This window comes from Bufo gargarizans, chromosome 1 (genome assembly GCF_014858855.1).
Source record: "Bufo gargarizans isolate SCDJY-AF-19 chromosome 1, ASM1485885v1, whole genome shotgun sequence".
NCBI classification, from domain to species: Eukaryota; Metazoa; Chordata; class Amphibia; order Anura; family Bufonidae; genus Bufo; species Bufo gargarizans.
In genome coordinates this window covers 145,140,501-145,284,679 of record NC_058080.1, presented here as the reverse complement: position 1 = coordinate 145,284,679, position 144,179 = coordinate 145,140,501, and the positions used below count along the sequence as shown (strand labels likewise).

Here is a 144,179-nt window from a genome sequence, read left to right as displayed (position 1 = left end):
AAAAGCGTTTTACATTGCCCCACTACAGGAAATCCTCCTGATTGCTTCTATTCTCTTTCATTTCCTACTCTCCTCCACGGCTGTAGTCCATGCTGATTACATGGCCTTTTATTTCCATAATTATTTGTATATGAAGGTTCTCATATAGCTACACTGTATCTGCAACCATTTCATATTTATCACCAGCACTTTCATATGATGACATATATGACGTACTATTTCGTTGGATTTTTCCCTCCCAGTGGTTTTAAGCCTGCTCAAATTTTGGGAGGAGTTTAGTAAGATGTTTTCTCAGTTGAGTGCCTCTTTGCTTTTTTTTCTCTTGAGTTTCGTCCCTAGCTGTATATACACTGCAAATTTTTTTCAGCCTATAATTATAAAAGATTAGCCCTAGCCTAAAAGATTATGCAAACAGAACCCTACATAGTGGCACACCATAAGAACATCAGTATTGCTTTTGAAGGCCCCTTTACACTAGCCGAACATCGGGCAGATCATTGTTAACAAGTGTTTGTAGGAACGCTCATTATCGATAATACCCCATTGTAAAGGTGCCGCTGATTACCCATTGAATGAGCAAAACGCTTGTTGACGGCTAAGATGATCGTTTGTGCGGTCACCTAAATCGTCATTGACCGCCGGCAGCAAATGGTACCATCTATAATGCACTTTGCGGCTGGCAAACAATGATTCTGTAAGGGGATGAGTGACGGCATTAGCAATCACTCTAACTCATACTGTGCAGGAGATCGCTGCATGTAAATGCAGTAGTATCTTTCCCGACAATCGTGTGCTATATCTAACAGTGTAAGGCCTCATGCACACGACCGTTGTGTGCATCCCCGTCCGTTCCGTCATTTTTCACAGTTTAGCGGAGGTCCCATTCATTTCTAAAAAACTAGTCCTCCGTTTTTTCTCCGCGTCCGTGATTCCAGTCCGTCAAAAAAATATAACCTGTCCTATTCTTGTCACTCAAGTCAATGGGTCCGTCAAAAAAAACTGATGCACAACTGGTATGTCATTTGTGTCTGTGTTTGTTTTTTTTCTACAAGACCTTGGTGCAATAAAATTACACTTTTCATTAACCTTCCTTTTTTCCCCTGTCAGACAAAAAAAAAAAAAGGAAGACACAAGGAAACACAACTGAAGCAAAATCGGACACGGACCACTGAAGCCAAATCACTAAAGGGTATTCCAGTGGATAAAAGTTAGGATAACTGGGACCCCTACTGATCACGAGAACGGGGGCCCCGTACCCTCTGCTGCTCCCCTGAAATGACCGGTGCGGCCAGTCGGGCATGCGTGCGGCCACTCCATTTATTTCTATGGGAGTTCTGGAGATATCTAGTACAGCGAATCTGCGACCAACTGCTCCAGTCATTCCAGGGGAGCAGCAGGGGCCTGTAGGGGGCCTGCAGGGGGTATGCGGCCCCTGTTCTCATGATCGGTGGGGGTCCATGTAGTAGGACCCCCACCAATCTGATAGTTATCCTCTGTCCTGTGGATAGGGGATAACTTTTACCTTGTATTGGGAGATTTTGACCACTACACAAAGTCTTTACCAGCACATCCCAGAGATTCTCAGTGGGATTCAGGTTTGAACTCTGTGGTGGCCAATCCATGTGTGAAAATGATGTCTCTTTCTTCCTGAACCACTCCTTCACAATTTGAGCCAATGAATCCTGGCATTGCCATCTTGGCATATGCCCGTGCCATCAGGGAAGAAAAATCCAGTATATTCAGGTAGTCAGCTGACCTCATTCTTTGGGCACATAATGTTGCTGAACCTACACCGGACCAACTGGCTCTTACCTATTTCCTTATTTAAATCCAGGTGGTGGCTTTTTTTGAAAGGCAGTGTATTACCAAACAACAAACTGCCATGATGATAAATAAATAAAAGAAATACACAATTCTTGGGTGGACAGGTGGCTGCGAACTTTATTAATTAACTGGTACTATAAAACTGTAAACTGGTACTATAAAACTTGATTTGCTGCAAAGCTGAATTTCGTGGTAGAAAATCAGATTTTTTTTCTAAAATGGCTACTCCACATGTTACAAAGTGAAAGAGTGAAGCCCAGAAACATGATATGACCCATAAAGCCATGCAGCCAGCCAATTAGCCATCCCCTGTGATGTCACAACCCTATAGAAGCCACATTCCGCGCGGTCTCACTGTGACCTGAGTTTAGAGAAAGACATGACAAGCACTTATGCACTAGGGACAGTGTTGCAGAAAGCCTTTAATTGTAGAATATTGGATCGGGAGAGTGTGGGGAGAGCACAGGCAGAGCATAGGGAGACTGCAGGAACAGTGCTGGTTGAGTAGAATCGCCAGGTGCATCTTGTTCAACTGCTGCCACACTCCCAGTTAATCTGTTAGTTTATACATAGAATTACTGTGCCTCAGTATTAACCATTTGGATACCGGAGGTTTTTTCGTTTTTGCTTTTTCATTTTTCTTCCCTATGTTCCTTGAGCCATAACTCAATACATATCCAAATGACGGCTTATTTTTTGCTGGACAAGTTGTACTTTCTAATGCCACCATTTAATATGGCATGCAATGTAGTGGGAAGAGGGCAAAAAAATTCCTGGTGAATTCCTTTACCTTTTTGGGGGGTTTTATCCCAACGGCGTAACTGACCTGTGCCCTTCATACTCTGGGTCAGTATGATTACAACAATACCACATGTATAGATTTTTTATGTCTAAATAGTTTAAAAATAAATTAAAACTATGTGGGACGATCTGTAGTTTTTATTGATACCATTTTGGAGTGTGTGTGACTTATTGATCACATTTTATTAAACTTTTTACGGCATTCGCCATATTGGAAAAATATTCTTATATTTTAATAGTACGGGCGTTATTTGAATGTGTTGATGCCCTTGATGTTTATATTTTTGTTATTTATGTATTAATAAGAAGCCACAGAGGATGCCGGTAAGAAGATTTAGATGCCATGATCACACTTGATCACATTATTGCCGGTCGTGGTCATTAGCCGCGGGTCTCTTCTGTTTCACATAGTGGAGACCAGCCGGCCATGGTGCCCGCTGCACGCACGAGCGGGTGCCATGTTTACCCATCGCTCCAGTGCCGTATACATACCCCACTGATAGCGAGAGGGTTAGCGGGCATTCTAATATATCACCGTATGCATCTTGTTGAACTGCTGACACATTTGCAGTTAATCTGTTAGTTTATATATAGAATTACTGTGCCTTGTTATTAAAGTGTGGTCTAATATATCGCCAGCTGCATCTTGTTGAACTGCTGCCACAATCCTAGTTAATCTTGTAGTTTATACATATAATTACTATGCCTGAGTATTAAAGGGCAGTCTAATATATTGCTATCTGCATCTTGTTGAACTGCTGGCACATTCGCATTTCATTTCTTAGTTTATATATAGAATTACTGTGCCTTGGTATTAAAGGGCGGTCTAGCATATTGCAGCGTGCATCTTGTTGAACTGTTGCGACATTCATAGTTAACCCGTTACATTACTGGTACAGTTACTGTACACTATGGCCAACAGACAATTGCCTGGGCCATCCAAAGGAACTGCTGCATCTCCCACCAGCCCCTACCCCCTCTCCAGAAGTCAGGGCTCGGCAACGTCAGTAGAATGAAGCTGTCGTTCCTTCCCATCAATTTTAATGTCGTCTATTGCTCTTGAAGCTTCTACTCCTCCTTCTTTTCGTTACTTGTTTCGATAGCAATCGATCACCGAGATGATTGCAAAAAGCGCAGAAGCTAAACGTGCACCTGTCCAAGTTACTAGTACTACAGTCCCTTCCTTTCCATCTTGTTGACTATGGAAGTAGTATGTAGCAAAATATGGCAATGATTCTTTTTTTGTATACACCCCTTAGGGGGGCAGGTCTTAATGATGACCTTCCTCATCTTTTGCTGGCTTTACTTCTTCCAAATCATTCTTCAAAGTCTCCATGTCCTAGAAAAGTCTGCAAAATTCATAGAGAGGAGGAGTTGGATGTTCCTGATGACATATCATCGGTATTAGATGATGTGGAAAAGGAGGAAAAACAGGGTTTTTCCACCTGTAGGGCAGGAGATCGATTGGGATTGGAAAAGTAGGTTTGCAACTAGGTGGTAGGGAGGGTAGGAGGATTTCTCCTTGTGTTACTCCAGGAATGCCCCATGACCATTTTACTCTTTTAACAGTTCATTGGATCCAACTGCCAGTCACCTGCTGCACCACTAGGTACTCTTCATATCCAGTTTCAGGATGTAAAGGTTAAAGTGGTCAACTAATGACCCCATGTAGCCCCTTTATGTAATTCTCATACAAAAGGGGCATTTTCAGGAGCTTTCAGGCCACAACAGCAATAATTTGTATATTGTGCCATGCACCTATCCAGCCAAACCCCATATTAGCAACAGCCCCTGTTTGGCTAACATACACTACTCCCAAAAATTTAGGGATTTTGGGCTTACGGGGGAAATTTATGTAAAACGTAAGAAGTTCACGCTACTACATCTCATGCTGTTCACAAATCAACTTATTGTCTGTTGAGGCATGGCATCCCACTCTTCTTGAAGGTCATCCCTCAGGTCAATGAGGTTCTGGGGTGCAGAGTTATGAGCCTCTACATGGCAACTCAGCTGATCCCATAGGTTTTCAATGGGATTCAGGTCTGGATAAAGTGCAGGCCACTCCATTTGAGGTACCCCAGTCTCCAGCAGGCGTTCCCTAATGATGCGACCTCGATGAGCTGGCATATTGTCATCCATAAAAATGAAATTAGGCCTGTGTCATTCATGCAGAGGCACAATGACTGTATTAATGATGTAATTCAAGTAGTATGGGCTTGTTACTGTACCATTCACAAAGTGTAGGGCAGTTCTGTATTAACAAGACACACCTGCCCACCCTGTACCACCACCACCAAAGGCACGTCTTCTTGACGTCTCCAACATTATTTCTGCTCAGCTTGAATCAACTTTCAGTAGAGAACAGCACTGAGGCGCACTGGTCTGACGTGACACTTGGGTCCTCTCACCTCTCTTAAATGTGCCTGGAGTTGTGTGACATTCATCACGTTCACAATGAAGCAGTCATCAGTGTTGGCTGTGGCCAAAGAACGTCCACTTCGATGCCTTGTTGTGACTCTTCCAGTCTCTCTGTATCATTGTTGCAACTTGCTGATGACACTCTGTGACACTCTAAGCTCAGTGGCCACTTCCGTCTAAGAACATCCTGTTTGAACCCTCACAATGACGAGGTACTGTTTGATTCATTGTTAGGTGTCGTCTTGGTCTCATGATGTCAAGATGTGAACAGTATAATGAGGAGGACTATTTTTAAATACCAATTCTAATTGAACCAGGAAATTTATTGGGCGATTCATGGATCAAAACACCTGTTGTGAATTTAACCAGTAAGCTCCTTGTTAGAGAACAGCAAGTTGTGCAAAAAGTACTGAAACATTGAACAGTTGGAGATGTGCATTCAAAAGTTTAGAGAAAGTCACATTAAGTTCACATGTAAAGGTTAGAGTGCATTTTAGGTACATCCTAAAATTTCACCCACAAGCCAAATATTCCTTTTTGTCAGTAGTATATTATATGGCAGCTAGTTTTCAGGTTCCTGTCCCTTATGGCAATAATCCAGCGGCCATGTTTGATCCATCTACCATGTTTGGCCCACCTGCAGGGGCGGGCTGGGGTGGGGGGCAGGGAGCAATTGCCCCCCAGGCCGCCCTAAAGCATGTTAAAAACGGCCGCTGGGCCGTCTTTAACAAATAATTTTTTTATTTTATTTTTATTCCTCAGGCCCGCATCACCGATCACCACAGGCAGCGGTGGAGGGGCGGTAGGGGATGAGCACTTCCATTGGGGAAGCGCTCATCTCCACATTAATCTGTATCGCCGTCCTTAGGACAGCGATGCAGATGCCTGTGCTGTGGCAGGGCAGGGGAGGGAGAGGCGTCTCCCTTCCCTGTTCTTCTGGTAGGCTGCAGGCACTAATACCTGCAGCCTATCAGAGGCCGGCTCAGGTGGCGCGATGACGTCATTATCATCTCGCCGCCTGAGCCAGGCAGCACACAGCAGGGACACAGGCCGGAAGATGCTTGCATCGCATCACTGCTGATGGAGGCAGGTATTAGTGTTTTGTTTGTTTTTTCTTTGCGGGGGGAGCTGGCACTATGGGGGCATCTGGCATTTCTTACAGCCCCATTTTTTGGGGGGTGGCACTCTGGGGGCATTTATTTCTTGCCCATTTTGGGGGGCACTATGGGGGCATTTCTTACTGGCACATTATGGGGGGGCACCATGAGGGAGAAGAGCACTATGGGGGCATCTGGGGGCTCTAAAGGGGCTTTTTGGGGGGGCAAACTATGGGGGGCACTATAGGGGAGAAAGGCACAATGGGCCATCTGTTGTCACTATAGGGGCATTATTTGGGGGCACTATGGGGAGGTGGGGCTCTAAAGGGGCCTTTTTTATTGGCACATTATGGGGGCACTATGGCATCTGGTGGCACTAAGGTAGCATTTTTTACTGGCACATTATGGGAGGCACTATAGGGATGAGCAACACTATGGGGCATTATTTGGGGGCACTATGGGGGAGTGGAGCACTATTGGGGCATCTGGTGGCACTAAGAAGGGGCATTTTTTACTGGCACATTATGGGGAGAGGAGCACTATAGGAGCATCTGCTTGCACCCCTAGAGTAGAAACTCCATAAAAGTGACCCCATTTTTTATTTTATTTTTTTATTCAGTATTTCTTTATTGATTTTCTCAAAGTCAAAACAGTATACAAATATATATGAAAAGGGGGGAGCATCTTCAAGTGTGTAATCTTGATAATATACATACTAATTAAATTCCAACGTGGCACATTGGCCTGCCGGTCAAACCAGCATATAAAGGAGAAAACAAAACACCCAAAGGATAGCGGACCCAGAATGGGTATTCATCTCCCTCCTTCCATAACAAACAGTTCCAACCCTACCTCCCCCCCCAAATTCCCTACCTCCCAGGCCAGGCCACGGCTGTCACGGGTGCGGCGGGCGACTCCCACCACCATTCCTGGTTGTTTCCTACTATCACGTAACACGCTATAAGGCGTACCATTCTCACCATATGTACGAGAGTGCTTCCACCCGGGGTTACCCTGTGTTATTAGTTCTCAGTTCCACTCCAGTCGCACGCCCTCCACTCATGCCCGCTCTTTCTCCCCCTTGCGTTTAATATGCTCAAATTCCTTTACTCTGTGCATTGGTCTTTCCCACTCTGGTAACGTGGGGGCCCTATCCATCACCCAATTCCTCAAAATTAATACCTTGGCCACCAGAAGTCTCCTCAACCAACGTCTCTGAGCATTTTTGGATGCTTTAAATTTAAACTCCGGGGGGGTTATCCCAAGTATAGCAAATTTAATGGTTAGAGGGTATTCTCAGCTATTGATTCCATGCTCTGGAGTATACTTTGCCAGAAGGTTTTTATAGCCGGGCAGTTCCACAACATATGAACATATCCGGCTGCAGGATATTTTCATTTCAGACAACAGAATTTTTTGTCTTTTTTTCCATACATTTTGGAAAGAAGGCCCGGCGTGAGGAATAACCGATGTACTATTTTAAATTGCGTCAACCCGTGCTGGCGCGAGAAAGAGGCCTTTTTAATATTTTGATATACCTCTCGCCACTGTAGTGGATTACCTACCCCTAAATCCGCTTCCCATTTACCAACACTCTTAAATTTGAGGACATTGCTTAATTCTTTTCTAAATCTAAAATAAATTTGTGAAACCCTAACTTTTTTCCCAATAGGAAGTGTAGCAAAAGCCTAACAGTGCCTGCGTGACAGATGTTTGAGAAATTTTATTTCGCATATATGCGCATGCATGGTTAAGTTGAGCGTATCTATAGTGGCATAAAGCCGTAATTGGTGTCTCGTGAAATATTTCCCCTATAGGTTTTAATTTACCAAAAGTGCAAATATGTGACAACATCGTAATTCCTCTCCGGGTCCAATAATTATTGTTGTTTAAAACTGCAAATTCATTTAGGAAAGGGTTATCCCATAGCGGGGTAAAATCCTGGGCATACATTACCCGCAGAATAGATTTAGTCTTGTTCCATACTTTCTGTAGCATTGAACTTTTAGGGCAGGTGTTTTCACTGCGGCCTAGAAGTCCAGTCTCTAATATACTAAATATGTTCAATATAGGGCGCTTCTGTTGTTTAGTGAGGTAGGATGTCAGCATACCGTCCCCCACATTAATACACCATTGTAATTGGGAAGATAAATAATAGCCTTGAAAGTATGGAAGACCAAGACCACCCTCAACTTCGGCCAAGCACAGATATTGTAGCTTGATGCGAACCCTTTTTCTACCCCATATCAGATCGTTGATTAATCTATCAATCCAATTGAAAAGACCATCCTCGATCCATATGGGACAGGGGCCGATCACATATAATATCCAGGGCAACAGGACCATTTTAATCAGTGCAATTCTGTTGATCTGAGAGAGAGGGAGTTTCTGCCAGACCCGAACCCTCTCTTTTACTTTGTTTACCAGAGGAATGATGTTTAGTTTATTATAGTCCATTACTGAGCTGCTAATCTTTATCCCTAGGTATTCCAAATGGTGCAGTGGGGATATTACTTTTACCTTTAGCGCATTTTGTGGGGGAGCGCTGCTCAGAGGAGAAAGGACAGATTTGGACCAGTTAATCTCATACCCGGCCACCCAACCGAACTCGTCTATAATTTGCATGACACGTGGAACCGCTCTCCACCCGTCATTCAAATAAAGCAATACGTCATCCGCATATAAACTGATCTTATCCCCCACCCCCCTTCCTCCGAATCCCACGATTCCCTCATCAGCCCTAATCCTACAAGCCAGGGGTTCCATAAAGTGGGCGGCCCTGCCGACTTCAAGCAGATCGCAGGAGAGATCATTCCATTTATGTTGATTCTAGCCACTGGGGCATTATATAACATTCTGACCCATCCAATAAATTTTTCCCCCAAGTTCATCTTGGACATGGTCTGCCAGAGAAAGGACCACTCCACCCTGTCAAAGGCCTTGGCGGCATCTCATGACAGGATGGAGCGGTCCCCTCCCCCCCCCTTCCCGTCTGCACGTTTAAAAAGGTCCGTCGTATATTTGTCTGAATTTGTCTCCCGGGGATGAATCCCGTCTGATCTATATGTATTAGCCCCGTTATTACCTTTTTTAATCTGATTATTTTATAATTTGAGTTAAGTAATGATATAGGTCGGTAGGCCTCTACTTTATTTCCGTCCTTCCCTTTCTTCAAAATGAGTGTAATAGTTGCCTCCATTAAGGACGGAGGCAATTTCCCGATGGTACAGGATTCATTCAGTACCTCCAGTAGCCCAGGTAGCAGGATTTCCGCGTGGCTTTTATATATGCCAAACGGAAGCCCGTCCGAACCAGGGACCGTAGACCCCCGAATTCCCGATATAACCTCCTGCAGCACCCATAAAAGGATGGGGGAGTTCAGGAGAACAGAGTCCGGTTCAGACAATGCTGGGATCCTGATATGATTCAGAAAATCTTCTATGTGGGTCTCTGTGTCATATGACTCAGAGCGATATAGGTTTTTGAAATGTTTTACGAATTCTCCCTCAATTTCCACTGCTTGATCTAATTTACGACCATCACAAGTTTGAATTTGTCTAATCTTTGGACGGGTCTTTTGATTAGATACTATAGAAGCTAGGAGTTTGCCTGGGGTTCCTGCCTCACAGAAATGATCGTATCCTTGAAAGAACAATTTATTCTGTGCTTTTTTGTCATATAATTTATGTAGTGGTCATTAGCTGTTTTGAGATTAGCCCGCATATTCGCGTCGTTATTTGTTCTGATCATAGCTTCTAAACGTTTTACATTTTCTTCCAATCTTTTTTCCTCTTTAAAAAAACTCAGTTCTTTTGGATTTAATTATACCATAATATAACCCGCGGAGATATGCCTTCATCGCGTCCCACACGAAGTGGATATCCGAAGTGGATGAACATGTTCATCTGAGGGGTTAGGTCATGGGGTATTTTTATAGAGCAGATTCTTACGGACGTGGCGATACCTAATATATCTACCATTTTTATTTATTTTAGTTTTACAATATTTTTTTTTGTTTTAGTGTCTTTAGTGGAATGTCCCACAGGATTGGCGCATGGCATATGTGGTGCCAATATTCAAAAAGGGGCCAAAAACAGAGCCTGGAAACTATAGGCCGGTAAGTTTAACATCTGTTGTGGGTAAACTGTTTGAAGGTTTTCTGAGAGATGCTATATTAGAGCATCTCAACAGAAATAAGCAAATAACGCCATATCAGCATGGCTTCGTGAGGGATCGGTCATGTCAGACTAATTTAATCAGTTTCTATGAGGAGGTAAGTTCTAGACTTGACAGCGGCGAATCAATGGATGTCGTATATCTGGACTTCTCCAAAGCATTTGACACTGTACCACATAAAAGGTTAGTATATAAAATGAGAATGCTCGGACTGGGAGAAAACATCTGTATGTGGGTAAGTAACTGGCTCAGTGATAGAAAACAGAGGGTGGTTATTAACGGTACACACTCAGATTGGGTCACTGTCACTAGTGGGGTACCTCAGGGGTCAGTATTGGGCCCTATTCTCTTCAATATATTTATTAATGATCTTGTAGAAGGCTTGCATAGTAAAGTATCAATTTGCATAGTAAAGTAATTTACACTGATGAGGACAGTATACTACAGAGAGATCTGGATAGACTGGAGGCTTGGGCAGATAAGTGGCAGATGGGGTTTAACACTGATAAATGTAAAGTTATGCACATGGGAAGGAAAAATGCAAGTCAACCGTACATACTAAATGGTAAAACACTCGGTAACACTGACATGGAAAAGGATCTAGGAATTTTAATAAACAGCAAACTAAGCTGCAAAAACCAGTGTCAGGCAGCTGCTGCCAAGGCCAACAAGATAATGGGTTGCATCAGAAGGGGCATAGATTCCCGTGATAAGAACATAGTCCTACCACTTTACAAATCGCTAGTCAGACCACACATGGAGTACTGTGTACAGTTCTGGGCTCCTGTAAACAAGGCAGACATAGCAGAGCTGGAGAAGGTCCAGAGGAGGGCATCTAAAGTAATAACTGGAATGGGGCAACTACAGTACCCTGAAAGATTATCAAAATTAGGGTTATTCACTTTAGAAAAAAGACGACTGAGGGGAGATCTAATTAATATGTATAAATATATCAGGGGTCAGTACAGAGATCTATCCCATCAGCTATTTATCCCCAGGACGGTGACTGTGACGAGGGGACATCCTCTGCGTCTGGAGGAAAGAAGGTTTGTACACAAACATAGAAAAGGATTCTTTACGGTAAGAGCAGTGAGACTATGGAACTCTCTGCCTGAGGAGGTGGTGATGGTGAGTACAATAAAGGAATTCAAGAGGGCCCTGGACGTATTTCTGGAGTGTAATAATATTACAGGCTATAGCTACTAGAGAGGAGTCTTCCTCTGGATCAACTTGCGGGATAACAGGCCGAACTGGATGGACAAATGTCTTTTTTCGGCCTTATGTACTATGTTACTATGTTACTAAGTCTGAGAACCATAGTTTTTTTTTTCCGATTGGCAGTGGCTAAATGGAATTAAAATTGCGGAAGGGGATTATAAATTTAGTACTCCATGGAAGTGTGGTACTACCTGAAGCAACCAATAATGCAGAGGCCCGGATGATGAGTGGTGGTGTCGTTCCGTATCCCCCTCCTGTAACACACTCTGCACCTTTTTTGGGTCTGTCACTTCTTTCCAGTATGGTGGACCACACCTGGAAAGTGTTGGCCAGGGACGATCCGGGCGCCTCCACTTCCCGAGGTACTCTAGCCTGCTCTTTCCCAGTCAGAAAAGATCAGGGCCTTGAGGACTGCCTCGTAGAACTTCAGTATTTTCCCTGTGTTGCCAGCGCTCCGCGACAGCACAAAAGAGTTGTACAAGGCAACCTGTACCAAGTAGACCGCAACTTTTTTGTACTATGCCCGGGTTTTGCGCATCGCATTATATGGCTTGAGGACTTGATCAGAGAGATCAACACCTCCATATACCGATTGAAGTCGATGATACAATCGGGCTTGAGGACCGTTGCTGCGGTACCTCGCACAGGGACAGGGGTGATGCCGTTACCGTGAATTGTGGACAGTACAAGGACATCCCTCTTGTCCTTATATCTGACCAGCAACAGGTTTCCACTGGTAAGGGCACGGGTCTCCCCCCTGGAGGGGGAGGGGAGGGAGGCCGCATTGATTTTTCCGCACAGTCCCACAAACGGACGTGGATCTGGCGGCAAGGGACTGGAACAAGGGGATACTAGTATAAAAGTTATCCACATACAGGTGGTAACCCTTATCTAGCAGTGGGTGCATAAGGATCCACACAAGTTTTCCACTAACACTCAGAGTAGGGGGACATTCTGGGGGTTCAATACGGGAATCTCGCCCCTCGTACACATGAAACTTGTAAGTGTACCCTGAGGTAGTCTCGCAAAGTTTGTACAGCTTCACGCCATACCTCGCCCGCTTAGAGGGAACATACTGGTGGAAAATGAGTCTCCCCTTGAAAGCAATGAGAGACTCATCAACCGCGACCTACCTTCCAGGTACATAGGCCTCCAAAACTGCAGGCATTTCCGAATGGCCTCAAACCGGGAGCGTGTCATGGCTGTACTGTAAAGTGTGGTCTGGTAGAGGACGTCCCCACTCCAGTAATGCCTGACACTGTTTTTTTTTATTAGGCCCATGTGCAGCACGAGGCCCCAAAACGTCCTCATCTCGGCTGCACTGACCGGAGTCCAGCCACCGGCCCTAGCTAAAAAGGAGCCCGGGCTTTGAGAAATGAACTGTTGGGCGTACAGGTTCGTTTGCTCTATCAGGTTCACAAAGTGGTCACTGAAAAAACACTGAGGCCTCTTTCACACGGGCGTCATGTTTTTTGCCCGGATAAGAGCCGGGTGCGTTGCGGGAAAATGCGCAATTTTTCCGCGCGAGTGCAAAACATTGTCATGCGTTTTGCACTCGCGTGAGAAAAATCGCGCATGTTTGATACCCAAACCCGAACTTCTTCACAGAAGTTCGGGCTTGGGATTGATGTTCTGAAGATTGTATTATTTTCCCTTATAACATGGTTATAAGGGAAAATAATAACATTCTGACTACAGAATACATAGTATAAGGGTCCATTCACACGTCCTGTTTTTTTTCATCCTGAAAAACGGTCCGTTTTTTGCGGATCCGTTGTTCCTGAAAATGTTTCCGTATGTCATCCGTTTTTTGCGGATCCGTAAAAAACGGGAGCATGTATACATTTCAATAATCAAATAAAGTTGTTTGGATTTCTTTGAAAAAAAAATTGAAAAAAAAAAAAAAAAAAAAAAAAAAAAAAAAATTGTTATGTGTTTCCAGGAACGGAATCCGCAAAAAACGGATGACATACGGAATGACATCCGAATGTCATCCTATTTTTGCGGATCCATTGACTTTGTATTGTACCAGGATCCGATTTTTCAGGACAAGAATAGGACATGTTTTATATTTAAACGGACATGCGGAACGGAACAACGGAAACGGACAGCACACATTGTGCTGTCCGATTTTTTCCAGGACCCATTGAAAATGAATGGGTCCAGATCTGGTCCTGATCTGTTCCTGAAAAAACGGAACAGATCAGGAAAGAAAAAACGGACGTGTGAATGGACCCTAATAGTGCTGGAAGGGTTAAAAAAATAAAAAAGTTAACTCACCTTATCCTCTTGTTCGCGTAGTTCGTTCCCGGTCTGTAGTTTGCTAGCTGTGGGCTTGGGCTAAAGGACCTTTGATGGCGTCAGATCACATGCTCCAATCACATGGTCCATCACCATGGTGATGGAGCATGTGATCTGACGTCATCAAAGGTCCATCATGTCTACTTCTTAAAATCATATTAATCCGGATATAACATATCATGCTGATAAAATGTAAAAGGGAGACCAGTAATTTTGAGCATTAAGTTATATATTTAGTGAGCCCACGTAATCTCATATTTGATTGGTGTAACTGCATACAATGCCACAATTCGGGGTGGGATATGATAAGATATGTCAATGCTTTATCCTACAGGTTAATGGCAATTATTGCCATTTTAAGCTCCAATAAACCTCATCGGAATGTATTTAATCCTGTTATTCAAGTGGTAGAAGGTCATGTCACACATTGTAGGCAATTCTCAATGTGCTGTTCCATCACCATAAGGATTAAGTGCTGACGGATTGCTTCAGTTTACTGACATAACTCATGTCACCTCATATGACCAATTCAAGTAAACCGTGTCGCAGCTTCTGATAGATAAAACGTTGACAATTCTCAAACGTGACAGGGACTGAATATTTCAGATGAGTAAGCATGTTATTCAGTTTGCATGATCCTTCTCTAGCCCTGATATCATCATCTGGGGAGAGTCAGGAGCTCCTCACACACTTCAGGCTGTCGGCTGAACCCGCCATTCTCAGTGAGTTTGACTGATAATACACTAATAGTATGGGAGCTTTAGCTTCAAGTAGTTACCGTATTTTTTGCCCTATAAGACGCACTCCCCCCCCCCCCCCTCCAAAAGTGGGAGGAAAATAGCACTGCCTCTTATGAGGCGAAGGCTGCCATTTTTACACTGATACACCGCCGACCGCAAGCTGCACAGAGCGGACGGCGTGTGTATCAGCGAGGGGGGAGGACGTGCTGGGGGCCTGCCTTTAGTTTTGTACTGGCAGTAGGGCCCGGTGCAGTAACTGTATTCAATTGCACTGGGCCCCGCTCACTGTACTAATGCTATCTACTGTAACTGCAGGCATGCAATGGTTAACTATAGATATGTTCGATCCAGCGCTGAGCAGCCTGTACTTACCATCATAGCAGGCTGGATGCAGGAGGCAGGGCATTGGCAGCGTAACTTCCTACGTCACGTGCCTGCTCTGCCCACTTTATGAATGAAGCAGGCAGTGCAGGCACGTGAAGTAGGAAGTTACGCTGCCAGTGCCCGCCTGCCCGCCATGATCGTAAGTATAGGCTGATCAGCGCTGGATCAAGCATATCTATAGTTAACAGTTGCATGCCTGCAGTTACAGTAGATACCATTAGTACAGTGAGCGGGGCCCGGTGCAATGAAATGCAATAACTACACTGGGCGCCCGCTGCCATTTAAAAACTAGTGTAGATGCCAGCCCCCACCCCCTGTATTGGGGGTCATTCACAGTGGCTGACACTGTTATGGGGGGATCTGAGGATGTCAAATAGCATAAGATGCTATTTATCTGTCATCCACAGATCCCCCCATAGCAGTGTCATGCCATCCACAGATGCCCCCATAACAGTGCCATCCACAGACTCCCCCATAACAGTGTCAGCCACAGACCCCCATAACAGTGTCAGCCACAGGCCCCCATAACAGTGTCAGCCACAGACCCCCATAACAGTGCCATCCACAGATCCCCATAATAGTGTCATTCACAGACCCCCATAACAGTGCCATCCACAGACCCCCATAATAGTGTCATTCACAGGCTACCATTAGTTCAAAGACCACCAAAAGCCAACCTTTTGGTTAAAAAAAATGTTTTTCTTATTTTCCTCCTCAAAAAGCCAGGTGCGTTGAATTGGGCCGTTGCGTCTTATAGGGTGAAAAATACGGTACTTCTGGTGTACATGTTACTATTTTATGATTTACATTTAATTTTGGATATCTGGAAACGCTAATGCATGGTCAAAATATACATTGAGTCTGGCAACTGCGTTATGCCCAAGTCAGACTCAACTGATGACAAAGTTGTGCACTTTGTAACACTGCACCAGCATTTATAGACAGACAGAGAAATGCAGCATACAACATTTTTCTGTCTGGCTTAAGCAGATGTCCAGCTTCACAAGTGGTGCCACTGGGCACAAAAAGATATATGGGGTCAGTTTTGTCATCAGTTGTCAACATATTGAAAGGGAATCATTATATAGTAACATTGAGCATATGGAGAACCTGCATATGCAGCGCGATAGCTCAAAGCAGAGGAGGAGTGGGGAGGACGGGAGTGTTGTAGTCCTCATGTTGGCTCAACCTGTTTTCCAGTGCTCCCTCGGCTGGGCATGAAGAGGTTGGAGGAGCGCACCCTTTATTGACCTCGGGGCACACCCTGTATTTAAGGGCTCCTCCCTAGTGGTGGCTGCTGTGCCCTTAGTGTTAGATGAGCAGGGGGGTGCAAGACAGGAGACCAGGTGGCCTGAGTCAGATATGCAGACAAATGACTAAGCTGGCTTGGTTAAAAAAAAATATAGTCTCTCTATTACTGAATGGATGATAGGTGGCACATTACAAGCAATGGGCACAGTCTTTAGATATATTACAAGGTAGGCTTTTCCCAAAAACTGTGTATAGGGTGTGGAAATTATAATGGTCTCTCTTTAGCTATACAATGCAATCTTCTCAATGGACCAAGGGTGTGCAATTTCTTACTCAATATTTCTGCAATGTCCAAATGTGGGGTGCAGTCCTTTAACAGATGGCCAGTCTGTCTCAGTAATGTGGTGGGCACAAGAAGCAATATAACCTAAACCATATGCAGTGAAGTCTACAGCCGTACATGTGCATTTCCTTTCACTGACTTTCTTGTCTATGTACTGTCCTTTTTAATGTTCCTAACTCCTTAACCTTCTATAGAAGTCTGTTCTTCTCTCCCTCAGATGTTGGCTTTTAGCTGCTTAGCACAGTTGCTTTTCTGGCAGCTTTTCACTCACAGGAATGGTGTTTCCCAGGATAAGGATTCTCTTTTTCTGCTATAGTTTGTTTGGCTTACACACCAGCAACCACTACACTTATCTTTTCTCTTGGCATGCTTGTCAGCAAGTCACTAAGCAGAAGGGTGGGACCAACCCACCACCCAGCAACCGTCTCTAATAGTTAACTATTCCCTTCCAATATAGAGCCTTTTGTAAGACAGATACACAATAAAGCAACATTAACCATTTGTACTATGAAAAGTAAATAGTTAGCATACTTAGTGTTTGTGCAGCCAGTACATATTGAAGGCCATACTCAGGATAGGTCATCAATATCTGATCAGTAGGAAGCTGACTCCCAGCTTCTCCGCCGATCAGCAATTTGAAGAGGAGGCGCTACTTCCTCTTCAAGATTACGCTGCTTGTCGCCTCAGAAGTCTTTCGTCTTCACTCGAAGCATGTAATGCAATCACACTGTGCTGCTGCTGCAAGCAAAACGATGCGCAGTGTAATCTTGAAGTGGAAGCATTGATCGTACAAGCGTCACCTCCTCTTCAAACAGCTGATCACCAGGAGTACCAGGAGTCGAACCACTATCTATCCTGAGGATAGATCATCAATATGTACTGTCTACACAACCTCTTTAACCCTTTTAGCAATGAACCAGTGAATTATATGTAGCATTAACTCTATTAGCATTGAGCCAAAGTGCATTGTGGCATTAACCCTTATAGCAGTAAACCACTGGATCATTGCACGTATACAGTAGTCTAAAGGGAGGGAAGGACAGAAGAAAGGATTGCTCTGCTGGGCACTAGCTGAAGCGTGGCTTGTGGGAAGGATTCTGCTGCAGCCAGCTGCCTTAAAGCTAGAGACTAAGGGTAGCTATACTCATTGTATGAAAATAAGACAAACCTGTCTGTTTTGGTGTGACTGATGAGCCATCTTAGCTTTAAGGGGTTGCCCTGACTCATCCCAATGGCAGATGTTTGGGAAAAATTTTATTTCAACACACCCTATTCTTCTGTTCTCAAGGCAAATAAGCCACTGCCAGAGGTGTCTGACAGTGACTTGTTCCCCTCTCCATATTGAGAGCATATACATGCTCTGCCAAGCTGAGTGTGTATGTGGGGTCAGGAAGATTAGCAGTCACCCAAACATTCAGACAACAGCTATTTAAGACATATGCCACCTTACGAAGCTTATACACTGTCGCTGCCTAGAACTCCATTTCACATGTACTAGTACTGAAGGGGGGATTTGAAGAAGAAGACAAACTAGATGCTCATTGTATGTGGATAATGCACTCAGCAGGTGTATTCATGGGCCATTATTCTTCCATACTCATAGCTAATGTCACTTAGGTCTGAGTACAAATTGGACCCCTAAGTTGTTGGGCCCCATAACAACTGCTATATCTGTTATGTCCATAAATCCATGGACACAAGTAGTGACCATGCACACTGAACTTTTAAAAGAATTAACGTGAAGAATAAAAAGTCAGTCAAGGTAGTGCAGATTTACGTAATTTTAGAACTAAGTATGGAGGGCCCCCTAGTGGAAGAATAAGGATATGCCTGTAATATACTATATAACTCTTTTCCTGCATTTACAGTATACAGTGTCAAATATTTGAAAGATGTATTTAAAAGATCCAGACTCAAAAAGTCTGTGATTTAGTAGCACATTTATTATTTTCTACACATATGTGAGTAACATATTCCACCATGCAGCGCAGAGAATGGATTCTCATACGTCTCTGTGGCATCATCATTATTATTATTATTTATTATTAAAGCGCCATTTATTCCATAGCGCTGTACATATGATAAGCGGTGCACATACATAACACAGACAATTGCACTAATCATAAACCAGATGAGTTACAGACTAGTACAGAAGGAGAGAGGGCCCTGCCCGTGAGGGCTTACAATCTACATCGTATGGGAGAAGGACACAGTAGGTGCAGGTTAAGCTGGTCATGGCGGTATAGAGGCAGCAGGGTCACTGGTTGTAGGCTTGTCTGAAGAGGTGGGTTTTCAGGTTTCTTTTGAAGGATTCCACTGTAGGTGAGAGTCTATGTTGGGGTAGCGAGTTCCAAAGTATGGGGGATGCACGGGTGGCGATTGTGGGAAGAGGTGATAAAAGGAGAGGAGAGAAGGAGGTCTTGTGAGGATCAGAGATTACGTGTGGGGATCTATCGGGAAAGTAGCTCAGAGATGTATGGAGGGTACAGGTTATCATTCAGCAGTTCCCTTTAAAACACAAAGCATCCATGATTTACGATGTAGTGCAGGGTACATGGGCAATGGAAATCATCTGAAAATTAATGGTTCAATTATTATATCTCATGGGTAAAAATGTCTTAAAATTTCTTACCTCTCATCATTATGTTGCCAGAGCCTGAGACTAGTGTTGAGCGAATCAAACTGTACAAAGTGGAATTCGATCAGAAGTTTAGGAAAAATTCAAATCGCCGCGAGTCCAAATTTCCTTGCGTTTCGTGGTGACAAAACAATTTTTCCAAAAATGGTGGCTGAAAATAAAAAAATATCATACTCACCTCATCAACAGGGAGAGGCCGTCCACTCCGTCTTGATTGAAGAAAACCTGCCAAAGGACCTGCACAAGTTTGAAGACGTCACCACGTGATCACTCTGGACATCAGTGCCCACGTGGTGATATCCGTAGGTCCCATATTGGGTTTTGGAGGCAACCTAGATGGGTATAAAAAGGAAGTTCTTCTTTTGTTATAACATGGCTACTGAGGAAGAGGTCAGAGAATCTCGAAACGCGTTTAGCAAGCTCATTATAACACCCATCAGGAATATATCAGATACCCTGCAATATTCTTTCTGATAAACAGCGCAAGAATCATCGAGCAAACTGAGGCACAAGCAAATGGCTCGTTAATAAATAAAAAAAAAGCAGACGACACCACAGAGGGGAATACCACATGACACCATCCTAACCACGTAAGAATACCACGTGACACCATCCTAGTCACGTGAGACGCCAAAAACCTGGAACACAGCAAATAACCACCACCACGAGGGACGCCAAGTCCGGACTGCAATACACATCGTATGCTCAAGTGGGGTGAGTGTATTTATCCTTAGGTGGGACGCCACTGGAAGACACAAACCAACTGAACAGTGAGTAAAAGATCTTATAAAGCGATCTCCATCACTGCTATTAATACTCACTGGAATAAGGACAAACAAGTCTGCTGATTGTTGTGTATATGAAGCTAACAATATTACCATCATCAATTATTAACACTGTCTCAGCAATTGACACTAACTACTAATGCTGCTAATGGAATACTAGTCTCTGTTGTGCACTGGTGTGACCAAAAGAACTTACCACCAGTAAATACTATGGATACTTCCATCTGCAAATGTTTTTAACATTTTTGTAACAACTTGTCATCTATATTTAAAATCTTTCTGTCTACAAGAGAAATAACCTCCTACAGTGGGACCAACGCTATAGAGTAAAGAGATGATTGTATGTAATAGCTATTACTAACAGCTACTTTGGTCATCAAAAACATCTCTAACAAGGTATGGACACATGTACAAGTACTACTAGGTAATATCTGGTACTAATATCATGTATTAATATATGTTTGATCTGTAGGGTTTTTAACCTTTTTACTATATTTTATCTAATCTTTGTATTTTAAGTATAATGTGATGTGAATAAACCTATCTTAGTTAAACGTACATATATATATTCATTGATCTAGAACCAGATGGTGAAAGCCCACTTATTTTAATTACACTTACCTTACTGAATGTGATTGGGTGAATCACTGATTTATTGTGAGCACCAACCCATAGCAGCCTAGAGGGTGAGCCACTATTATTTGTCTCCAACATCTGCATGGAGTTTGCATGTTCTCCGCGTGTTTGCGTGGGTTTCCCCCAGGTACTCCGATTTCCTTCCACACTCTAAAGACATACTGATAGGGAGCTTGGATTGTGAGCCCCATTGGGGACAGTGTGATGTTAAAGTCTGTAAAGTGCTGTGGAATATAGCATAAAATAGATAAATATCACAAACAAGAGAAAAAGATACCCTACAAAACAAATGATAATACCTGGGCCTTACCAGCAGTCAAGCCAAAAAGAGATATGTAGATTCACACTAGTGCCAGTTATAGTGCCATCAGTAACAATTTATGAGCACCCTCAACCTCCTACAGTCTCCAGGCACCTTCTTTCCATTCCTGCCTGTTCTGCCACAAGAAGGAAATGAATTTATGACCTCCTGTTCCTGTGTTAATTTGCATAGGACAATGTCTTCCTGTATGAATTGATCTGATTAACAGATCTCTCCTGCTGGGACCAAGATTTGTACACTGGAAGAGTGTGTCTGTCCAGATGATTTTTCTAAAGCTTGGGAAGCATGCAATCTCATCGAGAGTTGTGGGGCACTTCTTCAGTGAAGCACAACTCACAGTTTGAGAAGCACCAATTACAATCAAAGTGGCAAATTAGACAAGTCAAACACACCAGTAATGCGTAAAGCATATTCAAATATAGGATCAATATAGGAATTCTGGATTTCACTAATACAGTACTTAAAGGTGTTTTCCAAGACTTCCAAGACTGATGGGTCACCAGTATTGAGCCTTGTAGGTTAGGGTTCCGAATTTTGCTCTTGTCTATGCACTGGAAGTCCAGTGGAAAGACCAAGAGAGAGGTCTAGCATCTGAGGAACAAAGTATAAGATGGATAACTCACAAAGCAGAATATATGAGTTTCAAAATGTTCCAGTCCATCCTTTAAAGATGTAATAATTATATAATAAAACTCCAACATTTTCTTCAGTGCTATACAATAAGTTACTAGTGAAAATTGAAATAAAAAAGCCGCACAGTATCATCAGTAATCCGATGCAAGCCTCAGGACCCCAACTCAGCATCCAATACATACAAAAATATAGAAGCAGGATGCACTCCAGAAATCAGTGAAACACTAGATACATTATTCACCCATGTGTGCAACATTTCAGCCCTAACTTGAGATAGGCCCTAAGAGTTAGGGCTGAAAGTTACACAGTCAGATACAATGATATAACATAAACAGAAGAAGAGATCTTACAATGTACAAATTACTAACCGAATCATCTACTACTGAGGATTACACAGATAAGCCATAACAGTAATGCTGGCTTTCCATACAGGTGGCCTCAATGAGTGGATGGGGTTATGGAAACCCAAATTAAAACCAATGAAATGTGAATCAAATTATATTGATTACCCTGTTACAATGGCATCTGTCGGGGTGGTGATATATTAGACAGAAGTTAGTTCTGGACATTGATGTGTTGGAAGGAGGAAAAATCAGAGAATGCATCTCAGCAATCGTTGACAAGGGTCAAATTGTGTAGACTACATGACTGGATCAGAGCATCGCTAAAACAACAAGTCTTGTGGGGCGTTCCCATAATGCAATGGTTAATACCTACCAAAGTTGTCCAAGAAAAGATAACCAGTGAACCAAACAACTGGGTCATGGGTGCCCAAGGGTCATTGATGAACATTCCATCCATGGAACTTACAGGACCTAATGCCAAATACCACAGGACAGTCTTGTGGAGTCCATGCCTAGAAGGTTTAGAACTGTTCTGGTGGCACGACGGGACCTAGACACTGACAATAGTAGGCAGGTGGTTTTAATTTTATGGGTGATTATTGTATGCTTGTGCTCAATAAATAAACATTACTATTATTATTGCAGTATTTTCCCTAATTGTTCAGGAGCCTCTTAAAAGTGGGGTAACTGTGACTGTGAAGGAGTACTTTGGCTGTGAAGGGGTCACCATGAATGTGATGGACTGTTATTGTGAGGGTAAAAGAGTGTGGACTAAAGAAAGTCATCACGGCATCATACGTTCTCCTTGATGGTATTCCACATTTTACAGCAGCCAGGTAAGAAATGGATAATCAGACATGCATAGACATATGGTAAGAACACACTAAGCATTAGTTCAGTTCATCCCACATAGATTTTTTTAGTGAACTTACTGAATTATATTGATTTCCTGTTCACATTGTATTGATTACGGAAAACTGCTCATCCATCAGATCTCTTATTGTATCACCCATCCTGCTTCTTTAGCATGAATGAACTTGCTGTCTCAGATGTCCGGCATCAGACTAGACCCTTTCATCGCCTGTGTGTCCTGATCTCTTGTATCATATACATTTCATCGGTTTGATTCATATCTCAAGGGATAAATCACAGGTGTGAATCAGGGTTCACTTATTCAGTCAATGGACACCATGTAAACAATTCCAAGTTGGAATAATAGTGAATAATGGTGAATCATAGTGAGACTCTATAATTCAATGAAAGTCCTGAAAATCTAGGCAGATGTCAGCTTTGTATTTTGCCGACAGCAGATTTGTTGCAGAAATTTCTCTGGCTGCTCCAATCTACTCAATGAGTCCTGCAGAAATCTGGGTACTTGTCACTGAAAAAACTTAATTTGGATAATAGGATCTGACTTTAAGTTTCAAAAAGTTCTGCAATAAATCTGGCAGGTGAACACCATGAATATATCCTCATGATAGGTAACAACTTGACAGACGAGGTGAAAATGTGCTATACCCGGGATGCTCAACCTGCGGCCCACCAGCTGTTATAAAACTACAACTCCTATGCCCTAATAGCTGTAGGCTGTGTAGGCATGCTCAGAATTGTAGTTTTGCAACAGCTGGAGGGCCGTAGGTTGGGTATCCCTGGTACTAAACACAAAGAAAGTTTTACAACATTCCTATACCCCTAAATATATGTTTCAGCTATATGGAATAACTAGATTCTCTCACTGGTGCCACCATGTTGACAATTAGTCAGGTGTCATCCAAAAGACCACTAACTTGTCTATAGCTGGCCATAAACATCATATATACTTTGGCTCAGCTGACATGATCAGAAATGTGTATGGATGGGTCAGAAGAGATAGCTGTTGGCCATCAGTTATATAATATGTATGACCAGCCTTACTTGTGTGATCTGATCAAAGACATGTATTAATTGCTCATTGAAAGCGATTGGCCCTAAATACCCCAAAACGCCACACATTTAGCTTGGCCAAATATTCATGCTCATTTGATCACGTCTTCAGCCACTGGCACACCATCTTTACTTTATTTCAGCGGTTAAACCGGCACGCATCAATATCATGGACACGGCAGGTAATATGGATCCCTGTGGGGGACAGTTCACACCAGAGGTTTTTTGATACACACATGATGATGCAGGAGAAGAATACTAGAGGCCTGTAAGGGAGATGCCGACTTTTTATCTATACCTACAATACTTGATACCAAGAAGAACTTTGAATGTGAAGCTAAATGTGTTATAGCATCAGATTTACATGTTACCAGACTGAGTAAATGTTACTGTCCGTGGTCTCTATGGACAGCTCACATATTCATAGACTTTAAGCCTCATGCACACGACTGTTGTTTTATTCCGTGTCCGTTGTTCCGTTTTTCGTGATTTTTTCCGTGTCCGTAGAAAATTTGGCTAATGCACCGTTTGCCATCCACGTCCGTGATCCGTGGTTCCAGTCCATCAAAAAATATAACCTGTCCGATTTTTTTTCATGGAAAACGGTTCGCGGACCCATTCAAGTCAATGGGACCGTGAAAAAACGCAAAGGCACACAAGATTGTCATCCGCATCTGTGTCTGTTTTTTTCCTATCATTTGCATGGCAAACTTGACTTAGATTTTTTAAAAATTTCCTTCATGTCTGGTGATCCTCCAAAAATAAAGGAAGACACACGGAAACAAAAATGGAAACGGAACAACGGAACCTCATTTTGCGGAACGGAACACAACGGTCGTGTGCATGAGGCCTAAATGTGTTATAGCATCAGATTTACATCTTACCAGATTGAGTGAATGTTACTGTCCGTGGTCTCTATGGACAGCTCACATATTCATAGACGTTAATGTGAGTATAGACAGCAGTGATTTTTCCATGTGCTGTTGGTCAGTGGTGAGATCATAGAAGCCTGCCCTATTTTTGCCCATGATTACAGATCGCTCATGTACATTATATTCCATGCATGAAAAGCATGGACATAACACGAATGCCATTCATGTTTTGTCTGTGTTTTCACAGATCATTGCTAGAAAGTGCTCTGTAAATTAATTTTCAGCCTAGCAGTGTCCGTGGAATATGGATGATACATGGAGAGCAAAAAAACAGACACATGGACCAAACACGGATTCTTCCCGGACACCTTCATGGATGAATGACTGACCATCTTATCACGGATATCATCATGGAGATGGGCATTTAATGAGGCCTAAGTCTGCTGTGGATTCATTGCACCTTTTTTTAAGTGGATCTATTGCAAAGGGTGAAATCTGTGATGATCTCCAGCATAAATGAACATGCTATGTCTCCAGTAGCAGTGAGGTGTCTCCAGTAAGCAGTGAGGTTTATGAGATTAAAAAAAATGTCATCCACACACTGCAGAGAGTATCTGTATTAGAATCAACACCAATCTTGACATTTAGTGTGGATTTTCTATAAGCCTTTGCAATGCAGGGGGTGAAATCTGCTGCAAATCTGCAGTATTTCTGCACCAAAATACGATGCAAAATCTACACAATTTTTGTCGATTTTGCTGCTGTGAATTTTGAGCAGATACAATGCAGATTATCTGCTGTGAAAAATCTGCAGCAAATCTGTAACGCATGAACTGACATCAGTCTATCATAAAGAAAAAATTCTCCTAAGCACAGTGGCCCAGATGAACTACTGTGTCTGCGACAAAAATCTCTCTAAAAAGATGTCACAAATTAGAGACATTTAGCACATATAGGTGTCCCGCTCTAATGTGGGAGGGAAACCCCACACTAAACAGAGAAGGGAAAGGGGAAAGGAAATAAGGCCTGAAAACTAAGGAAGGAAGATGGACACCTTTCTAGGGAAAACCCTAACCAAAGCCCTGACTGACTACCAGTATGAAAAGACCCCAAAGGTAGGTGACTTCATACACAGGAATACCTAAAGTACTATCTAACCCTGGTTCTAATGACAGGAATGAGACAACCCCTTCCTCCAAAAAGGAAGGATGAACAGTAGTCTCTCCTAATACAAAACAACAATGAAATGCAACACACAGAAAAGTCTAAATAAAATACAAAAGGGAAAGGTAACACTTCCAAGAAACTATGGCAGCACTAGGAACTCAGCTGAGATCCAAACACCAGCTATCCACAGGTCTAACTGAAGCTATAAACCTCACAGCATTGCGGGAGTAACCACTATAAATAGGGAAAGCTAAATGAACACAAAAGCAACACCTGGAGGTTAAGGATGTGGCTAGTACCAGAAACAACCCAGACGCCTATTTATCCACAAGGTAAACATGTCAAATCAAACCATGTGTTGCCAGTCTCAAAGATCTCCTGCCACCCATTGGCCATCCACTAGGTTAACCCCTGCTCCACTGTCAATAAATAATTAAATTCCCAAAGGTTTGGAGTTTAGCGCCACCTTGGCAGGAAGGAGAAATTGGGTACTACCGGTAAATGACAAAAGTACATTCTTAGATTCCCCACCCAAGATGACTTAACACATTCGTTTTTTTTTTTTCCTTTTTTACCTTGACATTTAACATAAGGACATACTTTAACAAAATGTCCCCTTTTACCACAGAAAAAGCAGAGTCTTTTCTTAACCCTAACGTTTTTATTACCAGGTCCAGGAGTGACTTCCCACAACTGCATTGGCTCATCATTAGACATGAGCTTAAGTGCCTCCCTAAGTGCGTCCCGAGCAAGAGGAACCTTAGATCTCTCCCTCAGGCATCTATCAATACGTACAGCTAGAGACATGGCTGCATCCAATGACTCTGGGTATTCGTGAAATGCCAATGTGTCCTTCAGGTTCTCGGATAACCCTCGAGAGAATTGACTACGGAGGGCTGGGTCATTCCACTCAGTATCAGTTGCCCATCTTCTAAACTCAGACCAATAGGACTCAGCAGAATGCTCTCCCTGCCGTAAACCACGCAACTTAGTCTCGGCCATGGAGACCCGATCTGGGTCATCGTAGATAAGTCCCAGAGCTCTGAAAAATCCAACCAGAGAGATTGTGATCCGGTCGGCAAAGAAAAAGCCGAGGACTGAGCGTCACCTTTTAGTAACGAAATATTAATCTCCACTCTTTGACTCTCGTCCCCAGAAGAGTTAGGACATAGTCTAAAATATAGTTTGCATGATTCCCTGAACCGAATTAAGTTGTCACTTCCCCCGGAAAACCTATCTGGGAGAGCGAACTTAGGTTCCGGGCAGGCCTGGTTCCCGCTGCTGGAAGCCGCCGCCTGTGGTCTCTGAAACTGCGAGACGGCTGTGCGGAGGTCAGTCACCTCCAAAGACAGTCCCTGCATATGATCGACCAGTGTAGAAACAGTTTCCTTCGCTGCACTGACACAAACAAGACGTTTTTTTGGCGGTTGATAATGTCAGAAGTAATGGGGAGGGGAAAACACCAGATAACACACAGAAGGAAATAGACCGGAGTCTAGGCCTCAAAGCTAAGAGAGAGGGATAGGTGACCTCCTAGGAATGCCTAGACCTCTACCTGACTCCTGCCAATATGAGTAGACCCTGAAGGTGGAAATACTCATACGCTGGAACCTTAGCCCTGGAGATTCCTAGGAGTGGTGGCAGGGAATGAGACTACTGGTTCATTCCCAGATTAAGGAACCAGCGTCTCCCTGAGGCCTAGAAAACACAAAACACAAGCGAACAACAAAATGCAAAACAAAATGCACTTAGCTTAAAGAAGAATGGAGGAGCAGGAGATCCAAAGAAACAACACACCAGCTCAACCAACTCCAGCAGTAAATATCAACCATATTATTACTGTGCATCTACCATGGCTCTATCACTGTGGCAACCAGCTCTGCTGACAGTGGAGCTTGTTGGCATATCAGGGGTCAAAGATGTCATGCTAATCAGAGTTGGCACTAGTGTCATGTGCTTCCTGAAGGATGGTTATTAAAACAGGCAACTGCTGGCCACAGTTGCCTATTTGGTCTTCTTGCCTCACACGCTTTGTTTTTCCTGTGGATTCCTGGACTTCTGACCTTTTGCATCTGACTGCTGATTCTGGTTCTGATGTTATTTCCTGGTTTTGAGTCTGCTTGGTACATTACTCTGCATTCATTTTTTCCTTGATTCTGATGTTATTCACTGGTTTTGACTCAGCCTGTCTGACTTCCCTTTTTCTCTTCCTTAAGTAGGTCTTGCACACTTAGTCAGGTCAAGGATCATTGCCCAGTTGGGGACCACCGTTTAGGGTGGGTTGTCCAAGTAGGCAGGGACAGTGGTGTGGGTGGAGGTCAGGTCTCCCCTGTTCCCTACCTGGCAGGACAGGTTTATCTTAGGCTTTCCTCTGAAGCTCCACCTACTTTCTGCCCACCCTTTTCAAGCATGTCAGAAAAAAGTGTAGAAACCCTACATGCTCCAATTTGCACCACTTTTTTTTTGACAGACTTTTGTCGGAGAACCATTAGTACATATGGGCATACAGAAGTATGGTGGGGCTTGTACCTCTATGGGTTATGTATTACACTCTGTACAGCATGGAGTTTATATACACATGTATTATGGCCTGGAATATTTGTCATTTGCAGGCTATATCACTTTGTAATGCTACTAAGACATCTTGCTGTCTTTGTCATTACAATCGATGTGCTCAGTTCTGAAAGAGGGGAAGACACTTAACATATCAAAACTGTTCACAACTAAGGGTCTTCTTGCACTTCTTGCACTATGTGATTCCCACTAATATACAAGTTGATCAGCTTGTTATCAATCGTTATTACGATTGTCTGTCCCCAGATCAGTTTCTATACTGTCCATCCTGTTTATACGGGTGATGTGCTGCCAACAAACCAAAGATGCAGTCACCAAACAAGTATTTTGCCCATTTGTCGGGTGAACAGCAGTTCCTTTATATGGGTCAATTATCATGATTGTTACTTTCCGATAACTGCCCAAATCCTCTGTCAGCATAAAACCAGATGTTAGTGTACAATATTGTGTGAATACATCTGCCCATGAAGGGGTTCTCCAAATGTCTGTAGAGAATAATCATTGTATAATGAAGAGTTGTAGGTAGATTTCCTAGTTGCCGCCAGTGAATGAAAACATTCTTGTTTGCATCGGGAGATAGGATCTTTTATTATACAAGGATTAAATAAAACATACAAAGTTAAAATATAAATGAAAACTATATGGAAGCCTATCCAGGAGACATTTTTTTTTTACCCTACTCATGCATACTTATTGCTGTGCTCATATATATAAAATAATCCATGTCTGACTTTGAATGTCAGATGTGCTATGACCGGTCCTGAGAAACCTCAAATCCAGCCAGAAAGCATGTGTCGGCAAATTCACAAGCAGATAAATGTTCCACTGACGACTGAAGAAAACATCTCTGTCATCTGTCTGTCCACAAATATGCTGCCATGTCTGTCTGAGGGCAGACTTTTAACAGCAATAAAAAGCTATGTACAACACATTGTGAACACTTGACATGATGTCAGCTCCATTCCACAAAAAATAACAATCGGCGGTGAATGCAGAATGGATGCCGAGATGGTGTGGAATGAGTAAGTTAATAGTGACAAGTAGCAGAAAGGTCAAGCTCCCGGTGATGAGTGGAACTTTCTAGACTATCTCAGAGGCTCTGATTATCACTTTCAATTACCCATACAATCCAGGTGTGACTGCACCCAGCACCAGATGAGTTGGGTTTTCTGTAGAAAGCATTTGGAATAAACTTTAGCACCTCGTCAGACATCTGGAGTTACTGATGCCAGTATCCCTGGACTTTTCTGAGTACTCTGACCTGGTTCCAGTTATTTTTGAGGCAGCTTTTACACATAGGTTTTTGCTGGTGTTTTCCTGCACTTTTGCAGAGCTCAGTCGTACGCAAGTGAATGTAGCTGAGCTGTAATACCAAGTACAGCAGCTGTACAAGGGACAGCACTGTGCTTAGCAAGCTGTGAGAAAGGCTGAGGCACTCACTGGAGCTCTGGTGAGCGATGTAGCTTCCTAAAGCAACTGATCAGCAGGGCGTGCCGGAGTCAGACCGCCCCCCCTCCAATCTCATATTGATGACCTATCCTGAGCATATGAAAATCCCGGAGAATCCCTTTAACAACTGGATGAAATAGAATTACAGATACATCAAATCACCTTTTCACATACACGTGTGTCATAATTTCTCCTTTAAAGGGGTTATCCCATGACTAATGTAAAGAATGAAAATCAGATAGTACATGACAATGTCCTGTTCTAGCGAGGGTCCAACTGACCCCTAGAACATCTCACCATGAAGAATACACAGAGAAATAACAGTGAGTTAGAAACTGGATCAGGAGGTAAGGAACCAGTGGCAAGAGTTACCACTAGACCAAGTGCACCAGTTTTACGTGGGGCCAAACCCAGAGAGCATAAACCCAGTGAGCCCTGTTCTTCACAGAGCTCCAGATGGTAGGGATGAACTTAGCCGAAGCTCACTGGTTGCACCTCTAGGATGGTCCCGGTGCACTTGGACACTTACCTGCAGAGCTGACAGCTCAGGGGGCGTGTCCATGCTCTCCCTATCACAGCTCAGGGGGCGTGTCCATGCTCTCCCTATCACAGCTCAGGAGGCAGTTGAAAGATATAACTGAGCATGTGCGGACATCTCAGTGAGCTGGAGAAAGAAATAAGAAAAAAAAAAAAGACAGCAGATGGCGCTATACAGATACATTTTATTGAATAACTCAGTGGCTATGCTAAAGTTTTAATTACATGCAAATACAAAAGTAGTCAGATCCTGGTGCTGGTTTGAAAACTGTAGAATATTTTTTGTAGGACAACCCCTTTAAGTAGACTTCTAAGCAATTTATCTTGATACATGTGCACAAAAAAAAATCCTACATCTGTACATACATCATTAGAAGATCAGCATGGGGGGTGGAAAGTGACAATTCTTTCTCTGTGCACAAAATTTCCCATGTCCCAAGTATTTGGAACCCGCAAGTGAGCGATTACAGACAAGCCTTCACACGCTATATTGTCTAGCCATTCTAAATGCATCACTTTGTGCGCATTGTTAACAAGCATTATACCACTAGTCATGCATGCCTGATTGCCTTCGAATTTAAACAATTATCTGATTGTGTTAATGCCACTTAAGGGTGTGCTCGCATGCTGCAAAAATTCTGAAACAGATCTGTTGTATTTTAATAGACACTTGGGATCTTCTTACGTTTGTGAGATCCATTCAGGGCTCTCAAAAGCGGTCCAAAACGGATCAGTTTTTGCCCTAATGCATTCTCAATGGAAAAGGATCCGCTCAGAATGCATCAGTTTGCCTCTGTTCAGTCACCATTCCGCTCTGGAGGTGGACCCCAAACGCTGCCTGCAGCGTTTTGCTGTCCGCCTCACGAAGCGGAGCCAAACGGATCTGTCCTGGCACACAATGTAAGTCAATGGGGACGGATCAGTTTTCTCTGACACAATCTGGCACAATAGAAAACGGATCCGTCCCCCATTGACTTTCAATAGTGTTCAAGACGGACCCGTCATGGCTATAGAAGACATAATACAACCGGATCCATTCATGACGGATGCATGCGGTTGTATTACTGTACCGGAAGCGTTTTTGAAGATTCATGACGGATCCGCAAAAAACGCTAGTGTGAAAGTAGCCTTACACGGGCCTAAGCTGGGCAATAAACATGAGCGTATTGATGATATACAAGTCTATTGGCGCTTGCTTGAAGTGCCTGTCACACGGCTCGATGTAAAGGCTAACGGAGGGCAACAATGGTTCAGCGCAATTCCCTTGGCATATTGTCAGCAGTTGACAGCAGTAAACAACAATTTTATGTGCTGCATGAAAGATAAGATCACCAATCAACAATCATTTTGTTGTCAGGTGATCAGTGGCATCTTTACACAGGCCAACTATTGGGAATGAGCCTTCACAGGTCGGTGTTAAAGGGTCCTTAGGTCTTAGGCTGCTTTTACCCAGTCCGTGTTTGATCAGTGATTTTCATCAATGATTGTGAGCCAAAACCAGGAGCAGAGGCTATACATAGCTAAAGTATAATGGAAAGATTTGCACCTGTTCTGTGTTTTTGACCCGTATCTGGTTTTAGCTCACACTCAATAATGGAAATCACTGATGAAACACTAACTGTGTGAAAGCAAGTAAGCAACCTTATGCAGACAGTTGCGTTACATTAGTGGCCAATTTTTTCCAATATACAACCCCAATTCTAAAAAAAAGTTGGGATGCTGTGTAAAATGTAAATAAAAACAGAATGCAAAGATCTTATAGACCTATATTTTATTCACAAAAGATCACAGAACACATATCAGATGTTTAAAGTGAGAGAATTTACCATTTCATGAACAAAAATGAACTCATTTAGAACTTGATGGCAGCAACGCATCTCAAAGAAGTTCAGAAAGAGGTAACAAAAGGCTTGAAAAGTAAGTGGTACTAATAAAAACCATCCGGAAAAGCAATTTGCTACTAAATCACCTAACTAGGTATAAAAAAAAAGCATGTTAGAGAGGCAAAGTCTCTCAGAAGCATCTAAAAATTGTGGAACAAATGTTCCTCAATGTAAAGACTTTGAACATCCCACCATCTACTGTACATATCATCAAAAGATTCAGAGAATATGGAGAAAACCATGTGCACAAGGAACAAGGGTAATAGTCAATATTAGATGTTCTACAGCCCTCAGACAGCACTGCATTAAAAAGAGGCATGATTCTGTACTGGAAATCACTGAATGGGCTCAGGAACACTTCCAGAAATCATGGTCTGTGAGCACAGTTCGCCATGCAATCCACAAATGTAAATTAAAGCTGTGTCATGCAAAGAAGAAGCCATATGTCAACAACATCCAGAAACGCTACTGTCTTCTCTGAACCAAAGCATGTTTAAAATGCAGTGACGCAAAATGCAAAACTGTTCTGTGGTCAGATTATTCAAAATTTGAAATGATTTTCGGAAACCAAAGACTCTGTGTTCTGCGGACACAAGAGGAGAGGGAGCATCCAGTTTGTAATCGGCACACAGTTCAAAAGCCTGCATCTCTGATGGTATGGGGTTGCATTAGTGCCTACGGCATGGGCAGCCTACACACCTGGAAAGGCAATATCAATGCTGAACAGTATATAGAGGTTTTAGAACAGCATATGCTCCCATCCAGATGTCTCTTTCAGGGAAGGCCTTAAAAATTTCAACAAGACAATGCTAAACCACGTACTGCATCCAGCACAACAATATGGCTTTGCAGAAGAAGAGTCCAGGTGTATCATGAATCGGAAAGAGAAGACTGAAGAATGTTGAGCAGCTGGACTCCTACAACAGACAAGAATGGGACAACAGTCCTCTCCCAACACTCCAGGTCTCCTCACTTCCCAGATGTTTTTAGACTAGACTATTGTTGAGGGGATGCTACACAATGGTAGACATGGCCCTGTCCCAACATTTTTGAGATGCAACCATCAAGTTCTAAATGAGTTTAATTTTTATTTTTTTCATGAAATAGTAAAATGTCTCACACACAGTAAAAATCCATGCGAACAGCTCTGTCCAGCATTGAAGTTGCAAGCAATCCTTGTCTCCCGTCAATTGCAGTCTACCAGGGTCACACTCAGTGGGAAATGTTTGACAGGAGGCATATTTAAAATTGTGTGCACTACATACTATTCCACTTCTTTATTAATTCTGTCTTTTCATTATAGGACACATTCATTCTTACAATACACAGGTTTCAATTTGAAACAATCATGTTCCTTGTGACCTTGAGGTGGTCATTATACATCTACTAACAGATACACATTACAATACACAGACAGTGGACTCATCCAGAAATATAATTTACAGACATCAATGCTGTACAAATCTGAACAAGAACTGTACACAGCAGCATTTTTATTGCATTGTCCACCTGAAAATTAAAAACACCAACACTTTATATATGGTCTGTAACGCATTATGCATTTATACGATCTGTTTTAATAAGTGTTACACTTTTAAAGGATTGCATGGATTAGAAAACCTATTTCAAATGCTCTGGAGTGAGTTAAGAGCAGCTACAAAGTGCACCTCTCGTTCTAGAGGACCCATCAAATCCATACCTTATATGCATAGACTACTGAATTAAATTGAAATTGTGTAATACTTAATTTCCCCTTTGGTGGCATTGCATGGAAATTGAAAACGTGCTTCCTCAAAAGATTGCAGCTGATCGCTAGGGGACCAAGCAGTGGTCGCCATGTGCACAGCTTATCATCAGGGGACCCTCCTGACAATGTATTGTCCAAAGTGAACATCCCCTTTAATCTCATTTCAAGTCCCAACCTCTATGCAGCCTGAAAATGCTGATAGGAAGGGTAACTAGACAAAATCTACAGTTGCCCATAGACATCAATCAGATTCCTTCTCTTACTTTTTATAGGCACCTTTGAAAATGAAAGAAGATATTGGATTAGGTTCTATGTGCAACTGCTTTACTTTGTTTGCCCCAATGGTGAGAGATCATCGCCCCATTGTATGTCATATGTTAAAGGGGTTGTCTGGGTTCAGAGCTGAACTCGAACATACCCCTTTTTTTCATCCAGACAGTCCCCCTTATATGAGGATTGGAGCATTTCATGCTCAGATGCTCTCCTTTGCCCTGCGCTGAATAGCACAGGGGATAGGCTTTTATTGGAGATACGGTGACGTACCAGGCTCTCTATGGGGAAAGCTAGGCAGAGGCTGCAGCCCAGCTGTGAGCGTGGTGATGTCACCGGCATTGATGGGCAGGCTTTAGCGCTGCCCTAGCCCGTTTAACGGCTAGGGCAGCTCTAAAGCCCGCCTATCAGTGCTGGTGACGTCACCAGCAACACTGCTAGATGGAAGCCTCCGCTTAGCAGTCTGAAAATATAAACAAACAAGCCCTTGCCCTGCGTGATCCAGCGCAGGACAAGGGAGAGAGCATCGGAGCATGAAATGCTCTGATGCTCATATGAGGGGGGCTGGAGGGGTGAAAACGGGGGTATGTCTGGGTTCAGCTCTCAATCCGGACAACCCCTTTAATAATGTATGCAATCTTTCACTAAGCCCTCTTGGCCACTTAGAAGTGTTAAGGACTCATGTGTTTTATTGTCTACAGTTTCCGTGTACAAGATATAATATGAACCCATTTCATGTTTCTGATGGGTTGTGAGAGATTAGTACGGGGTACCATAAGCTAGACTTGTAAATGAACTCACTAGCACTACTATCAGGCTACCTAATAGGGCGTCTTACTATACTTGATCTTCCATCAGAGCAAGATGCTTCCATCTCTAGCTAACAGGACATATAGAAGCTGGTTGATTTACAACGACCTCTTGAAATGTCAGTGTACTAAAATGTACAGTATTCTTCCCCTTGTCTGCTTTTAAAGGGTTTCTGTCATCAGAAAAATCGTTATGTATCTGACTGACATTAGCGATGTGCTAATGTCAGCAGTACATAACTGTATGACTTATAACTCCCTGCCTGCCGCCGTTCTCTTAAAATAAAGACTTTTATAATATGCTAGTGAGGCTCTAGGTGTGCCGAATACTAAACAGGACGGCGCAGGATTTTACGGGCACAGAGGAGAACTAGGACGTCAATCAACTGCACATGGGCGTGCCAAAGGGTGAGAAGACGGAGCCTCTAGGTGCTGCAGCAACGCCCCACTAGCACCTAGAGACTCATTAGCATATTAGGAAATTATTTATTTTGAGGGAACGGCGGCAGGCAGGGAGTTAAAAATCATACAGTTATGTACTGCTGACATTAGTACATCGCTAATATAAGCCAGATTCATAACGATTTTTCTGATGACAGAAACCCTTTAACGAAGATCTAACAGATGAAAGGCCCTTTGCTCAAGGGACCCAAATCCTGAGACATTACTGACAGATTTTGAGACAACCCTACACGGCCTCTGTGTCACTGTCGTACTGGCTCCTTCGGACTCTGTATGTATGGAGATATGTTCCCCTTGAGTGCTTCTAGAGTGAATACCTCAGTACAATATCTAATGGATTTGGGGGGTACTATCTCTCCTTGGGGAGAGAGCACCTTATTGATGTGAGGAGACTTTTAGGCCATTCATGCTCCTCTGGAATTCTGGGAAGAAAGGGATGCAAATGAGCTCTTAACAAGCTCTGCCTCAAATGCCACCAGATGTAAGGCAGCTATCCTATAAGTCAATGTTGCATCCCTTTCTTCCCAGTATCTGATGGGTCATGCAATAATTTTTCGGAGGGTTACCAGTTTAGAAAATACATCTTTATATTTCTTTGTAAAATAGAAGACCTATGGAGTTAGAGGCCTCTATGGCAGTCCTATTAAAACCAAGAACATTATCCAGGCGCTCCTGAACTCTGAATGAAAGGAACTTTATAACTATCTGTTGCAAGTTGTGTAATCAAGGATGTGTTGCCGAAAATCATTACAAGTGATTGAGCGAGGAATGACTGCTGTAGCAATCACTCCTTCCACATTAAAGGGGTTGTCCAGGTTCAGAGCTAAACCCGGACATACCTCCATTTTCACCCAGCCAGCCCCTCTGACTTGAGCATCGGAGCAGTTTATGCTCCGATGCTCTCCTTTGCCCTGCGCTAAATCGCGCAGGGCAAAGGCATTTTTAGGAGTTCTGGTGACGTACTGGGGCTCACCATGGGGCTGCCAGGAAGCCCGGTGACGTCACCGAACACACTGCCAGGCGGAAGTCTACGCCCGGCAGTGTGTTATGATAAACAAAAGAGCCTGTGCCCTGCGCGATCTAGTGCAGGGCAAGGGAGCGCATCGGAGCATGAGATGCTCCGATGCTAGCCTCAGGGATACTGCCAGAGTGAAAATAAGGGTATGTCCGGGTTCAGCTCTGAACTCGGACAACCCCTTTAAGTTTGCCCTGGCCTGTGTATTGAAAATGTGAGCACCGATGGATGTGTTGTCACTCATCGGCACTTGCATCGGGCAGTGTATGAGGGCCTTGACCCTTGATAAACCATGGATCTTGTAGATGTCACTAGATGAAGTACAACTACCTTGTGCTGGATTCATACACGTTTTTTTGTGTGTGAAGCCACACATTAAAAAAAACCTGAAGAGTTGTATAGTGTTTTTACGTGCATTTTATATTTTGCTAAAGACTTATAGCTAACGTCTATCTTCAGTGTATTTGTCTCTCCCTCCCAAAAAAACCCCAGCAAAAAATGCTGTGGAAAAGGTTTCTAAAAGGCGCCCTTTATATGCCATACTTAAATGGAAAAAAACCTTGTACTTCTTAGGTAATTTCCTAGTAAAAGAATGCTAATAATCTATATCTCCTCTAATTATCTTGATAATACCAATTACCAGACATGTGCAAGTTAACAAACCACTAATGAAGGATGGCAGCTACAAAACCCTCCAGTAAAGACGTCTATTTCCATAATCAGTATTGCTTCATTACCATTTTCTTGTTAAAAAATAAATAAAAGAATATTTATAATAGGAAACCAGAATAGTAAAAATACGCTATTATCAAGTAATGGCTAATCTGTATAAAAGATTGGTTTCAAGTATTGTCATTTGCACATGTAACAAATAAAATGAATAACTAAATTATTACTATTTTTTCAGTACAAAAAGGAAATACGTTAAAACTTATTAGTACAGATTAAATATGACTTCATGTAAAAAATAAAATACTTATGGGATGAGATTCAGTTTTTTTGCAATTATACACCAGTTACCATGGTCATAGGAAGAACTTATGATGCTAAGTTCTGGAACATCGTTTTCCAAGAGACTACGTAGCTCTCCCTCACGGAAAACATGATAATATCGCATGTATGCCTTTGAGTCAAAAGCATCTGCCTCTTGGTCACTGGCTGCCACTGTCTCATCCAAGATTGAGTCGCTGGACTCTGTGGTTGAAGTTCTTTTTAAGACTTTGTGTTGGGTACCTACCTCACCCTCACAGCTGCAGTATTTGGCATCTGTCTGAAATTCTTGTTTTATACCATTTCGAACCAAACCGTGTCCCCCATTTTCATTTTTTGAGGGATCTAAAGCTAGAAACCATTGATGCTTTTTGTGCGATTCGCTTTTGATAAAAACGTCATCGTTGTCATCAAAACTGTGCTCCTTTAGTAGTAACCTCTGGTGCCCAAGGTCTAAACTACAGTGTCGAGAAGGCTGCACAGACACTGCGCTATTCACCCACCCACTAACAGGGCTGAGTGACTTCATCTTATCAATCTGTCTCCTCAAGGTGGACTCATCAAGGGATCTGGAGAAGAACCATGAGCGAATAGATCTTCCAATAGCAGTGTACAGCCTGCTGTCGTCATTAGGAAACTTCATGCAGCATGTTTCTTCACTTGCTCTACAGGTGCTAGTGTTGTGGAATTGCTTGGTATCAAAACTCTGCTTCAAGTTCTGTAAGTTGATGCTCTCTGCCTCTTGAACCAATGTTGAGCCAATGTCATGAGACTTGGGGTTCACTTTATTTTCACACTGGTTTGTTTCTGGGTTCCGTCGAGACAGTAATGCTTTGTTCCATGGCACAAATACATCTTGCTTTTCAAATCGACGACTTTTTTGTTCCATTGCCCAAACGTACAGCATCATCTGACCACCGGGAGACAAAATCCTTGCCATTTCTTTTATTGCACAAATTCTTCTTTGCTTAGTGGAAAAATGATGAATCACTGGGGAAAAAAGGAAAAAATGCAATTTATAGTCAAGAAGATTTTTAAAGACATTGCTAATTCAAAAACTAGAATAATACCATATTTGAATAAAAAGTTGTGACCCGTATCAAGAGGGGTCTGGCTTGTAAAAGGGGAGTGTTTAGTCCAGAAAGAACCATGTAAAGCTGCCCCAGAACACGATAGTCTACCTCAGGTCGTGGTCACAGTAGGAACAGTTGACGGTTTTAAAAAGGGCTTAGATGAATTCTCAGAATGAAAAGGCTTCCTTCTGGGGCGACAGCCTTGCAGACCAATTTGATGCAGTGTGCCTTGTATGGTCGGAGCACTGACAGGCTGACCCCCACCACTTTAACCTCTGCAGCAATGCTGACAGCACTCATACGTCTATTTTGAAAAGACAACCTCTGGACATGTCGCTGAGCACGTGAACTCAACTTCTTTGGTTGACTGTATTGAATTTTTTGAGAATGAAATAACATTATGCCTATGTAAATGTGTAGAATCTGCTCTCCCACCCCTTCCCTTTATTCACGTCCTCACCCATCGCCTTGGTTGAACTTGATTGACTTGCGGCTTTCTTCCACCATACTATGTAACTATGCATCTGAGTATAATCAGTGTTTTTTCGATATTTTTACCGGACTCTGGTCTGTACGGCTCTCCAGAGAACCAAGGTAAACCGATCACAGCCTAAGGGGCACGGCAATCTATGACGTTAGATATTAACACAGAAGGTTTATTGGAAAGTTTTAAACTTATGTTATCACACAATGGATGTGTTTTAGTTGCTGAATTTGTAGGGTATGTAGAATGAACACTATCGATGACTCAGTATGGGAAGTTAAATGCATTAATTGAAAATGATGATGCGCCATGTCTGTCTGTTTTAGTGATTAGTATTCATAGAAACATAAATGAAGAATAAACAGACCTAATAATAAGCAGGTACATATGAGTCATAACTATAATAGGCTGATTGTCATTTAGTCTCCGATGACATTGTAATCTTCTACATCAAGGAAATAAGAAACATTTTAAAGACGTTATGATCTCAAATGTGCTCCAGGTCCAATGATGGGGAGAAAATGTGTTGGTTGGGGGGTGGGGTGCAAACTGGGCAATAGCTAAGGGTCCCCTTCTCAAAGTGCCTCCCCTGCATTATCCAGGGTACTGGATTTTTGGCTTGGTGAATAGGATCGCCGAGAACCATTATTCTCTAAGCTAAATCAGTCAAAGGATGTCAGCGTCTCGGCACAGACACACAATGCAGAGACATATTGGTATGCTGAAGGTGGATTCGGGCAGATTATCGGGAATGAATGTTCCTCTGAATGCTTGTTCCCAACAATCTGCCCATCTAAATGTGTCGCCAATCACCTGATGAACGAGCGACATGCTCGTTCATTGGGTGATTCTGTCATTCGTGCAGATGCACCAATTATTGTTTCTGGGCAGCAGATTGTGAGGCCTAAACAGCGATCTGCTGCCCAGAAACAATGCAGCTGTATGAGGATGAGCGATCACAATAGCGATCCTTCATCCTCACACTGTGAAGGAGATCACTTATGTAAATGCCCCTGTCTCCTTCACTCAACGAGCAGCTGACCGTCAGGAAGGAACGCCTCCTTCCCAACAATCGGACATGTAAACCTGCCTTTAGCCAATCCACTCAATGTGGAATTGGGGTAAAGTGATTATTTTCTGGAAAACAAAGGGCGCACCATTTTACTATTGGTGAGCACTATTTTGCTATTAGAAGACACTATTTAATTATGGGGCACTATATTACTATTAGGGGGAACTATTTTGCTGTTAAGGAATGTTGGGGGTCATTTATGAATAGATATTTGGCGTATGTGTCTCCTCCCTGAAAGGTATGATGGCTGCATGGTTCCATGGTGTTAAACTTTCAGGTATTTGGAAATTGCTCCCAAGGATATATCAGACTTGTAGAGATCCCTAATGTGAAGCAAAGGGGCAAGTAAGTCTTAAAGGTAGGCCTTAAAGACTACAAATAGCATAAATCATGTAGAGAAAGTTAATAGAAGACACTTACTAATGTATTGTTATTATCCATATTGCTTCCTTTGCTGGCTGGATTCATTTTTTCCATCACATTATAGATCACTTGTTTTTATGGTTACGACCACTGTGCAATCCATTAGTGGTGGTCGTGCTTCCACACTATGGACACAAGCGCCAGCCTCTCTGGTGGCCAGAACTTAGGTAGAGCGCATAGGCTAGTGTCACGGCTGAGGATGGGGAAAACCCTCAGCCGTGTGATGCCATGGGATGTTAGTCCCTGCTCGGCCAGGACAACAGAATAAGGGAGCAGGTCACCTCCTAACGCATCCCTAATCCGACCCTAACTCCTAGCTGCATGAGCCGACCTTGAAGGTAGGAGGGCCCATGCTCAGGAACCTCGGATCCCTACTCACCCTCTGCCGATCCCTGAACTAGGAGCTGGGTAGACCACCTGTTCCTCTTGGATGTGGAGAAACAGGAGTCTAAAACTGGCCGAGCTGCAATGGGATGTAACCATAAACAGACACCACATACACATAAACTTAACATCACATAAACATATAGTATCACAATTTATGACCACAAAGGTGGCCCTCACTGGCAGATGGTATATGGGACCAGGAGAGTGCCTTCAGCTTACTACAAGGCTGGAGTACCCCTCAGACATTAGGTCTTAACTGAGGCTAAATAGCCCATGTAGCCACACCCACGCAGACACACCCAGTGCTCACAGACTAGGAAGGGAATCAACCCTTTTCACACCAGGGAAGGGAAGACAGCAACTAAAAGGGGAATACACACAATAAACCCTGTGCACACCAGACAAGGAAAGTGCACACATAAACACACGTTGCCAAAGACAACCGCATGCATGGACAGCAAGCCGCCCAGCAACCAGCTCAGGCTGCTCCACTGCCCAACAACCACAAGTTGCCAGCGGCAACCACACGTGAGGAAAGATACTAGCCCTCACCTGTGGTTGACAACAATACCAGACCGCGGGCAAATGCATGCGGGTCCCAAGTAGGGATCGACCGATATTGATTTTTTAGGGCCGATACCGATAATTTGTGAACTTTCAGGCCGATAGCCGATAATTTATACCGATATAATGGGAATTTTCATTTTTGAAAAAAAAATAAAAATTCCCACAAATCTGCTGAAAATTAATGTTTATTGTTAATGTGTATTTTTATTTTTTTGTAAATCTTTCTTTTTCATTTATATTTAATATTTTGGTGTTTTTATTATTTTTTTGTAACTTTTTTTTTTTAAACTAACTTTTAGCCCCCTTAGGGACTAGAACCCTTGTCCTATTCACCCTGATAGAGATCTATCAGGGTGAATAGGAGCTCACACTGTCCCTGCTGCTGTGTGCTTTGTGCACACAGCAGCATGGAGCTTATCATGGCAGCCAGGGCTTCAATAGCGTCCTGGCTGCCATGGTAACCGATCGGAGCCCCAGCATTACACTGCTGGGGCTCCGATCGGAGGAGCAAGGGAGAGGGGATCCTGTGGAGGGGCGCACTGCGACTGGGGTGGGGGGGCCCTATGCGCCACCACTGCCTAATACTGGGGGGGAGGGGGGGGCGCACTGCACCACCAATGCCTAATACTGGGGGGGCTTGGGGGGGAGGCGCACTGCGCCACCAATGCTTAATACTGGGGGGGGGGTTGGGGGGGGCGCACTGCGCCACCAATGTCTGATACTGGGGGGCTTGGGGGGGGCGCACTGCGCCACCAATGAAGCTTAATCTCTAATTCATTCATATACAGGAGGCGGGAGCTGCAGGATCACATAGCCGGCTCCCGACCTCTATGAGCTGTAGCTGCGATCCGCGGCACCTGAGGAGTTAACTACCGCAGATCGCAGCTACAGCTCATAGAGGCCGGGAGCCGGCTATGTGATCCTGCAGCTCCCGCCTCCTGTATATGAATGAATGATAGATTAATCTTCATTGGTGGAGCAGTGGCCATAGCTCCTCCCCTCCTCCTGTCCCCTGTCCTTACATTGGCGGCAGCGGCAGGAGCAGCACAGGGGGAGGAGACACTGCTCCTTCTCCCCTGTGCTGCTGCTAAGGGGAACACGGAGAGCGCTGTCAGCAGCGCGATCTGTGTTCCCCATACACTATCGGAATATCGGCAAAATAGATGCCGATACCGATAGTGTTCAAAATCCTGAATATCGGCCGATAATATCGGTAAATCCGATAATCGGTCGATCCCTAGTCCCAAGGAGTCACGACCATGACCATGGTCGTGACAGCTAGTGCTTCTTCCTGTAGTATGCAAGCACGGCCACCACTGCTGGATTTCAGGGTGGTCGTAACCATGGAAATAAGCAGTGTATAATGTGATGGGAAAAATGAACCAAGCCAGCAGAGGAGGCAATATGGACAATCACAATATATTAGTAAGTGCCTTCTATAAATTTTCTCAACTTGACAAATGCCATTTACTGATGTGAGACAACGCCTTTAACCCCTTAAGGACTCAGCCCTATTTCACCTTAAGGACTTGGCCATTTTTTGCAAATCTGACCAGTGTCCCTTTAAGTGCTCATAACTTTAAAACACTTTGACTTATCCAGGCCATTCTGAGATTGTTTTTTCGTCACATATTGTACTTCATGACACTGGTAAAATGAAGTCAAAAAAATTATTTTTTTTGCATAAAAAAATACCTAATTTACAAAAAATTTGGAAAAATTTGCAAATTTCAAAGTTTCAGTTTCTCTACTTCTGTAATACATAGTAATACCCCCAAAAATTGTGATGACTTTACATTCCCCATATGTCTACTTCAGGTTGGAATTATTTTGGGAATGATATTTTATTTTTTGGGGATGTTACAAGGTTTAGAACTTTAGAAGCAAATATTGAAATTTTTCAGAAATTTACAAAAACCCAATTTTTAGGGACCACTACAGCTCTGAAGTCACTTTGCAAGGCTTACATAATAGAAACCACCCAAAAATGACCCCATTCTATAAACTACACCCCTCAAGGTATTCAAAACTGATTTTACAAACTTTGTTAACCCTTTAGGTGTTGCACAAGAGTTATTGGCAAATGGGGATGAAATTTGAGAATTTCATTTTTTTGCCTAATTTTCCATTTTAACCCATTTTTTCCACTAACAAAGCAAGGGTTAACAGCCAAACAAGACTGTATCTTTATTGCCCTGACTCTGCCGTTTACAGAAACACCCCATATGTGGCCGTAAACTACTGTACGGCCACACAGCGGGGCGTAGAGTGAAAGGTGCGCCGTTTGGTTTTTGGAAGCCAGATTTTGCTGGACTGGTTTTTTGACACCATGTCCCATTTGAAGCCCACTGATGCACCCCTACAGTAGAAACTCCCTAAAAGTGACCCCATCTAAGAAACTACACCCCTCAAGGTATTCAAAACTGATTTTAAAAACTTTGTTAACCCTTTAGGTGTTGCACAAGATATAATGGAAAATAGAGATACAATTTCAAAATTTCACTTTTTTGGCAGATTTTCCATTTTAATATATTTTTTCAAGTAACAAAGCAAGGGTTAACAGCCAAACAAAACTCATTATTTATGGCCCTAATTCTGTAGTTTACAGAAACACCCCATATATGGTCGTAAACTGCTTTACGGGCACACGGCAGGGCGCAGAAGGAAAGGAATGCCATACGGTTTTTGGAAGGCAGATTTTGCTGGACTGGTTTTTTTACACCATGTCCCATTTGAAGCCCCCCTGATGCACCCCTAGAGTAGAAACCCCAAAAAAGTTACCCCATTTTAGAAACTACGGGATAAGGTGGCAGTTTTCTTGGTACTAGTTTAGGGTACATATGATTTTTGGTTGCTCTATATTACACTTTTTGTGCGGCAAGGTAACAAGAAATAGCTTTTTTGGCACCGTTTTTTTTTTTTGTTATTTACAACATTCATCTGAAAGGTTAGATCATGTGGTAATTTTATAGAGCAGGTTGTCACGGACGCGGCGATACCTAATATGTATACTTTTTTTTTATTTATGTAAGTTTTACACAATGATTTCATTGTTAAAACAAAAAAAGTTTTAGTTTCTCCATAGTCTAAGAGCCATAGTTTTTTCAGTTTTTGGGCGATTATCATATGTAGGGTCTCATTTTTTGCGGGATGAGATAGCTGTTTTATTGGCACTATTTTGGGGTGCATATGACTTTTTGATCGCTTGCTATTGCACTTTTTGTGACGTAAGATGACAAAAAATTGCTTTTTTTAAACCGTTTTTTTTTTTTTTTTTTTACGGTGGTCACCTGAGGGGTTAACTCATCGGATATTTTTATAGAGCCGGTCGATACGGACACGGCGATACCTAATATGTATACTTTTTTTTATTTATGTAAGTTTTACACAATGATTTATTTTTGAAACAAAAAAAATTATGTTTTAGTGTTTCCATAGTCTAAGAGCCATAGTTTTTTCAGTTTTTGGGCGATAATCTTGGGTAGGGTCTCATTTTTTGCGGGATGAGATGCCGGTTTGATTGGCACTATTTTGGCGTACATGCGACTTTTTTGATCTCTTTTATTACCTTTTTGGGAAGTAAGGTGGGCAAAATTTAAATTTTCTCATAGTTTTTATTTTTTTATTTTTATGGCGTTCACCGTGCGGGGAAAGTAACATGACCGTTTTATAGATCAGGTCGTTACGGACGCGGCGATACCAAACATGTGTAGGGAATTTTATTTTTTCCATTTTTAATTAGTGATAAATGTGTTTTTTGATTTTCACTTTTTTTTCACTTTTTCTTACTTTTTTTTTGACCCAGACCCACTTGGTTCTTGAAGATCCAGTGGGTCTGGTGTCTGCATAATACAGTACAGAACCTATATAGGGTTCTGTACTGTATTTTACTTACACTGAACAGATCTATGCTTTCAGCACAGATCTGTTCAGCACCATGGACAGCAGGACGCCTGAGCAGGCGTCCTGTTGCCATGGGAACCTTCCCCGTCTGCCACAACTTCGCAGACGGGGAAGGGTAAGGACTGGGGCTTCGGGGGGATGTCTGGGGGCTCTCTCCCTCTCCTATCGGGGGGCTGCAACGGCACAGCAGCCCCCCGATGGGAGAGGGAGGGAGCCGCATCTTACTGTTAACTCTTTCCATACAGCGGTCCGTACGGACCGCTGTATGGAAAGGGTTAAACGGCTGACATCCATTCACAGATGTCAGCCGTTTATACCAGGGTGCCAGCAATGTGCTGGCACCCTGGTATACCCACTAGAAGCCAACGATTATTCGGCGGGAGGCTGGCGGGGGATCGCGATCCCGCCTGCCGCACCGCCCGCCTCCCTCACCGCCCACACCGCCCGCAACACCCCCCCCTGCACCTCCCACCAGGCTAAAATCATGCAGGGGTGCAGGGGGGGGTGATCACTATAGATTTGTGCCACACTAAAGTTTCTGATCGCGGCGATCAGAAACAGCAGAAATAGCAACAAACCGCAGGTCTGAATTGACCTGCGGTTTGCTGCGATCGCCGATACGGGGGGGTCATATGACCCCCCCAGGCGTTGTGACAGGATGCCGGCTGAATGATTTCAGCCGGCATCCTGTGCGGATTAACCCCTGGGGCGCCACAATCTCAATTTAAACTCATGACGTACCGGTACGTCATGGGTCCTTAAGGACTCGGGAAACATGCCGTACCGGTACGTCATGGGTCCCTAAGGGGTTAAGGAATGTGGCTAAGGTATATGTAAACCTATGACTTCAACTATACGTCTGTGCAGCAAACTCTGCAAACAGAAGTTATGGCAGAAGAAGTCTTTATGGTGGTCTGGGCCAAGTGGGAAATGGGAACGACTCAAAGAAGAAGATGCCTGTAACTGCACTGTATTTACTTAGAGGGTCTGCACAGTGCCTGTGTAGAACTGGTATCTACCACTATATGTTTGTAAAGTGATCTTTACTGAGTAACAGAATGACAATATTATTGAATTACTATTTAGTGGACATTGTATAATGGACATGGTGTGGATGTATTATTTGGGTCTTGTATATTGGTATTATTGATAACATTGAACTTTGTATATTAGATTGTGATGAAAGTATATAGTATGTGAATGTGTTGCTGGTACAATTTTTCAGCATTTTGGGGCCCACTTTAATTTTGCCCAGAGCTATGTTTTGTCTAACACTGGCAGTGATAATCTCTGTGTTGCTATGAAGGTTCATGGCCGCCGCTGCCCTATGCGCACAGGTGCCAGCCTCCTGTGTATGAGTTAGTGCTTGTATTCATTGTAACTGTCTTCAGTACTGCTGGTGTCCAGCACTGCTTCTCCTGCTCTGTGAGCTGCTGCATGGCTGTGTTGAATTGCTAATTAGCTGCTCCTATATAGCTGTGCTGTTGACCTCACTTCCTTGCCTGTGCAATTGATCTCTATTCACCTCTAAAGATCTTGTTAAATCTCTCTCTAGCTAAAGCCTGTAAAAGAGCTATTATCCGTTTGTCTGCTTGATTCCTGGTACCTGACCTGTGTCTGGTCTCCATACTGATCCTGTGCTGCCTGCCTGACCTTTGGATTGTTTCATGGATTTGCAAGAACTCTGCCAGCCCTGACCTTGGCCTGTTATTGTCTATGGGTCTCCTGTTCTTTTTGTTGCAACAAACTGCTGTGCTGTGGGTCAGCAGCCAACCACACCGGGACTATTCCAAGAAGTAGCTGGTGGCTCCCCTGCAGCGAAGTCCAGATCCTGCTATAGGGGTCAAAGGGTGAATACCAGGGGACCGCCAGGATAACACCCTTAGGTCTAGCCCAAAGCGGTTGGTAGCCCCAGTGGTTGCACACCCAATGCAGTAACACTCTGGTACTTGAATAAGTTCAATTAGATAATATGCACAAAGATTTAACAGAGTTACAGGGATTAGTACACTACGCAAACATTGCAGCCACTAATCTTCTTGTTCAACAAAGGCGAGAAAAGAAAAAAAGAGTGCCGCATTCTTTTTTCGTTTCTCTCCTTTGTTGCAAATACTACTTGTTTTTCATGCTGAGCACCACCCCTACTCTTATTCGATCCGTGCAGCACCAAATTAAATCCCACACCGACAGCAGTGCCGACCGTATCCCCTACATATTACAATCTTCTTGTTCAATTAAACTAAAATGCTTGATTGAACAATCCCAAGCTGCATGGTATTGAGGGGATCAACTAAATGTCTGCGTTTTAACTTTAATTCCCACACAAACCAAATATTTTTTTGTCTTGAGTCCAGACTATAAGATGTCATATTAATGAAATTCTATCATATATAGCGATATGGATATAAACTGTAACATGATGTGTCCGCTCTTACAGTCTGCAGTGATGTGTAGTAATTGCTCAACCAAACAACACAAATATCAGACTTACCTCCAATAGAGATGACAGTGTCAAAACAGTTGTCCCTAAAAGGTAGATTCAGGTTGTCACAAACCATGACTTCAAGGTTATCATTTCTACCAATTTCCACCAGAGGTTCACAGTAATCACAGCCAAGATTGTATGTGTTACAATTCACACTGAGATACTTTCCTGTACCACAACCTGCAATCACAAAATGGTCTTTTAACATGATTTTCAGAAGAAAAGGGTACAGATATCAGTAATAACGAATAGATGCTTTGGAAGATTTAAAAAAAACATCCTTGAGCTGACACAGTTCAAATTTGGATGGTCTATTCTTCTAACTCTAACCAACTAAGCTAAATGTCAGAGCAAACACTGGAAGACAAAGGGCACACTTTTGTTACTTCATTGGTCACAGAAATCAGTAATGTTGGGCAACGATGTACTGTTTGTACCACAGAAGAAGTCAATGAGCCCCTGAAAAGAGACAGCATAATTAACATTAGTCCCATCCCATTTGCTATGGAGTGTGCAGAACCTTTTGAGAGGAACTTGGTACAAGGGTCATAGAAAAGGGATCAAGAGGGCAAACAAGCAATGGCACCCAACAACATAAGTAGGGGGTTGTTTAATGCTATGGTTCTCAAACTACTGCATTTTAGCACACTGAATACAGTGTGTTCTGGCCCATTGTTTCTGAGGCTTTTAGCAAACAATATAGGGGTACATCCCTAAATGCAGTGACACCCGCGCTCCCGTCTTATCTTATTCACACTCCTATCTGTGTTAGTTCAGAGGGGGATGTGTGGCCGCTGCTGGGTATTGATGAGAGGTCTACTGTTCTGACCCCAGGATGATGTGCTTACAAGTAGGGAATAACCTCGCTGGTGAGATAAGAGGAATGGTCAGTAAAAAAAGTGTAAATAAAAGATGTTAATCAGTCCGTTCGACGGTGCCCATGAATTGTCTATAGTTGTTTTCTTTATTTACCTGTCCGGACAGGGGGTAGTAGGTGGATCGTAGGTGGAAATATCTTCTTTCCTCCTACGCTTGGCTGCAGTGCAGGTCCGGGGTGTAAATTACTTCTTGCTCTAACCTTCAAGCGTGGCGTCGCTCCGGCCGGCAGCAGACGCTCGCGCGAGGAAGCTACAGGTCTGTTGCTAGGTAACTTCAGCTAGTGACGTCACAGCCCTGATGAAGGAGCCTAACGGGCTCCTTCATCAGGGATCTCACCAGCGCGGGTATTCCCTCTCTGATTTATGATTCAGAGTTTCCCTACTTGTAAATATAGGGGTACATTTATTAAGACAGGCGTTTTAGTCGCTGGTCCAAATAAAGCCCTGCACTGGTGGTGGATCTGCCGCAGTTATGTAGAGGCATCGGCCTGTACATAACTTTGACGCATGCAGCGCCAATTCTAAATTTACAATTAGACCATTTTCTACGCCTAAAATAGACATCCCCTTCCCCTCCCATGCCACCACCGATTTTTTAAACCTGCTGTGAGTGGGGAGAAGTCGCAGATTGCGGCGCAAAGGACATTTGCACCTCAATCTGCGCCAGAAATACGTCTAATTTAGGCATATTTCTGTTTCATAAATGAGTCCATAATCTCTTTTTCTATCTTCTTACCTGCTGTACTACACTGAACAAAAATATAAAACTCAACACTTTCGGCTTTGCTCCCATTTTGCATGAACTGAACTCAAAGATCTGAAACATTTTCCACATACACAAAAGACCCATTACGCTCAAATATTGTTCACAAATCTGTCTAAATCTGTGTTAGTGAGAACTTCTTCTTTGCCGAGATAACCCATCCTACCTCACAGGTGTGGCATATAAAGGTGCTGATTAGACAGCATGAATATTGCACAGGTGTGCCTTAGACTGACCACAATAAAAGTCCACTCTGAAATGTGCAGTTTGATCACACAGCACAATGCCACAGATGTCGCAACGTTTGAGGTGGCATGCTGACTGCAGGAATGTCTACCAGACCTGTTGCTTGTGAAACGAATGTTCATTTCTCTACCATAAGCCGTCTCCGAAGGCATTTCAGAGAATTTGCCAGTACATCCAACCGGCCTCACAACCGCAGACCACGTGTAACCACACTAGCCCAGGACCTCCACATCCAGCATGTTCACCTCCATGATCGTCTGAGACCAGCCAGCCGGACAGCTGCAGCAACAATCGGTTTTCAAAGAATTTCTGCCCAAACTGTCAGAAAACGTCTCAGGGAAGCTCATCTGCATGCTCGTCGTCCTCATCGGGGTCTGGACCTCACTGCAGTTCGTCGTCGTAACGGACTTGAGTGGGCAAATGCTCACATTCAATGGCATCTGGCATGTTGGAGAGGCGTTCTGTTCACGGATGAGACCCGGTTTTTTACTGTTCAGGGCAGATGGCAGACAGCGTGTGTGGCGTCGTGTGGGTGAGCGGTTTGCTGACGTCAATGTTGCGGATCGAGTGGCCCATGGTGGCAGTGGCGTTATGGTATGGGCAGGCGTATGTTATGGACAACGAACACAGGTGCATTTTATTGATGGCATTCATCCACCAACAATCACCTCATGTTGCAGCATGATAATGCATGGCCCCATATTGCAAGGATCTGTACACAATTCCTGGAAGCTGAAAACATCCCAGTTCTTGCATGGCCAGCATACTCACCGGACATGTCACCCATTGAGCATGTTTGGGATGCTCTGGATCGGCGTTTACGACAGCGTGTTCCAGTTCCTGCCAATATTCTGCAACTTCGCACAGCTATTGAAGAGGAGTGGACCAACATTCCACAGGCCACAATCAACAACCTGATCAACTCTATGAGACGGAGATGTGTTGCACTGCGTGAGGCAAATGGTGGCCACACCAGATACTGACTGGTTTTCTGACCCCCCCCCCCCCCCCCCAAGTAAGGAAACACTGTGCACATTTCAGAGTGGTCTTTTATTGTGGGCAGTCTAAGGCACACCTGTCATGGAACCATGAACCAGACGTACAACAAGAGATAAGTGGAAATAAGAAGGCTTTATTGAAAATCAAGCTGTAAGCAAAAGTCCAAACGGATGGCTAAACCGAAGCAGGGTCTTGCGAAGCCAGAGGTCAGGAACCAGAAGGGTAGTCAGACGAAGCCTGGATCAGGAACCAGCAGGGTAGTCAGACGAAGCCAGGATCAGGAACCAGCGGGGTAGTCAGACGAGGCCAGGATCAGGAACCAGAAGCAGCAGCAGTCTTAGAAGCATGTGAACACAGGAGGACCAAGAAAGGAACTGAAGCCACAGACCTCCTATATATATGAGCTAGGCATCCAGCTCCTCCCAGTGGGAAGGAGAAGCCGCAGGGTGGGAGGCTACAAGAAACCCAGAAACCAAGATGGCCGCCAGCACATGTCAAACGAAGGAGAACAGCAAGAAGGTAAGACCATGACAGTACCTCTCCCTCAAGGGCCCCTCCTCCGCGGAGTAAGGAACGGTTTCTGAGGGAAGCGTGCGTGGAAGGCTCGGAGCAAGGCAGGAGCATGGACATCTGCGGAGGGAACCCAGGAACGCTCCTCTGGACCATAACCACGCCAATGGACCAAAAACTGCAACCGACCGCGGACCAGGCGTGAGTCCAGGATATTGCTCACCTCATACTCCTCACGATTGCCCACTTGGACCGGACGAGGCCGAGGAACCGAGGAAGTGAAACGATTACACACCAATGGCTTCAACAGGGAGACATGAAACACGTTGGAGATCCGCATGCCAGGAGGAAGCGCAAGGGCATAGGCTACCGGGTTTACCCTGCGAAGCACTCGGAAGGGACCAACAAAGCGAGGCGCCAGCTTGGGAGTGGGTACTCGAAGGTTGAGGTTGCGGGTGGACAACCATACACGGTCTCCGACCTGGTAGGAAGGAGCGGGCGCTCGTCTGCGATCAGCCTGGAGTCTCTGGCGCTGCGCAGAGACCTCAAGGGACCTCTGGATCTGTACCCAAGAAGCACGTAGGACGGAAAGGTGATCCTCCACAGCCGGAATATCCTGGGGAGAGAATACCTCCGGTAACACGGCAGGTTGGATCCCATAATTGGCCATGAAGGGAGACGTCCCAGAGGAAGAGTTCACCGCCGTGTTCCTGGCAAACTCAGCCCAAGGCAGGAGGTCAACCCAATTGTCTTGGTGATCGGAGACATAGCAACGAAGGAATTGCTCCAAGGCCTGATTGGATCGTCCTGCGGCCCCATTGGACTGAGGGTGGTAGGCCGAGGAGAAAGAGAGATGAATCCCCAACTGGGAGCAAAAGGTGCGCCAGAACCTGGACACAAACTGACTCCACCGATCCGACACAATCTCCTTGGGCAAACCGTGCAACCGGAAGACCTCCCTGGCGAAAATCGTGGCCAACTCCTGTGCAGAGGGTAACTTCTTGAGAGGAACACAGTGGCACATTTTGGAAAACCGATCCACAATCATGAGAATGACCGTATGGCCTTGGGATGCAGGGAGGTCCACAATGAAATCCATCCCCAGGTGTGACCATGGGCGCTCCCCGGTGGCTATGGGTTGCAAAAGGCCCAACGGAAGGTGCCGAGGGGACTTACTCTGGGCACAAACGGGGCATGCCGCTACATATGCGGCGATGTCGGAACGTAGAGAAGGCCACCAGAACAGACGTGAAACAGCCCAGGACAGCTGATTCTTTCCAGGATGCCCCGCGGCCTTGGAGTTATGGTAGGTTCGCAACAACCGAGTGCGCAACTCCTCAGGCACAAAACATCTGCCGTTGGGTCTCCCAGAGGGAGCACCAGATTGAGCCGCCAAAATCTGCTCACCCAGGGGAGAGGTCAGGCTGGTGCGAATGGCGGCCAGGATCTGATTCGGAGGTATGACCGAAGTCGGAATCGACTCCTCCCCGGACAGCTCGGAGTACTGCCGTGATAAGGCATCCGCTCTGATGTTCTTGGAACCGGGTAGGTAGGAGACCACGTAATTAAAACGTGACAAGAACAGAGCCCATCTGGCCTGACGTGGTGTCAATCTCTTGGCCTCAGAAAGGTAGGTCAGATTCTTGTGGTCCGTCAGGATGAGAACCGGAACCACCGAACCCTCGAGCAAGTGCCTCCATTCTTTAAGGGCCTGCACGATGGCCAATAACTCCCTGTCACCAATCTGATAGTTGCACTCCGCGGAAGACAGTTTCCGGGAGTAAAACCCACAAGGAAGCAGAGGACCCTCTGGTGTTCTACGCTGAGACAGAAGGGCGCCTACTCCCGTCTCAGACGCGTCCACCTCGAGGACAAAGGGCAACCCAGGGTTGGGATGCGACAGAATCGGAGCCGACACAAAGGCGGACTTTAGAGCCTCAAAAGCTCGGATGGCCTCGAGCGGCCAGACCTGGAAATTACTGCCCTTCCTGGTCAGATCCGTGAGAGGCTTGGCTAGCATAGAAAAGTCCCTGATGAACTTCCGATAATAATTGGCGAAGCCCAAAAAGCGCTGCAGGGCACGAAGACCACTGGGCTGGGGCCACTGTAAGACAGCCGAAACCTTCTCGGGATCCATGGAGAACCCCTCAGCGGAAATGATGTAACCTAAGAAGGTTACCTGGGATCGGTGAAATTCGCATTTCTCAAGCTTACCGAACAGCTTGTTCTCTCGTAACCAGTTGCAACACTCGTCTGACATCCATAATGTGGGCCTCCATGGATTCAGAATATACCAAGATGTCATCCAAATAGACCACCACACACTGCTGCAACAGGTCACGGAAAACATTGTTGATGAATTCCTGGAAGACTGCGGGCGCATTGCACAACCCAAAGGGCATAACCAAGGATTCATAATGACCGGTCCTGGTGTTAAACGCGGTCTTCCACTCATCGCCCGCCTTGATCCTTACCAGGTTATATGCCGCCCTCAGGTCGAGTTTGGTAAAGACCGTGGCCCCTTTGAGGCGATCGAACAGCTCGGAAATCAAGGGTATCGGGTAAGCGTTCTTGATCGTGATGCGATTGAGACCCCTGTAATCGATGCAAGGCCTCAACTCACCGCCCTTCTTTTTCACAAAGAAAAATCCAGCCCCTGCCGGGGACGAGGATTTGCGAATGTGTCCGCGTGAAAGCGCCTCCCTCACGTACTCCTCCATGGCCTCATTCTCCGCTACCGACAGTGGATAGACTTTGCCACGAGGAGGAACGGCACCAGATTGTAACTCTATGGCACAATCGTATGGGCGGTGCGGAGGTAGGGCAACCGCGCGCACCTTATCGAATACATCCCGGTACTCTTTGTATTCAGGAGGCAACAGAGAGTCCGAGGAAGTACACAGCAACTTGACAGGCCCATGGATGCAACTAGCCCCACACTGCGGTGACCACGAGAGGATCTCGGCCGATCTCCAATCGAAAGTCGGATTATGCTTCTGGAGCCAGGGGTACCCCAAGACCACCGAGTAGTGTGGAGACGAAATAACCTGGAGACAGACCGACTCTCTGTGAACGGCACCAATGGCTATCCCCACTGGAAGGGTCTCATGAGTCACGTGTGACGGCAGAAGGGGTCTGCCGTCTATCGCCTCAAGAGCCAGTGGGGAACCTCGAGGCTGCAGAGGAATGGAATTGGCGGCAGCGAACACACTATCAATGAACAAACCACCAGCACCAGAGTCCACCAACGCCTGGGTCGTCACCGAGCCCCCGACCCAGGAGAGGACAACAGTGATCAGTGGTTTGTCAACACGGGAAACCGGGGACGAGGAGACTCCACCCAAGATCTGCCCCCGACAGGATCTCAGGTGCGAGCGTTTCCCGGACGGTTCGGACATGCCAACCGAAAATGCCCACCGAGACCACAGTACATGCATCGGCCCTCGCGTCTCCGGAGTACCCTCTCCCCCTCGGACAGGTGAGTAAACCCCAGCTGCATGGGTTCACCCCCAGACAAGTCATCCCCAGGAGGCGTGGGAGGAGAGGGAGGCACGGGTGGGACAGCAAACGTAGGCGCCAATCTGTTAGAAGACCTCCGCAGGCTCTCCTTAAAGGAAGGTCTCTCCCTGAGTCTGGTGTCAATCAAAATCAGGAAAGAAATAAGAGACTCGAGCTCCACTGGTAGGTCCTTAGCTGCAACCTCATCCTTCAAGGCATCCGAGAGACCATGAGAGAAAGCAGCGACCAGAGCCTCATTATTCCAGCCCACCTCTGCTGCCAGGGTACGAAACTCAATGGCGTATTCAGCTACGGATCGTGAACCCTGTCTGATGGACATAAGGAGCTTCGCAGCAGAGGCAGCACGAGCCGGCACATCGAATACCTTCCGAAAAGAAGCAACAAAACCGGAAAACTCGGCAACCACCGGATTGTTGTTCTCCCATAAAAGGCTGGCCCAGGCCAAGGCCTTGTCCGAGAGCAGCGAGATCAAGAAGCCCACCTTTGATCTCTCAGTAGAAAAGGCATGTGGCAGCAACTCGAAATAAATGCCCACCTGGTTAAGGAAACCTCGGCACTGAGTTGGCTCTCCCCCAAAGCGCTGTGGAAGGGGGGCAGAACCGGTCATACCCCGAGACGCCGCAGGCGCAGCAACAGGTGTTGGGGTAGACTCTGGCGCAACAACCGGAGCGGCAGTAGGAGCGGGCCCAGGAGCGACAACCGACCCATCGGCAACGGAAGCGAAATGAGCCGTGCGTTCAAGCAGGGTTTGCAACGACACAGCGAACCGACCCAACAGGTGATCCTGCTGATCAAGTCTGGCAACCAGCGTAGGTAGCGAGGATGGCCCTGTACCGTCAGAATTCATGGCTTCGTCCTAATGTCATGGAACCATGAACCAGACGTACAACAAGAGATAAGTGGAAATAAGAAGGCTTTATTGAAAATCAAGCTGTAAGCAAAAGTCCAAACGGATGGCTAAACCGAAGCAGGGTCTTGCGAAGCCAGAGGTCAGGAACCAGAAGGGTAGTCAGACAAAGCCTGGATCAGGAACCAGCAGGGTAGTCAGACGAAGCCAGGATCAGGAACCAGCGGGGTAGTCAGACGAGGCCAGGATCAGGAACCAGAAGCAGCAGCAGTCTTAGAAGCATGTGAACACAGGAGGACCAAGCAAGGAACTGAAGCCACAGACCTCCTATATATATGAGCTAGGCATCCAGCTCCTCCCAGTGGGAAGGAGAAGCCGCAGGGTGGGAGGCTACAAGAAACCCAGAAACCAAGATGGCCGCCAGCACATGTCAAACGAAGGAGAACAGCAAGAAGGTAAGACCATGACAACACCTGTGCAATATTCATGCTGTCTAATCAGCACCTTGATATGCCACACCTGTGAGGTAGGATGGATTATCTCGGCAAAGGAGAAGTGCTCACTAACACAGATTTAGACAGATTTGTGAACAATATTTGAGAGTAATGGGTCTTTTGTGTATGTAGAAAATGTTTCTGATCTTTGAGTTCAGCTCATGCAAAATGGGAGCAAAACCGAAAGTGTTGCATTTATATTTTTGTTAAGTGTATAATAAATATGGAATCCTTATAACTTTCTTAGAGCCCTGATATCCCTATGACATAAGATTGGCTCACGGTGCAAGCGCGAAGTAGGTCTATGGAGCCTGAAGCAAAGACTTTTTGGTTTGCCATAAACCAGTTTTAACTCACATGTGGTTTGCACGCACTGTTTTACCTATTAGGGGAATTTATCATGAGGGTAATATTTGAACTCAGTTTTGCTCAAGTCTGTGTTGGCGTTATCTACCCCAAAGTTATCAAATGTAACACGTTTGTTAATTCTGGCACATCTCCAAACCTAACAATTTTGACATGATGACAACTTAAGACATTGTGACATCATCAAACATCACTGTGACATCAGAACAACTGATTATGATGTCAGTAAACATTATGGCATCATAACACATTATAAAGACATCATTATACATCACCATGACATTATTAAACATTATTATGACATCATAATATAGCACCATGACATCACAAGACATATTGATGGCACTGAAATACATTATGACATCATAAGACATAGTTATGGTATTATAATACACTGTAACATACTACATAAAGACAAGACACATTGTTATGAAATCTTGAAACACCATGACATCAGAAGACTTTAGTATGACAGGTTAAAGAGGTTCTCCTTTATCATCAATTATGTACATTTTTCTTTATTGGCCCAGAGTATCCCAAACACTGAATATTTTTCACAATATATATGTCTCTCATGTCAGCACTTTTAGTCCCCTGTTTTCTGCATCATTTCATCCTGGCAGGATGTTTACATACAGGGCTTCCTGCTGGGCTTTCTTACCAAATCCAGAATGCTTTGCTTGGTAATGTTTCACAGGCAGCTTGCTCTACATAGCTAACATGGAGAGGGGGATTATAGAGGGCATGACTATGCCCCATTCACTTCAATAGAATGGCTCCCTCATATATAATGTGCTCTTCAGGGTATCCAGCAGCTCCCCTAGCCAGCTCAATTGTCAGATCTCTCCCACATCTAGAATGGCTGGCACTGGTTGGGCTCACGGATCTCCCATGCACAGCAGCCAACAACAACTTTGGCCGAGATATGAGTCCAAGTTGAAAAGAGGTTGCAAGGTGCATGTAGGCCTAGACAGCTAGCAGTCATAAGAGATTCTACAATCAGTAAGATGGATAGAATAATTTGTCACTAAGGCCACCTCAACTGAATGGTTTACTGTCTCTCTCCAGGGTTAGACATGTGGTGGTACAGGTGGATAAATTACGGGAAGGGGCTGGTGATAAACCTAATGTTGTGGTCCATGTTGGAACTAATTATGGAATACATGGTAGGTGGAGGATCCTTAAAGAGGTTGTGCAGCCTGTTTATATTGATGACCTATCCTCAGGATAGATAATTAAGTAAAAGGCGACGGCAGCATCTCCGGTCTCTTCTTTATTGATAGTACTTCAATGAATGTCCACACACAGCGACAAATGCAACGTTTCAGCTACATCGTAGCCTTTGTCAAGCCGATGTAGCTAAAACGTTGCATTTGTCGCTGTGTGTGGACATTCATTGAAGTACTATCAATAAAGAAGAGACCGGAGATGCTGCCGTCGCCTTTTACTTATTTATATATGCTGACTGCTGAGGATCTGCGGTTGTGGCGTGGCTGGTGCATTCTGGTGCGGTCGCTGAGACCTTTGTGTGCTGCTCCTACATATCTTTTTGAATGTCCTCAGGATAGGTCACCAATATCTGATCAGCAGGGCTCCGACACCCAGCACCCCCATCCATCAGCTGGCTTCCCCTTCATTACACTGCCTTTCATCTCCTTTGCAGCGGCAACGTAGTGTAATTATAAGTACTTGCTCAATTCAAGTGAACGGATTTAGTGCTTGTAATTACACTGCACTTCCAAGACGACAGGCAGTGTAATGAAGAGAAAGTAAAGCTTGCACGGAGCACCTCCTACTCTTCAAACAGCTGATCTGCAGGGGTTCTGGGTGTCAGACCTCCACCGATCAAATATTGATGACCTTTCCTGAGGATAGGTAATCAGCATAAACAGGCAGCACAACCCCTTTAAGAATAATTTTAAATAACTAGATTCCAAGGACCTCCAAGGTGGTATTCTCTGGAATACTGCCTGTGCCATGTGCAACACAGGAAAGACAGTGGGAGCTCATGGAGCTAAATACTTGGCTTAAAGGGGTTATCCGAGTTAAATCAATATATGTTAAGGTGGCTTAAAACATTATAAAAAATACATTTCTAATGTACATTCATTATTTATTCTACTGTGTTTCCACACACCCGATGTGGGTCACGTGACCCCTGACGTCACTCACCAGTCTCTGGTGGTGACGTCTCATTTTCAGGCTTCTCCCTGCTTGAGGGAGAGGCCCAGCTCTGTAAACGAAACGTCAGAGCCTTTGGTGCCGCCCCTCTCTCTCTCTGTATCTGGCTGCCGCGCCTCCTGTGAAGCATACGCGATCCTCATCAGTGCCGGCAGCCGCCAAGAAAGATTCCATGGGTTCCAAAGCTCCCTCCCTCTGGTCCACCAGTGTGCCCGTCGCCCTGCGTCTGGCAATCTTTACTAGCCTCAGCTGGTAGCTCAAAACCACCCCCAGGAACATCACAAAGTAAATCATTGTCCATAATATAGATATTTCTGTGATATAGCTTAGATAGATATAGGTGTCATATATGACACCTATATGTATCTAAGCTCTATGACACCTATATGTATCTAAGCTATATGACAGCTATATGTATCTAAGCTATATGACACCTATATGTATCTAAGCTCTATGACAGCTATATGTATCTAGGCTATATGACACCTATATGTATCTAAGCTCTATGACACCTATATGTATCTAAGCTATATGACAGCTATATGTATCTAAGCTATATGATGGCTATATGTATCTAAGGTATATGATGGCTATATGTATCTAAGCTATATGATAGCTATATGTATCTAAGTTATATGACACATATATCTATCTAAGCCAGTGATGCCCAACCTACGGCCCGTGGGCCAAATCCGGCCCGCAAAGCTGTGTCATGTGCCCGTGCGACTCCCTGTAAAAAGTCTAAGGCCTACCAATACGCCTTAGACTTTTTTCCACACATTCATCAGCACAATGAGCGCTGTGGACGGCACAGGCAGCACAGTGAAGCTGCCTGTGCCTGAAATAACCAATAACAAAGCTCCTTACAACAAGGAGCTTTGTTATTGGTTGGTATGAGCACGCCAGAGCAATACAAGTTGGGTCAGGCAGGGAAAGTCGGCGGGAGCTGGAAGGAGGAGGGGCCGGCTCCCGTGGTGGCTGTAGTAAGGAGAGCGGAGCATGCTGCCCGAGGACCTTGAGAAGCATGACAGGGCCGCTGAAGAGCTAAGGAGCGGGGACTCATGTGGCTGGTCCCTGGTGACCCTGCTCCCCCCTCCTACTATCACCCCACTAGTGACCCTGCTCCCCCCTCCTCCTGTCACCCCACTAGTGACCCTGCTTCCCCCTCCTCCTGTCACCCCACTAGTGATCCTGCTCCCCCCTCCTCCTGTCACCCCACTAGTGACCCTGCATACCCTCCTCCTGTCACCCCACTAGTGACCCTGCTCCCCCTTCATCCTGTCACCCCACTAGTGACTCTCCTCCCCCCTCCTCCTGTCACCCCACTAGTGACCTTGCTCCCACCTCCTCCTGTCACCCCACTATTGACCCTACTGCCCCCTCCTCCTGTCCCCTCACTAGTGACCCTCTTCCCCCCTCCTCCTCTCACCCCACAGAAGCTGAACAGACTCCACCGATTATGATGGGATCCATTCAGTTTCCGTTCGGGATCCTTTCTTTTTACCGGACACAAAAGCGCTGCATACAAGGCTTTTTTGTCTGGTCTTTCGACAGAATCTGCAACAGAGGCTCCAAAAGCAGCCTCAAATGCAGATTTGAACCAGTGTAGGCTACGTATTATGTATTTTAGTTATGCTCACAGGTGCCCCCTCACAGTGTTTGCATTTCTTTCTGGCAAAGCTACCTGTTTCTGGCCCGTGAAATTTATACCATGTCTAGTGCGGCCCTTTAGACGAAAAATGGTTGGGCATTATTGATCTAAGCTATATGACAGCTATATCTATCTAAGCCACATGGCAGCTATATGTATCTAAGCTATATCTAAGCTATATGACAGCTATATGTATCTAAGCTATATGTATCTAAGCTATATGACGCTATATGTATCTAAGCTATATTAGATAGATATAGCTGTCATAGAGCTTAGATACATATAGCTGCCATATAGCTTAGATACATATAGCCGCCATGTGGCTTAGATAGATATACAATACAGACCAAAAGTTTGGACACCTTCTCATTCAAAGAGTTTTCTTTATTTTGATGACTATGAAAATTGTAGATTCACACTGAAGGCATCAAAACTCTGAATTAACACATGTGGAATTATATACATAACAAAAAAGTGTGAAACAACTGAAAATATGTCATATTCTAGGCTCTTCAAAGTAGCCACCTTTTGCTTTGATTACTGCTTTGCACACTCTTGGCATTCTCTTGATGAGCTTCAAGAGGTAGTCACCTGAAATGGTCTTTCAACAGTCTTGAAGGAGTTCCCAGAGATGCCTAACACTTGTTGGCCCTTTTGCCTTCACTCTGCGGTCCAGCTCACCCCAAACCATCTTGATTGGGTACAGGTCCGGTGACTGTGGAGGCCAGGTCATCTGGCGCAGCACCCCATCACTCTCCTTCATGGTCAAATAGCCCTTACACAGCCTGGAGGTGTGTTTGGGGTCATTGTCCTGTTGAAAAATAAATGATGGTCCAACTAAACGCAAACTGGATGGAATAGCATGCCGCTGCAAGATGCTGTGGTAGCCATGCTGGTTCAGTATGCCTTCAATTTTGAATAAATCCCCAACAGTGTCACCAGCAAAGCACCCCCACACCATCACACCACCTCCTCCATGCTTCACGGTGGGAACCAGGCATGTAGAGTCCATCCGTTCACCTTTTCTGCGTCGCACAAAGACACGGTGGTTGGAACCAAAGATCTCAAATTTGGACTCATCAGACCAAAGCACAGATTTCCACTGGTCTAATGTCCATTCCTTGTGTTCTTTAGCCCAAACAAGTCTCTTCTGCTTGTTGCCTGTCCTTAGCAGTGGTTTCCTAGCAGATATTCTACCATGAAGGCCTGATTCACACAGTCTCCTCTTAACAGTTGTTCTAGAGATGTGTCTGCTGCTAGAACTCTGTGTGGCATTGACCTGGTCTCTAATCCGAGCTGCTGTTAACCTGCGATTTCTGAGGCTGGTGACTCGGATGAACTTATCCTCCGCAGCAGAGGTGACTCTTGGTCTTCCTTTCCTGGGGCGGTCTGCATGTGAGCCAGTTTCTTTGTAGCGCTTGATGGTTTTTGTGACTGCACTTGGGGACACTTTCAAAGTTTTCCCAATTTTTCGGACTGACTGACCTTTATTTCTTAAAATAATGATGGCCACTCGTTTTTCTTTACTTAGCTGCTTTTTTCTTGCCATAATACAAATTCTAACAGTCTATTCAGTAGGACTATCAGCTGTGTATCCACCTGACTTCTCCACAACACAACTGATGGTCCCAACCCCATTTATAGGACAAGAAATCCCACTTATTAAACCTGACAGGGCACACCTGTGAAGTGAAAACCATTTCAGGTGACTACCTCTTGAAGCTCATCAAGAGAATGCCAAGAGTGTGCAAAGCAGTAATCAAAGCAAAAGGTGGCTACTTTGAAGAACCTAGAATATGACATATTTTCAGTTGTTTCACACTTTTTTGTTATGTATATAATTCCACATGTGTTAATTCATAGTTTGGATGCCTTCAGTGTGACTCTACAATTTTCATAGTCAGGAAAATAAAGAAAACTCTTTGAATGAGAAGGTGTGTCCAAACTTTTGGTCTGTACTGTAGGTGTCATATAGCTTAGATACATATAGCCGTTATAGCTTACATACATATAGGTGTCATATAGCTTACATACATGTGGCTGTCATATAGCTTAGATACATATAGCCGTCATATAGCTTAGATACATATAGCCGTCATATAGCTTATAAACATATAGCTGCCATGTGGCTTAGATACATATAGCCGTCATATAGCTTAGATGCATATAGCTGCCATGTGGCTTAGATACATATAGCCGTCATATAGCTTAGATAGACATAGCTGTCATATAGCTTAGAGAAATATAGCCATCATAGAACTTAGATACATATAGCCGTCCCCCCTTGTGCCAGCAGCTCCCCCCCATGTGCCAGCAGTTCCCCTCCCTTGTGCCAGCAGCTTCCCCCCCTTGTGCCAGCAGCTGCCCCCCCTTGTGCTAGCTGCTCTCCCCCCTTGTGCCAGCAGCTCTCCCCCTTGCACCAGCAGGTCCTCCCCTTGTGCCAGCAGCTCTCCCCCTTGTGCCTGCAGCTCTCCCCCCCTTGTGCCAGCAGCTCTCCCCCTTGTGCCTGCAGCTCTCCCCCTTGTGCCTGCAGCTCTCCCCCTTGTACCTGCAGCTCTCCCCCCCTTGTGCCAGCAGCTCTCCCCCTTGCACCAGCAGCTCCCCCCCCCCTTGTGCCAGAAGCTCTCCCCCCCCTTGTGCCAGAAGCTCTCCCCCCGTTGTGCCTGCAGCTCTCCCCCTTGTACCTGCAGCTATCCCCCCCTTGTGCCTGCAGCTCTCCCCCCCTTGTGCCTGCAGCTCTCCCCCTTGTGCCTGCAGCTCTCCCCCCCTTGTGCCAGCAGCTCCCCCCCTTGTGAAATCATCTCCCCCCCCCCCCCCCCCCCCGCTCCTCCTGACACCCGGAGTGCACAGCGTCATTAGTTGCTATGACGCTGTGCACTCCGGGCGCCCGGCCTTAGTCGCACCAACTTACCTTTCCAGCAGGGACGACGCCAACACTCCTTCGTTCCGCGCTGCTCTGCGTCTGACGTCACACAACACGTCAGGTCACGGCGTGCGTACTTCAGCAGGTCAGTGCACTGCGGGACCATGGATGTGCTGTGGAGTGTCCTGAGGCCCCCTGCTAGCGGGAGTAATAGCAAGCGCTTCACTCCCGCTCCGTGGTCACATGACACAAACGAATCTTCGATGCCAAAAATTTGCATGGAGGATTTTTTTGTGTCAAATTACTCGATTCAATCGAGTAATCGTTTCAGCCCTAAGAGGGCCTTCAAAACCCCGCCCCTGGCTCCGATAAGCCATCCCCGGTCGGTTAGGCCACGCCCCTCCCACTCCGCATCCGATGGGCATTTTAAAACTCAAAGTAAAATCAACTTGGGGGAGGGGTGGAATTGGGAGGGGACTGAGGTGTACAGACAGGGCGGGAACGCATCACTGACTGCAGTAAAGAACTCCACAGTGTCAGTGGCGTGTTCCTATCTTGCCTGTGTCTCTGTAAGGCTACTTTCACACTAGCGTTTCTATTTTCCGGTATTGAGATCTGTCATAGTGTCTCAATACTGGAGAAAAACGCTTCCATTTTGTCCCCATTTATTGTCAATGGGGGCAAAACGTAACCGAACAGAACAGAATGCTTCAAAATGCATTCCGTTCTGTTTGGTTGTGTTCTCATACCAGAGAGCAAACTGTAGCATGCTGCGGGTTTTATTTTCCGTCATGGGATGCGAAGCAAGATAGATCCGTTTTCTTTGAAACAATCTGGCACAATAGAAAACGGATCTGTCCCCTGTTGACTTTCAATGGTGTTCATGATTGATCTGTCTTGGGAATGTTAAAGATTATACAACTGAATCCGTTCATAACGGATGCAGATGGTTGTTTTATCAGTAACGGAAGCGTTTTTTGCTGAAGCCTGCCGGATCCAGCAAAAACGCTAGTGTGAAAGTAGCCTAATGATGAAATAAAGATAAGGCTCCATTCACACTATGGTAGTTGATACATCTGCTGGGACTGATAGCCCAGCCCACACTACGCCCCCTTGTGGCAAAGTCAGTGGTAAAACACCATTGTGCAAATGGCATTTAAAAAGTTGCAAGAAGTGCCATACAACTATAGAACATTAGCAGATGATTAATCAGCACAGGCTACAGCTAGGACAGTGTGAAACATAAAGACATAGGGGGTCATTTACTATGCTGAAATACGCCTAAATTATGCACATTTCAGACGCAGATATCGGTGCAATGATTAGTTGCGCTGTTATCTGTGACTTTGCCCCGCTCACGCCAGGTCTAAAATTGTGGGTGTGGGCGGGGAAGGGCCTGTCTCCTTTACCATTTTCTACACCTGTTTTAGGAATAGAAAATGGTCTAAATGTAAGACAGCTCGGAAGCCTGCGCCTCTTCATAACTTCAATGGATCCACCGCCAGTTTAGGACTTCATTAAGACCAACGTCTAAAACGCTGGTCTTAATAAATGTGCCCCAAAATGCTGTCAGTACTAATCATTAGAGTTGAGATCGGGCAGAGACACACTGCATTATAAATCATTATAATGCCGTATGGTCCAGTCAAAGGAGCAGAGTTTACTATGGGAATTCATGCTCCCACATGGAGCGTGTTTCACATCTGAAAGTGGCCTAATGAAAACTCTAGGATCATAAGACGTCTTGTAATAACCTGCAGGCACAACCCGGCAACCTAGTGACACAGCGCAACCTCCACTCTGCTTATAGATTCAAATTCCAGGAAAAATACATGATGAAATCCCCATAAATCCCCATAGACAATAAAATATATTACTGCACAACACAATGGATAGAAATGTTAGAATTATTAATAAAATAAGTTTCTTTTTAGAGTCAATAAATATAACAGTCTGACATTCTGAATAGTTAAAATAGCTAGAGTATAAAACTCATTGCATTTATTAGCGGGGTCGGTCGCCTTGGCTATATTTATACTCCTCTAAATGTTCCTTGCACTTATTGTGTAAGAAATGATGGCTTATTCATTATGCAGGGTGAATCGTGCTCCCGGAGAGTCGGCTCAGCGCTGTAACACATCGCAGTCTATTTTTATCTAGGGTCTATTTCTATCATTGTTCAGGGAGGCTGGTATTACTCAGACCTCAGGTGCCTGGAGCTAGCAAGATGCCAAGATCCCTAAAGACGCATACGAAACATTTACAAACAATTGGGCCTCCTGAACGTGACCATGTCCTTATGGAGGCCCGAAAAATACTGATCCGCAAAATAGGGACACCTTCTCTGTGCAATCTGCATTTTTCTCACCCCCATTACTAGAAATGACTATTTTTTCGCAATACAGACAAGAATAGGACATGTTCTATAATTTGCGGAATAGACACACAGATTCGGACAGCACATGGATGACATACGTGCACTGTTTTATGGCGGAACTAAATGGGTCTGTATGCAAGCCACAAAAAATGCGGATCAACCACAGATACAAAATACGGTCGTGTGCATGACGTCTAAGGGCCCATGCACACGACCATATCTTCAAACCGCATCTAATCCGCATTTTGAGGACCCATTCAAATCAATGAGGTCACAAAAGATGCAGGCAGTGCAGTGTGCACTGTCCGCATCCTATGTCCATCCCACGGCCCCACAAAAAAATAGAACATGTCCTATTCTTTTAGCTTTACGGAGAAGAACAGGCATTTGTAACATAGTGCGGGACCTGAGGAAGAGGAAAATGCGGGATGCACACAGCCAGTATCCATGTTTTGTGGATCCACGATTTTTGGACCGCAAAACGGATACAGTCATGTGCATGAGGCCTTAAGATGATACTCACACAAGGGTTCAACTACAAATTAAACAGTAGGGAAGATAAACTTACTGGATACATTAATTTGTATGTCGTTGACAACCATATTTTTTCTATAAAAATACTGCACGTCTATGATAAAGTTGCCACATTACATAACTCCTCTTTGTGACACCCCCTTTTAAGACATTTTTCAAAACTGTTAAGATAAGTGTGAGAAGTGTTTAAAGGGGTTGTCCAGCTTTTGTGGACTTTTTTTTAGCTATTGTTAGCAGCGTGTTGTGCCCGTAGAAAAAATAACACTCACTCGTACATACTGAATAGGAAACACTTTGTAACACTGACATGGAAAAGGACTTTTAGTGACCAGCAAACTTAGGCTACATGCACACGACAGTGTCATTTTTTGCGGGCCACAAACCGCGCATCCGCAAAAAACGGAAGCCGCCCGTGTGCCTTCTGCAATTTGCGGAACGGAACGGGCGGCCCATTGTAGAAATGCCTATTCTTGTCCGCAAAACGGACAAGAATAGGACATGCTATATTTTTTTTGCGGGGCCTCGGAACGGAGCAACGGATGCGGACAGCACACGGAGTGCTGTCCACATCTTTTGCAGCCCCATTGAAGTGAATGGGTCCACACCCGAGCCGCAAAAACTGCGGCTCGGATGCGGACCCGAAAAACATGAGGCCTTAACTGTAGAAACCAGTGTCAGGCAGCTGCTGCCAATGCCAATATGATCATGTGGTGCATCAAAAGGGTGGACTACACTACCCAGAAAGATTATCAAAATTAGGGTTATTCACTTTAGAAAAAAGACGACTGAGGGGAGATCTAATTACTATGTATGAATATATCAGGGGTCAGTACAGAGATCTCTCCCATCATCTATTTATCCCCAGGACTGTGATGAGGGGACATCCTCTGCGTCTGGAGGAAAGAAGGTTTGTACACTGCTGCCTCCATGATACTGTCTGATGATCCCTTAGGGCGTGCACCCTCAGCTCCGTCCTCTTAAAGGGCCAGTACGTGCTCTCCTAAATCCTTCCTCAGCCAATGGCTGAGGGTCCCTGGTTAAGTTGCTTCCTGAGAATGGAGAAGCGGGACTGTGAATTGTAGGCACCACGTCTGGACAACCCCTTTAAACAACAGATCTAGCTGTTTCTATATATCCTACTGAATTTGCATGGAGTGGCAGCATAAATGATGAAGTACACTATTTAAAAAAAAAAGTGTAAGACCAAATAAAAAAATGTATTACAAATAAAATGACTGTACAGAAGAGTAGATCTAAACCCACCATATTTTTCGCTTTACAAGACGCATTTTTCCCCCCAAAAGTGTGGGGGAGAATTGCAGGTTGTCTTATAAAGCGAATACTAGTGAGTGCTTCCATTGCAGTAGGTGAAGTGCTGCTAGCTCTGGCTGTATTTACTGCTCTCTGGTCTTCTCCGGGCCTACGCTGCACTTTCCTGACTGCGTACAGCATCAGGACCTGACACTGTGTGACATCACATCACAGTGCAGAGCGGGCCCGAGATAGACCAGTAAGTCTATTTAGTTATATTTCTTCTGATCTTAGGTCTCATTTAGGGGGTCTGATATGAGAATCTGATATGGCGGTCTGATCTGAGGTCTGATATGGGGGTCTGATATGGCGGTCTGATCTGAGGTCTGATATTGGGGTTGATCTGAGGTCTGACAAAGATTGGGGTCTGTTCTGAGGTCTGATGAAAAATATATTTTTTCTGATTTTCCTCCACTAAAACCTAGGTGCATCTTATAAAAATAAAAATATAGTAAATAATTAGATGTAGCCTTAAAATAAAAATGACTTACCTATATCAACAACGAGACTGCCTGCCTTTTGCTCCAGCAGAAACTGTCGGACTTTTGGCCACGCTTTACTCTGCACTTCATTGAAGTACGGAGCTGTGCTTTCATACACACTGTGCACATGCTGATTCTCCAGCTGGGCAGCTTCATAGTCCATGCTAGAAAAGACCAACAATAATTAGTAATGTTCACCTCTGGTACTCGGCAGATATGTCAAGTATTTCACGCAGAATATGGATAGTGTGCAAAAGATGGATTTCTATGAATTTGCAGATAATGCTATCCCATAATCCTCCACACTCAAGACCAATAAATCTGGCTTTTATTCTGTTTGAACAACAGGCGCACTATAAAAAAAAGTAGAAATTTACTTTAATTAATTTAAAGCTAAGACTGTGATTACATTGCATCCCAGCATTACATTTGACACATGCACCAGAGAAATCTCCCAGCGTTTACACTGAACATAACACCCCAATGTATGCCGCTGTATAACACACAGAGAAAGAACTTGTCCATAGGAGCGGCCATTCCAGAATTAAACTGAAGGCACAAGTACCAAAAATCAAGTTGCTACAACAGTAGATAGATTAAAAAATACAGGGGACAAGCAAAAAAAGAGACCATTATTAACAAAGAGAGAGAAAATGGAGAGTTAGTTTAAACTAGTTATCTGTCTTAAGGGGACTGTCCAGTCATGAGCTCAAAAATTCTAGATAAATCAGTACCTTGAGATAAGGCGTACCTGCAATTTTCCTCAGTGCTTACACATTGACTGCTTTTAAGCTCAGCTTCAATAGGGAATAGCTGTTATTTTAGCAACACTGTCTACAGGGAATCTGTGGTAATCTGAGACTGTGAGGGATGAGACTCCATCTTTGTGTCTACAGCGGCCATTTCACATTGTTTGACCTTTTTTGAAGTTGAGAGATCAGTGACTTTTTGTATGTCAGTATCTTTGCTATTCTCGAGAAATGAAGACGGCTTGGTGTGCTATATCTCTACTTCCTCTATTCTGCTAAATGTATGTCTCGCGTTTGTATAGAAAGTCTGCGGTTAACTGACATTTTACACCTTCTGCTTCGTAAGCATTTCTATATGTCGAGATGTTTTCATGTAAAGTGTGTGGGTGTATAACCAGAACTGGCCCCAATGTGGTATAAGTATTTGCTTTTCACAAGTAATAATCAGAGACTTGTTTAGATACAACCTTGATGTTTGTGTTATTCTCCCGAGTGCTCGTTACCTATTTGCCATACTAATTTGGAACTCAGCATAAGTCAGAGTAGGGGTCTTTTCCCTGACAAGACACACCTCCTGTCCCTCCATTTGCAGCTCCACCTCCTTTGATTGGCTGCGGTGAATAATAATAGTCTGTCACAGGCCGATCAGGAAATCAGCGCATGGAGAGCAGATTTCCAGTACATCAAGGTGTTAATGACTACAAAGTACAGATTACCACACCATCAGTCAGGAAAAAAATTGTTAGAAAGATGTTACCCATATTAACCCCTTAAGGACTCAGCCCTATTTCACCTTAAGGACTTGGCCATTTTTTGCAAATCTGACCAGTGTCCCTTTAAGTGCTCATAACTTTAAAACGCTTTGACTTACCCAGGCCGTTCTGAGATTGTTTTTTCGTCACATATTGTACTTCATGACACTGCTAAAATTGGGTCAAAAAAGTTAATTTTTTTGCACAAAAAAATAAAATTTTTACAATTTTTTTTGAAAAATTAGCAAATTTCAAAGTTTCAGTTTCTCTACTTCTGTAATACATAGTAATACCCCCAAAAATTGTGATGGCTTTACATTCCCCATATGTCTACTTCATGTGTGTAGCATTTTGGGAATGATATTTTATTTTTTGGGGATGTTACAAGGCTTAGAAGTTTAGAAGCAAATTTTGAAATTTTTCAGAAATCTTCAAAATCCCACTTTTTATGGACCAGTTCAGGTTTGCAGTCATATTGTGAGGCTTAGATAATAGAAACCTCCCAAAAATGACCCCATTCTAGAAACTACACCCCTCAAGGTATTCAAAACTGTTTTTTCAAACTTTATTAACCCTTTAGGTCTTCCACAAGAGTTAATGGCAGATGGAGAAACAATTTAGAAATTTCTATTTTTGGGAAAATTTTCCAATATAATCAATTTTTTCCAGGAGTAAAACAAGGGTTAACTGCCAAACAAAACTCAAAATGGGTTGCCCTGATTCTGTAGTTTGCAGAAACACCCCATATGTGGTCGTAAACTACTGTTTAGCCAAACGGCAGGACATAGAAGGAGGGGAACACCATATGGGTTTTGGAAGGCAGATTTTGCAGGACTGGTTTTGTTTATACCATGTCCCATTTGAAGCCCCCTGTTGCACCCCTAGAATAGAAATTTCAAAAAAGTGACTCCATCTAAGAAAGTACACCCCTCAAGGTATTCAAAACTGGGTTTACAAACTTTGTTAACCCTTTAGGTGTTCCACAAGAGTTAATGGCAGATGGAGAAACAATTTAGAAATTTCAATTTTTTGGAAAATTTTCCAATATAATCAATTTTTTCCAGGAGTAAAACAAGGGTTAACTGCCAAACAAAACTCAAAATGGGTTGCCCTGATTCTGTAGTTTGCAGAAACACCCCATATGTGGTCGTAAACTACTGTTTGGCCAAACGGGAGGACATAGAAGGAGGGGAACGCCATATGGGTTTTGGAAGGCAGATTTTGCAGGACTGGTTTTGTTTATACCATGTCCCATTTGAAGCCCCCTGTTGCACCCCTAGAATAGAAATTTCAAAAAAGTGACTCCATCTAAGAAAGTACACCCCTCAAGGTATTCAAAACTGGGTTTACAAACTTTGTTAACCCTTTAGGTGTTCCACAAGAGTTAATGGCAGATGGAGAAACAATTTAGAAATTTCTATTTTTTGGAACATTTTCCAATATAATCAATTTTTTCCAGGAGTAAAACAAGGGTTAACTGCCAAACAAAACTCAAAATGGGTTGCCCTGATTCTGTAGTTTGCAGAAACACCCCATATGTGGTCGTAAACTACTGTTTGGCCAAACGGCAGGACATAGAAGGAGGGGAACGTCATATGGTTTTTGGAAGGCAGATTTTGCTGGACTGGTTTATTTACACCATGTACCCTTTCAAGCCCCCTGATGCACCCCTAGAGTAGAAACTCCATAAAAGTGACCCCATCTAGGAAACTACAGGATAAGGTGGTTGTTGTTTTGGGACTATTTTAGGGGTAAATATGATTTTTGGTTGCTCTATATTACTCTTTTTTGAGGCAATGTAACAAAAAAATTAAATTCTAAAAATGTTTCTACATTCGCTATTTAGTTTTGTGGAACACCTAAAGGGTTAACATAGTTTGTAAAGTAACTTTTGAATACCTTGAGGGGTGTAGTTTCTTAGATGGGGTCACTTTTTTGGAGTTTCTAGTCTAGGCTACATCAGGGGGGGCTTCTAATGGGACATGGTGTCAAAAAAAAAACTGTCCATCAAAATCTGCCTTCCAGAAACCGTATGGAGTTCCCTTCGTTCTATGCCCTGCCGTGCGGCTATATAGCCATTTACGACCACATATGGGGTGTTTCTGCAAACTACAGAATCAGGGCCATAAATATTGAGTTTTGTTTGGCTGTTAACCCTTGCTTTATTACCGGCAAAAGGGATTCAAATTGAAATTTTGCCCAAAAATGGGTGTTTTGGCACCGTTTTTGTTTTATATTTTTAACACCGTTCATTCGAGGCGTTTGGTCAAATGTTATTTTTATAGCGACGACTTTTACGCACGCGACGATGCCCAATATGTATGGCTCTCAGACTTTGGAGACACTAAGCAGGCATCCTAAAAACTGCGGCCCTCCAGATGTTGTAAAACTACAATTCCCACCATGCCCTGCTGATGGCTGTAGGTTGTCTGGGCATGCTGGGAGTTATAGTTTTACAACATCTGGAGGGCCGCAGTTTGAGGATGCCTGCTCTAAAACTAATATTTTTTTGGGGAAAAAAAATTGTTTCTGTGTCTCCAAAGTCTAAGAGCCATAGTGTTTTATGTTCTCTAGTGGACTGTTGGGGATTATAAAAATTTAGTACTCCATGGAAGTGTGATACTCCCTGAAGCAATCGATAACGCAGAGGCCCGGATGATCGGGGCACGTGTCACATTGAGTGGTGGTGTCCTTCCGTATCCCCCTCTTGTGACACACTCTGCATCTTTTTTGGGTTCGTCCCTTCTTTCCAGTATGGGGGACCACACCTGGAAAGTGTTGGCCAGGGACGATCCGGGCGCCTCCAGTTCCCGAGGTACTCCGGCCTGCTCTTTCCCGGTCCGAAAAGATCAGGTCTTTGAGGACTGCCTCATAGAATTGGAGGAATGTCCCTGTGCTGCCAGCGCTTCGGGATAGTACAAAAGAGTTGTACATGGCAACCTGCACCATGTAGACCGTAACTTTTTTGTACCATGCCCGGGTTTTGCGCATGGCATTATATGGCGTGAGGACTTGATCAGAGAGATCAACTCCTCCCATATACCGATTGTAGTCGACGATACAATCGGGCTTGAGGACCGTTGCCGCGGTACCTCGCACAGGGACTGGGGTGGTGCTGTTACCGTGGATTGTGGACAGCATAAGGACATCCCTCTTGTCCTTATACCTGACCAGCAACAGGTTTCCACTGGTAAGTGCACGGGTCTCACCCCTGGGGATAGGTACCTGGAGGGGGTGGGCAGGGAGGCCGCGCTGATTTTTCCGCACGGTCCCACAAGCGAACGTGGATCTGGCGGCAAGGGACCTGAACAAGGGAATGCTGGTATAAAAGTTATCCACGTACAAGTGGTAACCCTTATCCAGCAGTGGGTGCATAAGGTCCCACACGAGTTTCCCGCTAACACCCAGAGTGGGGGGACATTCTGGGGGTTGAATACGGGAATCTCGCCCCTCGTACACACGAAATTTGTAAGTGTACCCTGAGGTACTCTCACAAATTTTGTATAGCTTCACGCCATACCTCGCCCGCTTTGATCCATCTATCAGACCCCCGGGGGGCTCTGGGGTCTGATAGATGGATCAAAAAAGTTTTGTGTAAAAGTTCTTTTTTTTTTTTTTTTTCCTAACTAACTTTTCCCTTCTTTCCCTTCCTAATGGTGCCTCTCCCTCACTGACCCTAACCTACCTGGGTGGCGATGGGTGCAGGAGGGTGATGGATGCCGATTAGGGGGACACAGGAGCTGGTGCTGGACGATGCTGCACGGTCAGGGTGCTGGACAGGAAGAGGAGGGGAGAGAGGAGCGCAGGAAGTTTGAATCTCGCGCCTCTCTCCCCTGCACCAATCAGCACCCTGGACAGCAGTGTTCAGCACCAGGGCCAGCACCGCCTCCTCAAATCCTCGGACTGCGATTGGTGGTGTAAAATTACGCCACCGATCGCAGTCTTTTTCCGGTTCATCGGGTCACAGCACACCCGAATGGACCGGAAACGCAGAAAACCGCAGGTCTGAATGGACCTGCGGTTTTCTGCGATCGTCTATACGGGGGGGTCAAATGACCCCCCCCTGCGTTGTTACGGGATGCCGGCTGAATGATTTCAGCCGGCATCCCGTTCCGATTAACCCCCGCGGCGCCGGAATCGCGAATTAAAGCCATGACGTACCGGTACGTCATGGGTCCTTAAGGATTCGGGAAACATGCCGTACCGATACGTCATGGGTCCCTAAGGGGTTAAGGGAATGAGCGTAAATAATGGGGAGCCTGGACGCTAGTTTTAAAGGCTATGGACACCTTTGATTGCATTTTACTCATTTTGGGCTAAAAAGATCCTAGGTTTGTGACATTGAGTTCTTCGGTCACATGGCCTATACGCAGCTCCCTGGAGCACCACTGTCTGTTCAAACAGCTGATTGGAAGAGGTGCTGGGAGTCGGACCACCACCGATATGATACTGATGACCTATCCTGAGGATAAGTCATCACTATTGTACTCCTGTAAAAGCCATTTAAATTTAGTTAATCCTCATAAGGAGATGAGATATAAAAAAAAAATGAAAAAAAACATCAGTTTTATCATTTGTTTCAATGTTATAATGTAGAAGAAAAGTATTACAGACTGGCAAGTGGATGATCTTGTTTTTTTCCGTATTTTGTCCAGTCCTCACTGTAAAACCATAACTCCTGCCTGAAACATCTTTCAACTGGCAATATGTACCACCATTAATGTGAGTACAAGAAATGAAGTGATCATGGAAATCGATAACAATCAAACGACATATCAAACCGTCCAAAATTGGGGGAAGCCCACAGCATATTACGGCAACAGCAAATAGATAAGATTTTACCAAATCTCATCCACATGGACGTACCCCTACAGTTCATCCTGTTTCTATGGAAAAAAAAAATATTCTAAGGGGCAACAAGCAGAGAGACTCCCCAGTGCATAAAAACACAAAAATTGGGGTAAATATCGGCTAATGAGATGAACTTTTTGAGTCAAGTTTTGGCTCAATCAAAAGGTTGTTTGTAAAGGATTTGGAGAAATGGGGGGATGTGATTTGTTAAATATGGACATAGGCATGCTACTGAGGACATTGTGGCCTGTATAGTATTCATTATGTCTGGATGGCTCTCTAATGAATAATTACAATGAAAACCTCTGGTCTTCCTCAAGCTTCACTTTAACCTTCTGTCATGACGTTTAGACCACTGAAAATAAGGATAACACAGATTCTGTGATTGTTATTGATGAGGCTCACTGGATCCAGTGCACGTCTAAGATCTCTACATGGGATTATCATTTCTTAGAACATGGTTGACTAGTAGCAGAAAGCCCACATTAGATAAGTATGTCCTAATAGCACAGTGTCCGCCAGAGAGGCACAACGGAACTCTGCTATGGCCACTAGGACAGACTAAAAAGCAGTAAAATATAGAACTCAATATATTTCTTCACAAGGTTTGCGAAGCAGCTGGTTACCTAATAATATAAATGTTACACCACCTAAGAAGTAAAACATGAAGTATTGTTCTCTGAAATAGACAATGAATAACATTATCAGGTTCAGTATAGTATTAAGCCACAGAAAGCAAAATGATGCCAGGAAAATGAATAGAATATTATATTACAAGCTTTTACCTTCAGAGTGGCCTTTATCTGGCATCAAGAGGATGTCGTTTATGTAGCTGGTAGGATGAAAGGACGATTATCATTTCCTTTTCATCACAATTGCTATTTAGCTTCAAGGGCACTAACTCCTGTAGATCTCATTTCTTAATGTCCTGCAGAGGGTAAAGTGCCCTGCTGATCAGCTAACGGGTGATCTTCAATCTGCCAAACTTTGATAAGAGATTATGGGAGTTTTCATTTCAGAAACATTTTTTATTTATCTTTCTTAAAAAGGATAATTGGTCCAACATGTAGAGAAGAATTTAGACCTTTACTTTTATTTTATCAGGAGGTTTATTAGTATTGTACATTTCATCATGAAATCAATCACTCGCAAAGTACTGGAGGTCTATGAGGTTCTCAAAAAACCTAGTGTGCTAGCAAACTGTCATACAAGTTATCTACCTGCATACTGTGCAGCTCATATGATATATTCTATACTATAAAAAGAATTGTGTCCAAGGGCAGGAATTTGGTTAAAATCTATAACATGGTTGATTCTGAATACCACTTGGATGAGATGTCCAAGATGTGCTCCATTCCCCTAAACTCTACTACCAGAGTGAAAAGGCAGAATCAGAACAGGGTATGGATCAGAAAGTCCTCATAATGCTGGCCTCTGGGCAACATTATCAAAAAGTGTAGGACCCCATTTAAAGGAGAACTCAAATTATCACACAAAGCTTTAAAAGGGTTTTCCAGCATCAATATCTCAGTGGGGTCTGACTCCAGGCACCCTCCACGGATCGGCTGTTTCAGTGTTGTGGCTTCCTCACAGTATAAGGAACACAGTGCTGAGCACTGTATATCGGCCATGCTTGGCATTGCAGCCCAGGCCCAATCATATGAATCGGACTGAGTTGCACATAGGCCACGTGACGTCACTGGCCCAGGAAGAGGCCACAGCACTCACTGGAGCACAGTGGTCTCTTCAAACAAACAGAGGGGTGCTAGCAGTCAGACCCCCACTGATTAGATAATATATTGAGGAAAGGTCTTCAATATTCTACTCCCTTTAATATGAACATGTGTGCATGTTTCTGGACTTCTCAGAACTGGAGATGTGTACTGAAGGTAAAAAAGTGGTCATGTAGCTAGATACTTTTTCAACTTTCTGAAGCACTAGCTAGTGTACAACTTCCCGGACTGGCAGCTTAAAGCAAAATTAGGTCAAATAGACTTTAGAACTGATATCTCTTTAAATGGTCCACGTCATGAGAACTCAAATGTCCAAAAATTTTAGATACCATGGGGCTTGCAGTGGCCAGTGTGGATCCATTTTGGACTACATGTACAGAATACAGTATAATAATACACATACTTTTCTCTTCACATATATTTAACACCATTATCATTCTGATCAATCCCTATGAGATTCACTACTAAAACATAAAGGGGTTATCCAAAATACTTGGTCAAGCCCTGCAAAAGCCTAAAATAAAAAAAAAATCATCTTATACTCACCTCTTTCTACAGTGGCATTCTCTGTACTCCCAGAAAACCCCTTCAACACAGGAACGAGCAGAAAAAAGCCTCACATCGCTTTCATTCATACCACTATTTCCCATATGACAGGCACAGATGCCATACCTTGTCTCACAAGACCAATTAAAGAGTGAAAACACATGCACTGATATGAGGATAACCTTCTAAAAGCCATCTGGTATGATAGCGATGAAAACAGTGAGGTGAAATAATAAATGTAAGTCATCTAGATTATATAGCAGTCATACATTATAGCAGGGGTTTCAGCTTTCTTTTTTAGGTTGTGCGCCACAGTCACATACAATAAGTGATGTTCAGCAACATTACGGAAAACCTGTCAACATTACAGAACCTTTCACATACAACCCTAAGAAAAAACAGCCAGAAGGTACAGTCCTAACACCTGTTCATGATCTGCTACCGGGAGACGTAGTGGCGCATGCACAGTCGCTGCTCTGGTATCAACAGCAGAACCTCTGTGCTTGAATTGCTACTCAGAGAACATTTTCAGGGCCAGGCAAGATGGCCAGCCCTCTCAATCAAGCTGCAGGGGGGAAAGCCACTTGCTGTTCAGGAACTCTTTGTGATGAATGAATCGATTCACTCATCTCTAGTCATTACTCTTCACTGGATCTTTAATAGCATGTAAATGGTTAATATGCTTAATTTTTTTTATGATATGTAAAATGAGCATGACATGTAACAGTGGGACAAGCCCTTTCATTTTCCACTGGCACAGCAGGTGGTTTCATGGATGAGCAGGCAGCTTCTCAACCCCTTAAGGACTCGGCCCTATTTCACCTTACGGACTTGACCATTTTTTGCAAATCTGACCAGTGTCACTTTAAGTGCTGATAACTTTAAGGCTCCTTTCACACTAGCGTTCGCTGGTCCGCTCGTGAGCTCCGTTTGAAGGGGCTCACGAGCGGACCCGAACGCAGCCGTCCAGCCCTGATGCAGTCTGAATGGAGCGGATCCGCTCAGACTGCATCAGTCTGGCGGCGTTCAGCCTCCGCTCGCCTCCGCACGGACAGGCGGACAGCTGAACGCTGCTTGCAGCGTTCGGGTGTCCGCCTGGCCGTGCGGAGGCGTGCGGATCCGTGCGGATCCGTCCAGACTTACAATGTAAGTCAATGGGGACGGATCCAGTTTGAAGATGCCACAATATGGCTCAATCTTCAAGCGGATCCGTCCCCCATTGACTTTACATTGAAAGTCTGGACGGATCCGTCCCAGGCTATTTTCACACTTAGCTTTTTTTTAGCTAATATAATGCAGACGGATCCGTTCTGAACGGAGCCTCCGTCTGCATTATTACGATCGGATCCGTTCAGAACGGATCCGATCGAACGCTAGTGTGAAAGTAGCCTAAAACGCTTTGACTTATCCAGGCCATTCGGAGACAGTTTTTTCGTCACATATTGTACTTCATGACACTGGTAAAATGAAGTAAAAAAAAATTCATTTTTATTTATAAAAAAAATACCACATTTACCAAATATTTGTAAAAAAAAATTGCAAATTTCCAAGTTTCAATTTCTCTACTTCTATAATACATAGCAATACCTCCAAAAATAGTTATTACTTTACATTCCCCATATGTCTACTTCATGTTTGGATCATTTTGGGAATTATATTTTATTTTTTGAGGATGTTACAAGGCTTAGAAGTTTGGAAGCAAATCTTGAAATTTTTCAAACATTTTCAAAAACCCAATTTTTAGGGACCAGTTCAGGTCTGAAGTCACTTTGCGAGGCTTACATAAGATAGAAACCACCCAAAAATGACCCCATTCTAGAAACTACATAGAATAGAAACCACCCAAAAATGACCCCATTCTAGAAACTACACCCCTCAAGGTATTCAAAACGGATTTTACAAACTTTGTTAACCCTTTAGGTGTTCCACAAGAATTAATGGAAAATAGAGATAACATTTCCAAATTTCACTTTTTTGGCAGATTTTCCACTTTAATAATTTTTTCCAGTTACAAAGCAAGGGTTAACAGCCAAACCAAACTCAATATTTATGGCCCTGATTCTGTAGTCAACAGAAACACCCCATATGTGGTCGTAAAGTACTGTACGGCACATGGCAGGGCGCAGAAGGAAAGGAATGCCATACGGTTTTTGGAAGGCAGATTTTGCTGGACTGTTTTTTTTTGACACCATGTCCCATTTGAAGCCTCCCTGATGCACCCCTAGAGTAGAAACTCCATAAAAGTGACCCCATCTAAGAAACTACACCCCTCATGGTATTCAAAACTGATTTCACAAACGTCGTTAACCCTTTAGGTGTTCCACAAGAGTTATTGGCAAATGGAGATACAATTTCAAAATTTCACTTTTTTGGCAGATTTTCCAGTTACCAAGCAAGGGTTAACAGCCAAATCAAACTCATTATTTATGGCCCTGATTCTGTCGTTTACAGAAACACCCCATATGTGGTCGTAAACAGCTGTACTGGCACACGGCAGGGCGCAGAAGGAAAGGAATGCCATACGGTTTTTGGAAGGCAGATTTTGCTGGACTGTTTTTTTTGACACCATGTCCCATTTGAAGCCCCCCTGATGCGCCCCTAGAGTAGAAACTCCAAAAAAGTGGCCCCATTTTAGAAACTACTGGATAGGGTGGCAGTTTTGTTGGTACTAGTTTAGGGTACATATGATTTTTGGTTGCTCTATATTACACTTTTTGTGAGGCAAGATAACAAGAAATAGCTGTTTTGGCACCGTTTTTATTTTTTGTTATTTACAACATTCATCTGACAGGTTAGATCATGTGATATTTTTATAGACCAGGTTGTCACGGATGCGGCGATACCTAATATGTATACATTTATTTATTTATGTAAGTTTTACACAATGATTTCATTTTTGAAGCAAAAAAAAATCATGTTTTAGTGTTTCCATAGTCTGAGAGCCATCATTTTTTCAGTTTTTGGGCGATAACCTTGGGTAGGGTATGATTTTTGCGGGATGAGATGATGGTTTTATTGGCACTATTTTGGGGGGCGTGTGACTTTTTGATCGCTTGCTATTACACTTTTTGTGATGTAAGGTGACAAAAAATTGTTTATTTAGCACAGTTTTTATTTTACATTTTTTACAGTGTTCACCTGAGGGGTTAGGCCATGTGATATTTTTATACTTACTAATCCGCTTACTAAGGGACCCTTCTAACTCATAGGCACTAACAAAGCGGAGCAACCGTTTAACAATCAGGGTCTAGTATCTATGGACAGTTTTACAGATTTCTTCCCTGAACTTTTTTTATCACTATAGCATGCAGTCAGCAGAGTGACTAATAGGTTCACAATAAAGAATGCAGAAAGCACAATTAGTCTTTCAGCGCAGCTTTTAATTAACATCTTCTCGATGTAGGTCTTTCTGTCGCTAGGTGAAAGGTGAAGAGTTTACCAAGCTTGGGCTACAATAATGTCGTGTCTTTGCTCATGTCATTTTCTATGGGTGCCATAAGCTTTGTTTGCACTCATTATTTCTATCTCATCAAGCACTATAAATCAATGTGGGCAAAATGAATGCATGAGTGAGAAAGGCACAACAACACCTACATGTCCATCAGAGACATCTTACCGGGCTTGTCTGGGGCAATCAGGAAGCACAAAAGGAGCCATATATTTATAGCAACACGCATGAAAGATTTATAGCCACATCCTGCACATATACCACTATAATTCATTCATCGCCATGGCAGGTTTCTTCTCAGATTCGGCAGATGATTGCAGATATATTTTATCATCATGCCTAAGGGGTAATTCTGGACCTCGTCTAATTTGGTAACCTGACAGATTGGCTTTCATACAAGGAAAACAAAAGAAATTCTTTAATTTATTAGGATAAAAAGATTCACACCATTTACGTCAATAAAACAACAGTCACTGATAATAAAGTCATGTATATCCCATGTTGGATGTCTTCTACAGTGCAGACACTTGCTATCAGTTATCTCAGCCATGATAGCCTTAGAGGAACATATCTATCTGTTAAACTGGTCATACACATTAGATAGAAGTTGGTTGATGGTTGAAGAGCAGTTGAACAAACATCTGGTGAATGATTATTTCACGGACACAGTCATAGACATTTAAGGCTACTTTCACACTCCCGTTTGGTGCGGATCCGTCATGGATCTGCACAGACGGATCTGTTCGAATAATACAGACGTCTGCATCCGTTCAGAACGGATCCGTTTGTATTATCTTTAACATAGCCAAGACGGATCCATCTTGAACACCATTGAAAGTCAATAGAGGACAGATCAGTTTTCTATTGTGTCATAGAAAACGGATCCATTTACATTGACTTACATTGTGTGTCAGAACGGATCCGTTTGGCTCAGTTTCGTCAGACGGACACCAAAACGCTGCAAACAGAAATTTCTTTCAAAGAAATATCGTTCATCCGATTCCTGGAAAAAAACATTAAACGTGGTCAACTTCTTTTTGACCGATAATGGTCTGTTGTTGGTCAGCTAAATTTCAACCAACGAATGTTCATTTTGGTTAAAATCATCTATTTTAATCAACTTTAGACTAATATACATTGCCACCTTTAGTCCCACAAATGCTAACCTTTTACATGGGCCAAGGATTGGGTCACCTATCGGGAACCCATTTACAATCATTACTGTGATCGTTACTCCCCATGCAGATTCGCTTTTTTAGCAAATGATGATTTTTTGTGCTGCATAAATGATGGATCACATCATAAAAAAGCATTTTGCCACTGACAACATGCAAAGTGAATTAGAGAGGAACAAGTGTAGTGACTATGCACTGTGCCATCTGAAAGGGCATCAGTGCGCGCTATTGGTCCGACATCAACCCGTGTGATATTAGACCTTACAGAGGCTCTCCAGATAGGCAGAGGTGATGCAGCACTGCATGGTACAGTACGGCACAGGACGTACAGGAAAGGTGGGAAAAAAGAAACAATGACATACTGTATGCAGGGTCATAATGGTCATGTGTTATATGGGGCCTCTATGGGTTGTGCCTGTTTTGGGGGGCACTAGTGGTTGGTTCTGCTTAGGGTAGTAACTGCTGCAGCAAACTCTAATTGGGCATATGAGACTGTCACATTGAGAACTTCTCCAACATGCCCTCAGGCACACAGGGGTCATTATTACCAATAATGCCCTATCTGAAACTGCTTTAACCTATTTTGCTTCTGATTGTTGGAAGGTCATTTGTCTACAGCGTGAGCATTAGTAGCTCAGATACTCAAAACATCTGGGGTTTTATAATATACACAGTGCAGATTTAGACGGGAAAACCACCCATGCCTTTTTAGGCTCCAGAGTAGCTTCCGTAAGCTACTGATTCTCCTATTAGAGACCAGCCCTCTATGGAGACCTACTGGTAATGGTCCATGGGAAACTACTATGCAAAGAGGTATCTCCCAAGGAAAGAGCATCATCTCAGTAGCACCACTTTGTGGAAATGGCCCCCCATGAGTAATAAATTAGACTAGTTAACAAATCTTAGGACATGACAAGGAAAAACAGCCAAACAACTACAGTAAATATCCACCTGTAGACAGCTGTTTCAGGGTGTCTGGCTGGCCTAGAGTGATGTTCACTTCCACAAGATAGCGCTAGCAAGATCTGGTTCTGGTTAGGCCTGTTTCACACTTGTGTTTTGTTTTCCAGCTTTGACATCCGGCAGAGGATCTCAAAACCCGGACCAAAACGGTTCCATTTGATGCTAACACATCCGGATGCATCGGTTCCATTAGGATACGGTTGTGTTACATCGAGACGGAACAAACCGGATCCGGCACTAAAATTATTGTGAGTCAATCAGTGACGGATCCATTTTTTTCAGGTCGTAAAAAAAAACTGATCCAGCATCATTGACTCATAGTGATTTTGCTGATCCGGCAGGCCAGACACGAAACCGCAGCTTGCAGCAAGGCGGAACGGAATGCATCCTGACCAGTTCTGTCCCCATTGACAATGGATGGGGGTTCAAAACAGAAACGTTTTGGTCTGGTTTTGAGATCCTTTGCCACAACACAAGTGTGAAACCGCCCTTACTGCAGCACCTCTCCCATTCACTTCAGTGTAGCTGCAACAAACCAGCTGATCAGTTATTACTGGCCAATCCTTAGGATAGGTCATCAATATTAAAATCTAAACAACCCCTTTAAGGAAAAAGATACAATTCGGAAGGCTGTTGAATATATAACCCAAATTCCAATTTTATCCTGTGTTATAGCTACAATATATCATTCAGTGTCCTCCTGAGAGAACACGACAGGAACACAGATCCAGGAATATTTTCTCTCTTCACTACCACTTCAGCTAACAAATCAAATGTACCATGGTGTTATTGCTTTTTGGGCTCCCTACAGACATTTCTATGAGAGTGTATTCGTTTACACATGGGCGGCATACTGGAAAACTGTAGGTTACCCTGCCACCCATGGTTACACAGAAGGACCATCTTAAGGCTCCGTGTTGTGCACAGCATAAATAGATTCCCCCATAGATATACATCATGTACTGTCAGAGCACCAGGCGGTGACACGTGGCTTCTCCGCTACTCAGTACTAAAGAGCCATAGGGCCATGCAACCTCCTGCATAAGGCCTAATGCAAAAACACAATGATGGATCGATGAAATGGCAATACTGTTGCTAAATGCATGATACATAGCCATTGTCTTGGGTTGTACTCTATACTCAGATCATCTTTGCACAGATTTTGTTCAAGTGCATCTCACAAGTGGTTAACGAGATTTTGGTTAACGAGATTTTGCTCCAGATTCGCAGTGGATTTTGTCCTATGTAAAAAATATAAATTAAAATATAATATAAACCATTATATAGTGCATGCTACTGACTTGAAAATAACAAAGAAATGCTAGGTGAATGAAAATGAATTTCGAACCCCACTGAGTTGCATTGTACCGTACATTGGTGCAGATTTTTGCACTTGTAAACAATGTTTCACGGCTGCCGCCCGTGGACGAGGACGGACCAGTGGTGCTGGATCTAAGTTTTTTTCCTCGTTTCAACAGCATCCTGCAGGTTACATCTATAAGGGCTCATGCACGCGACCGTATGCCCCCCGAGACATACTGTCCGTGAGCGGGCCATATGTCCTTCAGCGGCATACATCGTGCGCGCGGGAGCGCACAGCGCCATAAGTTACTATGACGCTGTGCGCATCGGGCCGCCCGCAGGGCTATTGTCTCGCACTCATTATATCATATGAGTGCGGGACAATAGTCTAGCAGGCGGCCTGATGCGCACAGCATTATAGTAACCTATGACGCTGTGCGCTCTCGTGTGCACGATGTATGCCGCTGCGGGACATATGGCCCGCTCACGGACAGTATGTCTCGGAGGGCATACGGTCGTGTGCATGAGCCCTAAAATAACAGGATGGACAACCCTTGGACACCATCTGGCATAAACAGGGAACAGTATGTTTTGATACACATAAGAACAGTGGGCAATTTGGCGTGCCAAAAGTAAAGAAACTCGCCTCCTCTGTCGAAAAAAAAATATGGATCTGGAAATATTTCAAAAAAGAAGCTTTGGTTGGTACAAAAATGATAAAAAGTAAAATGATAAAAAGTAAAAAGCATGCTTCCTTTTTTTAAATCAAATGTACGCCTCAGCTATATGGCTCATGTGATGTGACGGTCTAACCTTTGACACCTTGCTGCAACTCACATACACATCAATTTATCTCCGAGCGCTTGCCGGACTACGTCTGCTATCACAACCCTCTGCCTAATCCCCATGGGTCATGTGGTGTAGAAACATCTGGATGTTCATATGTTGCTCCTTCAATAGAGAAGACATTTTTAGCCACATGATGCACACAAATAGAAATGCAGACAGTACACAGCCAGATGTGCCCTAATGTGACCGGACTGGAATCTGCCGCAATACCCTATCTACAATCGCCGTTTACCAAATGTCCAAACACTCACACTGATTTATAAATGTTCCTATTAATTATATATTTCCACTATTAAATTATCTCCTCGTTTCCAGACTATTACATGGTCATGCCCTGCACACTTAACATCATCTGGGCCAGATAAATGCTGAGAAATCTCTTAGCCGCCGAGTACTGCAAAGCCTCTGATCACGCTAAACAAATCATCATTTTATATCCTTTTCTATTTCTAGAATAACCTTTTTTATCTCGCTGGAGGTCATCTGCACCCTACCAGAATATATGCTGTGCTTCAAAGGTCACATCTTCTCCCAGTCTATTGACATGGCATTGGTTTACATACTGGAAGACTGTCACTGAACTCACAGCAAATACATGCACAGGCTTACCATGCATAGGGTATTACCACCTACTCTGCATGCATAGCCGTACTACGCATAGGGTATCAACACATACTCTACATACATAGCCGTAATATGCATAGGATATTACCATATACAGTACATGCATAGCCCTAGAATGCTTAGGGTATCACCAAATACTCTACATACATAGCCCTAACATACATAGGGTATCGCCACATACTCTACATGCAAACATGCATTAGATATCAACGCATACTCTAGATGCATAGCTGTAACATACATAAGATATCACCACATACTCTACATGCAAACATGCATAGGATATCAACACATACTCTACATACATAGCCCTAGCTTTCATAGGGCATCATTGCATACTCTATAGTCAAAGCCCTAAGGCCCCTTTCACACGGGCGAGTATTCCACGCGGGTGCAATGCGTGAGTTGAACGCATTGCACCCGCACTGAATCCGGACCCATTCATTTCTATGGGGCTGTGCACATGAGCGGTGATTTTCACGCATCACTTGTGCGTTGAGTGAAAATCGCAGCATGCTCCTCTTTGTGTTTTTTTCACATAACGCAGGCCCCATAGAAATTAATAGGGTTGCGTTAAAATCGCAAGCAAGTGCGGATGCGGTGCGATTTTCGCGCACAGTTGCTAGGAGACGATCGGGATGGGGACCCGATCATTATTATTTCCCCTTATAACATGGGTATAAGGGAAAATAATAGCATTCTGAATACAGAATGCATAGTACAATAGGGCTGGAGGGGTTAAAAAATAAAAAATGTAACTCACCTTAATCCACTTGTTCGCGCAGCCGGCATCTCTTCTGTCTTAATCTGTGAGGAAAAGGACCTTTGATGACGTTACTACGCTCATCACATGATCCATCACCATGGTGATGGATCATGTGACAAGCGTAGTGACATCATCAAAGGTCCTTTTCCTCACAGATGAAGACAGAAGAGATGCCGGCTGCGCGAACAAGTGGATTAAGGTGAGTTAAAATATTTTTTTTGAACCCCTCCAGCCCTATTGTACTATGCATTCTGTATTCAGAATGCTATTATTTTCCCTTATAACCATGTTATAAGGGAAATAATAATGATCGGGTCCCCATCCCGATCGTCTCCTAACAAATATGCGTGCACACAACAGTATTACTGCAATTGAGTTTTCAAACATTTAAAATTGTATTTAAACCACCTTTCCTACCTGTAATGTAGACAGCTTAGCGAGACTTCTGGAAACCTTTGTTTTTCATAATGTGTTTTAGTATTTCTCAGATGACCGCCCCATGCTCAGATGACACCCCATGCTCAGATGACCGCCCCATGCTCAGATGACCGCCCCATGCTCAGATGACCGCCCCATGCTCAGATGACCACCCTATGCTCAGATGACCGCCCCATGCTCAGATGACCGCCCCATGCTCAGATGACCGCTCCGTGCTCAGATGACCGCCCCATGCTCAGATGACCGCTCTATGCTCAGATGACCGCCCCACGCTCAGATGACACCCCATGCTTAGATGACCGCCCCATGCTCAGATGACCGTCCATGCTCAGATGACCACCCTATGCTCAGATGACCGCTCTATGCTCAGATGACCGCCCCATGCTCAGATGACCGCCCCATGCTCAGATGACCGCCCTATGCTCAGATGACCGCCCTATGCTCAGATGATCGCCCCATGTTCAGATGATCGCCCCATGCTCAGATGACACCGCATGCTCAGATGACACCCCATGCTCAGACGACCGCCCATATGCTCAAACACACTTGCTGTGCTGGGCAGTGGCACCTGTGAAAAAAAAGGCAGAGCAGCAGTGGTAGAGAGACTGAGGCCAGCAGCAGCTATTTCAGTCAGATTAGAGCCAAAGCTGCAGAGTGGCTGTAAATTGGACAAAAATGGCTGCTGCTGGCCTCAGTGAGTCTCTGTGCCACTGCTGCTCTGATTGAGTGCCCACTGCCCTGCTGCCCAACATTAAAATTTACTATGGATGGAGCTTTGGCTGCTGTTTACTCTGGCTGCTGCTGGAGCTGGAAGCAAGTCCTCCTTGCTTGCTGCGCCACTTCTTGCCACCCCCACAGACCCAGCCTGCAGTCTGAGGAATCTTGCTGCCAGAGGAGGAGGCAGAGCTGCAGTGAGTGACTGAGTCACGTGTCCACTCTCGACGCTCTGAGTCCTCTCCACTCTTCCGCCTCGTTCCAGCCTTCCACCGCGGTGCTGACGGGGGCGGGACCTGGGCCAGCTGTTACTGTCTGCAACAGGCAGAACGTAAGTGAAGCGCTGCTGCTCCAGATTATTAATTTGCTAGCTGCAGAGAGGAGAGTAAGAGCTGGCCGGACCGCTCCCCTGCGAGCCGCAAATGAAGGAGCCGCGGGTTGGCCACCCCTGCTCCAGATGCATAGCCCAAACCATCACTGCATAGTCTCCATGTATAACCAGGAAAATGCATTCTCTGCAATCACACCAAGACATTATAGGTGTTATTGTTCAAATCTGAATATTCGTTTTCATTGATTTTCCACACTCAAAACCAATAAAGTCATGGGATATCAATTGCTGTATATGCATCCAATGCTTTGGGTACCACACTCAAATGTGCATAGGACCCACTATACTCATATGAAAGTCATGAAAACTACATCCTCTATACTAAACATGAAACATCACTACATCCTCTATACTAAAGACATAAATGGAATATCACTGCATCCTCTATACTGAAGTAGGGCTTTAGCTAACGATTATTTGAATGATTGATTAGTTGTCGATAATTTCATCCAAATAATCGGGAAAAAACACCAAAATGACAAAGAAAGGGGTTTATATAATTTTACGTGAAAAATTATGTTCAAAGGCCATATTAAAACAAATTGTGGATGGCACTGTTATGGAGGATCTGTGGATGGCACTGTTATGGGGGATCTGTGGATGGCGCTGTTATGGGGGGAATCTGTGGATGACACTGTTATGGGGGATCTGTGGATCACCCTACCCATCACAGAAGTATTCCTTAACCGGCAGTAACTTTTACTTTAAATCACTGCATCTTTATTACCTTACAATGAAGCTCCAGTAACAGGCAGAGTAGGCGGCGGCGTAACGTCACTTACTCACGTGACGCGTCTGCTCCACCCACTTTATGAATGAAGCCGGTGGAGCATGCACGTCACGTGAGTAAGTGACGTTATGCCGCCGTCCGCTCTGCCTGTTACTGGAGCTTCATTGTAAGGTAATAAAGATGCGGTGATTTAAAGTTCAAGGACCCGCAGGTCATAGGAGCGAAAGGGTAAGGCCTCATGCACACGACAGTTTTTTTTCACGGTCCGCAAAAACGGGGTCCGTGGGTCCGTGATCCGTGACCGTTTTTTCGTCCGTGGGTCTTCCTTGATTTTTGGAGGATCCACGGACATGAAAAAAAAGTCGTTTTGGTGTCCGCCTGGCCGTGCGGAGCCAAACGGATCCGTCCTAAATTACAATGCAAGTCAATGGGGACGGATCCGTTTGATGTTGACACAATATGGTGCCATTTCAAACGGATCCGTCCCCATTGACTTTCAATGTAAAGTCTGGAGTTCTTTTATACCATCGGATTGGAGTTTTCTCCAATCCGATGGTATATTTTAACTTGAAGCGTCCCCATCACCATGGGAACGCCTCTATGTTAGAATATACTGTCGGATATGAGCTACTTCGTGAACCTCAGATCCGACAGTATATTCTAACACAGAGGCGTTCCCATGGTGATGGGGACGCTTCAGGTTAGAATACACTACAAACTTTGTACAAGACTGCCCCCTGCTGCCTGGCAGCACCCGATCTCTTACTGGGGGATATGATAGCACAATTAACCCGTTAATTGTACTATCATATTCCCCTGTAAGAGATCAGGGCTGCCAGGCAGCAGGGGGCAGACCCCCCCCCTCCCTAGTTTGAATATCGTTGGTGGCACAGTGTGCCCCCACAATCGCCCCCCCCCTCCCTCCCTCTATTGTATTAAATCGTTGGTGGCACAGTGTGCCAACCACCATCGCCCCCCCCCCCCCTCCCTCTATAGCAGTAACATTGGTGGCAGTGTGCGGTCTCAACAGTAGAAGATTCATACTTACCTGCTTGCTGCTGCGATGTCTGTGTCCGGCCGGGAGCTCCTCCTACTGGTAAGTGAAAGGTCTGTGCGGCGCATTGCTAAAGAACTGTCACTTACCAGTAGGAGGAGCTCCCGGCCGTTCACAGACATCGCAGCAGCAAGCAGGTGAGTTTGAATCTTCTACTGTTGAGACCGCACACTGCCACCAATGTTACTGCTATCGAGGGGGGGGGGGGGGAGGGGCGATGATGGTTGGCACACTGTGCCACCAACGATTTAATACAATAGAGGGAGGGAGGGGGGCCGATGGTGGTTGGCACACTGTGCCACCAACGATTTAATACAATAGAGGGAGGGAGGGGGGGGCGATGGTGGAGGCACACTGTGCCTCCAACGATATTCAAACTGGGGAGGGGGGGGGGTCTGCCCCCTGCTGCCTGGCAGCCCTGATCTCTTACAGGGGAATATGATAGTACAATTAACCCCTTTAGGTGCCGCACCTGAAGGGGTTAATTGTGCTATCATATCCCCCTGTAAGAGATCGGGTGCTGCCAGGCAGCAGGGGGCAGTCTTGTACAAAGTTTGCAGTGTATTCTAACTAGAAGCGTCCCCATCACCATGGGAACGCTTCTGTGTTAGAATATACTGTCGGAAATGAGTTTTCACGAAGTGAAAACTTAGATCAAAAAAATCTTTTATGCAGACGGATCTTCGGATCCGTCTGTATGAAAGCAACCTACGGCCACGGATCACGGACACGGATGCCAATCTTGTGTGCATCCGTGTTCTTTCACGGACCCATTGACTTGAATGGGTCCGTGAACCGTTGTCCGTCAAAAAAATAGGACAGGTCATATTTTTTTGACGGACAGGATACACGGATCACGGCCTCGGCTGCAAAACGGTGCATTTTCCGATTTTTCCACGGACCCATTGAAAGTCAATGGGTCCGCGAAAAAAAACGGAAAACGGCACAACGGCCACGGATGCACACAACAGTCGTGTGCATGAGGCCTAAAGGAAATAAGGCCTGAAAACTAGGGAAGAAAGATGGACACCTCCTAGGGAAAACCCTAACCAAAGCCCTGACTGACTACCAGTATGAACAGACCCCAAACTAAGGTGAGTTCATACACAGGAATACCTAAAGTCCTATCAAAGCCTAAAGGACCCTGGTACTAATGACAGGAATGAGACAACCCATTCCTCCAAAAGGAAGGTGTCACGAGGGTGTCAAGAGCCACGTCTGACTCCATTATACCCAGGGTCAGGAAGTCGCAGCGGGTGGCTGCGCGCTCTATGTCTAAAGATAGTGCTGTTACTTAATGGTAGCTTTCTGGGTTTGCCTTGCAATCCTTTTTGTCTCACTCAGGGATCCGTAGCTTCTTCTCCTCAGCTGTTTCTTGTCTGGCACTCCCAACCTCCTTATATTCCCCTCTCACACTTCTCTGGTTGCCAGATATAGAGCTTCCTGCCTGGACTTCTATACTGACCCACTGGAGCTGAGTTGCTGTTATCCCTGGTTGTCGTACCAGAGCATTACCCTCCGGATCCCTGTTGGTTGTTTGTTGTCGCCCACCTGGGACTATATGTTTTGTCAGTATTGTCTGTCCTCTCCCTGGTGTTTCCCTTTAGTGTTAGTGGTGCAGACTAGTGTTCCCACCGCCCTATTCACTACGTAGGGCTCATCTTAAGGAAAGCCAGGGTTTAGGAACGTGATCGGCGTACGGGTGAGAAACCCGTCTAGAGACGTCAGGGCAGTCAGGTGCCAGCCTCAAGGTGAGTTAGGGGTCACCATTTTTCCCTCTCCCTTGGACAGGGCCTTCCTGTTCCCTCCCTTTGCATCACGTATGTGATCGGCTCACTGGTCGTGATAGAAGGATGAACGAGAGTCATCCTGAGGCCTAATACAAAACAACAAGAAGATGCAACCCACAAAAAAGTCAAAATAAAGTACAAAAGGGAAAAGTAACACTTAAGGCCTCTTTCACACTTGCGTAGTCCGAATCCGGCGTGTACTCCATTTGCCGGAATTACACGCCGGATCCGGAAAAACGCAAGTGTACTGAAAGCATTTGAAGACGGATCCGTCTTCAAAATGCTTTCAGTGTTACTATGGCACCCAGGATGCTATTAAAGTCCTGGTTGCCATAGTAGGAGCGGGGAGCGGTATACTTACCATCCGTGCGGCTCCCGGGGCGCTCCAGAATGACGTCAGAGTGCCCCATGCGCATGGATGACGTGCCATGCGATCACGTTATCCATGCGCCTGTGGCGCCCTGACGTCACTCTGGAGCGCCCCGGGAGCCGCACGGATGGTAAGTATGCTGCTCCCCTGCTCCCCGCTACACTTTACTATGGCTGCTGGGACTTTAGCGTCCCGACAGCCATGGTAACCCCTCTAAAAAAGCTAAACGTCGGATCTGGCAATGCGCCGAAACGACGTTTAGCTTAAGGCCGGATCCGGATCAATGCCTTTCAATGGGCATTCATTCCGGATCCGGCCTTGCAGCAAGTCTTCAGTTTTTTTGGCCGGAGCAAAAAGCACAGCATGCTGCGCTATTTTCTACGGCCAAAAAACATTCCGTTCCGGAACTGAAGACATCCTGATGCATCCTGAACAGATTTCACTCCATTCAGAATGCATTAGGATAATCCTGATCAGGATTCTTCCGGCATAGAGCCCCGACGACGGAACTCTATGCCGGAAGACCATAACGCAGGTGTGAAAGAGCCCTAACTTCCAAGAAGTTATGGCAGCACCAGTAACTCAGCCGAGATCCAAACACCAGCTATCCTCAGGTCCAACTGAAGCTATAAACCACACAGCATTGTGGGAGAAACAACTATAAATAGGGAAATTTAAAAAACCACAATATGAAAAACCTGGAAATTAAGGGTGTGGCCAGTACTAGAAACAACACAGACATGTTGCCAGTCTCAAAGATCTCCTGCCACTCACTGCCTCGGGGACGTCCATATGTCTTGGTACATCTGTGACAAACTGGAATCCTCTTACACTTCTCCATGACATCACGGAGCTGGTGGATGTTAGAGACATTGCGCTCCTGCATCTTTCGTTTGAGGAAGCACCACAAATTGCTCAATAGGGTTTAGGTCTGGAGACATGCTTGGCCAGTCCAGCACCTTTACCCTCTTTTTCTTTAGCACGGCAGTGGTCATCTTGGAGGTGTGTTCTGGCTCGTTATCATGTTGGAATACTGCCTTGTGGCCGTTTCCGAAGGGAAGGGATCATGCTCTGCTTCAGGTTCCCTCAATGAACTGTAGCTCCCCACAGCCGTCAGCACTCATGCAGCCCCAAACCATCACACTCCCACCACCATGCTTGACTGTAGGCAAGCCACACTTGTCTTTGTACTCCTCATCTGGTTGCCAACTCACACGCTTGGCACCATCTGAACCAAATAAGTTTATCTTCGTCTCATCAAACCACTGGACATGGTTCCAGTAAACCATTTCCTTAGTCTCCTTGTCTTCAGCAAACTGTTTGCGGGCTTTCTTGTGCATCCTTTTTAGAAGAGCCTTCCTTCTGGGAAGACGGCAGACCAATTTGATGCAGTGAGCGGTGTATCGTCTGAACGCTGACAGGCTGACCCCTCCACCCCTTTAACCTCTGCAGCAATGCTGGCAGCACTCATAGGTCTATTTTGTAAAGGCAACCTCTGGATATGAGGCTGAGCACGTGCACTCAACTTCTTTGGTCAAGCATGGCGAAGCCTGTTCTGAGTGGAACCAGTCTTGTTAATCCGCTGTATGGTATTGGCCACCGTGCTGCAGCTCAGTTTCAGGGTGTTGGCAATCTTCTTATAGCCTGGGCCATCTTTATGTAGAGCAACAATTCTATTTTTCAGATCCTCAGAGAGTTTGCCATGAGGTGCCATGTTGAGCTTCCAGTGACACCAGTATGAGAGAGTGAGAGAGCGATAACACCAAATTTAATACACCTGCTCCCCATTCACACCTGAGACCTTGTAACACTAACGAGTCACATGACAGGGAAAATTACTAATTTGGCAAAATTTGGCCATTTTCACTTAGGTTTGTACTCGCTTTTGTTGTCAGAGGTTTAGACATTAAAGGCTGTGTGTTGAGTTATACAAGCTGTACACTGACTACTTTACATTGTATGAAAGTGTCATATCTTCAGTGTTGTCCCATGAAAAGATAGAATAAAATATTTTCAAAAAATGTGAGGGGTGTAATTTTTTTTCCGAGATACTAGTACATATATCATCTAACCTCATAGTGGCCATATATATGTGTGTTTGTTTCATGAGTAGTCCGGATGGATTACAGCTTCATTACTGACAGTAGCTGGCGATTATAGGAGAATCTAAAGTGTTATCCACGTCTGCACTAATAGGCAGGAGATAGGTAGTACCTATATTTGCCTGGGTGTTCTGATGACACAAATCGTACACCAGTACACATGCAGTAGATGTGAAAGTAAGGCAATTAGTTGTCACTGTAGCCATTAAGTGCAGACGAGGTAGGGTAATCAAATTTCCTTTTCACAAGTAGGGGCAGGGATAATGAATGCCCCCCCCCCCCCCTTTTCCCTCGTTTTTTCCCTTTTTCCCTCTTTTTTTTTTCTCCTATGTCATTAAGCCAATGTCAACAGCAGAGGTTTGGTGGCTGTGTTTTTAATATCCTATATACTTTGCTGTTTCAATGGTCAGTACCATTGCGTTCCATGCATCTATTCAGGTTTTAATGTATATTGAATAAAAGTGATATATTAATTTGACTTGGGCCAAGATAGGTTTCTTTGCCTGTTTAGGCATCTGTAAATAAAGTGTATAATTAACCTTGCCCTAGTCTGGTCCTATAGTTATTTTGGCCATATATATGAGATAGAACTTATCCCTCTGTATTCATAACATACATCACTGCATCCTCTATGCCAGTGATGGCTAACCTTGGCACTCCAGCTGTGGTGAAACTACGACTCCCAGCATGCTCCATTTATTTATATACAGTTCTGAGAGCAGCCAAGCAAGGGGGGCATCTTGGGAGTTGTAGTTTTACCACAGCTGGAGTGCCAAGGTTAGTCATCACTGTTCTATGCTCTGTACTTATACTGACACATATATGGGATAGCATTGTATACTGAGGATATACATAGGTATCAGTGCACCCGGTATATTGAGGACATACATAGGTATCAGCGCCCCCTCTATCCTGAGGGCATACATAGGTATCAGTGCACACTCTATACTGAGGACATACATAGGTTTCAAAGCCCCCTGTATCCCAAGGGGATACATAGGTATCAGTGCACCCGGTATATTGAGGACATACATAGGTATCAGCGCCCCCTCTATCCTGAGGGCATACATAGGTATCAGTGCACACTATACACTGAGGACATACATAGGTTTCAAAGCCCCCTGTATCCCAAGGGGATACATAGGTATCAGTGCACACTCTACACTGAGGACATACATAGGTATCAGTGCCCCCACTATACTGAGGACATTCATAGGTATCAGTGCCCCCTATATACTGAGGATATACATAGGTATAAGTGCCCCCCACTATACTGAGGACATACATAGGTATCAGTGCCCCCTATATACTGAGGATATACATAGGTATAAGTGCCCCCCACTATACTGAGGATATACATAGGTATAAGTGCCCCCCACTATACTGAGGACATACATAGGTATCAGTGTCCCCACTATACTGAGGACATACATAGGTATCAGTGCCCCCTGTATCCCAAGGGGATACATAGGTATCAGTGCACACTCTACACTGAGGACATACATAGGTATCAGTGCCCCCACTATACTGAGGACATTCATAGGTATCAGTGCTCCCTATATACTGAGGATATACATAGGTATAAGTGCCCCCCACTATACTGAGGACATACATAGGTATCAGTGTCCCCACTATACTGAGGACATACATAGGTATCAGTGCCCATTCTATACTGAGGACATACATAGGTATCAGTGCCCACTCTATACTGAGGATATACATAGGTATCAGAGCCCCCTCTATACTGAGGGCATACATAGGTATCAGTGTCCCCTCTATACTGAGGATATACATAGGTATCAGTGCCCACTCTATACTGAGGATATACATAGGTATCAGAGCCCCCTCTATACTGAGGGCATACATAGGTATCAGTGCCCCCTCTATACTGAGGGCATACATAGGTATCAGTGCCCCCTCTATACTGAGGGCATACATAGGTATCAGTGCCCCCTCTATACTGAGGATGTACATAGGTATCAGTGCCCCCTCTATACAGAGTATATACTTAGGTATCAGTGCCCCATCTATACTGAGTATATACTTATTTCCCCCTTCTATACTGAGGATATACATAGGTATCAGTGCCCCCTCTATACTGAGGGCATACATAGGTATCAGTGCCCCCTCTATACTAAGAATGTACATAGGTATCAGTGCCCCCTCTATACTCAGGATGTACATAGGTATCAGTGCCCCCTTTATACTGCGGGCATACATAGGTATCAGTGCCCCCTCTATACTGAGGGCATACATAGGTATCAGTGCCCCCTCTATACTAAGGATGTACATAGGTATCAGTGCCCCCTCTATACTGCGGGCATACATAGGTATCAGTGCCCCCTCTATACTGAGGATGCACATAGGTATCAGTGCCCCCTCTATACTAAGGATGTACATAGGTATCAATGCCTTCTCTATACTGAGGGCATACATAGGTATCAGTGACCCCTCTATAGAGGATATACATAGGTATCAGTGCCCCCTCTATACTGAGGACATAAATAGGTATCAGTGCCCCCTCTATACTGAGGATGTACATAGATATCAGTGCCCCCTATATACTGAGGGCATACATAGGCATCATTGCCCCCTCTATACTGAGTATGTACATAGGTATCAGTGCTCCCTCTATAGAGGATATACATAGGTATCAGTGTCCCCTATATACTGAGGGCATACATAGGTATTAGTGCCCCTCTATACTGAGGATATACATAGATATCAGTGCCCCCCACTATACTGAGGACATACATAGGTATCAGTGCCCCCTATATACTGAGGATGTACATAGGTATCAGTGCCCCCTCTATACTGAGGGCATACATAAGTATCAGTGCCCCCTATATGCTGAGGATGTACATAGGTATCAGTGCCCCCTCTATACTAAGGATGTACATAGGTATCAGTGCCCCCTATATACACATACATAGGCATCAGTGCCCCTATATACTGAGGGCATACATAGGTATCAGTGCCCACGCTATACTGAGGATGTACATAGGTATCAGTGCCCCCTATATACTGAGGATATACATTGGTATCAGTGCCCCCTCTATACTGAGGATATACATATGTATCAGTGCCCCCTATACACTGAGGGCATACATAGGTATCAGTGCCCCCTCTATACTGAGGATATACATTGGTATCAGTGCCCCCTCTATACTGAGGATATACAAAGGTATCAGTGCCCCCTATACACTGAGGGCATACATAGGTGCCAGTGCCCCCTATATACTGAGGGCATACATAGGTACCAGTGCCCCCTATATACTGAGGGCATACATAGGTACCAGTGCCCCCTATATACTGAGGGCATACATAGGTACCAGTGCCCGCACTATACTGAGGACATAAATCGGTATCAGTGCCCCCTATACACTGAGGGCATACATGGGTATCAGTGCCCCCTATACACTGAGGGCATACATGGGTATCATTGCCCCTATATACTGAGGGCATACATAGGTATCAGTGCCCCCTATACACTGAGGGCATACATAGGCATCAGTGTACACTTCTGCATGATCCCTGCGTCTTCTACAATCCTGAGACTAGCTTCTTAGCACGCATGAATTACCTGCCGCTGGTGCCAGCCTTGGAGCCCGTGTTTTGCAGTCAGTGCATGGCATAGTGACCACGGAAGCTCAGACTGCACGGCTTGGCATGATGTACCCCCTCCATACCCTGCTGCGGATGGGGAGCCCGGGGTGAAGCCGCTGCTGGAGGGGCAGAGATGTAGCAGGAAGCAGCAGGACCTGCTCCCTGTGGTAATCCTCGGCACTGGCAGCCGGAGTGTGAGGAGCATGATGTGCCGGGGACTGCGGAGGGGGAGGGGGCGCCGCCGCTGCTCATGTGACCTTGCTTCTCTTTTCCTGCCTCTTCCCCACAGAAGAGGGGGACTTTCTCAGGTCCCATTCATAGTCATGGAGCATATCACGACATGTCACGGCTTTCGTCTATCTATAGAGCAGATGTAGGTCATGCAGAGTAGTGTGCATTCTGTGGACCTTCACAGTGACAGCTGCCACTCCACAGGAGCAGCCCCATCCTTACTCACTGGTGCATGGTATAGTCACCTTACAGGTGCCAAGCTCATTGCTGAGGAGATCACAGAAGGTCCCTGCAAGTGACTTATCACCGACATGTCAAAGGCAGGCAGTGACAAGTAACACATACAGGCAGGGAATGATCCAAATGATTCCTTATTAGGCCCCATAGCAAGAATAACAACTGGGCCCCCATTACCTGTTCCTTGCCACTAAAATTTCCCACCCCTGGTACCTCCCACCACCCACCGCCATTTTGTCCGGCATAATGCTAGTAGTCACGTTGGAACCTTGCAGACCCCATTATAGTGACTGGGATCTGGATGGTGTTCAGCATATGACAGATCCAGCAATTCTGGTAATTCTACTCCTATGCTGAAACAGAATACCTGAATTTAATCTTAAGTGTGCAAACAGCCTTACCCAATGAACTGTGACTGCTGCTTATTATATAGTGCGCCATACCCCCCATGAACTACGCCTGCTGCTTATTATATAGTGCGCCATACCCCCCATGAACTACGCCTGCTGCTTATTATATAGTGCACCATACCCCCCATGAACTGTGCCTGCTGCTTATTATATAGTGCACCATACCCCCCATGAACTGTGGTGCTTCTTATTATATAGTGCGCCATACCCCCATGGACTAAGCCTGCTGCTTATTATATAGTGCACCATACCCCCCCCCCCATGAACTACACCTGCTGCTTATTATATAGTGCACCATACCCCCCATGGACTACGCCTGCTGCTTTTTATATAGTGCGCCATACCCCCCATGAACTACACCTGCTGCTTATTATATAGTGCACCATACCCCCCATGGACTACGCCTGCTGATTTTTATATAGTGCGCCATACCCCCCATGAACTGTGGTGCTTCTTATTATATAGTGCGCCATACCCCCCATGGACTAAGCCTGCTGCTTATTATATAGTGCGCCATACCCCCCATGAACTACGCCTGCTGCTTATTATATAGTGCGCCATACCCCCCATGAACTACACCTGCTGCTTATTATATAGTGCACCATACCCCCCATGAACTGTGCCTGCTGCTTATTATATAGTGCACCATACCCCCCATGAACTGTGCCTGCTGCTTATTATATAGTGCACCATACCCCCATGAACTGTGCCTGCTGCTTATTATATAGTGCGCCATACCCCATATGAACTACGCCTGCTGCTTTTTATATAGTGCACCATACCCCCCATGAACTACACCTGCTGCTTATTATATAGTGCACCATACCCCCCATGAACTGTGCCTGCTGCTTATTATATAGTGCACCATACCCCCCATGAACTACGCCTGCTGCTTATTATATAGTGCACCATACCCCCCATGAACTGTGGTGCTTCTTATTATATAGTGCGCCATACCCCCCCCTGCAAGTGACTTATCACCGACATGTCAAAGGCAGGCAGTGACAAGTAACACATACAGGCAGGGAATGATCCAAATGATTCCTTATTAGGCCCCATAGCAAGAATAACAACTGGGCCCCCATTACCTGTTCCTTGCCACTAAAATTTCCCACCCCTGGTACCTCCCACCACCCACCGCCATTTTGTCCGGCATAATGCTAGTAGTCACGTTGGAACCTTGCAGACCCCATTATAGTGACTGGGATCTGGATGGTGTTCAGCATATGACAGATCCAGCAATTCTGGTAATTCTACTCCTATGCTGAAACAGAATACCTGAATTTAATCTTAAGTGTGCAAACAGCCTTACCCAATGAACTGTGCCTGCTGCTTATTATATAGTGTGCCATACCCCCCATGAACTACGCCTGCTGCTTATTATATAGTGTGCCATACCCCCCATGAACTACGCCTGCTGCTTATTATATAGTGCACCATACCCCCCATGAACTGTGCCTGCTGCTTATTATATAGTGCACCATACCCCCCATGAACTGTGGTGCTTCTTATTATATAGTGCGCCATACCCCCCATGGACTAAGCCTGCTGCTTATTATATAGTGCACCATACCCCCCCCCCCATGAACTACACCTGCTGCTTATTATATAGTGCACCATACCCCCCATGGACTACGCCTGCTGCTTTTTATATAGTGCGCCATACCCCCCATGAACTACACCTGCTGCTTATTATATAGTGCACCATACCCCCCATGGACTATGCCTGCTGATTTTTATATAGTGCGCCATACCCCCCATGAACTACGCCTGCTGCTTATTATATAGTGCGCCATACCCCCCATGAACTACACCTGCTGCTTATTATATAGTGCACCATACCCCCGCCATGAACTGTGCCTGCTGCTTATTATATAGTACACCATACCCCCATGAACTGTGCCTGCTGCTTATTATATAGTGCGCCATACTCCCCATGAACTACGCCTGCTGCTTATTATATAGTGCGCCATACCCCCCATGAACTACACCTGCTGCTTATTATATAGTGCACCATACCCCCCATGAACTGTGCCTGCTGCTTATTATATAGTGCACCATACCCCCCATGAACTGTGCCTGCTGCTTATTATATAGTGCACCATACCCCCATGAACTGTGCCTGCTGCTTATTATATAGTGCGCCATACCCCATATGAACTACGCCTGCTGCTTTTTATATAGTGCACCATACCCCCCATGAACTACTCCTGCTGCTTATTATATAGTGCACCATACCCCCCATGAACTGTGCCTGCTGCTTATTATATAGTGCACCTTACCCCCCATGAACTACGCCTGCTGCTTATTATATAGTGCACCATACCCCCCATGAACTGTGCCTGCTGCTTATTATATAGTGCACCATACCCCCCATGAACTGTGGTGCTTCTTATTATATAGTGCGCCATACCCCCCATGGACTAAGCCTGCTGCTTATTATATAGTGCACCATACCCCCCCCATGAACTACACCTGCTGCTTATTATATAGTGCACCATACCCCCCATGGACTACGCCTGCTGCTTTTTATATAGTGCGCCATACCCCCCATGAACTACACCTGCTGCTTATTATATAGTGCACCATACCCCCCATGGACTACGCCTGCTGATTTTTATATAGTGCGCCATACCCCCCATGAACTACGCCTGCTGCTTATTATATAGTGCGCCATACCCCCCATGAACTACACCTGCTGCTTATTATATAGTGCACCATACCCCCCCCATGAACTGTGCCTGCTGCTTATTATATAGTGCACCATACCCCCATGAACTGTGCCTGCTGCTTATTATATAGTGCGCCATACTCCCCATGAACTACGCCTGCTGCTTATTATATAGTGCGCCATACCCCCCATGAACTACACCTGCTGCTTATTATATAGTGCACCATACCCCCCATGAACTGTGCCTGCTGCTTATTATATAGTGCACCATACCCCCCATGAACTGTGCCTGCTGCTTATTATATAGTGCACCATACCCCTATGAACTGTGCCTGCTGCTTATTATATAGTGCGCCATACCCCATATGAACTACGCCTGCTACTTTTTATATAGTGCACCATACCCCCCATGAACTACACCTGCTGCTTATTATATAGTGCACCATACCCCCCATTAACTGTGCCTGCTGCTTATTATATAGTGCACCATACCCCCCATGAACTGTGCCTGCTGCTTATTATATAGTGCACCATACCCCCCATGAACTGTGCCCGCTGCTTATTATATAGTGCACCATACCTCCCATGAACTGTGCCTGCTGCTTATTAAATAGTGCATCATACCCCCCATGTTGTTGCTGCTGCTGACTGCTTCTGCTTAAAATTACTGCCAATTGCCAACCCGCCCATGAATTGTGCCTGCTATTGCTGCTGGCTACGGCTTATTATATAGCGCACATCCTTGCTTCTCCTGCTTTTTCTGCATGCCCTTCTCTCTCCTTCTTGAATGCGCAGTCATTTCACAATTTGCACTCTAGTGGTCTCCACTTCATGGCTGAGTTGCAGTGGTTCCTAAATGTTCCCACTTTGCCATACCACCCACAGGTATCATGAAATATCTAAAAGTAAAAAGAAAATCAGGAACGGATTTGTAACAGTGGAGGCATCCCGTTGCAGTACCACGCTGGAATTCAGTGAGTTCTTTAGAACAACCCATTCTTTCACAATTGTTTGTAAAGGCAGACTGCATTGCTAGGGGCTGGATTTTATACACCTGTGCCAATGGGGCTAAATGAAACACCCAAATTCAGTGATTAATAGGTGTGTCCCGTATAGTGTATGTTCTAATAACAGCCAATATGGTCAGACAGCCGGGGTTCTTCTGTGGACTGTCTGACCATACCAGGTTTAGACTCTGGAATTCATCATAGGAATTCACTATGACAAATTATGTCAGCCTCCCCTCTTAGCCTATCCCTCTGAATACTCATTGGCATACCTCCCAGTCAAAGAGGGACACTCATGGTTCATTGTGTGAAAGATTCATTTTTCCTGCATATCTATACACTTCAATAGTTTTCTCTTATGAAATAGCACAAAAATAATCTGTAGAAATTTATAAAATCTCAACTGCATCAAATAATGAATTAATATACCAGATGGGCTTAAATATACATAGCAGAACCAGGCAAAACACTTTTTGGGTCAATATTGTGAATGTAATAACAAATCAAAAAGAGGGACATTTAAGGAGCAAAGAGGGACTTGGCTCAAAAAGAGGGACTGTCCCTCCAAAAGAGGGACACTTGGGAGGTCTGCATTGGTACTCCTCAAGTAGTCAATACAGAGTAGTCCCTTGTTGTGGACCTTCCTCATTAGTGAGTGGCTACAAGGAATGTGCCTACAGGTGCTAAATAATTAAAGAGCATCTATCAGCATATTTGTAGCTATGACACCGCTGACCTGTTACATGTGCACTTGGCCGCTGAAGACATCTGTGTTGGTCCCATGTTCATATGTGCCCGCATTGCTGAGAATAATGAGGTTTTAATATATGCAAATGAGCTTCTAGGAGCAACGGGGGCATTGACGTTACTCCTAGAGGCTCAGCTCTTTCTGCAACTGCTGTGCCCTCTCCACTTTGATTGACAGGGTTGGGTGCGATGACAGAGAGAGCCGAGCCTCTAGGAGTAACTGCAACCCCCTTATTGTTCCTAGAGGATTATTTGCATAGTAACATAGTACATAAGGCCGAGAAAAAGACATCTGTCCATCCAGTTCGGCCTGTCATCCTGCAAGTTGATCCAGAGGAAGGCAAAAAAAAAAAAACCCTGTGAGGTAGAAGCCAATTTTCCCCACTTAAGGGGAATTACAAATTTTTTCCCGACTCTAATCAGGCAATTTGAATAACTCCCTGGATCAATGACCCCCCTCTAGAAGCTATAGCCTGTAATATTATTACGCTCCAGAAATACATCCATACATGCATATATTAAAACATAATATTTCTCAGTAATGCGGACACATATGAACATGGGACCAACACAGATGCCTTCAGCTGCCAAGCGCTCATGTAACAGGTCAGACAGTGTCATAGGTACAAATCTGCTGACAGATCCTCTTTAAACAAATATGTTTGATAATTTACTCTGCATGCTGAGGTTCTACCTGATCTTGGAGGCCACGGTTTCTCCATACTGAGTATTGTGCACTGACAGCTTTTTACAGTTGTGTATATGGAGTATGTGTCTGAACCAAGAAAGTGAAAGGTCAGAGCAGAGATTACAGGTTTATTAAATTGATTTGCTCAGCAAGATACGTAAGTGAGATCAAAGGACTCTTATTGACCGACGTAAGTCCCATTCCTCCACAACCATTACGGTATGTTCACATCTGCATTGTGAAATCTGGTAGAGCAGGGATGCTCAACCTGCGGCCCTCCAGCTGTTGTAAAACTACAACTCCCACCATGCCCTTCTGTAGGATGATAGCTGTAGGCTGTCAGGGAATGATGGGAGTTGTAGTTTTGCAACAGCTGGAGGGCCGCAGGTTGAGCATGCCTGTGGTAGAGGAACAGCCTGCTGGAGTTCACTGTATCCAGTATGGCTGGATAATGCAGCGAACAGCTGCCTCCCCATCGACTACAATTGGATCTGACAGGAATCTGGCCATTTTCCGATATAAATGCTGGTTTTCTGACAAAACAAAAGTCCTGCATGCACAACTTTTTGTCCAGCTGAAAACCTGTTTTATGGCAGAAAGAGGCCCGATCCTCGTCGGATCCCATTGTAATCAATGTGGATCCAGCAGTTCTCTGCATTTTTCACCCATGCTGGATACAGATTTCACAAGGTTCCCTGGAAATTGCCCTTCCCAGGAACTTTCCCTGTAGGGTCTATAGCCAGTCTGCGAGGCTCCTGCTGTGGTGAACTGGACTCTTCCATTCATTCCATGGAAATCCATTCAGTTAAATAGTGTTGAGAAGATGAAGTTCATGCTGTAGTCATTCATTATTTGAGAAGTTAGTAGAGGAACCAAGGCTAGATATTTCACAGAAGACAAAAAAAGCTGTTTGGATGAGGGGATATTTACTATAATTTAATACATTGCAGCGTGCAGCCACTGGGGTAAATCAACTCCATGCTACATAAAAAGAAAGGAAGAACATGGGGGAATTCACACCTTACAGAAATTAAAGGGGTTGTCTCATGTCATAAGAGGTGATAAAGCAGACATTAGATGGCATGGGGCTATAAGTCTCACTTCTCTTACAATTTCTGTACAACACAAAGACCACCGTAATCTACAGCAACTTTTACTCTTGGTAGAAAGATCGCAATCAGATCCCAAGTTCGTGATATTCTAAGAACCAGAAATACGTAAGAAGTCACTGGCGCCAGTTGGGAAAACATTTGTTTAAAGTGGATGAAGATAAAGAATACTACAATCGAGACGTCTTCGACATCCCAGTAGAAACCGACACTTTCGATACACTACATACATCTGGTGAAACTTTCGACACTCACGTGAGTAAGCAGGAGTGGGGGGCCTGATGCAACTACCACGTGGGACGCCGCGGTCTATACCCCGGATTCCGCCCAAGATCGACCTGGCTTGTGAGTAAATACACCGTATAGAGGATAATCTAAGTAACTGTGTTGGTTGTCAAGTCGATTGTTTAGTTTGATTCGAACATTGCAAATTCAACATTATAATCGATTGATACGGTTCTGAAAATATTTGAATACCGACGTTGGATATCTATAGAAGTTCTATGCGAATAATTTTGCGAACATTGTAATAATCGTGGAAACGCACAAAATTTTATGCGAACATTTTTGAGAACATTGCTATAAGCGTGAAAACACATGCCATTTTAGGTGACAAACAACCACATTGTGATCAATAGATCGAAGGGTATACTGCAGTAAGAAGGAACTTGAGACGGATCCTCTCATCAGTCCCTCACAAAATTGAGTTCTATTGGAGAACATTTTTATATTTTTTTATTTTTAGTTTGGCCAGACTCATTTCAACAAGGTTATATCTGGTGTGTGATTTTAGACATTGATTATATGTTTTTAGTTACTGTTTATTGTATCTGATTAAAGTACCACTTACTCCAGGTATAGTGAGTGCCCAGCCTTTTTTGAAATTTTAGCATTTTTATAGATTGGGTGAATCTGTTGGCTGAGAGCACCCTTCCAGGAAACCTGAAGCAGGAGTGCTACCTATACTGATTTATCAATCAAAATCCCATATAACTTCTCCAACAACCCAATTAGAGATAGGTCTCCCATTATCTGTACTACTACCACTTTTCCAATAACCTTTCAATAACTGTTTAATAGGGAAATAAGCAGATAATGGTATCACCAGACAATAAAAAAAAAAAAACGAAATTCCAGCCACTGTCCTTTTCTCCATTAAAGTTGCAACAAATAATAAACCACAACTAATAATATTTAAATTTCTATTAACAAAAAATATCCAATCACGCCATGCGGCTGAGTATCCAGCCCATATTTTAGGAGCAACAGAGTGTATGATGCCATCTGAAATGAATCCCATAACAGATCCCAAAGGTCAAGAGGACAAGGGATCCCTTCCTCTTCCGCTTGTGGTGCTAACTTGTGATAGATGAACATCTGCCGGGACGTTCGCGAACGCAATCAAATGTTCGCGAACCGCAAGTTCGCGGCGGGTCCTATTTATTTTAATGGCAGGCGAACCTGAAAAAACTTCAGCTCATATTTGCAGCCAAGAAATAATTACTAGAAGTGCACAAATAGTCCCACAACATGGACAGTGACATACCAGATGTATTACTCGAATTTGCGATCTCCATTCATCATTTTTTTTCAATGCGAAGTATCGGCAATATAATTTTCGCATTCGCGCATGCGCACACCAGTTCTATTAATTTTTTGGATCTGCAAAACACACACGGATGTGTGAATGGACCCTAAATGTGAGGTAAATTAGTTTCCAATGTAGTATTAATAATTAAACAATTAAATAATAAACATATTGCATTGTCTACTTACCACCGGGACAATAAGGCCTCGTTCACACTTCAGTGTTTAGTCAGTGATTTCCATCAGTGATTTGTGAGCCAAAACCAGGTGCAACTCTAAACACAGAACAGGAGCAGATCTTTCCCTTCTACCACATGTCTGTGGAGGCTCCACTTCTGGTTTTGGCTCACAAATCACTGATGGAAATCACTGACCAAACACTGAAGTGTGAACGAGGCCTTAGAGGATCTGGTCTCTGGCTGCAGTCTGGCTCTGGGGACTCTCTTGTCACTCTCTCCCCCCTCCCTTGTCACTCTCCCCTGCCCCCCTCCCTTGTCACTCTCTTCTCCCTCCCTCCCTTGTCACTCTCATTCTACCCCCCCCTCCCTTGTCACTCTCATTCTACTCCCCCCTCCCTTGTCACTCTCTTCCCCCCTCCCTTGTCACTCCCATTCTACCCCCTCCCTTGTCACACTCATTCTACCCCCCCCCCCTCCCTTGTCACTCTCTTCCCCCCTCCCTTGTCACTCTCATTTTCCCCCCACTCCCTTGTCACTCTCTTCCCCCCTCCCTTGTCACTCTCATTTTCCCCCCACTCCCTTGTCACTCTCTTCCCCCCTCCCTTGTCACTCCCATTCTACCCCCCTCCCTTGTCACACTCATTCTACCCCCCCCCCTCCCTTGTCACTCTCTTCCCCCCTCCCTTGTCACTCTCATTTTCCCCCCACTCCCTTGTCACTCTCTTCCCCCCTCCCTTGTCACTCCCATTCTACCCCCCTCCCTTGTCACACTCATTCTACCCCCCCTCCCTTGTCACTCTCTTCCCCCTCCCTTGTCACTCTCTTCCCCCCTCCCTTGTCACTCTCATTTTCCCCCCACTCCCTTGTCACTCTCTTCTTCCCCCCCCCCTTGTCACTCTCTTCTCCCCCCCCCTTGTCACTCTCTTCTCCCCCCCCCTTCCTTGTCACTCTCTTCTCCCCCTCCCTTGTCACTCTCTTCTCCCCCCTCCCTTGTCACTTAGTGTGCACTTCCTTTCAGTCCGGCCGGGTAGAGGAAACAAATGCTCCTGTACCCCGGACCGAACAGAGCTCGGCCACGCTACATTAACAACACAGCAGTCAGCAGGCGCAGGCAGGCTGTGCAGCACTGAGCCGGCCACTCAGGAGGCGCAGCATGAGGGGTGCCGCCGGCTGGCCGCCCAAACCTACATAACCAATTATTATTATTTTTTTTACCTCAACGGGCGCCCCCTGCTAAATGGCACCCTAGGCGACTGCCTAAGTCGCCTTACTGGTGGCGCCGGCCCTGATCACACCAGTTATAATAATTTTTTGTAATTGTGTTTGTCACTCTGTGTAGTTGTAGTATCGCTGCAGAACCGCTCACCAGTCACCATCACTGCTGCACAATAGAAATCCAATATAATATGCTTTCTATGTTAGAAAGTATATTATAAGTGTATTACACCCCTCTGTACTGCACACCTATCAATAGAACACCTATACAAGTCCTTAACGGGACTTTTGTGACCCTATTAGCCAGCGATTTGTGTCCCTAACAGCCTGTCCCTGCTCCACACAGCAACCTCTCCCTACACTGACAAAAAACTGAATGTAAAATGGTGCCAGTTCAGGTTTATTTATAAGGTAGGGGGCATGACCATGTGCTGAAACGTCTCAATTGGCTGTCCTGTACCACCTGATGGATGTGTCATGGGTCAAAGTTCTTCACAATGTAAAAGAATATGGTGGGCGCGAATATCGCCATATGTTCGCATATTAGGCAAATCGCGAACAAGCAAAGTTCGCCGCGAACCGACCACCGGGCGAACTGCAAGGCCATCTCTAGTGCTAACTCCCGAAACTTCAAAAACTGAAAACGAGATAGAGAATCAACTAGGATATTCTTTTTCCCTTCTAAGTACCTTGACTTAATCCAGATATTCAGCTTCATACAACATAGAACCAAGTGTCTTAACAGCTTAACTACCATGTCGCATTTTGACGATAAAGTGTTAATTGCAAACAGAACCCCTTTATTGTCTGTCCTTAATAATATTCTCTTATTACTAAATTCAGAACCCCAAATCACAATAGATACTACAACCAGAAACAGTTCCAATAAAACTATATTTTTTGTCACACCATTAGCTACCCAAGAACTTGGCCAAACTTCAGCAGACCATTTACCAGCCCAAAACGCACCGTAGCCACAACTTCCCGCAGCATCCGTAAATCTGACTCTAAGAATTCCTCCTGGCAACAAATCCATTAAAATTTAAAAAAAAATCCCACAAGATTGCTATATCATCCTTAAACCCCTTGACAACCTAATATGTTAAGTAGGCAACTTAAGACCTCTCATAGAAAAATATAGGCGTCTTGAAAAAAAACGCGACCTACTGGGATAATCCTACAGGGAAAATTTAAAGAACCCAACAACAACTGCATTTCCCTCAGCATACATTTCTTCTTTCTCAAAAAAGAAACTAATAGCCACCTCATCTTATCTAATTTCTCAACCGATAAACGAAACTCCATACTAACTGTGTCAATAACGATACCTAAAAATTCCAAACAATGACAGGGTAGAACCGTTTTCTCTTTTGCTACTGGAATCCCAAATAAACTACATATCTCTAAAAACTTGCCTAACAAAGTAGAACATAAAGCAGAATACAGAAAACCTACAAATAAAAAATCATCTAAATAATGTAATACACCTCCAGAAGGAACTTGCGACTGAATCACCCAGTGAATAAATGTAGAAAAAGATTCAAAATATAAAGAAAATAACGAGAATCCCATTGGGAGACATTTGTAAAAATAAAAACTGCCATCAAACTGAAAGTCCAAAGAGTTAAAACCTGAAGGAATGGCAGGGAGTAAGCGAAAGGCTGACTTAACCCCTTCCCGACATATGATGTAATAGTACGTCATGGCGGCAGGTGCGTTCCCGCATTTTGACGTACTATTACATCATGGTGATCGGGCAGACACCGGAGCGGTGCGTGCTCGAACACTGCAGGGGTGTGGCAGTCCCTGATAGCCGGGCCCCTGCTGTATCCGCCGGCATCGCTGTACAAGCCGATGCCGGCGGATTAACCCCTTCTATGCAGCGATCAGCGTTGATCGCGTCATAGAAGGGATTTGAGGTCGGTGAGGGAGCCTATCGAGTCCACGCGCTGCTGTGGCGGGGACCCGATGGGTGAGAAGGCAGCCCGATGCCGTGCAGACACTGCCCAATGCCCTGCGCGGTATCGGGACCTGCCTTCTACGGGTGCCCAGGAGATCCAGCCTCAGGCAACCTGTTAGTGTATTACTCTGTGTAATGCACTAACAGGCAATGCATTACAATACAGATGTATTGTAATGCATTGCAGAGGGGATCAGACAGGCTGTATCCGCCGGCATCGCTGTACAAGCCGATGCCGGCGGATTAACCCCTTCTATGCAGCGATCAGCGTTGATCGCGTCATAGAAGGGATTTGAGGCCGGTGAGGGAGCCTATCGAGTCCACGCGCTGCTGTGGCGGGGACCCGATGGGTGAGAAGGCAGCCCGATGCCGTGCAGACGCTGCCCAATGCCCTGCGCGGTATCGGGACCTGCCTTCTACGGGTGCCCAGGAGATCCAGCCTCAGGCAACCTGTTAGTGTATTACTCTGTGTACAGATGTATTGTAATGCATTGCAGAGGGGATCAGACACCCAAAAGTAAAATCCCAGAGTGGGACAGAAAAAAGTTTTAAAAAAAAGGTAAAAAAAGAGCTTTTAAAAAAAAAAACATTTCAAGTAAAAAAAGAAAAAAACGCCCCTTTCCCCTGATTTTCTATAAAAAAAAGGAAGAAAAAAAAGAAAACACACACATATTAGGTATCGCCGCGTCCGTAACGACCGGCTCTATAAATATATCACATGATCCACCCCGTCCGATAAACACCGTAAAAAAAATAAAAAATAAAAACTGTTGCGTTGCTCCTTGTAGAGGCCAGCGCTTTCCCTGCCGACAGTCCGGCCACTCTGTGCCCTGCCTCGCTGCTCCTGGAGGACTTGCTCCTACGTCTTTCTCCAGCAGGTGGCACCGCTTAATGTCCCGATCTGCCGGCTCTGTTACGCCGGCGCCCCGCCTCAGGAGGAGGAGTATAAGGGCTCCTTGCTCTTTTGGCTCTTTTGCAGGGGAGCGCAGCCAACTCCTCCTTCCTCCGCTGACAGGCAGCCGATTCTTCACTGCCTGCTTCCGGGTGCAACGCTGCCCGCTTCCGGTGCAACGTTGGTTCCTTCTGCCGGCTCCAACCTCGATGGCAGCGGCTGTTCCAGGCAACTCCGCAGCCAGTCTTCTCTGCCGGCAGCCTCCGCCTTCTCGATCAGCTGGCGCAGCAGGACGTCCATGGCGCAGGTCCAGCGATGCTCCTCTTCTTCTTCAAACTGGCCCCAAACCACTGGAACAGCTGAAATATAAAGTTAACAAGCTTCCCGCCACATACATCACAACAAATCACAAAGCTGGATCCGCCCGCAACCAATCAACATTGAGGATTCTTCAGCCACCATCAAAACTCATAACATCAAAACTGGAATTAACCGGTTACCTCAGCACCCAAATTCAGGTATTTCTGCAAATAAAAAGAGCGGGAAAAAAGAGGGGGGGAAAGAAAGGGCAATTCCATAGATATATATGAGGTGCCTGTGCCCCCATGTGTCCCCCAAGCTGGGGGACTATTCATTATCCTGCTTAAAGAAGCCACTACCATAAAGTAATACTGTTGCCATGAAGTTGGGTACTTGGTCCGTCTAGACACCCAGCCGTCCATACGGTGTGAAAGAAAATGTCATTCATCAGACCAGTCTGCCTTCTTCTATTGCTCTCTAGTCCAGTTGTGCTACTTATGTCCCCACTTTAGTCACTTGCAGAAGTAGACAGCTGCCCCATACACATCCAGCTGAGATGCCCTGAGCATTCTGACACCTTTCTATCATAGCCAGCATTCACTTTTTCAGCAAGTCGAGCTACAGACCGCTTGCCTCGGCTCCCCACGAATCAAAGAGCCTTGCGTGTGCATGACCCCGTGGTTGGTTCACTCTATGTTGTGCAATCTCTCTATTATTCCTGCTAGAAGTTCATGAATGAATTTTCTGCAGCCTGCAATAAAGGTCCAGATGTGTGTTTCCCAGTTTGTGGGGCGAAGGGGTGTTGGTGTCCCTGCACAGTCTGATAGCACAGGATAGTGGCAGACTGTGCAGGGACACAGCCCTAACTGGTAGCACCCATGTGAGCCATCATTGCAAACTGCCAGTGATTCATTTATAATAGAAGACTGGCACAACACAGAGTCATAGGAATAGATGCCAGAATTCTTATTACATGGGGAATGCAAGTAGTTACTAAAAGAGACATGTCAGGAGAGGCAACAGGTCCTCTTTATAGGGGTTGTTTTTACTTCAGCAAATGGTATTTATCATGTAGAGGAAGTTAATACAAGGCACTTACTAATGTATTGTTATTATCCATATTGCCTCCTTTGCTGGCTGGATTCATTTTCCATCACATTACACACTGCTCTTTTCTATGATTATGACCACCCTGTAATCCAGCAGTGGCTGTGCTTGCACACTATAGGAAGAATCACCAGCCTATGTGCGCACCCATGATCCCGGCCACCAGAGAGGCTGGCACTTTTTCCTATAGTGTGCAAGCACAACCACCACTGCTGGATTGCAGGGTGGTCGTAACCATAGAAACTAGCAATGTATAACATGATGGAAAAATGAATACAGCAAAGGAGGCAATATGGACAATCACAATACATTAGTAAGTGGCTTGTATTAATTTTCTCTACAGGATAAAAGCTAGTGACACAACCCCTTCAAGTGAAAAGCCAAATGAGGCTTTTATCCCACATATAGAAATAAAACGAAATCATAGTGCTCAATAGAGCATCATTATTTTTGCAGATTTAATGTAATTACAAAACCAGTCTACAAAAACCACACATGTAATACAAAAATCATCTTTATTATGTCATATCCAAAAAGACATACAATACATAAATATAAAGAATAATAAAAATGAGAATGATAGCCCCACCAAGCTCAAGGTCCGCATGTACACTGACCAAAAATATAAAAACGCAACACTTTCGGTTTTGCTCCCATTTTGTATGAGCTGAACTCAAAGATCTGAAACATTTTCTACATACACAAAAGACCCATTACTCTCAAATATCGTTCACAAATCTGTCTAAATCTGTGTTAGTGAGCACTTCTCCTTTGCCGAGATAATCCATCCCACCTCACAGGTGTGGCATATAAAGGTGCTGATTAGACAGCATGACTATTGCACAGGTGTGCCTTAGACTGCCCACAATAAAAGCCACTCTGAAATGTGCAGTTTGATCACACAGCACAATGCCACAGATGTCGCAACGTTTGAGGGAGCGTGCAATTGGCATGCTGACTGCATGACTGTGTACCAGACCTGTTGCCCGTACAATTAATGTTAATTTCTCTACCATAAGCCTTCTCCAGAGGTGTTTCAGAGAATTTGGCAGTTCATCCAACCGGCCACACAACCGCAGACCACGTGTAACCACACCAGCCCAGGACCTCCACATCCAGCATGTTCACCTCCATGATCGTCTGAGACCAGCCACCCGGACAGCTGCAGTAACAATCGGTTTGTATATCCAAAGAATTTCTGCACATGGTGGCATATGTTCCAGTTTTTCTTATAAATAACTTGACACTAAGCATTAAAATATTTTAAGATGGCATTTATTTTGTTTCATGAAATAAGATTTATTAGTGGATTATATAGGCCGCGATGTTCCATTATTTAATTATACTATTAATAATTGTTAACTTACTCTCATAAGAAGAACACATGTCCACTCATCAACATATGAGTGACTTACCCGATAAGCCATATACGTTTTTTTACATGGCATCCCCCAAACATCGCAAGCCTAACTCAATAATGTTCTGGAAACCTACTATAACAATATCGTTGCCGATGTCTGATAAATTTAGTGAATTCCTAGAGTAAAGACCACTTATGAACCCTTCCATTTCAGCGTGTCTGTATGAAGAAAATACAGAAGAAAACTGATATTTTTCTAAATGCTTATTAATCTTTTTTCAGATTTTTTCTAAGAATCAAAGATCTTTGTGATTCCAATTCAGTCTGGGTATCATTTCTGAAAGTATCAGGTAAGCACTTGGAAACAATGAATTCATTCGGGACCATACTTTTTTGAATTCCGAAATGAAACTCAGTGAGCTAATTCTACCAATGTCATTCTTCCTATATGTACTATTAACAATTCAGGTGTAGGAAGATTTTTTTGACATTTTGTTACATTCGAATAATAAGTCCTTTAATTTAAAGTCCACTTTTCCATTCGAACATATGTTAATGTTAGCTTTTATTCCTAACTTATTTTCATATCTGCGTTCTTGAGTTCTCCTTTCTTCTCCGACTACAATAGTGTTTCCAATAATCCATATCACACGGGGAGGACCTAAAAAAGAAAACTATGAATACTAGTAAGTTTGGTCTGATATAGATTTTAAATCTATGTGATTGCCATCTGCCTATTTTTTTTTATAGAATTTTCATCTAAATTTAGTTGCGCGCGCCAAAGTTGCGGCTCCTATTCTGAAGGAATGAGAAGAGACTTTCAGAAGAATGTCATTAAATTTTTAGAATGTCATTAAATTGGTATTTTGTTACAGAAGTGGTGTCCAAATGTGTAAATAAAGGACTATGTGAAAAGGAAACGGTCTAATATCCAACCAATTTTTTGTTGCCAAATTAGGACAGTTTAAATGGTTACTATACAAATTTAAAACTAACCAATGTCCTTTTTGAATTTGATCTGTTTTTGACTTCTTTATAAAATATTTTAATTGAGACTTTGCTATAATCAAGTCAGATAGCAAGATTGGTAAAGATTCTTTTTGGTTCTGTGCAGTTATTTCACTGATACGCAGAGCTGCAAAAATGAAAGAAGAAACACCGTCTTGAACAAATGCGTTTTTTCGAAAGAAGAGAACATACTGAAGGTAGGATGGAAATTATTTCTGCTAAATTGTTCACTGAAAATGATCTAGTTACAACTAGATATAACTAGATACAACTAATTGGTTGTATCTTGCTTTTTTAAACACTTCAAAATTTGTTGAATGAAAAAATTTGACTTAATAGGGGGAAAACCGTATAATTTTAAGAAAAAAGAGATCCCAGCTAATATTTTCTGAATGGAATTAATTGATAATTTTTTATCAACCAATTCCATTATGAATTGATACATGTTTAAAGAGCTAAATTGAAACTTATCTGTCTTGCATTTGTCACAAAGTCTTCCATGTTTTCCAAGATGATGTGTAGGACGGGCAAGTATTTTTTGCTAGGGAGTTTTTCAGAATACATTGTAATTCAAATATATTATGTCCCATGTGGACATGGTAGGTTTTCTGCAGCTGCCTCCGGTAACAGTTCTTTGAAGGTCTGCATGTTCTGTCGAGATAAAGAGTCAGCCAATACATTACTTTTACCTTGCACATATTTGGCTATGATCCAAATATTGTTAGTTAAACAGGATAAAACTATTTCTCTAAGTAATTTAAGGACTCTTTCTGACTTTGAGGACAGGCAGTTTAAAGCGAATACTACTTCTTTATTGTCAGAATGTAGTAATATTCTTTTGTTCACTGAGGTTTCCAAATTTCAAAAGCTATAAGAACAGGAAAAAGTTTGATAAATAACAAATTTCTTGTTAACCCTTTATCGAACCATTTTTTAGGCTAAGAATATCCATACCAATTATTTAGAAAAATACCCCATAACCAACTGATCCCAATGCATCAGAAAATAATTGTATTGCATCGGAATCAATAAAGTCCTGTTGCCATATCGTGTGACCATTTAAATTTTGAGGTCTTCTTTCAAATTTTAGTTTAAACAAATGTGTGAGAATGGAGAGATGGAGATGTCATATATAAACGTTTAGACAATACTCTACCCATTGTAATCACATGTGAAATAAAGTTTAACGAGCCCAGTAAAGATTGGAGGTTTTTTAGTGTAGTTTTCTATTTTGAAAGTAGATTTGTAATGGCGATTTTTGTGTTAGATATTTTTTTCAGATGATATGCTAAATTGCATGTTCTTGGTGTCAATATCTATACCCAAAAATGTTATGTAAGTGGTGGGTAGAACCATTTTTTCCATAGCCAGTGGAATATTAAATACTTTTGACATATTAAATAATTTATTAAGAAGGACTATGCATTCATCTAAATATTTTCTTCCAAAAAAGAGGAAGTCATCTAGATAATTAATGGCTTCTCCTTTTTTTTTTTTTAGGGTGGCTGATACAGGATCCAGTTTAGAAAGGTGGAGAAAGCTTCAAAGTAAAAACAAGACAGTGTTAACCCCATGGGTAGAGCCTTGTCAAAATAATATGAACCTAGAAATTGAAAGCCTAGGGAATTAAATCCCAATGGGTGTATCGGCAATAACCTGAACACGGATTTTATGTCAGTCTTAGCCAGCAGTGTATTTTGACTAGGGCTGCAGCTAAAGATTATTTGAATAATCGATTAGTTGTCGATAATTTCATTGATTAATCGATTAATTGGGAAAAACACCAAAATGACAAAAAAAGGGGTTTATATGATTTTACTTAAAAAATTATGTTCAAAGGCCATATTAAAACAAATTGTGGATGGCACTGTTATGGGGGATTTGTGGATGGCACTGTTATGGGGGAATCTGTGGATGGCACTGTTATAGGGGGGAATCTGTGGATGGCATTGTCATGGGGGGATCTGTGGATGGCACTGTTATGGGGGGATCTGTGGATGGCACTGTTATGGGGAAATCTGTGTATGGCACTGTTATGGGGGGATCTGTGGATGGCGCCGTTATGGAGGGGATCTGTGGATAGCACTTTTATGGGGAGGGGGATCTGTGGATAGCACTTTTATGGGGAAGGGGATCTGTGGATAGCACTTTTATGGGGAGGGGGATCTGTGGATGGCACTGTTATGGGGAGAGGGATCTGTGGATGGCACTGTTATGCGGAGGGGGATCTGTGGATGGCACTGTTATGGGGAGGGGGATCTGTGGATGGCACTGTTATGGGAAGGGGGATCTGTGGATGGCACTGTTATGGGGAGGGGGATCTGTGGATGGCACTGTTATGGGGAGGGGGATCTGTGCACTGTTATGGGGAGGGGGATCTGTGGATGACACTTATATGGGGGTATCTATAGATGACACTATATAGCATCTTATGCTATATGTGTCATCCACAGATCTCCCCCATAACAGTGTCATTCACAGATCCCCCTCCCCATAACAGTGCACAGATCCCCCTCCCCATAACAGCGGCATCCACATTACCGCTCCATAACAGCCCCGACCCCGCTGCTCACAGCAGACTATTCCGGCAGTAATTTTTACTCAGCGCATCTTTATTACCTTACAATGAAGCTCCGGTAACAGGCAGAGCGGGCAGCGGCGTAACATCACTCACTCACGTGACGCACCTGCTCCGCCCACTTTATGAATGAAGCAGGCAGAGCAGACGCGTCACGTGAGTAAGTGACGTAACGCCGCCGCCCACTCTGCCTGTTACCGGAGCTTCACTGTAAGTTAATAAAGATGGGCTGATTTAATGTTAAAGTAAAAGTTACTGCCGATGAAGGACCCTGACCGCCCGCTCCCGCCCCAGATAGCAACGAATCGGCTGATTATTCGATAACTGGATTCGTTGACAATGAATCCCGTTATCGAATATTATCGATAACTTAAATTAATCGTTGCAGCCCTAATTTTGACCCATGACATTCAAAATCTTAAGTGCACAATCGAAAGAAGCATAAGAAACAGAAGCAAAATTTTTATCAACCTCATCATTTACTGAATTATTTTTTTTATACGACAGATGGTGAATTAAATGATAAGAATTAATTTCCTTTTTAGGCACTAAACCATTGGGAGACAAACAAAAATAGTTAAAGGGTGGAGCAGAAAAAGGGCCTGCTATTCTTCCCTCTTGTATTTCTTTGAAAATGTTTACAGCTAACAAGTTTAAATGAACTGATTTTAAGTTGTCAATGTGCTTACAACCTGAGCCTTTATCGCTTGGAACAAAGAAACAGTCTGAGAAACCACTTTTTAACATATTAGCAATCATTTTGTTTGGATAGGAGTTTAGCCATGGGATAAATTCTAGTATTTTCACTGGCATCGGAGCCTTTTTCGTGAGAATCTTTATAGTTAGCAGTACTGGTGGATCCCATTTTTTTAAAGCATTTGAAAACGGGATGGGATCCATTACAGAAAGAATATTCTTGCCGGTATTTACAGTTATATCCCCATTTGCATTGATTTTCATTAAAAGAAAAGCAGATGCCTTTTTTTGGTAATGTTTGAATGTTGGGATGAAAAAGATGAGATCTGTTTGGCAACTTAAGGCCTCATGCACACGACAGTATTTTTTCACTGTCCGCAAAACGGGGTCCGTTGGTCCGTGATCCGTGACAGTGCGGAGCCAAACGTATCCGTCCTGAATTACAATGCAAGTCAATGGGGACGGACCCGTTTGACGTTGACACAATATGGTGCAATTGCAAACGGATCCGTCCCCATTGACTTTAAATGTAAAGTCAGGAGTCCCTTTTATACCATCGGATCGGAGTTTTCTCCAATCCGATGGTATATTTTAACTTGAAGCGTCCCCATCACCATGGGAACGCCTCTATGTTACAATATACCATCAAATTTGAGTTACATCGTGAAAACTCATATCCGACAGTATATTCTAACACAGAGGCGTTTTCATGGTGATGGGGACTCTTCTAGTTAGAATATACTACAAACTGTGTACATGACTGCCCCCTGCTGCCTGGCAGGCCCTGATCTCTTACAGGGGGCAGTGATCAGCACAATTAACCCCTCAGGTGCCGCACCTGAAGGGGTTAATTGTGCGTATCATAGCCCCCTGTAAGAGATCAGGGCTGCCAGGCAGCAGGGGGCAGACCCCCCTCCCTCCCCAGTTTGAATATCATTGGTGGCCAGTGCGGCCCCCCCTCCCTCCCTCTATTGTATTAATAACATTGGTGGCACAGTGTGCGGCACCCCCTCCCTCTATTGTATTAATAACATTGGTGGCACAGTGTGCCTCCTCCCCCGGCCCCCCCTTCCTCCCTCTATTGTAATAATAACATTGGTGGCCAGTGTGCGGCCTCCCCCTCCCCCCCTCCCGATCATTGGTGGCAGCGGAGAGTTCCGATCGGAGTCCCAGTTTAATCGCTGGGGCTCCGATCGGTAACCATGGCAACCAGGACGCTACTGCAGTCCTGGTTGCCATGGTTACTTAGCAATAGTAGAAGCATCATACTTACCTGCTGGCTGCTGCGCTGTCTGTGACCGGCCAGGAGCTCCTCCTACTGGTAAGTGACAGGTCTGTGCGGCGCATTGCTTAATGATCTGTCACTTACCAGTAGGAGGAGCTCCCGGCCGGTCACAGACAGCGCAGCAGCCAGCAGATAAGTATGATGCTTCTACTATTGCTAAGTAACCATGGCAACCAGGACTGCAGTAGCGTCCTGGTTGCCATGGTTACCGATCGGAGCCCCAGCGATTAAACTGAGACTCCGATCGGAACTCCGCTGCCACCAATGATCGGGGGGGGGAGAGGGGAGGCCGCACACTGTGCCACCAATGGTATTAATACAATAGAGGGAGGGAACTCCGCTGCCACCAATGATCGGGGGGGGGCGCACTGGCCACCAATGAAATTAAAACTGGGGAGGGAGGGGGATCTGCCTCTTACAGGAGGCTATGATATGCACAATTAACCCCTCAGGTGCAGCACCTGAGGGGTTAATTGTGCTGATCACGGCCCCCTGAATGAGATCAGGTGCTGCCAGGCAGCAGGGGGCAGTCATGTACACAGTTCGTAGTATATTCTAACTAGAAGCGTCCCCATCACTATGGGAACGCCTCTGTGTTAGAATATACTGTCGGATCTGAGTTTTCACGAAGGCAAAACTCAGCTCTGAAAAAGCTTTTATGCAGACGGATCTTCGGATCCGTCTGTATGAAAGTAACCTACGGCCACGGATCACGGACACGGATGCCAATCTTTTGGGCATCCGTGTTCTTTCATGGACCCATTGACTTGAATGGGTCCGTGAACCGTTGTCCGTCAAAAAAATAGGACAGGTCATATTTTTTTGACGGACAGGATACACGGATTACTGTGGCGGATGACAAGCGGTGCATTTTCCGAGTTTTCAACGGACCCATTGAAAGTCAATGGGTCCGCAGAAAATCTCGTAAAACGGACCAACGTCCACGGGTGCACACAACGGTCGTGTGCATGAGGCCTAAGATTAAGCCATAGCCCTACATCTTTTGTGCCCCATTGGAGGTGTGGATAGACTGATAATTTTGACGAAACATTTTGTCATAAGTGTTCCATGCCATTCCCCCAAAGTTTTTGTATGCTTCCAAGACTGAAAAAAAAATTACTGCACAGTTCTGGGTGTTTTTCACAGAGAACTGCTGAGAAAATGGAAAAGGCTTTGATCCAATTGAATATGGATTTAGATTTAGAAGATTTCGAATCTTCTTCATTTTTTGTATCATTTTTTACTGATTTGTTCAATTCCTTACTAGAAGGAAGAAGAGAATATAGGACCAAATATTCTCTCTTCCAAATTTTTTCTTTTGTAGATACAGATAAGTGGTATCCCAATGGTGAAATATGACACACCATTGCTTCTTTAAAACATGACTCATTTAAAGTGAGTTGATCAAGACAAATAGATACAGGGATTGTAGATGGAGAAACATTTTGCGTATTAACATTAGCAGGTTTGTCAGAAATATCCCTATTTGGGATTACCCAAATATTAGAAATATTATCCTGCTTCTCCTTTAAAGACATGAATTCAACAAATTAATTAAATAGATTAACTTTCTCAGATGAAATATTAATACTATTAGTATTTGTAGCATTGTAATTTTTTAAACTGACAGTTTGAGCCGTTATGATCTCACCCTCCTTTAATGGTGCAGTAGAAGTTGATGGAGTGGGAGTTAGAGACTATTGATGTTTCTTCCTGTAGGGGGGGTTTAAGTGGTTCAGGGGAAAGTTTCTTTCTCCTGGATTTCTTTGATGAATGTGGCTCAAGTGAGTAAGGCGCTCTGTCTTTGCGATTCCTCTTCCTAATATCTGTGGATTCATCACTGCGCATGCGCGCGCCAGTGACGGAGGTTGAATCCATCACATCAGTGCTCGCGCAGGGGACTGCACAGCAGTCTGGATCAGAAGATGCCTGAAAGTCGTCGGAAGGCAAGACAGGTAGGGATAAACACCTTTGCAGTCATTCTTGGCCCCCCCTCCCCCATAAGCCTCTGCTTTATAAATTAGGTCTTTTAGAAGGTCTTCCATGGAGAATAGATGTAGCAGGTCTGTACAGCTTATTTTCAGCACCGAGAATGCACACTTAACATTATTTCTCTTCTTTTATAGGTGTCCACCTGCCTTTACCGTTAGGCTGCCATCCAATGATGGTGAAGATCAAGTTAACGGACAAGAAGTTGATGTTGATCTTCATGGATGACACCTATTACCAGGTAAGATGTGTTCCCTTCATTGTATACCACAATGATTTAGGGCCCATACAAACTGTCAGAAACCGTCTCATCTGCATGCTCGTCGTCCTCATCGGGGTCTGATGGCAGACAGCGTGTGTGGCATCGTGGGGGTGAGCGGTGTGGCATATAAAGGTGCTGATTAGACAGCATGAATATTGCACAGGTGTGCCTTAGACTGACCACAATAAAAGTCCACTCTGAAATGTGCAGTTTGATCACACAGCACAATGCCACAGATGTCGCAACGTTTGAGGTGGCATGCTGACTGCAGGAATGTCTACCAGACCTGTTGCTTGTGAAACGAATGTTCATTTCTCTACCATAAGCCGTCTCTGAAGGCATTTCAGAGAATTTGCCAGTACATCCAACCGGCCTCACAACCGCAGACCACGTGTAACCACACCAGCCCAGGACCTCCACATCCAGCATGTTCACCTCCATGATCGTCTGAGACCAGCCAGCCGGACAGCTGCAGCAACAATCGGTTTTCAAAGAATTTCTGCCCAAACTGTCAGAAAACGTCTCAGGGAAGCTCATCTGCATGCTCGTCGTCCTCATCGGGGTCTGGACCTCACTGCAGTTCGTCGTCGTAACGGACTTGAGTGGGCAAATGCTCACATTCAATGGCATCTGGCATGTTGGAGAGGCGTTCTGTTCATGGATGAGACCCGGTTTTTTACTGTTCAGGGCAGATGGCAGACAGCGTGTGTGGCGTCGTGTGGGTGAGCGGTTTGCTGACGTCAATGTTGCGGATCGAGTGGCCCATGGTGGCAGTGGCGTTATGGTATGGGCAGGCGTATGTTATGGACAACGAACACAGGTGCATTTTATTGATGGCATTTTGAATGCACAGAGATACCGTGATGAGATCCTGAGGCCCATTGTTGTGCCAATTTATCCCCGACCATCACCTCATGTTGCAGCATGACAATGCACATGTCACCACCAGACATCTGAGAAGCTCTGACAGACGTTCTTCAGAACCTCCTCCTTGAAGTTCCTTTTGTTTTTCTTTTGTTTTCTCATCTCGTTAGCCTCTCTCAGCTGTAGTTGTAGTTGCACTGATTGCATCCCTTTAAATCCCTTCCCATACTGCATCACTTTGCGGTTTATACAACTTCCTGGAGTGTGTGCATGCTGGATGCTACTACTGAGTCTTCTACAGATAAGTTTTGTTCATTCATTTGTGTTTTCCTGTTTGCTGGATCCCAGGTGACCCTGACTCCCTCCGTATCAAGTGTAGGGAGCCGGTGGTCGTGTCCCCTCACTATTATAGGGTGTTCAGGTGTTATACAGTCGAGGAACGAGGATATGCGATCATCTACCATTGAGATTTTTGCATAGGCTGGGCAGTTAGGGAGAGAGCCAGGTCTGTTGCAGGGCTCTCCCTTTTGTTCCTTAGTTTTGGATCCAGTCAGTCGGATCTTCATTTTGTGTCTTCTAGTTTTCTGTAGACCTTCCGTGACAGTACAGCCCCATATTGCAAGGATCTGTACACAATTCCTGGAAGCTGAAAACATCCCAGTTCTTGCATGGCCAGCATACTCACCAGGCATGTCACCCATTGAGCATGTTTGGGATGCTCTGGATTGGCGTATATGATAGCGTGTTCTAGTTCCTGTCAATATTCTGCAACTTCGGACAGCTATTGAAGAGGAGTGGACCAACATTCCACAGGCCACAATCAACAACCTGATCAACTCTATGCGACGGAGATGTGTTGCACTGTGTGAGGCAAATGGTGGTCACACCAGATACTGACTGGTTTTCTGACTCCCCCCCCCCCCCCAGTAAGGCAAAACTGTGCACATTTCAGAGTGGTCTTTTATTGTGGTCAGTCTAAGGCACAACTGTGCAATATTCATGCTGTCTAATCAGCACCTTGATATGCCACACCTGTGAGGTAGAATGGATTATCTTGGCAAAGGAGAAGTGCTCACCAACACAGTTTTAGACAGATTTGTGAACAATATTTGAGAGTAATGGGTCTTTTGTGTATATAGAAAATGTTTCAGATCTTTGAGTTCAGCTCATGCAAAATGGGAGCAAAACCGAAAATGTTGCGTTTATATTTTTGGTCAGTGTATTATATTAGTCCATCTCGCTTAAAAATATAGTTAGGAAGATTGAAAATTCAACCAATAATATAGCGATGTAAACTTTATCACACACTAAGGGCTCATGCACACGAAAGTTGTTGTTTTGCGGTCGGTTTTTCACGGATCCGTTGTTCTGTATCTCAGGTTTTTTGTCTCTGATTTAAGTCCTCTTCCGTTCCATTATTCCACAAAACATATCCGTATGGTTTCCGTATGCGATCAGTTTTTTGTGGATCGGAAACAGTAACTTATTAACACCAAACACATGAGCAATATGGACTGGGCATAGCATTTCTACAGTATGGATCTGCAAAATACGGATGACATACGGATGTGTTCCTTGTGCGTTCTGTATTTTTTGCGGACCCATTCACTTGAATGGGGCCTTAGACCGTGATTTGCAGACAATAATAGGACATGCACTACTTTTTTGCGGAAGGGAAATACGGAAACAGAATGCACACGGAGTACCTTCTGTTATTTTTGCGGACCCATTGAAGTGAATGGCTCCGCATACGGACCGCAAAAAAACGGAACGGAAGCAGAAAGAAAATATTTACGTGTGCATGAGCCCTAACACCAGTGCCATGTTAACTAAGAAGTAGTATTAGAGTTCAATCCCCAACACTTTATCATATTATTATAAACATCAATTTATAATAGGCAGGGCCGTCCTTAACCCCTTCACGACCGCAATCTGTATATATACGTGATAGCTGCACATACCCCGTGCAGCTACCACGTATATAAACGTCAAACAAGCTCTTTAATCCAAGCGCTGCAAAGCGCTTGGATTAAAGCTTCTGCCCCTGCACTGTATGCTGTCACGGACAGCATACAGTGCAGTAATGCCGGCAAGGGACCAATCAGAGTGGCCCCTTGCCGGCAATCGATCCGATTGGTTAGTCTGTGCAGACTAACCAATCGGATCGCGGCAGTGTTAAAATGCCGGTTTCAGGCTCTGATCTGCGCTCTGCAGATCAGAGCCTGAAAGCCGATAGTGTTCCTCATGCACACCCCCCCCCCCCCGATCTGTGCCGCTCTAAGACCATGATGCCCCACTGTGCCTTGCCGATCTGGCCCTCATCTCCTTCCTGCCATGCGATCCGCCCCTCCCCGCCCCCTGCATTAATTTTCTGTCCGCCCCTCCGCCCCTCCTGTAGTTTGTACCCCCGATTTATCCCCCCCTCCCTTCCAGCGCTGCCCCCAATTCCCCATTCTGTGTGTGATGGCGGCGGCTCCATTCCCGAGCCGCCGCCATCAGCAGAGTGTCAGCTCTATGCTGACACTCTCCTGTAACCCCATAGATGCCGCGGTTGCGGCATCCATGAGGTTAACAGAGGGAGGGAGCTCCCTCTCTCCACCATCGGGGCTGCAGCGCTGTGATTGCAGCACCCGATGGTTGCCATGGCAACCGGACGCTTTGCAAAAGCGTCCGGTTGCCATGGCAAAGGTGTCCAGTGCTGCCACCTACAGGCAATCTGGAAGTACTATACTTTGGAATGCAAGAGCATTGCAAAGTATAGTACAACTATCAGCCCCACTGGATCTTCAAGATCCAAGAGGGAACTGATAAAAAAAAAGTGAAAATAATAAAAGTAAAAATAAATCAATAAATAAAAAAATGTAAATAAAAAAAGACATTGCCTTTTCCTATAAAAAAATGAAAAAATAAAATAAAATACACATATTAGGTGTCACCGCATCCGTAACGACCGTCTCTATAAATATATCACATGATGGACCCCGTCCGATAAACACCATAAATATAAAATTAAAAAAACAGTGCCAAAAAAGCTATTTTTGTCACCTTACATCCCAAAAAGTGCAACAGCAAGCGATCAAAAAGGCTTATGACCCCCAAAATAGTACCAATCAAACCGTCACCTCGTCCCGCAAAAAATGATTCCCTATTTAAGACAATCGCCCAAAAAATAAAAAAGATATGGCTCTCAGACTATAGAGACACTAAAACATCATTTTTTGGGTTTCAGAAATGCTATTATTGTGTAAAACTTAAATAAATAAGAAAACGTATACATATTAGGTATTGCCACGTCCGTAACGATCTTCTCTATAAAACTATCACATGACCTAACTCCTCAGATGAACGCTGTAAAAATAAATAAATGAAAACTGTTCCAAAACAGCCAATTTTTGGGTCACCTTGCCCCATAAAGTGTAATAATGAATGATCAAAAAATCCTATGTACCCAAAAATGGTACCAATAAAAACCTCAACACTTTCTGCAAAAAACGAGCTCCTGCACAAGACAATCGGCAGAAAAACAAAAAACATATGGCGTTCAGAAAACCAATCCAGCACAATCTACCTTCCAAAAACCGTATGGCATTCCTTTCCTTCTGCGCCCTGCCGTGTGCCCGTACAGCAGTTTACGATCATATGTGGGGTGTTTCTGTAAACCGCGGAATCAGGGTAATAAATATTGAGTTTTGTTTAGCTGTTAACCCTCAATGTGTTAAAGAAAAAAAATATATAAAATGGAAAACCTGCCAAAAAAGTGAAATTTTTAAATTTCATCTCCATTTTCCTTTAATTCTTGTGGAACGCCTAAAGGGTTAACAAAGTTTGTAAAATCAGTTTTGAGTAACTTGAGGGGTGCAGCTTCTATATTGGTGTCATTTATGGGGGTTTCCACTATGTAAGCCCCACAAAGGGACTTCAGACCTGAACTGGTCCTTTAAAAGTGGGTTTTGGAAATTTTTCTTTAAAATTGTAAGAATTGCTTCTAAACTTCTAAGCCTTCTAACGTCCTAAAAAAATAAAATGACATTTCCAAAATGATGCCAACATAAAGTAGACATATGGGGAATGTTAAGTAATAAATATTTTATTAGGTATCACTTTCTGTTTTAGAAGCAGAGAAATAGAAATTTGGAAAATTGTGAATTTTTCTATTTTTTTTGTAAATTTGGGATCTTTTCATAAATAAAGGTGAAATATATTGAGTCAAATATATGACTATCATGAAGTACAATGTGTCACGAGAAAACAATCTTAGAATGGCTTGGATAAGTAAAAGTGTTCCAAAGCTATTACCACATAAAGCGACACATGTCAGATTTGTAAATTTTGACCTGGACACTGGGGCATCAATGACCCTTGGTCATGAAAGGGTTAATATTGGGCAAGAATTTACTTGGGCCCCCTGGATCCCGCCTTCTCACACCCTAGCATGCAATCACACCCGACACCACAACACACACATACACAAAAAAATCCACACACCTCATAGAGTAGTAAACTTTATTAACGATGAGTGGCCAAAAAACAATCAGCACAAAAGTATAAAATAAAATGGCTGTATCATTATTCTAAAAATTAAAAAAGCACAACTTCTGACACAAATATATAGTATTTTGCAGATTACTTTTTTTTTTTTTTACAATATGCAGACAGTAATGTACTACTAACCCCTCCATCCACCCCTACATACAGGGTAATACAGCGCCACATACCTCTTACATCCAGTGACGTCTCTTTAATGTAGATGTTCTCTTTCCTCATCTTTTCCTTTCAGACCTTCAGACCAGACCACCATTTTTCATCCATTTCTCATCTCTGCAGTTTGACAAACAAAATCTTAGTTTACTACTTTTCCATCATCCTCCCATCTTCTGGAAAAATCATCCTACCAACCCCAATACTGTGCCGCTGTGCTCCCCAATATTATACTGCAGAAACAGATAAACCCCCTGATAATAGTAGTACTATGCAGATAGTGCCCTTCAATAATTATTGGCACACAGTGCCCTAAAATCACTGTGTCCCGCTAATAGTGCCCCTGACACTAATAGTGTAAACATAACGTCCCCCAAAAATAATTGTGGTAAGCTGATACTGTGCCAAGGTGCCCCCACAGTAATAGTGCTCCCAAAAGTCCCACCAAAAGGAATAATTCTCTGCTAGAGCACACATGGTAGTAATAGTGCTCCTACAGTGCCCCCAAAATGTCCCCACTGTACCCCAGAAGTAATAATGCTCCCATAGTGCCCATACTAGTAATCATGTTCCCCATAGACCCCCAGTAGTAATAAAGCCCATCATAATGCCTCCTAGTAGTAATAATTCTCCTTATAATGTGCCAGTGCAAAAAGTACCCCCTTTGAATGCCCCCATAGTGCCCCCATAATGTGCCAGTATAGAATACCCCTATATAGTGCCCCCAGTAAATGCCCCATAGTTCTCCTCTTCCCCTTCTTCCTAGTGCCTCCCATAATGTACTAGCATAAAATGCCCCATATATAGTGCCCCAGTAGATGCCCTCAGTGTCCCCCATAATTTGCAAGTATAAAATACCCCTTCTTAGTGCCCACCATAATGTGCCCCTGTATAAAATACTCCTATACAGAGCTCCCCATAAAAATACCCCTTCTTTGTGGCCTCAGTAGATGTCCCCATAGTGCCCCCAATAATGTGCCAGTAAGAAGTCCCCCATAGATGCCCCCATAGTGCGCCCAATAATGTACCAGTAAAAAGTGACACCAATAATGTGCCAGTAAGTGCCCCCATAAATGCCCCCCACAGTGCCCCCTAATATTGTGCCAGTAAGATGTTCCCCCATAGATGCTCCCCAATCATGTGCCAGCAACAGGTGCCCCCATAGATTCCCCCAATCGTGTGCCAATAACAAGTGCCCCCATAGATGCTCCCCAATCATGTGCCAGTAACAAGTGCCCCCATAGATGTACCGCAATCATGTGCTAGTAACAAGTGCCCCCATAGATGCCCCCCACAGTACCCCCTAACATTGTGCCAATAAGATGTTCCCACATAGATGCTCCCCAATCATGTGCCAGTAACAGGTGCCCCCATAGATGCCCCCAATCATGTGCCAATAACAAGTGCCCCCATAGATGCTCCACAATCATGTGCCAGTAACAGGTGCTCCTATAGATGCCCCCCAAATCATGTGCCAGTACTAGTCCCATATAAAAAAAAAAAAAAACACTTATACTTACCTCCATCAGGCTGGCAGTGATGCGATGCAGGCCTCTTCCGGCGCTGTACGGCTCAGACGGCGCAATGACGTCATCATGCCTCCTGCACAATGACTTCATCATGCCGCTTGCACCGGCCTCTGATTGGCTGCAGGCCTAGTGCCTATCAGAGGAATGGGGAAGGGAGACGCCTCTCCCTCCCCTGCCCCACCACAGCACTTCCATTACTATGGAGATGAGCGCTTCCACAATGGAAACGCGCATCTCCCTGTGCCCTGCCGCTGCCCCCCACATCACCAGTGGCATGGGGGCCCGGGGCAGCTGCCCCTTTTGCCCCGCGTTAAAGATGGCCCTGATAATAGGGGAATGATCAGACCAAACTACTGTCATATTAATCCAAAAATCTGGATGACCTCCCTAGTTAGAATAAAACCAGAGGGCATGAGAAGAGTTAAAGAGCACTGAAATAATGGAGACATACAGACCAAAACCAGACCAAATAAAACATACAATAACCTGTACAACCATTGGGGTGATTTATTGGGCTATATGACCATATAATATGATTTATGTAGGGATGACATCGCGCCAATTTAAAAGGCGGATTAGAGAACATGTATTGGCAATACAATCCGCCAAGGAGGCGGAAGACAGAGAATTTACAAATCATCCCAAGACATTTTCAAATAGAAGCACAATTCTGATGGTTCTCTTCTTCGCTTCGGGGTATTGATCGTGTGATTGTCTCCCCCAGAGGTGGAAATTGGAAAAAACTTCTCTGCCAAAAAGAAACACGATGGATATTTTTTATTGGATACCATCACAGCATTAGGACTTAATGAAGGTAACAGCTTTGCCCCTTTTTTATAGTTCCCTGGTTTTGCTCCTCTCACCTGGATCACTACCAATAAATAGTATTATTTTGTTTTAATTGTTTATTTTAATTTGGGTATAATAGCATGTTTTTAACTGTTGTTCATTTATATCTTTTTGATGTACCCGTTTTGCTATTTTTCCAGAATAAGCTGCCCCCCTAGTCCAGTAGAGGCCGGTATACGGTGATGAAGGTGGGAGGAATATGACACTGGAGAAGCATATACATGGATTGGCATCATTTACTGACAAAGCGATAATCGATCCATTAAGCTCCCCTTCTATCTCACTATGCGCCCGTGTACCAGATTATGGTGTCTGACAAATTATGGGAATAGACATGGTATTCCAGGACTACATCTGAATTGACGTTGATATCATGTACAAGGGGATTCACTTTGGGGTTTTACATTATAGAGAATCATGTGTTACAGCATGTAGTGATTATTTACTATAACTGTCACAATTATTTGTTTTACAGTGATGTTTGATGTTAGCTTGATTGCACTTTGTGCGCTGTTTACATTGTACTATTGTCGCTTGCATGGTCACGGGCACTGCATGAGCACTACATTACTTCACTTTTTCAACACTCTTTCACTTTCTGTCACGGACGGTGTACAGGAAACAAGACAAAGCAACATGCATATATGACTCACTGGATCCAAAGCTAAGGAACCAAAAGGGAGACCCCTGCACAAGACCTGAGACTTTCCCTGGCTGCTCAGCCTATGCAAAGATCCCAGAGGTGGATGGTTGCATATCCACGTACCTCGACTATATAACCCCTGAACACCCTACAATAGTGAGGGGACACGACCACCGGCTCCCTACACCAGACATGGAGGGAGTCAGGGTCACCTGGGATCCAGCAAACAGAAAATAACAGATAAATGTTCAGCACTTAACTTTGTAGCAGACTGGAAAACAAGATCAGCATGCACACACACTCCAGGAAGTAGTATAAGCCGCCCAGTAATGCATTATGGGGAGGAATTTAAAGGGAAGCAATCAGTCCAAACTACATGACAGCTGAGAGAGGCTAACGAGATGAGGAACTGAACATCACAACAAAGAAACTCAAGGAGGAGGTTCTGAAAGGCTTCTGTCAGAGCTTCTCAGCTGTCTGGTTGTGACAGTACCCCTCCCTCCACGAGTGGACTCCGGACACTCAGAGCCCACCTTCTCAGGATGGGACCTATGGAAAGCCCTGATGAGACGAGAGGCCTTAATATCCGTCACTGGGACCCACATCCTCTCAATGAACAAGGTACTGAAGAGAACCGCGGACAAGACGCGAATCCACAATCCTAAAGACCTGAAATTCAAGATTCCCATCAACCATAATCGGAGGAGGAGGCAAAGGCGAGGGTACAATGGGTTGAACATAAGATTTCAATAAGGACTTATGAAAAACATTATGGATCTTCCAAGTCTGAGGAAGATCAAGACGGTAGGCAACAGGATTGATGACAGACAGGATTTTGTAAGGCCCAATAAACCTAGGACCCAACTTCCAGGAGGGAACCTTCAATTTGATATTCTTGGTAGACAACCACACCAGATCACCAACATTCAGGTCCGGACCAAGCACACGTCTCTTATCTGCCACACGCTTATATCTCTCACTCATGCTCTTTAGATTATCCTGAATCTTTTGCCAAATAGATGACAAAGACGAGGAGAATCTGTCCTCATCAGGTAAACCAGAAGACCCCTCTCCCGAGAAAGTCCCAAACTGCGGATGAAACCCATATGCACCAAAAAATGGTGACTTATCAGAGGACTCCTGACGACGGTTATTTAAAGCAAACTCAGCAAGGGACAAAAAAGAACACCAATCCTCTTGATTCTCCGCCACAAAACAGCGCAGATATGTCTCCAGATTCTGATTGACGCGCTCTGTCTGGCCATTCGACTGCGGGTGGAAAGCAGAAGAGAATGACAACCGAACCCCCAAGCGAGAACAGAAAGCCTTCCAGAATCTGGAAACAAACTGCGTGCCCCTATCAGAGACTATGTCTGAAGGAATACTGTGCAATTTGACAATGTGATCAATAAATGCCTGCGCCAGTGTCTTAGCATTGGGCAAACCAGGAAAAGGGATGAAATGCACCATTTTGCTAAAACGGTCCACCACCACCAGAATCACAGTCTTCCCCGAGGAACGAGGCAGGTCCGTTATAAAGTCCATGGACAGATGTGTCCAAGGACGGGAAGGAATGGGTAAGGGAAGGAGAGGTAAAAGTATGGTAAAGGTCGGCTCACCCCTGATTCCAGCCGGCAAGGTTCTCCACCCCGATGTCGTACCCCGATCACCAGAAATAAAGCAATAATAGTTGAAAGGATGGGCACTCTAATATCAGGGTCACAGAGTAGGCAATATGACAGATTTATTTGTAACAATGCAAATATCAACCAAAACAGATCAAAATCCTATTAAAACGCAATTCATAAATAAAATTAATAAAATTAGTAAATATACTTGGTAAAATATGCTGTAAATGGGTCCACTGGTATTACTAATAAGTAGAGATAGAGGCCTGATTGTACTGGCCAAGAATCGTGGATATGGCAACCTTTGGTTCTGATTGTGTACAGATTATAGTGCCAAGTATAATTGATTTCCTGGAGCAATGGCTACAACCGATTAATGTCTCCACACTGTCAGATACAACGTGAAAATGTGTGACCAGTGCATAAAATAAATACAAAAATCAAAATTAGGTGATAGAACATATAGATAATATTAATAAGTAAGTGTAATATACGATACGTGTTCAGATGGTTGCAGTAATAAGCAACCGTGCAAAATGACTGTGGAGATTAGTCCTCGAACTCAGTCTTTCTATAGATGTAACAAAAAAGTTCCTGAGAGTCGGCTGAGTATTCCAGTATGTGGTCCGGAAAATATACTATGTTGTACAATGTAACAGTCCGGCAAGCCTCTGGTTAACACCGCTTTAGAACGCAGCAGCGATGGTTCATTGTTTAAGCAGTGAAGCAGTTAAGCGGTAGTGTATGCACATATAATCAGTTAGTTAGTTACTCACATGCGGACTCTGTGCCGTCTTCACTGTGGCGTCCCACGTGGTGGAAGTTCTGGATAGAATATATCTCTGAGCACCAGACAGCAAACGGCCTAGCTATTTAGATGCAAGCTCATATGGTGTATTACCGTGATTTTCCAGGTCCGGCTGTGAGTGGCAGTGCTTGGTGGTATTCGCTCTGTCCCACTGCAGGTTCACCTTAGATATCCTTAATTGGGATACGTGCTCCGCCTCTCTTTGGTGCGGTCACGTACATAGGTGGCTGCTAGATGGCCATAAAGCTTTTTATCCTAGAAAGCGCTTTCTTTTGTCCAATATCAAATGGCAAACTGTTGCGGTTTATAGTCAGGTCCAATTTGTCCACGCCAGACGCGTTTCGAAGGGTATCCACCTTCTTCCTCGGTGGCTCTGTTGGAACTGACTAGTTTGCCCTCTTTTTATTCATTATGGCTGCAAAGTGGTGTTCTATAAAAAACCCGGAGAGGATCGAGAGAGTCTAAATGTTCCAGATCTAGTTTATCATCTAATACGGTATTGATGCAGTTTAGAAACATAGAAACATAGAATGTGTCGGCAGATAAGAACCATTTGGCCCATCTAGTCTGCCCAATATACTGAATACTATGGATAGCCCCTGGCCCTATCTTATATGAAGGATAGCCTTATGCCTATCCCATGCATGCTTAAACTCCTCCACTGTATTTGCAGCTACCACTTCTGCAGGAAGGCTATTCCATGCATCCACTACTCTCTCGGTAAAGTAATACTTCCTTATATTACTTTTAAACCTTTGCCCCTCTAGTTTATATGCGGTTTTTTTATGTGACCATGCGTTTTCTTGTTCAATAAAAACTAGAGTTCATCTGGACCATTATTCATACTTCATTTTCTGTATACTTGGTTGCATTGTCCTTTTATGTTGATATACATTTACAATGCTTAAAATCTACTGCAGTATAAAATTGCATAGAAAAGTGACGGTAAGATCCCATTATAACTTAGTCTTACTATAATTTTAATCATTGTATCTTCATAGAAATATAAATAAAAATCAAGAAAAAAATAAAAAAATAAAAATAATTTCTTATGGGTAGAAATATGAATAAAAATGTGGATTCATATATAACAACTTTACTAAAATGTTATTAAATCAGGTCCTGTCTAATGGGCATCTGTTTTGGATATAAAATATTAAAATATTGAATTATAAAATATCGAGTTATAAAGTATCCTATATTTCCATATATGACAAGATCCATCCAGGGAATGACATAAAGAAATTTTCAGACGGGGGAGAGAGCTAGAGATAGATGGCTTCCTAGCTCGGTGGGGCCAAATGTCTGGTTCTGATGTACGGATTGTGAGGTGACTAGATGTTATAGGTGTGGAGACCTGCAGCTCAGGAGGGGTCATAGTGCTGATAAACAGCCCGACTAGTACCCCTCATGGGCCGAAGGCGTCCGACCCCTCACAGGAATCCGAATATTTCCAATTCGGCATTGAGCCCAGCTGGAGCCAGGCTGCCGAATTCAAAGATTCTTCTAGATTCAGCCCTCGACATTCGGGCAATGTGATTGCCTCCCCTCCAATTACGCTCTATCTGTTCAAAAGCTGCAAAGGTCAGAGTTTTGGGGTCTTGATTATGTACCGTTTTGAAATGTTTGGATAGTACATGTTTTTCATAGCCCTTTTTAATGTTATTTATATGTTCCACTATCCTAATTCTTAAAGGTCTTTTGGTCCTGCCTATATATTGTTTCGAACATGAGCATTCGATAATGTAGATGACATTTGAACTGTTGCATGTGAGAAGGGTCTTTATCTCAACTTCAAAGGTATTCTGTGTTGATTTTACCCATTGGGTCTTCTTTGCAAAGGACGTATTTTTACAGTTCACACAGCATCCACATCTATAGAACCCACTCCTACTTAACCATTTGTTAATAGAGCCAGTTTCTCTTGTAATTTGTTTTATTGATGGTGCTACCTTCAGACCTAAATTAGGGGCCTTCGTATACACTATCTCCGGTATTGGTGGGATCAGGGGACCTATGATTGTATCCTTTTGGATTAGGTGCCAATGATTTAATACTTTGCTCAATTTTCTTATGCTGTGCATTATAGGGCAGTAAACCTGATGGCCGTGAATAAGGGACTTTGGCACGAGCGCAAGTCTTGCAGGCTGCCACAAAACCCTCAACCGACTTACGAAGCGCAGGCCACCAGAATCTCCGAGCGATGAGATCCAGTGTGGCTCTTGCCCCCAGGTGCCCAGCAAGGACCGTATCGTGGTGTTCCTTAAAAATCTTGTGTCTTAAAGCGAGAGGCACAAACAACCTCCCAGGAGGACAAAGATCAGGAGCCTCTGACTAGGCTGCCTGCACCTCTGCCTCCAATTCAGAAAAAAGAGCAGAGACCACCACACCTTCAGCCAAAATGGGACCCGGGTCTTCAAAATTCCGGCCTCCCGGAAAACAACGTGACAGGGCATCTGCCTTCACATTCTTAACTCCAGGGCGGAACGTGACAACAAAATTAAGCCTAGAAAAGAACAAACACCATCTGGCCTGTCTCGGGTTCAGACGCTTGGCTGACTCCAAGTAGGCCAGATTTTTATGGTCAGTAAATACGGTAATAGGGTGTCTGGCTCCCTCTAGCCAATGGCGCCATTCCTCAAAAGCCAACTTGATGGCCAACAATTCCCTATCTCCCACATCGTAATTTCTCTCTGCGGAGGAGAGTTTTTTCCAGAAAAAGGCACACGGTCGCCATTTGGCAGGAGAGGAACCCTGAGACAAGACCGCCCCTACACCCACCTCAGAAGCATCAACCTCAACTATGGAGGGTAAAGAAATATCAGGTTGCACCAAGATGGGAGCGGAAGCAAAACTCTCCTTGATATTAGAAAAAGCCTTACGCGCCTCTACTGACCAAGAAGAAAAATCTACCCCCTTTCTGGTCATATCAGTGAGAGGTTTAACAATAGAGGAATAATTCAAAATAAACTTCCTGTTGAAAAACGGAAGTTGAAAAATGGCTGGGGCATTCATCAAACCAAAAGGCATAACCAAATTCTCAAAATGGCCCTCAGGGGTATTGAAGGCCGTCTTCGATTCGTCTCCTTCTCTGACCCTGACCAGGTTTGTAACGGACCGTTTCAGCAGACAAGGGGTTAAAATCCGTTTAGGCGATATGCCCCTTTCCGAGAGACAGGCACAGCTACTGCAGAACACCAACCTCCCGAACTGGATACAAAATAGCACTCCAAACTGGAACCTCGCGGATAGCTGCCAGCAGACGAACAGGAAAAGCGTATCAGTCAGCTTACACTCCTGGCAATCAGTCTCCAACAGCATACAGGGAATCCCCCCAATAACGAGACAAGGCTCCGTGTAGAGGGTCAAGCAGTGCTCTCAAGTGCTGGCACACCCAGCCTGGTTTTTATTACAGTTTGTTGCAGATACAACACACCCCCACAATGCATCATGGTTTCCTCCCCTCTGTCCCGGAGACGACCGAAGACAATCCAATTATCTCTCAGGACAAAAGGGAGATCACCAATACACATGTGGAGACAACAAGACAGACATCACCATTTAAACACACAATGGGACAATAGAAACACACCCACACAAAATCCTCCCCTCTGCCGATGATGACCATTGAACACAATGACGAATATAATTATCAAAGGCAGAGAAATACAGTTTTATAAAACATATCACAGGAACCCCAAAACATGCAATAACCCCATAACCAATATATCCTCGGAACCGGGGGATCTGGGTGAACCACATGTCCAAAATTCACCCACATCCGTTCAGTAGTTTGGAAGATACAGTTACACTGAAAATATACAAGTTATACCGAAAATAGTCACTAATAAATGTGTCCCCTGTTTGGTAGTTTCAAACTACTGAATGATGTCTCTGTGCACCAAATACAGGCAAGATAGCACCGTGTTGAAAAGTCAGAACAGTGTCTGTGAGCTAAAATGGCTGCTATCTATTGTTCTCACCATGTGCTTCATCCAAGCAAGTAAGGCAAATGATGCAATCCAGGGACAGAGGGCTCCGTCCCAAGTGCCTTAAGACCCAATAACTTAAGGGACCATAATCCCAGGGCAGGAGGCTGGTAAACAGCCCCCTCCAAAACACCGTGGCGAGGTTGGTTTCGCCACACATCTCCCCCCCCAGGGAAGACTAACCAGATACCTGACCTCACGCCGGTCGGTACCTGAGTTAGTCTGGCAGCCCACCCACAACCCAATACTGGACCTGCTGAATTTCGTAGCCTGTCTCTGTCCAGTGAATCCACCAAGATTATATTTGTAGCTGGTACTCCCGGTCTCTGAGTTGCTCCCTGGCTTGGAGTGGAGGTTGCTTTGTGGGCAGGGATCAGCGGTACTCTGCCCTGGTGCCAGCGTTACCACGGAAGAAGCCTGGTTGGAGTCTGGTTGTTGGAGGGGGAAACCGACTGTCTCCCCTTTGGCTAAACAGCCCTGTTGCTGGGGGACAGGACCGAATGTCCCTACCCCCTGTGCTGTAAGTGCAGAGACCACGGTCCCATCTGCACTGTTGTGGGGCTTACTGTCTCCCCCTGGTGCGTTAAGCTGCCGCTGGGAAGAGGGGGTAATGTGCTCCTCTCCCATACATACTTCCAGCCGCTGGGGAGGGCGACCGACCGCCTCCGCTCCCAATACAGTGTCCTGCTGCTGGGGAAAGGAGACTGGGCTCTCTATTCCCTGTAGGACACTCTGCCGCTGGGGGACAGGACCGACTGTCTCTGCCCCCTGTAACTCCACCTGCCGCTGGGGAATGGAGACTAGGCTCCCAATTCCCAAAAAATCATGCTGCTGCTGGGGGGCAGGAACAACTACCTCTGCCCCCTGTAACTCAGCCTGCCGCTGGGGAATGGAGACTAGGCTCCCAATTCCCTGCAGGACCGGTGGAGAGACCTCGGTCCCATCTCCACCAGCCACCTGGGGTTCTTCCCAGTAAACATCAACAATATCCTCCCAGCTGAAGGGCTCTGGACCTGGGTCTGACTTCTTGCTGTCCTGCTGAGCCTTCCCAATGGAGTGGAAGAGATCTCGGTAGTCCTGCTCCAGTTCCCACTCCAGGGTTGCTAGGTGAGCCAGGTCTTGCTCTACCTCATGGGGGTCATCCCACTCATGCCTAGCCTCCCTCTCATAGAAAATGTCCTGAAGTCTGGACTTTGCAGGGCTCCCGAAGTCAGGCTCTGCAAAGGACTCCCATAACAAGCCAGGACCATCAAACTCCTCTCCCTCTGGCTTGTCATGCTCAGCTGTCCAGGGTATAAACTGTGCCACATACCACCAAAGCGCCTGGTAGACATCCTCCAGCCATAGCTCCTGCCATACCCGGTGCTCTAGTTCCTTCACCCATTCCTCCAGGGGCTGCTCTCCCAGGAAGGACATCCGCAGGGCCACTTGCTTCTGCAACCGCTGCTCTTCACTGGGGAGACTCTCACCTCGCTGGTATTGTACATTATCCAGGGCCTGGTACCAGATGTCTTTCCTTAATGCATCCCGGCCATCCAGGTCCTCCTCCTCGTATAACACTGCTGGTTCCATCCTGGTGCTTTGAGGGTCGCTGTACTGGAACATGCGTTGCCCTTAAATTGTAGAATCCACAGAAATGGTGTCTCCTGTAGCTGTCCTTCTGGCTGTAGGAACGATCCCGCTGCTTGCCACCAATGTAACGGACCGTTTCAGCAGACAAGGGGTTAAAATCCGTTTAGGCGATATGCCCCTTTCCGAGAGACAGGCACAGCTACTGCAGAACACCAACCTCCCGAACTGGATACAAAATAGCACTCCAAACTGGAACCTCGCGGATAGCTGCCAGCAGACGAACAGGAAAAGCGTATCAGTCAGCTTACACTCCTGGCAATCAGTCTCCAACAGCATACAGGGAATCCCCCCAATAACGAGACAAGGCTCCGTGTTGAGGGTCAAGCAGTGCTCTCAAGTGCTGGCACACCCAGCCTGGTTTTTATTACAGTTTGTTGCAGATACAACACATCCCCACAATGCATCATGGTTTCCTCCCCTCTGTCCCGGAGACGACCGAAGACAATTATCTCTCAGGACAAAAGGGAGATCACCAATACACATGTGGAGACAACAAGACAGACATCACCATTTAAACACACAATGGGACAATAGAAACACACCCACACAAAATCCTCCCCTCTGCCGATGATGACCATTGAACACAATGACGAATATAATTATCAAAGGCAGAGAAATACAGTTTTATAAAACATATCACAGGAATCCCAAAACATGCAATAACCCCATAACCAATATATCCTCGGAACCGGGGGATCTGGGTGAACCACATGTCCAAAATTCACCCACATCCGTTCAGTAGTTTGGAAGATACAGTTACACTGAAAATATACAAGTTATACCGAAAATAGTCACTAATAAATGTGTCCCCTGTTTGGTAGTTTCAAACTACTGAATGATGTCTCTGTGCACCAAATACAGGCAAGATAGCACCGTGTTGAAAAGTCAGAACAGTGTCTGTGAGCTAAAATGGCCGCTATCTATTGTTCTCACCATGTGCTTCATCCAAACAAGTAAGGCAAATGATGCAATCCAGGGACAGAGGGCTCCGTCCTAAGTGCCTTAAGACCCAATAACTTAAGGGACCATAATCCCAGGGCAGGAGGCTGGTAAACAGCCCCCTCCAAAACACCGTGGCGAGGTTGGTTTCGCCACAAGGTTGTATGCCCCTCTTAGATCTAATTTGGAAAATACTTTAGCCCCAACAACCTGGTTAAACAGGTCCGGGATCAGAGGAAGCGGATAAGGGTCACGAATAGTGATACTGTTCAGCTCCCTGAAACCCAGACAAGGTCTTAAAGAACCATCTTTTTTCTTAACAAAGAAAAAACCAGCGGCAACAGGTGACTTCGAGGGTCGTATGTGTCCTTTTCTCAGACTCTCAGAGATATAAGCACGCATAGCGATCCTCTCAGGTTGGGAAAGATTGTATAAACGAGATTTAGGCAGTTTGGCGCCTGGGATGAGATTAATAGGGCAATCGTACTCCCTGTGCGGGGGCAAATCCTGAACTCCACTCTCAGAGAAGACATCCGAAAATTCAGAGAGAAAAGATGGCACAGTCTTAGTAGCAACCTCAGAAACAGATGTCGTGAGGCAATTCTCTCTGCAAAAGTCACTCCAACCATTTATTTGCCTTGCTTGCCAATCAATGGTGGGGTTATGTTTAGTGAGCCAGGGTAGCCCCAACACTAGAGGAGTAGGCAAACCGCTAAGGACGAAACATGACACATCCTCAACATGAGCATCACTCACAATTAAACGGATATTGTGAACTATGCCCTTTAATGATTTCTGAGAAAGTGGAGCGGAATCAATAGCAAAAACAGGAATATCCTTTCCCAAAGTGCGCACCTGGAAACCATGAGTTATTGCAAATTGATTATCAATGAGATTGACAGCTGCTCCACTATCCACAAAAATCTCACAAAAAATGTTCTTGCTCTCTAGCGCCACCCTAGCCGGCAGGACAAAACAGGAACTACAAGCAAACGGAAAACCTTCAATTTCCGCCTCAACCCTGCCAATAGTAACAGACGGAACATTTTTAAAAGATTTTTTCCTGTTTGTTTCTTTATTACTCCCAGAAAACTGCCTGAATCTCCTGGAAGGACAAACGTTTGCCAAATGATTTATACCTCCACAACAAAAACAAACCCTCCCATGCAAGCTGAATCTTCTATTGTCAGAAGCAATCAACCCCAGCTGCATGGGCTCCTGCTCAGCAGGGGCTGACAGCGACCGAGACCCCTGCGCACAGAATGAGACCGCTGCACTGTCCTGGGACTGAGTATGACAGGAAGGGGACATCTCTCCTCTCTCTCTAAGACGCCTGTCAATACAAACGGCCTGAGACATAGCAGAGTCCAAAGAAATAGGCCTCTCATGAAAGGCAAATGCATCTTTCAATCCCTCTGAAAGACCATGGCAAAATTGACTTCGGAGTGCAGCATCATTCCAACCAGTATCAGCTGCCCATCTCCGAAATTCTGAGCAGTATATTTCTGCGGATTGTTTACCCTGGCATAATAGACGTAGTCTAGACTCAGCCAGAGCAATACGATCCGGATCATCATATATCTGACCCAGGGCTAAAAAGAATTCATCCACTGAACGGAGAGGCCGTGCCCCCTCCGGCAGCGAAAAGGCCCAAGACTGAGCGTTACCCCTGAGCAGCGATATAATGATCCCCACCCTCCGTTCCTCATCACCAGAGGAATGGGGAAGAAGGCGAAAATGGAGTTTGCAAGCCTCTCTAAAACGCACAAAATTCTCACTACCCCCGGAGAACGTATCCGGGAGCGAGATCTTAGGCTCAGAACAAACTCCATGAACGCAAGCTGAACCGGTCACTTGAAGCTGAGAAAAAGTCTTACGGAGATCAGCTACCTCCAATGAAAGACCCTGGAAGCGTTCAGCCAAAAGTGAAACCGGATCCATGCTTGAGACGGTTTTGGCGGCTTATAATATCACGGACGGTGTACAGGAAACAAGACAAAGCAACATGCATATATGAATCACTGGATCCAAAGCTAAGGAACCAAAAGGGAGACCCCTGCACAAGACCTGAGACTTTCCCTGGCTGCTCAGCCTATGCAAAGATCCCAGAGGTGGATGGTTGCATATCCACGTACCTCGACTATATAACCCCTGAACACCCTACAATAGTGAGGGGACACGACCACTGGCTCTCTACACCAGACACGGAGGGAGTCAGGGTCACCTGGGATCCAGCAAACAGAAAATAACAGATAAATGTTCAGCATTTAACTTTGTAGCAGACTGGAAAACAAGATCAGCATGCACACACACTCCAAGAAGTAGTATAAGCCGCCCAGTAATGCATTATGGGGAGGAATTTAAAGGGAAGCAATCAGTCCAAACTACATGACAGCTGAGAGAGGCTAACGAGATGAGGAACTGAACATCACAACAAAGAAACTCAAGGAGGAGGTTCTGAAAGGCTTCTGTCAGAGCTTCTCAGCTGTCTGGTTGTGACACTTTCACTTTTACTTTATTATAGTGAAGGATATTTGTATGAGACATGGTTCTTTTAACCATGTTCTTTTAGGCTAGGGCTACACAACGACATTTTGTCGCACCAATGTCACACAACAATTTTTATAATAATAGCCTGTGGTGTCGCGCTGCGACACGACAGTAGCAAAAAATAGCAAACACGACAGTAGCAAAATGGATTTTTCTGCGACTGTTGTGTCGCAGTCGCAGCATGTTGCATGTCACAGTGCAACAGCATAGACTATGATTACAAAAATTGTCACATGACATTGGTGCAACATCAATGTCACACAGCACATGTCGTCGTGTAGCCCTAGCCTTAATCATGTGCTGTCATGGCGCGGTGTGAGTAGATAACTCCACACCGACCACAAGAGGGAAGGGAAAAGGTACTAGGCCTGGAAACTAGGAAAAAGGGAAAAAGATCACCACCTAGTGAATCCCTAAACTAAGCCCTGGCTACTATAAGTATGAACAGACCTTGATGGTAGGAATGTTCATACGCTGTGACCTAGGGCCCTATCTGACTCTAAAGGGCCCTGGAAATAGTGTCAGGACAAGAGATGACCTGTTCCTTCCCAGCTGAAGGAACAGGAGACTCCCTCAGGCCTAATACCAAAATGTAGGGAAATACAACGAACAAGAAATAGGGAAAAGACACTAAACTCCAAGGTACACAGAACTCATAGGAAAACCAGACACCAGCTCTTCATAACCAGAAAGGAGCTATCAACCGCATAGCATGATGGGTGAAGCCAGACTAAATAGAGCAGTTGGAATGATGACTTAAGCTACACCTGAGACCAGAGGTGTGGTCATACCCAGCCACAACACAGAAACAAGTGAAACCAGAGAGGCTGTCATATCACATCATGTGCAGCCAGTCTCTTAGATCTTCTCACCCCTGTCACAGGAGAGACCGTGACAGTACCCCCTTCTTCGGGTGACCTCCGGACACCCAGGACCAACTTTATCCGGATGAGCTCTGTGAAAGGCTTTCACCACACGACTAGCATTAACGTCAGCCGCTGGAACCCACATCCTCTCCTCTGGTCCGTAACTCCTCCAGTCAACGAGATACTGGAGGGTTCTACGGAGAATTCGGGAGTCAACTATCCTGAAGATCTGAAATTCCAGATCCACCATGACAGGAGCAGAAGGCAAGGAGGACCATTTAACAGGTTTGACACATCTTTTCAACAACAACTTATGGAACACATAATGGCAGTGATCTTATATGGACCAACAAACCTTGGACCTAACTTCCAAGAAGGTACTTTCAATTTAATATTAGTATAAATAAGAGGGGCACACCTGCATCTAGAATGCACTCAGAACACTAGCCAATATGTTACTAAAATAATTTATTTTATATATATCAGATAAAGGTACCTAACTTTACACTAAAATGACATAAAATACAAAAAATACATATATTATATTAAAATAAATACAATTATAACCATGCTAAGGGTTAATATGTACAACATCAGTCATGTATCGGTGATTGATTCAAAGTTCCTGAGTCTCAGCCGATGATTTAGTAAATACAGTCTCAGTAATTATCCGCGGTATATCTGCGACTATTAAGTATGAAGAGTTCCAATGTAATTGTAGTAATTACTAGGTAGATATAATGTCCATTCGACTTGCTGAATATATCTCTTCACAGCTATAGCGTTGCTATTGCACTGTAATTAAATTCAACATGTTACTCACTTTTTTGGAAGCAGTGGGGGTGTTCAGATCCCTGTGTTTAGCGTGGCGTCCAGCACAGATGGTCTTACCTCCGGTCAGCTTTTTAGGGTGAGTGAGATGGGCTTTCAAACAAGGAAACAGTCCGCTTTGACGCCGGGGTCGGTGGATAGTTGGACCTGCTTTAGTATCTGGCATAACTTTGTGTCTTTTGTCCAAGACAAGACGGGACTTTTGTTTCTTTGTGTAAAATGTTCGGAAGCTCTTACAAATTCAGAGACGGTGCGCAGATGGTATGCTGTGGTTCCTTCTTTACCTTGGACTTGTGTACTAAAGCGGGTCCAACTATCCACCGACCCCGGCGTCAAAGCGGACTGTTTCCTTGTTTGAAAGCCCATCTCACTCACCCTAAAAAGCTGACCAGAGGTAAGACCATCTGTGCTGGAAACACGTGGGACGCCACGCTAAGCACAGGGATCTGAACACCCCACTGCTTCCAAAAAAGTGAGTAACATGTTGAAATTAATTACAGTGCAATAGCAACGCTATAGCTGTGAAGAGATATATTCAGCAAGTCAAATGGACATTATATCTACCTAGTAATTACTAATTACATTGGAACTCTTCATACTGAATAGTCGCAGATATACCGCGGATAATTACTGAGACTGTATTTACTAAATCATCGGCTGAGACTCAGGAACTTTGAATCAGTCACAGATACATGACTGATGTTGTACATATTAACCCTTAGCATGGTTATAATTGTATTTATTTTAATAGAAACAATAAACAGATTTTCAGACTCCAGCACTCACTTTTTTTTGAAGTTTCAAGTTCTCCGGCTTTATTTGTCAAAAGTGCACAGATAATACAAGGTTCAATTCTCATAGGTGTAGGCTGTTGACGCGTTTCGAAAGTTCTTATTCGTAACAGTAGTGTGTCTGTGGTGTGCTCAGGTATATATATAGGAGGGTCAGATGCGCACAAACCCAAAAATTGGTACAAACCTCCCACTTGTGTTTGAAAAAAATGCGGGAGGGGAGGGATTACATATGATAGCATTAGTTCCACCTCTATGCGCAACACCTGACGTCCATAGATATCACCTGAGACACCAAGTTCAAATCACTTTGTTATTCTGCCTGCACAAATTTGTATACAAACGTGGTTTAAAACAGGCATGATCCAATATAAAATCATTGGCTTTTTCTAACATAATAATACTCTTCTTATCATGTGGCATGCAAATAAAAAACGTGAAAATATTATAAAATACATGGCAGTATAGAAAGATAGAAAAAAAGAAGAAAGAAAAACCCTGTTTGTTAAATGCCTTTTGGATAGATATTCATTCACATTGCTATTGCGTTGTTCATATCCTTGGCAAGAGAGAGACACTGGCATTATATAAGGACATGTATTATACTGATTACTGAACACATATATAAATAGAATTATATTATATATGGTATATAAACCTCTTAGATAGAAAAAAGAAGAAAAGAAGAGAAAAGAAAAGAAAAGAAACCGGGGTTACAATTAAGTGTAGCAGTGTGAGTGGAAAAACCTTACCTTCAAACTGCTTTTTAAGTAGGTATCCATGCACACTGCTATTGCGTTACTTCCATTTTTTTCCCCTTATTCTTTTCACAAGAAAAACCTCTAGTTTTTCTTAAGGACATGTATTGCACTAATGCAGAACACGAATATGGAAGGAATATGATGTATAGGTATATGAAGACCTCTTAAATAAATAAAAGAAAGAAAACCCATAGATATAACCCATAGATATAATTTTACGGGGGTTGGCAAGTTGGTCAATAGAAGTGCATGATTTCTTTTCGCATATTTAAGCCCTTAGGATATCTAGTTTCTAATTTGAAAATC

At 44.4% G+C, this 144,179-nt stretch overlaps 1 protein-coding gene across 1 annotated transcript; it reads right to left on the bottom strand.

Annotated features, from left to right (window-relative positions):
- Positions 1-36,816: 36,816 nt before the first annotated feature.
- TRMT9B (tRNA methyltransferase 9B (putative)) lies at positions 36,817-97,138 on the bottom strand. Its single transcript, XM_044295576.1, has 4 exons — positions 96,955-97,138; positions 68,034-68,188; positions 48,010-48,183; positions 36,817-38,599 (listed from the first exon to the last, which is right to left on the bottom strand). The coding sequence occupies exons 2-4, from the start codon at positions 68,185-68,187 to the stop codon at positions 37,596-37,598; spliced, it is 1,332 nt and encodes a 443-aa protein (XP_044151511.1). The 5' UTR covers position 68,188; positions 96,955-97,138; the 3' UTR covers positions 36,817-37,595.
- Between the last annotated feature and the right edge of the window lie 47,041 nt (positions 97,139-144,179).

Bases quoted from the DNA above. Each gene is read 5' to 3' on its own strand.
- TRMT9B (XM_044295576.1), bottom strand. From the start codon at position 68,187: ATGGACTATGAAGCTGCCCAGCTGGAGAATCAGCATGTGCACAGTGTG. The intron at 48,184-68,033 runs GTAAGTCATTTT...TTGTGATTGCAG, and splicing joins CAGTCTCGTTGTTGATATAG to GTTGTGGTACAGGAAAGTAT. The intron at 38,600-48,009 runs GTAAGTCTGATA...TTTTTTCCCCAG, and splicing joins CACTGTCATCTCTATTGGAG to TGATTCATCATTTTTCCACT.